At 41.2% G+C, this 131,541-nt stretch overlaps 9 protein-coding genes and 1 non-coding gene across 23 annotated transcripts; 6 read left to right on the forward strand and 4 right to left on the reverse strand.

Annotated features, from left to right (window-relative positions):
* The first annotated feature begins 227 nt into the window (after positions 1 to 227).
* aco2 (aconitase 2, mitochondrial) lies at positions 228 to 8,273 on the forward strand. Its single transcript, XM_026177209.1, has 17 exons — positions 228 to 308; positions 1,333 to 1,475; positions 1,792 to 2,050; positions 2,139 to 2,231; positions 2,323 to 2,481; positions 2,563 to 2,713; positions 3,255 to 3,359; positions 3,499 to 3,590; positions 4,115 to 4,220; positions 4,453 to 4,610; positions 4,722 to 4,795; positions 5,262 to 5,373; positions 5,457 to 5,735; positions 5,833 to 6,024; positions 6,105 to 6,237; positions 6,326 to 6,447; positions 6,549 to 8,273. The coding sequence occupies exons 1-17, from the start codon at positions 273 to 275 to the stop codon at positions 6,681 to 6,683; spliced, it is 2,349 nt and encodes a 782-aa protein (XP_026032994.1). The 5' UTR covers positions 228 to 272; the 3' UTR covers positions 6,684 to 8,273.
* Positions 8,274 to 9,592: 1,319 nt separating this feature from the next.
* On the forward strand, positions 9,593 to 17,862 carry csdc2a (cold shock domain containing C2, RNA binding a). Its single transcript, XM_026177216.1, has 4 exons — positions 9,593 to 9,753; positions 12,332 to 12,690; positions 12,833 to 12,955; positions 14,246 to 17,862. Exons 2-4 carry the CDS (start codon positions 12,503 to 12,505, stop codon positions 14,406 to 14,408), a joined length of 474 nt encoding a protein of 157 aa, XP_026033001.1. The 5' UTR covers positions 9,593 to 9,753; positions 12,332 to 12,502; the 3' UTR covers positions 14,409 to 17,862.
* Positions 17,863 to 22,841: 4,979 nt separating this feature from the next.
* On the forward strand, positions 22,842 to 40,574 carry gucy2cb (guanylate cyclase 2Cb). Of its 5 annotated transcripts, none has more exons than XM_026177211.1 (27): positions 22,842 to 23,335; positions 24,418 to 24,536; positions 26,872 to 26,939; positions 27,106 to 27,321; positions 27,473 to 27,588; positions 28,079 to 28,181; positions 29,071 to 29,185; positions 29,545 to 29,686; positions 30,140 to 30,222; positions 30,378 to 30,486; positions 31,079 to 31,160; positions 32,786 to 32,888; positions 32,973 to 33,029; positions 33,147 to 33,218; positions 33,318 to 33,422; positions 33,546 to 33,632; positions 35,299 to 35,431; positions 35,522 to 35,659; positions 35,815 to 35,891; positions 35,983 to 36,074; positions 36,224 to 36,382; positions 38,088 to 38,280; positions 38,361 to 38,535; positions 38,647 to 38,745; positions 38,935 to 39,035; positions 39,156 to 39,232; positions 39,316 to 40,574. In XM_026177211.1, exons 1-27 carry the CDS (start codon positions 23,134 to 23,136, stop codon positions 39,527 to 39,529), a joined length of 3,237 nt encoding a protein of 1,078 aa, XP_026032996.1. In that variant the 5' UTR covers positions 22,842 to 23,133; the 3' UTR covers positions 39,530 to 40,574. The 5 variants fall into 5 exon arrangements, with proteins under 5 accessions (XP_026032996.1, XP_026032997.1, XP_026032998.1 ...); XM_026177212.1 differs by having other exon boundaries at positions 38,935 to 39,029; XM_026177213.1 differs by having other exon boundaries at positions 38,199 to 38,280.
* Positions 40,575 to 45,475: 4,901 nt separating this feature from the next.
* Positions 45,476 to 62,235, reverse strand: kctd17 (potassium channel tetramerization domain containing 17). Of its 8 annotated transcripts, none has more exons than XM_026177223.1 (7): positions 61,766 to 62,235; positions 53,005 to 53,113; positions 52,403 to 52,494; positions 51,655 to 51,750; positions 49,906 to 50,031; positions 49,297 to 49,429; positions 45,476 to 46,100 (listed from the first exon to the last, which is right to left on the reverse strand). In XM_026177223.1, exons 1-6 carry the CDS (start codon positions 62,120 to 62,122, stop codon positions 49,337 to 49,339), a joined length of 873 nt encoding a protein of 290 aa, XP_026033008.1. In that variant the 5' UTR covers positions 62,123 to 62,235; the 3' UTR covers positions 45,476 to 46,100; positions 49,297 to 49,336. The 8 variants fall into 8 exon arrangements, with proteins under 8 accessions (XP_026033008.1, XP_026033007.1, XP_026033006.1 ...); XM_026177222.1 differs by having other exon boundaries at positions 51,655 to 51,753; XM_026177221.1 differs by having other exon boundaries at positions 51,607 to 51,753.
* A 501-nt stretch (positions 62,236 to 62,736) lies between these two features.
* On the reverse strand, positions 62,737 to 72,258 carry plbd1b (phospholipase B domain containing 1b). 2 transcript variants are annotated; one of them, XM_026177226.1, is made up of 12 exons: positions 72,156 to 72,258; positions 71,629 to 71,771; positions 70,893 to 71,115; positions 70,563 to 70,646; positions 69,752 to 69,893; positions 69,518 to 69,664; positions 69,042 to 69,186; positions 65,958 to 66,158; positions 65,070 to 65,210; positions 64,801 to 64,986; positions 64,544 to 64,650; positions 62,737 to 63,494 (listed from the first exon to the last, which is right to left on the reverse strand). In XM_026177226.1, the coding sequence occupies exons 2-12, from the start codon at positions 71,732 to 71,734 to the stop codon at positions 63,318 to 63,320; spliced, it is 1,659 nt and encodes a 552-aa protein (XP_026033011.1). In that variant the 5' UTR covers positions 71,735 to 71,771; positions 72,156 to 72,258; the 3' UTR covers positions 62,737 to 63,317. The 2 variants fall into 2 exon arrangements, with proteins under 2 accessions (XP_026033011.1, XP_026033012.1); XM_026177227.1 differs by lacking the exon at positions 72,156 to 72,258 and having other exon boundaries at positions 70,893 to 70,995; positions 71,629 to 72,146.
* trnar-ccu (transfer RNA arginine (anticodon CCU)) lies at positions 71,891 to 71,963 on the reverse strand. The gene has a single exon. It is a non-coding gene; the product is annotated as a tRNA-Arg (tRNA).
* A 129-nt stretch (positions 72,259 to 72,387) lies between the features above and the next one.
* cby1 (chibby 1, beta catenin antagonist) lies at positions 72,388 to 73,820 on the forward strand. Its single transcript, XM_026177228.1, has 5 exons — positions 72,388 to 72,496; positions 72,723 to 72,821; positions 72,972 to 73,077; positions 73,201 to 73,313; positions 73,690 to 73,820. Exons 1-5 carry the CDS (start codon positions 72,491 to 72,493, stop codon positions 73,768 to 73,770), a joined length of 405 nt encoding a protein of 134 aa, XP_026033013.1. The 5' UTR covers positions 72,388 to 72,490; the 3' UTR covers positions 73,771 to 73,820.
* Positions 73,821 to 74,784: 964 nt separating this feature from the next.
* pdap1a (pdgfa associated protein 1a) lies at positions 74,785 to 79,020 on the forward strand. Its single transcript, XM_026177229.1, has 6 exons — positions 74,785 to 74,969; positions 76,673 to 76,755; positions 76,880 to 76,954; positions 77,464 to 77,588; positions 77,676 to 77,827; positions 78,461 to 79,020. Exons 1-6 carry the CDS (start codon positions 74,957 to 74,959, stop codon positions 78,493 to 78,495), a joined length of 483 nt encoding a protein of 160 aa, XP_026033014.1. The 5' UTR covers positions 74,785 to 74,956; the 3' UTR covers positions 78,496 to 79,020.
* Positions 79,021 to 82,386: 3,366 nt separating this feature from the next.
* sh3bp1 (SH3-domain binding protein 1) lies at positions 82,387 to 97,304 on the forward strand. Of its 2 annotated transcripts, none has more exons than XM_026177230.1 (18): positions 82,387 to 82,816; positions 88,331 to 88,373; positions 88,676 to 88,780; positions 88,865 to 88,941; positions 89,349 to 89,460; positions 89,950 to 90,026; positions 90,124 to 90,211; positions 90,285 to 90,353; positions 90,454 to 90,544; positions 90,638 to 90,774; positions 91,525 to 91,636; positions 91,946 to 92,027; positions 92,104 to 92,184; positions 93,585 to 93,698; positions 93,807 to 93,904; positions 94,513 to 94,669; positions 94,801 to 95,171; positions 96,488 to 97,304. In XM_026177230.1, the coding sequence occupies exons 1-18, from the start codon at positions 82,767 to 82,769 to the stop codon at positions 96,772 to 96,774; spliced, it is 2,151 nt and encodes a 716-aa protein (XP_026033015.1). In that variant the 5' UTR covers positions 82,387 to 82,766; the 3' UTR covers positions 96,775 to 97,304. The 2 variants fall into 2 exon arrangements, with proteins under 2 accessions (XP_026033015.1, XP_026033016.1); XM_026177231.1 differs by lacking the exon at positions 82,387 to 82,816 and adding an exon at positions 86,413 to 87,555.
* cdc42ep1a (CDC42 effector protein (Rho GTPase binding) 1a) lies at positions 97,276 to 110,382 on the reverse strand. The gene is made up of 4 exons (XM_026177232.1): positions 110,081 to 110,382; positions 105,207 to 105,310; positions 101,171 to 102,150; positions 97,276 to 99,011 (listed from the first exon to the last, which is right to left on the reverse strand). Exons 3-4 carry the CDS (start codon positions 101,640 to 101,642, stop codon positions 98,290 to 98,292), a joined length of 1,194 nt encoding a protein of 397 aa, XP_026033017.1. The 5' UTR covers positions 101,643 to 102,150; positions 105,207 to 105,310; positions 110,081 to 110,382; the 3' UTR covers positions 97,276 to 98,289.
* Between the last annotated feature and the right edge of the window lie 21,159 nt (positions 110,383 to 131,541).

The following is a 131,541-nucleotide window of genomic DNA, read 5'->3' on the forward strand; positions in this document are numbered from 1 at the left end:
CTTCAGCTAGTGTTAAAGTTCACGACAGTACAAGTAGACTTAACAAAGATGGCTTGTTTGTAAGCGTTACCAGGAAAAAGCCTCTTCTCTCTATAAAGCAGCACAGCTTAGCCCTCTACTGCATGACTTGTTTAATTTTTTTTCTCCACTAAGCGGCAGCACGCTTCGTGTCACAGCTGGACGTTAAACTCCAAAGAAGAAGAAGAAGAAGAAGGCCGCCTTACAATTGTGTTACGTCATCACCGACCCTCACATCTTTGTCAGTGAACAAAATGGCAACTTACTGTCTCACGGTCGCTCGGCTCCAGGTAAGAGACAAATTGACTAATTTCATCGCATTTGTCCAGCCGAGGCGGATGCCACCTTCTTTATGAGATTTAATAAATCTGACTGAATGCTGTGCTGACCCAGTTCAAGCACCGAGAGGCTGAAGTGGAGAGATAAGCTGAGACACTAGCACTGCTTAGTTGTCCAGGTCATCGTGTCCCGGCTGCTCTGAACGCATCTAGCTAGTTTGACTCAGGCTTAATAAATCACGACTATAGTGACTCCGTTTACCGGGCGTTACAGTGGCTGTTCGGAGCTGTCTAATGACCGTGGATGGCTCGGCTGTAATTGACAAGTTTTGGTTTTAACAGCAAGGTTAACCGCAAGGTTAGAGCTCCCCGCATACGCACAGAGAAGCAGCCTGCAAGACAGGGAAGTAGATATGAAATAACAGAACATATTCTAGGCCCAAAGCAAACATATTTATTCAGCTAGCTTTAAAGCCGAGTGATGTGTGTAATACATGCAGTAACCGCAGGTTTTCTTGTTGGCCAAAGAGACCAACAGGTGTCAAAACTCCCATTATATGAACCCGCATTGAACTGTCACTGACGTTTATTAGAAGTCACATGCGGCCTAAAGCGAGAGAGAAGCAATAATAAACACTCAACCTTGTAAATCAAGTCTCTCACGCACATTTTATGGTTTTATTGAATTACTGTACTCACATTAAAGAGCTTCAAATTTTTGAGGGGACGTTTGACACTCTTTCCAAAGGTTGACAAAGTATTTTTGGCAAGTCTTCTGGGGAGGGGCGGTGACTCTCACATGTGACGCTTGAGAACTGGGAGCAAAATAGCATTCCTAAGTTAACTTCCCATTCTGGATGGTTTTGAGCTTAGCTGTTACTAATCCTGCTCTTCCAGCTGTGCCTCACAATGATTTTCAAAAGACGACCAAAGTGCTAAAAATATTTACACTCAAGTAAATCCAGATTTGTGTCGAGGAATGGTCATTCTCTGCTTTGTTGTTCTGCTAACACTGTGTTTGTTTTTATGTCTCCAGCTGGCTCTGGGCCATGGTGCACGGCGCCTGCACATCTCCACAGCGTACAGAGCGAAGGCCAAAGTGTCCATGAGCCGCTTTGAGCCCACTTCCTTCATCAGCTACGAGAAGCTCCAGTCCAACATTGACATTGTGCGAAAAAGGTCAGCACTACCCTGATCTGCTCTATATTTGCTCTGGCACACATCAATGTTTCCTGCAACACTCGGCTTATCTGTTTGAATGCTTGGACTGTAGTGTTTGTTTTCCCTTTAACAGTTTCTCGTCATAGTTGTAGTGCCATTTGTTATCATCAACTACACAATCCTCCCTCCAGGTCCCTTCTTTTAATGTGTTATCTGTGATTTGGGAGATTGTAGTTCTGTCACGCATCTACTCATTACATTTTCCTCACTGAATCTTCTTCTGTTGGATCTTACAATCTCCCGAATATTTTTATTTATTTATTTTTTCCTCCAGGCTCAACCGTCCCCTCACCCTGTCAGAGAAGATTGTGTACGGTCACCTCGATGACCCCCACAACCAGGAGATCGATCGCGGCCGCACCTACCTGCGCCTGCGTCCTGACCGCGTGGCCATGCAGGATGCTACTGCTCAGATGGCGATGCTCCAGTTCATCAGCAGCGGGCTGCCAAAAGTGGCTGTGCCTTCCACCATCCACTGCGATCACTTGATTGAGGCTCAGGTTGGAGGACCCGAGGATTTAGCCAGAGCAAAGGTAAGCCATGTCCATTTCCACACTGTGGCGACTTCTTCTCATTAAAATATAACCTGAAACTGAGCTGTAGACGCGACTCTCTTCATAGGACGTGAATCACGAGGTTTACAACTTCCTGTCCAGTGCTGGGGCAAAATATGGCGTTGGCTTCTGGAAACCTGGCTCTGGAATTATCCATCAGGTATTTTTTACTAAACGTGCAAACAGAGCTTCAGTCAGACTATGACAGCTGTGATTATTGGGCTATAACAATGCTTTTTGTGTATTAACAGATCATCCTAGAGAACTATGCCTATCCAGGAGTAATGCTTATTGGCACAGATTCCCACACGCCAAACGGTGGTGGGCTTGGTAGCATCTGCATTGGAGTGGGTGGAGCTGACGCTGTAGATGTCATGGCGGGAATCCCCTGGGAGCTCAAGTGTCCCAAGGTTAGCGGATTGCAAAGTTCATCTTGCTCTTTTTTTTTCCTCTTTTTTTGTCATTTCATTAACGTTCTGTCTTCCTCTAAGGTGATTGGCGTGAAGCTGACAGGCACCCTGTCCGGCTGGACGTCTCCTAAGGATGTCATCTTGAAGGTGGCCGGCATCCTGACTGTAAAGGGAGGCACTGGAGCCATCATAGAGTACCATGGACCAGGAGTCGACTCCATTTCCTGCACGGGTTAGTAATCAAAAGCTTATGAGCTTGAAAGTGTTCATACAGTACAACTTCCTGTACCGAACACCAAGAAACAGCAGGATCGGAATGACTTGCTTAACCCTTGTGAGCACTTCAAAAATCCATCCTTTCATGATCCGCCCCAAAAAGTGCTCTAAAATATTATATATCAATATTTTTTTCCACTTTAAATGAGTCAGTCTTTTAAAACTACTTCTTCTTAAAATATCCATATCAAGTTTTAATTATATTTTCATTGTTTTAACCCTTTAAATCCCAGTTTGGGTACATGAGCGCCCTGTTTTTTAACAGAAAAAAACTAAAAACTTAAATATTTTCCATAAAAAACATTTGAAGTAATATTTGATAGTTATTATAATTAGGCCTTTAGATGGTCCAAAGATTGGCACCAACATTCATTTTGATCCATTATTATTTTTTGTGCAGGAGCACATTTTTAAAAATCCATCCTTTCGTGACCCTCGGGACCAAAAATGGTCCCAAGTGACCCCAAGGGTTAACTACAGCCTGTCTGTGTGTGCAGGAATGGCCACTATTTGCAACATGGGAGCAGAAATCGGGGCAACAACCTCTGTGTTTCCTTACAATCACCGCATGAGGACCTACCTGAAGAAGACTGGACGTGCAGGTGTGTGCTGAGGTCACAGCTGATGTGTTGGCGTCCTTTTTAAATACGTTCATAATCACCTAGAGAGTGATGGAGACCTGCAGAGTTGTGTCATTTTAAACTCTACTCATTGATTCCATCTCCACGTGTCTGTTCTCAGAGATCGCCGCTGTGGCTGATGAATACTCGGATTTGTTGGTACCGGATCAAGGCTGCGAGTATGACCAGATCATCGAGCTCAATCTGGACGAGGTGCGTCCCGTTTTAAGTTGAAACAGAATGCATGTAAAAGATGGCTATAGCCACTGTGACTTCACCAAGTAAATTGTATGTATTTAAAGAAGTTTGACCATCATGATGTTGGACACTAAACACACTGTTGACTTGTATTAGCTGATTTGAGGCCTAGTAGACAACTGCTCACCTAGTTGGTGCCTACCCATCACTCGAAGAGGCCACAGGCTTAATAATTGACCCTCTTAGGCTTAATACAGTTTTCAGACATGTTTTTTGTTGTTGTTTTTCTGTATTACTGTCAAGTTACATTATCACAGAATGGTCTGCTTTGTTGTCATTTTTCTGCCCCAGAGGTACTATCAGACTGTAATATCCCAGAGTGCTGTCACAGCTTTTCAGTATATCTCTAATTACCTTCTGCACCAACACAACTGATCATGACTGTAACAAATCAGAAGAGTGCAAGTGAGAGATGCATACACGCCCGTAATGATGAAGTTTGTGTGGTCCATTCAGCATTGTGCTGTTTGTTCGTGTAGCTGAAGCCCCACATTAATGGACCTTTCACTCCTGACCTGGCTCACCCAGTGTCTGAAGTCGGTGCTGCGGCTCAAAAGAACGGCTGGCCGCTTGAGGTGAAAGTTGGTACGTAACTCTCCACTGATGAATAAGCTTCAGGGCTTTGTTTGTACTTCATGTGATTATGGACTTCTAATTACAGAGCTCAGATTACAATTACAGAGCTCCTTTAGCAGTTACATAAAGCTACATTTAGGTGCCTGCTTATTTAGAAGGAGATGCGCATGTTTTGAATTGGGGGATTTTTACAGTAGATGAAGTTATAAAGTTGCTTTTTTTTTTTTTGTTTGTTTAAAAGGTCTGATCGGCAGCTGCACTAACTCCAGCTACGAGGACATGGGTCGTGCCGCCTCTGTGGCCAAACAGGCTTTGGATAAAGGCCTGAAGTGTAAAGCACAGTTCACAGTCACCCCCGGCTCAGAGCAGATTCGTGCCACCATTGAGAGAGATGGATATGTGAGTGTCGGCACACGGAAGCAGCGGAGAGTTGCACTTTCATTACAGTAACAACAGTCTAAAGCAGTCTAAATTTAACCCTTTTTTTTGTTTGTTTTTGTTTTCCTGCAGTCAAAGATCCTTGGAGATGTTGGAGGTGTGGTCCTTGCAAATGCATGCGGACCCTGCATTGGACAGTGGGACAGGTAGATGCTGTCTCAAAGTGTTTGACTGCTTTGACTGCATACCGAAAAAAATGTCTTAACTAGTGCTGTCAGCGTTAATCTCGTTAAAAGGACGTTAATGCCATAACCGCATTAACGCAGCAAATCTCAGTTAGCGAGTTAGCGTGGATTGCCCTGTGCGTGGGGCTGCACGGCGTCAACGCGTTAGCGCGGTTAGCTCGTTAATGTGTTAGTGCCGTCCAGCTCCACGCACGGGGCGATCCGCACTAACTTGCTAAATGAGATTTGCTGTGTTAATGCAGTTATGGCATTAACGTCATTTTAACGAGATTAACGCTGACAGCACTAATCTTAACATATTAAAACACTGCTTCTATTAGCTAGCTAAAGACATTCTGTCTTCCCGTTCGGTGGGCTTTGGTTTTAGAGTGGCTGTTGCTCTGTGGAGCCTTGACTTGGAAAACTGCAATCTTTTTGTTTGTTTCAGGCGCGATGTGAAAAAGGGAGAGAAGAACACCATCGTCACCTCCTACAACAGAAACTTCACTGCCAGGAACGACGCTAACCCCGCAACGCACGCGTTTGTTACCTCCCCCGAGGTAAACCCACAGCAAATCAGCCCACACTACACACAAGCCTCCTTTTCACAGCTTAAAGCTTCCCCTCTCCTCTCGTCCATCAGATCGTTACTGCTCTTGCAATCGCTGGCACATTAAACTTCAACCCTGAGACAGATTACCTTACAACCCCAAGCGGGGAGAAGTTCAAACTGGAGCCCCCAAATGGAGATGAACTCCCATCCAGGGACTTTGACCCTGGCCAGGACACCTACCAGCACCCTCCTGCTGATGGCAGCAGCCTCAAGGTGGACGTCAACCCTCAGAGCAACCGCCTGCAGCTGTTGGAGCCCTTTGACAAGTGGCACAGAAATGATCTGGAGAACATGCAGGTCCTCATCAAGGTGAGGGTCCTGAAAGGGCATTGGTCTGTCAGATTTGGCCCTCAAATTCTGATCAGAGTCAAAATGTTTATACACTGGGGTCTGTCTATCTGTGCAGGTGAAGGGAAAATGCACCACAGACCACATCAGCGCCGCAGGACCTTGGCTGAAGTTCCGCGGTCACCTCGATAACATTTCCAACAACATGCTGATCGGTGCGGTCAACAGCGAGAACGATGCTGTCAACAAGATCAAGAATCACCTGACAGGAGAGTATGGAGGAGTCCCTGACGTGGCTCGTCACTACAAGGTAAAGACCAGAAGGAATCACTGAGTCTCATTTAAAACCAGAAATCTCTTCTGACATGCTTTCTGTCATGTTGCGTGAAGGCCAACGGCATTTCCTGGGTTGTGGTTGGTGACGACAACTACGGTGAGGGCTCGAGCCGAGAGCATGCTGCACTGGAGCCCAGGCATCTGGGAGGGAGAGCTATAATTGTCAAGAGCTTCGCCAGAATCCATGGTACTGCACAAACACGAGATGAGCAGAGGAATCGTAGATAGTAGCGTCACTTAATTCGCACCTCAACCTGATTTTGTCATATCCTCAGAAACAAATCTCAAGAAGCAGGGCCTGCTCCCCCTGACCTTCAGCAACCCATCAGACTATGACAAGATCCGCCCCGACGACAAGATCTCCATCAGAGGACTTAAAAGCTTCGCTCCAGGAAAGGTGAGCGGGTGAAGAAATACTGAAAAAGCAGTCATAAACACGACTGATATTCTTGCTAACAATCATGTCTTCTCCTTTTTTCTTTTTCCCATCCTTGGCAGCCTCTGACCGCAGTCTTAAAACACAGCGACGGCACTGAGGAGACCCTGCAGCTCAACCACAGCTTCAACGAGACACAGATCCAATGGTTCCAGGCGGGCTCCGCCCTGAACAGGATGAAGGAGATGCAGCACTGAGAATGAGGAAGATGATTGTCAGAGGGGGGGAACCGTGGTGAAGATTGTGAAGAATAAGGAGGATAAAGTATAATGATTATTTCATCGTCAGCATTATCTTACAGTTCTGGCTGATTTAATGTGTCTGTATGCCTGTAAGAGTTAAACGTAGAGCCAAGTGTGAAGCTAATGTTCACCGTGGAACAGTTTGCTCCGATGTTAAAATTTAATTCATCAGTACAGAGTTATTGTAAGCAGCCATGTTTCAGTGAATCATTGATAACCGGTTAGAGATTCTGTTATAACAAAAAAACGAGGGACACACTCGCACACTTTGACACACTAATCGGTGACATAATACGCTGCAAGCTGATGCTCTGCTAGTGCGTTTGCAGTGTAGAGGGCAATCACCTTATTGCTTTAGGATTGTGTTGACCTCTGCATGGCAATGTTTGGCTTCATCCAAATTGTCCCAGTGTTATTCCAAAGTTCACCCTAAACAGCTAAAAGCTGCCGTGCATTGCATGTCTAAGCCCATTTAGTCCATTTAGTGAAGGTCAAAATCCAAATGTTGTTAAGCCATATGCACGTATTTATTCCCCCTGAAGTTTAGCTCGTCTGCCCCCTGGTGGCCACGAGGATGTGGTTTGCTGCGTAGCAGGTCTAGCATCTTCATATAAATGCCCACTTTAACACCAAGTTTGACATCTTTTCCTTTATCTAGGAATTTGATCTAGGGCATTCTGGGAAACTTAGCTTAGCTGCAACATGTGGGACGCACTGAACATCAGATTACTGTGTATCTAACTGTGAGAGGGGGTCCTCTGTCTGGTTGTACTTCATTACAGTACATATTCATTTTAAGACCCAAAAGACGGTGTTACATTTCATGCTGTATTTAAAAAAAACAAAACAAACAAAAACAACAAACCACATGCTTTAATGCTGCTCGTGGATACAGTGACTGGCACTCTTTTTTTTCTTTCCTTGCTAATATCACAACCACTATCCCTAAACTGTTCCCAGTCAGTCCTTGTGTCTTTACAAGATCAAGCACTTCAGCCGACCCACTCCCAGTTATTTATGTGTTACTTATTTATTTTTTTTCTGCAGACTTACCTGCACCTCCATAAAAGCACAGGGTTAACTTGGACCTCTTCAAACCTATATCGTCAGGTTTTTGGTTTAATTTTTTGTTTTTTTGGAGGGCTTTGGTTTGCTGCTTCTTTTGTTTATTTTTTGCTCCACCAATAAATACGATGGCATTGTTGGGGAAATGCTTAAAATAATTGTGACCAATCAGAGTTTTAAAAAACATGTTAATGAGGACACTCATAAGAAACCCAGACCAGTGATCTGTGAGGGTGTCAGTTTAATTAAAGGTCCCTCTGAAACCTTCACATGACAGAGTCTAATGCTTTTCCAAACTTCCTGGTACCCGATGAAGCTCACATCAGGTGAAGGATTTAACCCCCTCCCGATTCTAAACCAGTGTATGTCAAATGTCCGCTTTAGTGTGCTTTCTGTGTTCTCTTCCTCACAAATGATCTTTTCTGTATAATAGAAATGCAGTGGGTTGTACAAACAATAAAAATTCACAGATCTCACTTATTTGCCTGTGTTCTAGTGATGTGACTTCATATGAGCTGATTTCTTCTTTTCTCCCTCTTAATAAATGTTTTTAAAAAAACATCCTCACAATATATTTCACACATTTGGAAATAAACAGTAGACTACAGAAAGCGAGGTTGGTCTTTGATTTCTGATATTCTGGATTGATTGAAGACCTTTAGATTCCTAAAGTTAAAAAATCTGTAAATAGTGGTGTAGTCAGATGGGTGTGGATCTGGGGGAATGTGACATATTTTTACACACGACTAACACTATGGTAACCTCGTTTTTTTATTTTCTTTTTTTTAAATAAATCCTCTGGTCCTTTTCCTCTAAGCCAATCAGTTGAAAAACATGTTTGCAGCTATTTTAAACAAAGTGTCAGTTCTGAAATGTCACAGAAACACGGGATGGCTATAAAGGCCCGGAAACGATTTTCAGGGAGGAAATTTTTAGTTACAAGACAGTGAAGATGTGTAACTGCAAAAATACAAGCTGCAGCTGTAAAGAAATTTAAATACATATTTAATTCCTGAGATACTGTAATATAAGAAAAAGAAGTGAACACTGTCAATTTTTCTCTATGTAATAAAGAACAGCTGCTGTAGTAAATGATTTGGAGTGAAGGGAGCTTTAATAATGACCAAATTTCATCCATAATTTAATATTAAAGTGCAAACTCCAATGCTTTAATGAATTTGGGTTGTACAGTTAACAAAAAGAATCGTTTGCAGGTGCAGCTGCGCAATATAAGAGAGAACCCCAGCAAGCCTTTTTTTAAAGCAAGTGACTGGCGACCGTGGGGAAGAAGAACCCCCTTTTCTTAAGAGGAAGAGACCTCTGGAAGGTTGAGGAGTGAGAGGGGAAAAGAAGAGCACAGGAGAGTAAACAGGACACAAATTATTGCAAAGAATGAATGAGAGGAAGGTCTAAACTCATGTCTTGTTATCAGACACAGGATAGCTTTCAGTCATCTGAGACATGCGAGCCAAGCGGTCCAGTTAAATTAGCTTTTGATGGAAAGCTGTCAAAGAGGTGCCCATGACCACTAATGAAATTGTGTCTTATTATTAAATCAAAGCTGACATGACTTTTAATTTTCAAGGACACTCAAGCACAGGCCTGTGACTCATATAAAACCATCTGTCTCACACTATTAAAGCACCAGAGACTGCTAAAACATTAAAAAACACGCTTCCCTCCGCGCAGAGAACAAAGAGTGGGGTGTAGGATAGGGAAGCCGTTGTTTTCACCACCAACCCCCCCACCTCCTGCACCCCCGCCCCATCTCTGCTGCCTCCTTTTCATTTGCTGCTGCTTTTTTTCTCTCCTCCTCCCATCCCACCCGTGTGCGCCGCGTCCATACCAAGATCCACTGACTTATCCGCCACATGTCCCCGCAGATTCAACTTCATAATTGTCTTACTACACATTAAAGGACGGGGACGTGTTGACCTGACAGCTGATCGGCGCTTTTACAGTAAGTAATCGTTGGATCGATCTGGCTGATGGAGGGATTTACGCATCCAGCGCTCCTCTTCTCTGCGTCCGGCTGACGGCGGCGGTTTCTGGCAGTGTTGTGTTTAAATCTCTGCTTTCTAACCCAGAGCTAACATTTACTATAGTCTTCTTCTTTTTTCTTCCTCTGCGTGTTAGTGTATGTTAGGTGTGGGGGTTTTCTCGCCGTTAGTGGAGCATCCTCTCGCCTTCTTGTCTCAGGCTGCCACTGTGTGAGAATGTTCTGGAAACAAGCCGCCTGAAGGGCGCTTATTTGCTGCTGAATTATTCAGACTCCTCAGACACACAAATGATACTATAAAATCATTTGGGCGGTTTGTCTGTTTGAAAGGATGATGTAAAGTTTAAAGACAGGCTCTGTGTATGTGTGTGTGGGGGGGGGGAGCTGACGTGTGTCCCATACTGATGCAGAGGACCACAGACGGCCACAGTTTCGCAGGCAGGGAGGTGCTTTCTTTTTGGCCTTTTGTCTGTCTCCTCGGAGCTTTTGTAGCCCCCTTCCTTCCTCTAGATCAGCCTTCACCCCTCCTGGTTAAAATGTTTGCTCTGACGGTGCAGACTCATTAGACAAATCCATTTTAGTGGCCTACTCTCAGCCTAATATATGGGCCAATGACAGAGGAAGCTGTGCCTGTCAAGTTTCTGAATTATTCAGGCTACATTTTTGTGCTTTGTCATCCATCAGTCATGCCATCAGTCCTGTCCTCTGTGCCGCCGTGATGACAGATGCGTGTGTTCGTCACCATCACTGCATCAGCTCTGTCTATCCAACAGGATCCCCAGCAGAGCCCTCGCTCAGCAGCCATTTGCAGTGTTTTTCTTTAGAAAGTCAGAGATCAGAAGCACTGCTTTGAGGATGCTGTGGACTTGAAATCCTTTAATATTCACAGAAACCAGCACGAACCTTTAGAGCTACTCTTAGGCACAATTTGGCTTTTTCAAATCATCTTTAAAGCTCGTTTGGTGATTAAATTTCTAATATCACCATTTCATATTTCACTACATATATTGTCTATTTCACAATTACTTGGTCGGGGCTTACCAACCAGTGACACGGTGTCATGTCATCAGCATCTAAGAGGATGGAAGCCTTGCTGAGGTTTCAGCGAACCATATATTAAACAGAGGTAATTAGTTGCCTCAGGTGTGGGAGTACTGTCACTCTTCTTTTGTCCTCCACTTGTTCAATTTTCTCCCTTTTTACATAGATGTTGATATATGCCAAGACTTTCACCTCATTACTGCAAAAGTACTATTTTATGCTTGTGAGCAATAGTTCTCGAGGATTTCTGAAGGTCTTTCAAAAGTTTTCTTTGGACTTTGAACCAGTGTCGTATCTACATATAACAGGCAACTTAGGAAATACCATTTTAAATGAAATAAGAGCTTTGACTGTCTTTCAGGAAACCTGTAGAACTATTCCTGAAGCTGCCTAGGAGAGTTCAGAGTGTGAAGAATAAAGATGGTCTCAAAAATCCCAGCAACATAAGCTCCTCCTGTAGCTTCTATTGATATTTCTGAAACTTGTATTCATTGTAATACAGCAGCCCAGTTGTTAACCTCTGCCTCAGGATCCTGTGGTCTAGTTCAAAGATGGCGTCAATCCCACTACACATGACTATATTTAGACTGAGAGTAAGAAACAGAAAGGGTGATATTGGATGGAGCCTGTGGTATTCAGTCTGGCACACATGCGTCTCATCAGTCTTTGTCAAACATTCAGCCTGCAAGCCTCAGTGATTCACTGGGAGGTGCTTGCTGATGGTCCCAGTAACACACCCGCCCGCATCTGCGTTTGTTTGATAAACCAGGTTTTAGCGTTAGCCGTTTAACCTCTGTTGAGCGATGCCCCAAAGCCGTTTGTTTCATGAGCTTGCTAATATGGCATTCATCATCTAGTGGCTCTGAAACGAAGCAGCTCGTTGTTTGAATGCAGACCAATCCTGTAATGGATGTCAGTCCGGTAGAGTGCGGCACTTTAATCTAATAATATGTGATGAGGTGGCCTTCCAGGAGAGCTTTGATATTTACATCATAATGGGACCTTTAGGCTTTATTGGTTTAAGAGGTGATGTTTGTTTTCCATAGCCTGAAGGAATACTAAGCCTTTTCAGTTTATCAAACAATTTTAGAGTCACTGAGTTTGGAGATGCTATACAACAATACATGTATGCTAATGTTTATGCATTTTCTAAATTCTTATTGGGGTCATGATGTTTATAGTGCAACAATGTGAGTAAAGGAAAGCTTTAAAGAACACATTGCAGTTTCATTAAAGTTAAGAAAAACAGACTCCAGGCACATAATGACACTATATAAATTAAACTGAGCTGTATTTGTAGCAACACTAGCCAAAACAACTGAAAATGTGTCCATTTATCAGTATTTTTTACAAAATTTTATTACAAAGAAAGCATTGTGCGTATTTGGACATACTGGGTTTCTCTGTTGGTTGTGACTTTTATTCCTCACCTTTGTGCCGATGACAAAGCCGTATTCTCTTTCTGGCATTAACCCTTTGTCTTGTTCCTTCACTTTAGGGTTTGCTCAACTCCTTCACCTGTAAGAGCTCTCCTCTGAAAAGCCTCCTCTCCCTCACCAACGCTTGTGCCATGCAGGAGGTGTGAACCCTCCTCCTTCTCTTTCTTTGCAAACCGCTGGAGGAAACCCAAAAAGAGAGCAAAAGAAAACCCAGACTCTAACAAGTCACGATGTCAGACCCTGACCCCTCTTTGCCGACAGTCCCCCCACTGCCCCTCACTTCTCCGCGCACTCCCTTGCAGCTCTCCTTTCCCTTCCTGAGGGAGGGCAGCCGGGTTTGGGAGAAGGAGAGGAAACCACCACAGCCCGGAGAGCTGCCTAGCCCACTGCCTACTAAACGTACTCGCACATACTCAGCGTGAGTACAAATAGCGCTATTGGTGCTCTCTCTCTGTTTTTTTTTTTTTTTTTTGACTAATGCTTTTGTAAAATAATTATGCTGTTTATTTAAAATACACTGTCTCTTTTTCCTCTTTGCTTCTATCTCTCTTCCTCTACAGGACAGTGCGAGCTAAATCAGGTCCTGTATTTAAAGGGGTGTGTAAAAACTTCTCCAGGTCTCAGGGTCATGGATTCATACGGCCTTCCCACGGAGGAGAGGACATCTTTGTCCACATCTCTGAGTGAGTGGCCGCACTGAAATGTCCTGGTATCAAAGTTGTCTTTGGACTCACAGTGCAGTCTATTTAACATGCACACATCAGCAGCAAGTAAATGTGGGTTACACAGAAACTACTAAGACTTTACAGTATTTATTTTTTGACTGTGTAATTTCTCTCTTTTTTTATTTATGTTTTTTTTTAATGATTGGAGTCAGCTGTGAAGTAGATGGCAATTGTACACTGTATATAAAAGATAGCCTCTGGGATTGAAAATGGTTTAAGCCTGCATTCTTTCTAACGGCCAGCAGAGGGAGACTTCTCCGGCTGTAAAAGCACATCTGACTGTAAATAAGATGTTAACCTAACTCATTTAATTTATGACCTAATAAACACTTTTCTCATAAGTTTATATTCATAATTGCCTCCTTCAGGACTTATTTGGTAAAGCCATACATTCCTTTTTTAAATAAATTATGTTCCCTATTAGCGTAAACAAGATAATAAAGTAGACGTAGCTATGTGCACCAGAAGTAGAGCCCCAGAAATGTACGATTTTTAAGACAGACATTTGGTGAATTAAATAATCTGATATTCCGATATAGTTTTTTTTTCCGTTCAGACTCACAAAACAGAAACAGAATTCGCTAACATTTGTTATATGTTGTTATTTACTTATTTACACTCTGCCCATCTCTACTCAGATCAGGAAATTGTAGAGTGGCCTCTAGTGGACAAACTATACAACATCACATTAGCACTCACTTAAGGGTTTATCTTTTGTCTCTTTTTCACTTTTTATTCTTCATAACAAAAGGTGTAATAAATTATTTTTCTTCATAATAAATTAATTTTTCTTTGTAAACACTGATACAAGTAGATCAAGACTGGCCAGCATCAACTTATAATATCTAACTGCCATTAAATCAATCAGGCTCTAACCTTAAATACTTGGTTCAAGGGTCAATAATGACAAGTAAGTTAGTCTGAATTTGAACATTTAACATCTCAAATTCACGTTTATATTAACAGCAGTTGGAATCCCATGATCATCTTTTATATACAGTCTATATAGCACAGGTAGAGTCCTCCAGGTTTGGTGGAGATCAGTGGTGGAGAAATTTGAATGAAATCTTAATCTACCAGAAGTATTTCTAAAACTCAATTCTCATTGGCTGTTGTGCATGAACGTAGCAGCTTGGTCGGCGTGAAAACAAGTCCACAGACCTTGATTTTAGTTGCTTGATTTAAAGAAAGCACTCTGCAAGAATGTGAAAAAATGCTTTGTTTTTACTTTTTCTTTTTCCTGAACAGCATTGAGGGAGAGTACGTGCCTATGGAAGGAGACGAGGTTACGTACAAAGTGTGCCCCATCCCTCCCAAGAACCAGAAGATTCAGGCTGTCGACGTGGTGATCACCCACCTGAATCCAGGCACAAAGCATGAGACCTGGTCAGGTCAGATCATCAGCTCCTAGACCAGGGATTTAAGTCTCAGATCTGCAAAGGCGAAGAGGGGTTTAGACTTAATTTCAGATTTTATGTTTTGGTTAGGGAAACGGTAGGATCAGGTCTGGGGCAGAGGGATCCGAGCTCGGTGTGCGGTGGGCAAACGCTGGCCTGAGGTGATAGTGGTACAGAAAGTAAACTTCTAGATATAAAAGTTAGGGTTGGGAGTTAAGCTTTGAATGTATGTGTTTGAATGTTTTTATTTGGAGGCCATGATTTGATCATTTGTGTTTGAATATTTCTGTTGGGGGGGGTTAAAGGGGTTCAGGGTTTGGTGCTAGCAATTTTACTTTGGGGTAGGGAACATATTTAAGTTGGGAAATAAGTGGTTGTAAAGGAAGTGTCTTTAATGAGTTGGATAAAGATGTACTAGGGGCCGAAATGCATTTTGAGCTAATGAAACAGTTCAACCATACAGACTCGCACTCTGAGTTTTTGGGAGCAGCTCAGAGGACGTATGTGTGTACTTCCAATTTTACATATTCACACTGTGTGCCACCACTGCCAAGGTTCATTAAAAAAGTCACACTGAAACATTCATTTTAGCCATAATGTCTATGTTTACAACCGCAGAGGAGGACGAAGAAGAAAGATTCAAAGGAAAAAACACTTAAAAAATGCCAAGATTTTCCAGGTTGTTTACTTTTCCCAAATGGGAGCTATGAGTATACTTTCACTAGTAACTTTTCCATATTTGCAATTCACTCTTAATGCATTTCGGCCTCAAGTGCTGTGAGAAGTTTCACGTGTTAGGAAGATGTTTCCTTCTAAACATTGTAGCGCTACAGTATTTTTTCTATTTGCAAGTGTAGAAATCCAGTATTATTGTAGCCAGCTCCTATGACGGTCTAAAGTTTTTGTGGTAGACAGTGGGCATGTGGGCCTGCTGCTGAAAAAACAGGCCAGAGGGTTTGGGGTTGGTGGAGGAAATGGTCAGAGGGTGAAGGAACGGGCAGAGGATGGAGTGATCATCTGTAGTTGTGCTCGAGCACAGATGCAGCTAGCTTCGATGTGGGTGTTATAAAGCACGTGTAAGGAGGATGATTGAGATTAATGTCAGCAGTTCTCACTTTGTGGGTCATCAGGTGACGTCAATGATCTTAAAGAAATAGTTTAACACTTTGGGAAACAGTTATTTGCCTTACAGATTATAGGACTGATTTCTCCTTCAGGTCAGGGTTTCCTACTCTCACATTTCTGGCGTGTGACAAATGCTTTAACCTTCAGTCTCATGCTGCTGGAATGAATCTTATTTGAAATATAGAAAACACAAAAAAGCAAGCTTCTGAGTTTCTCTTTTATAGAAAAAAAAGTTTAAACTAAGCTTTCCGCACACAATACAAACTCTAAACATCAGGCTTTTTCCACTGTTTAGAACCAACACTGATCCAGAAACAGTGGAGAGTGCAAAAGATTGTTAATGTGCTTATGTTTACAAAGGCTTGCCAGCAAATGTAGCCTAATCTGTGCACAGGAATCTTTTTAGGACTCTTTGTCGAACTATATCAAATACTTGCATCCTTATCGGGCACAGGATCACCTGCAGCTGTGTTCCACAAAGTGAGAGAGTGGTTTCAGCTTCATTACAGCTAATAATAGCTTCAGACACTGCGGTACTGAAAATGGACCATTAGAGCCTAACAGTGAATCACCAGTTAAACCATTTGTTACATAGCTATTCTCAGACTGAGTCCTATGCTTTATTAAAAGTCTGGATTTCTGCTCAAATTCAGTGACCATTGTTAGCAGTAATAAGTGAAGTGATGTTTACTTTACCATGACCTCTAATCATTAAACTAAAAGAACGTGATAGCAGTTAGCCTAGCAGCAATGAAAATATATTTTCCACATTATATTTTCTACTTTAGCTGATAATTTATGTGTGATAAATATGAAAATATAGCAAGCAGCCACAGCATAGCCTAGCATAGCATTAAGACCAGAAAAAGGGACAAGTAGTAGCCTGGCATTTATTTCAATTATCCTAAAACTTTAGGCTAAGCTAACCAGCTGCTACCTGATTATATAAACTTAGCACAAAACGTAAAAACATTTCTGTTTGATTATTGTTTCTTTATTGTAACAATGCTTCTTGACAATAAATCTCATACCAGCGGAAAGTCTGCTTATTTCCCCTTATATGGTACCACATTTATAAGGACAATGCTTTTGTGGGTTGAGCAGCAGAGTGAGTATGTGGCTTGCGCCCATGTAACATTTGCCAAATCTTCTCTGCCAATACCAAACAGTTTATTCTGCTATTGACTTTTGCTTGGTGTTGTATGTTGGATTGGATGATTGAAGTCTGAAGAAAAAAGACATATTAACAATTTAGTAGCATGTGGATGAACCGAACACAGGAAACTCAACTCTGCTGCTCAACCCATAAATGTACAAATGTAGTGTCATTAAAAGGGAAATAAAAAAGGACTTCTAAGTGTTTAAGATTTTTTGCATTGTTACAACAAAGAAATAATCAACCAAACACAAATTTCCTTACATTTTGTGCTGAGTTTATGTATATGTATGTATGTACGGAGCCGTGCTGATCTTTTTATGGAGCTCTCAGCATGTGAGTAGAAAAGCAAATTTCAGTAAATGTTGAACTATTTCTTGAAATCATTCTCTCAAGGCCTCCTGGAGGGTCAAGCTGAGGAGAATGTGTTGATTTTTTTGTTAAATTTAGATGGCAGGTTGAGCATTTGAGAATTTACTGTAGAAAATCTCATATGTCACGGCAAATGACTGTAGAAAAAAACAAAACAAAACAAAACAAAAGAGCAGCAAATTTATTTATTGACCTATTTATTTTCATTTGTAACTAGGAGAACATCAGGCATTTGGTAATTAAAAGCTGCATTTTCAAGTACTTGTGCAAAACTAAGCTTGTTTGAAAAACACTGCACACCTCACTCTTATGATACTACCCTGTCAAGATCCCTTTGCTACGGTCTATGTCGTTAACGAGAGGGGAAAAAACCCCTTTTCTTAACACAAGTTTCTAATTTCTATGTAATCTTTGTCTAATTTTTAATATAACTGTGTGGCGTTCGAAATGACAAGCAAGTTTTGTTTGTTTTGGAAGTCAGCATGTTCTCTACGGTTTGTCGTAATCTTCATGTAGAATGTGTTAATTCATCATGCAGTAACACAGTCGGAGCCTTCACAGAGGTATCGTCAGATATCCTATGCATCTTTGATTCTTCTTCGTTTAATTATTATTTATTTATTGGGGGGGGGGGGGGGTTTGGGCCGCAAGTGTGACTTAACATCATTGTAGCACACTATATCTGTGTAGTTTCTTTACTGTGGGAGAAAAGAGTTTGTGTTGGCGAGCACTTTTATTTTTGTCAAATCACTGTGACACCTGTCTTTTGTTGTTAAGAAAAAATTTCAATAAAACTTACAATGGTATTCACAAAAGTTGTTGTTATTGTGAGTTCCTCCATCCCTTACTGGTGCTGCTTCATAGAGAAGTAAGTTGGTAGGTATTCTGAGAGCCGTCTTACTTTGACAGGGTTTTTGTTTTTTTTTCTTTTGCTGTGAATCTTGGGAAATATTTTAATGCATTTGTGTTGTGCTTGTTTTATGTCCATATCCTGCCCATTAGAGGGCGTCCCAGCAGAAATAATCTTCTGGTTCATTACATAGCTGTGTGTGGTAGATTTAAGTAAGTAAGTATAAATTATTTATACATCACATTTCACAGATAAAAATCACAAAGTGCTTCACAATAAAACCAGAAATACAAATAAAATAACATAAAACAGTGGGAAAAAAAGTTAAAAGCTTGTTTGTATAGAAATGTCTTCAGCTGCTTTTTAAAGGAGTCAATGGAGTCTAGACAGTGTAAAGACAACGGCAGAGAGTTCCACAGCCTAGGTGCCAGTGCCTGAAAAGCCCGATCCCCACGTGTTTTGAACCTAGTACGTGGGACCAACAGTAGCCTCTGACCTGATGACCTAAGTGCTTAGGATGAAGCATGAGGTTTCAACAGGTCAGAGATATACTGGGGAGCTTCACCGTGCAGAGCTCTAAAAGTTACAACTAAAATTTTAAAATGAACCCTAAAATTTACTGGCAACCAATGAAGAGAAGCCAAAACTCTTGTTTGTTCCGGTTATAAGTCTTGCCGCGGCATTCTGTACAGTCTGAAGGCGATTCAGAGCTGATTTGTTGAGACAAGTAAAACGACCATTACAATAATCCAAACGAGAAGAGATAAATCATGAATAATCATCTCAAGTTCTGCCTTTGACACCAGTAGTCTGAGTTTAGAAATGTTTCTTAGATGATAAAAACAGTTCCGGAAAAGTTGTTTAGACTGTTTCTCAAGAGACAGTGGACTGTCAAATATAACACCTAAGTTTCTGAGGCTCGACTGAAGCTCGCACACAAGAATTTCACTCACATGTGCTGTACCAATGTACCTGCACATGTGATGTGACAATAAAAGTGATTTGATTTGATTTGAAATGAAGGGTCTAAAGGACTGAGAGCAGGAGCTATAATCAAAGTTTCTGTTTTTATCTGCATTTAACTGGAGAAAATTATCATTTAGATCATGGGGGCGATCGTGGCTTACGAGTTGGCAGTTCGTCTTGTAATCGGAAGGTTGCCGGTTCGAGCCCCAGCTCGTTCGTTGTGTCCTTGGGCAAGACACTTCACCTACTGCCTACTGGTGATGGCCAAAGGGGCCTATGGTGCGATATGGCAGCTTCGCTCCTGTCAGTCTGCCCCAGGGCAGCTGTGGCTACACCTGTAGCCTCCACCAGTGTGTGAATGTGAGCGTGAATGAATAGTGGAATTGTAAAGCACTATATAAATGCAATCCAAACTGGTTTGATTTCTGACACAATTATTTATAAAACTGAGATGTTTTGAAAGAACAGTATAACTGAATGTCATCAGCATAGAGATGATAAGAAATATTATTGTAACGTCTGATAATTTGGCCTAGAGGGAGTATATGCAGCAAAAAGAGAATCGGGCCTAAAACAGATCCTTGAGGTACCCCAGAAGGCAGAACGGATGTTTCAGACAACACATGATTCATACAGACAGTCAAAGATCTCTCAGATACAGTAGATACGACATAAACCATTTTAAAGCAACACCAGTAATCCTGAACAAGTCCTTCAGCCTATTTATCATGATGCTGTGATCAACAGTATCAAAAGCAGAGGAGAGATCCAAAATAACCAGAACGGTGTCTGCTGCCATCAGAATGTCACCACACACTTTAAGTTAAGCCATCTCAGTGGAGGACAGTTTACAGAAACCAGACTGGAAAATGTCCAGAACGTGAAAGTCACGGAGCAAAAAAGAAAGTAAGTGGGTTGAAACGTCACACAAACCCCAAAAATGGGAAAAACAGGAGATATTGGATCTCAAACAGACAGCAGACTTCTATTTACCACGATCGGTCACTTTCAACTGCTCGTTACTGCAAATATGTAATTGGGCAATCACGTGGGAGCAGTGATTAGTGCCTTTGAGCATGTAGATATGGTCAATATAAGCTGCTGACCCAGCAAAATGAGGAAGAAGGTGATTTCAGTGACTCTGAATGTGGCTTGTTCTTTGTCCCAGACGTGCTGGACAGACGACCAGCATTTGCAGCATTTATAGAGTAGAGTCTGAAAAAGAGAAAACATGAGCAGCAGTTCTCTGGCTGAAAATACCTTGTTGATGTGGCTAGAGGAGAATAGCCAGAGTGCTACAGATGGGCTACAGCTGCTGAAGAACGCTCCTGTCACCTAAGGATAGGAAACTGAGTCTACAATTTCACTGACACTGGACAACAGAAGAGAGACAAAATCTTCTCTGGACATTTTCAAAATTTAGTATAAACAACATGACAACATAGATCCACCCTGTCTTGTATCAGTGGTTCATGCTGGTGGTATTTTCTTGGCAAAGCTTGGGGCCCTTAGTACCAGCTGAACATCATTTTACTGTTATATCATTGCATTAAAAGCTAATCTGAAGTTTTCATAGTTCCACATTACTGAGGTGGCTGTTATTTAATTAGTGGGTTTCATCAGTATCACAAATGCTTCCATAAAATATAATAAAATCATAAAATAGAAATGCGCAAGGACAAGAACACAACACGAGTGCAATACTTGACTACATGCACCAAGTCAGAGTTGATTACTGATCAAGCAACACCACAGAGATAACCTGTAATTAGTTATCGATGCTTTTGGGCTTCCATCTTAATCAACAATGACAAGAAAGTTCATCTGTTAGACAACAACAGGGAGGGAGAAACGATGAGAAACAAAGTTGTGAGACATCTAAAACACATACTACACTGGGTAAGTTAGCAGCTCTTTCATATTCAGCATTAGCGCAGCGTAGAACATGTGAAAAGCATCTGTGAATACGCCCAGTAAATATACAGTAGTACTTTGGGATGAAGCTGAAAGTGAGTGAAGCAGAAGATGCTCCAGTTATGAAGAAAAATCAGTAAAATTGATTTTTTAAAAATGTAGGCAGGAAATGAGCAGCAGAAAGAAGAGGACTGATTCATAAGTACTATGTTTGTTTAGTTCAAATGTGATGTTTACACTGAACTGTCTTTAAATCCTGAACACTGCAGCCACATGTCATCCAGCAGAGAGCGGTTTTATGGGAATTCAGCAGCGCCACATGTGATTACTGTGATTAGGGCCAAACAGCAGATCAGAACATGAATCATGAGCTGTGAAATCAACAACCAAACAAAATCAGTGAAGATGCCTGGATATAAAACAGGAACAGGAACTCAATGAAATTAAAAATAAAATTAACTTTGTCAATGATCCCAGAATTTTCCTCTGCTGATTACAGCTTGTAGTTGTGGAGAAAACCTAAGTGTAAAAGAATAACATAGTTATTGCATAGCTAATAATTAGTTTATTAGTATATTATTACCATTATCAAACGTTACTGCCAAGGTCAGGTTGGCACTAATCTTTGTGTTTATGTTGAAAGGAAGTAAAAAGGTGGGTTTTTTGTTCACATGCTGATCGTTTTGACTGTGCGTGTTACTGTGGAGCTGCTCAGACCATTAAACATGAGAGTTAACTGACTGTGTGTGCATTCATGTTAATTAAGGTGAAGAGGTAGTGCTAACTGAGAAAGGGGACTCTCAGTTTAAAGTTGTCACCGGTGAACTGAATCATCAGCGTATGTGTGGTTTCACAGCCAAGCCATCTTATCTGGTATTGGTTTTATGGCCTGAACAACCTTTGATCTTCTCTTTTTTTCCCCTTTCTTTGCCGTCCTTTCCAGACAGGAGTGAATCAGACGTCTATAAGCTGTGCGTTTGGCTCTGTCTGTGGCACGTAGACACGGATGCCTGTTGTTGTGTAAGAACTAAATGAGGTTTTTTTCTCAGCTGTGACTTTGATTTTTCCATCATTATATCCTCTTTATTTCTTACTGACATTTTTGGCAATTTGTCTTTATTTGTCTATCTCCATGCTGGTGGTTTCTCTTAATTTAAATGATGAATTTTGCCAGTCAACATATGAGTTTTCATGTACAGGTAAACCCAAATCTGCATCATGATATTCCAGAGAACAGGATTTGCTTTCTGCCACTTTATTTTACCCAAAAGGAGGATTTTAAATAGTCAAGCTGTGAGTGAAGTACAGACCTCCAGCTGTAATTCAAGGGGTTTTTAAAAAATTAAAAAATTTGACATTAACTGAAGGGATATAGATTGTCCTAAATTTTCAGAGGCTAAAAATTCATCGGACAATTCATTGACCTGGAGTTACAAAGCCAGGCGAGGTCGGTTCTCTTATTATTTCATGACAAGTTAATAAGATAAAAGGGGCATCATTATTCTGGAAAACCTCAACAAACCTGTCAGCGAAATAGCAAAAACTGTAGTAGAGGACAAATCAACACAAAAGAAGGAATGCACTGGCCAGTACAGCTATGCCAAAAGAGTTAAAAGACCACAGAAGACTGCTAAAGTGGACGATTACAGAAATATTATCTCGATTAAGAAAAAACCCTTCAAAACAAGTCTGTCAAATATAAAGCCAAGGGCAGAACTGGGCTGGCTCAATCTGGCTCAACTGGAGAGCTTTAGAAGATGAAGGAAGAATAAATATTGGACTACATTTTTATAAGTTTTATAGCTTTAACTTTACTGATAAAAGTGTCCCATGTGGCCATTGACGCCTTATTCTTTGCTTAAATTAAGATATCTCAAGGATTAATCTTTTTTTTTCTGGGCCGTTTTCCTTTTTGCCAATTGAACTGTATTTCTGCACAAAACAATTTCATGGTACGATTCTCCATTAAATTAAATTTGTGAGCGTAAGACTATCAACAAACTTACAACCAAGCCATGCTCTGCGTGTTTGCTTTAAGCTTTAATTTATGCAGGCCATGACACAGCGCTGACAAGGTTATATGGCCTGCGTCTGTGTCTTTAAAGGTTGTATATTAACATAGTGACATAGAAAGAACAGGTGAGTAGCGCTTAGAGGAAAGTTGAAAGAGGAGCAGACTTTCGCACAGGATTTATTTTTTCTTCAAAGCCTTGGTGGATCAGGCAAAGCTTTAATCAAGGCGATCATAAGTTAAGAGTTTTCCGAGTGTTTTGGTGACTTTACTGAACTGGATTCAGGATCGGTGGATACCATGGACTCTCTTTAAAAAACAGAAGCACTCACCTCGGAGCTGAGAATGGGCTCGGGAAGCTGGTTACTGTGTTTGTTCATCTTTGGAATTCTTGTGGCATCGTGTCCTGGTGTTGGACAATGTGGGAGTGGGATTACAATCAACGTTATACTGTTGGATGATGAGGACTCTCCCTGGAGCCTCCAGTATGTGGAAGGAGAAATACTGAAGGCCATAGAGAAAGATTCAGCCATTAATGCTGCCCAGGGTAATGAAATTAAAAACTAAAACAGAAAACAAACAAACAAACCACATGACAAATCCGCACAAAATCAGACCTTTTGATCTCTCGCAACAGCACTCTCTATATACAGTATGTATATTGGTACACTCATGTTTATAGATATTGATAATTTAACACATATGTCACTGACTATTATTGTTCATTTATATTTACTGCTTTGCATACTGTTCCTATTTTCAGATTTTCATGTTGCTTTTCCCAAAAGTAACACTTTTAAAGCTGTTTTAGGAATTATTCAGGGATTTCACTATTAAAGACTAAAAAAGTATACAAGAAAAGTAAAGCTGCTACTGTTAACAGATATTCTGTAGTTAGTTTCATAAACTAGCAGATTAAAGATCGTTATCCTATTAATTACAAGGAAGCTACCTGCAATGCTTATTAGCTTACTAGCATAAAACGCTTGTTCTACTAAGCTAGGAGCTATCTTATACTAGTTTAGCCTGACTTTTGGTCAACATGACAACATACAGTTTGGTGTTATTTTTGACTCACCCACAGTCTGCAATGATGCCATTATGCAAAAAGTATTGACACCTATTATTTAAGATAATTAAACATAAAAGGTTTTTTTTGGCTAGCAGGAATTTTTTATCTAGCCAAGTTTTTATTAAGTGGCTGTTAGGAAAGCCCTGTAGGGTTTATTTCTAAGCATTATCAATAAAACTTAAACAGAATGTCCCAGTTTATGACACAGGTAATCAAAAGTAGTTGTCTTGTTTGCCAGCTGAAATTTGTTGGTGTTTTATTTTTATTAGCAACTATGATTTTTCAGCTGTAGCTAGCTATTTAAGCTTACATGGTTCTGTGTCTTTTACTGTTGTGGAGTGTAAACTTCCCCAAATTAATAGATTTTACATATATGGTAGAATTCAGGGCCTACTTCCTCCACACACACACACACACACACACACACACACACACACACACACACACATTTTATTTCTCTTTAAAACAAATCTAATATCCACATACACACTGCAGTTCAAAATGGAGAGAAAGTCAAAACTAACATCTGGAACTTTCTTTCTTTCCACACACCCAAGATCCAGCTGTGACTTTTAACCTAACTGCGAATTTCAGTGGGTTTGACACAACCTTATACTGGTACCGAGGCTGCCGGAGCAGTTCATGTGAAGCAGTTGCAGAGCTAAACAACCTGACGGTAAGTAGCTACAGTTTTATATTAAAAAATAGAAAGAATATTAGCATGTTGGATGCACATATACATGAGCTTGTGTAACCCTGAGATCTTGCTTCCACAGGACATTCATTTATGGGTTTATGCACCTTTTAGTTCGCAGACCTGCTCTCCTCATTAATGCCATAGACACCTTTTTTGTGCAAGACCACAAATCAAAATAAGACTATGCCAGTCTCAGTAAATCTCTGTAAAAACTTAACAGAATCACTGCTAAGCCAACGAAAACTATTATTTCACTTCCTTTCTGAACACCCCAGTTTTCCTTCAACTACTGTCAAAGACATGCCTTGCTTGGCCTGCTGGTATTTGCTGTCTACTGCCGAAGTCCCACACGACACTCCTGCTCCAGTTTGCCCCCATGGCAGGCACGGGACACCTTAAGGCCACAGCCCCTTGCAACTGCCTCAGCTAAGGAGGTTCAGAATATGTGTCACCCCTCACCCTAAAAATCTTTTCTAAGCTTTTCCAGAGGTTGAGCTGAAGATCTCCTGGACTAGGGGCCTCTGCCCGATGCTCCCAGCGTACCTTTACTGTACCACTTGGTAGTTACTTGACAGCTCAACTCTCTACCTAGCCAAGACATCTGGTCCAGATGTGATGATGGGATTACAAAATCAAATATCAGTACCGAGTGCACTTATGAATACCCTTTGCAGGCCATTTCCCAGCCTTCAGCCCTCCAAGTTTAATTGTTATTAGCATGCAACATAAGAATGTGAACAATGAAAACTCCCAGCTGGAGTCCGCAGCTGGGCCATCTTCTTCCCCCCGCTTATGCGTTCGGTGCATAAGCGCAAATGACGGTCAGGACCCGTCCCCCGACTTGAGAGCAATCCTCTTGTCCACTGGGTGAAACCCAAACATACAGGCACATTGAGAGCATCTGACATGGACCCCTCTTGAATGCCTCCTAGGTGAGGTTTTTAATGTCCAACTAGGAGGAGATTTGACATATGGAAGAAATTCTCTCAACTGGCTTTGAGAACAGCAGGTTGCAGAGTAGCAGTTGGATAGCTAATAGAAGAAGGTCTGGGTGTTTCCACCTCGTGCTTAGGAAAAAAGCATGTATTTTACTTTAGAAATATTTGCAAATTATAGAATTTAATGAGATAAATCTCTGAAAAACACCCCACAGCCATGAACAAGACACAAGTAGAAAAGAGGATGATGTTTGATTCAAATGCACTTGATTAACTTATCATCAGTAAGTGCGAACACCTCTATAAAAGCAGAGGTTTTAACAGTTTGCTGGTCTGGAGCATTCAGGTAATGCCAGGATTAAGACAATGCCAGGAGTAGATGTTCCAGCAAATTCACCCAAAGCCCAGACCGTGCAATGCTCAGAGAAACTGCAAAAAACCCAAGAGCTACAACCAAACACACCTTATTAGCACAATGCCCTCATACTAACTGTCAAACACCGTGGTGGAGGGGTTCTGTTTGGGGCTTGTTTTGCATCCACAGGATCTGGGATCGTTGCAGTCACTGAGTTGACCATGAATTCCTTTTAAGATGTGAGGCCATCTATCCAACAGGTTAAAAATGGTTCATGCAACAATAATCAAAGCACAGCGGCAAATCTACAACATAATTGCTGTGAAATGAAAGGATCAAAGTGCTGCAAAGGCCCAAAGTTCAGCCTGCCTGAAATTCTGTGTGAGCAACGTTCTAAAGAAGATGGGGGCAAAATTGCATAAGAATGATTTTAGAGATAAAATGATGACAAAATCATACAGAAAACTTCAAGGTATTCCTGCTGAAGGCACTTGTACAAGCAGGGCTGGGGTCTCAGTTTAACACAAAGTCTTTCACATGATTCTATAAGGTCCTATATAAATTCCAAGTAATGTCTTATTATGCACCACACCTGAGATTTTGCACAGTTCTATGGCGTATTGAGTTTGTCTGAGTAGTGTAGTAAACAGATGTTTGCTTGTTTGGTTGTTTTTTGCCTTGGTGCATGCTTCAAGTTTGGAGTATGGAGCATGTAAAATGTTCAAGTTACAAGGCTTTTGGATATGTTGCATCATTTGCGATTTTATCTGAGCAGGTGTTGTAATAAAAATATTTTAGACTTTGTTACACCCTGATGACTTTATTATGTTATATAGTAAAATAAACCTGCTGTCCCACAGTGAGAACATTTTTCCACAAACCACTTCTAGTGCAAGGAAAACAGGTCGATTTCCAAGAACCTGGAAGAAAACAAGAGTTTGGGTCTCAGGAGTTTAAAGATCAGGCAAAATTTACATAAAAATCTGTGAATTATTCGCTGTATATGTTTTTATTTTTGCAGGAATCAGGAAATCTGGGATGTGCTGTGCTTGGACCCACGTGCACCTTAGCTACTTTCCCAATAGTTGAGTAAGTTCTGAATTTTTCAAGGACATGATTCTGCCAATAAGCTTGAAAAGGACACTTCAGATTTTCAAACAGGTTTTGCCTGTGTTGCACTATGCTTATCGTTCACCCGTTTATCATAATTAGTCGATACCATTGTCTCCCACTCTTTTTTATTCTCTTCTTCCAGTAAGGAAGCCGGCATGAGTCTCAGTAGACCCATTCTCTCAGCGGGAAGCTTTGGTCGCTCGTGCGACTACACCTTCAACTTGCAGCGACTCCTGCCACCTGCACGCAAGATCGTTGACTTTGTCACCCAGTTCTGGAAAGAAAACAATGAGCTCAAACCTTCATGGAAGGCAGCGTATACTTATAAAACAACGAACCCCACAGAGGAATGCGTTTGGTGAGTAACCCATCTTTAAGGAGAGACTCATCTGTTGTGAGCTATTACAAAATCTGATAAATTATATTTTTAATTATATTCTAGTTACATTTTTAAATGTAATAAAATGTTTTTAATTTAAATTATGCATTATATTCATTTTCATCTTCAGGTATGTAAGTGCAATTGAAGCGACGGGCGATCTTGCCTTAAATATTTCAATAACGTCTCTACGCAGTCCCACAGAACTGCACAGCGTGCTTACATTACGCAACAGGACATCCAACTGTAAGAATTTGATGTATTTTTCTCAAACAAGATTGAAAACCTCTCTGTTTTCACAGCGAGACATAACAATGGCTTCAGTTTGCTGGGACAACACACACAGACAGTTTGGATTCTATTTTCCTAAGAGAGCCCAGGGCCTACAAAGCACATTTAATTCAACTATTGAGTTTGTTAACGCTGTCATCACGAGGGAGACTCGGAATTTTCTGTTTCAGAAGGAGAGCTAGCTCGAGGGCCATAATAGCTTTTCTTTGAACTTCCTGCTGCATATTTTTACGCCACATTATGAAGGGTGAATTAAAAAAACATCAACAGTATCAGGCTATGCTTGATGGCTTTAGGTTTTGGTATTAACTTTGGTTTCAAGGTTGAAGAAGTAATTTAAATGGAAATCAAGTTTGTATTTGAGTCCCAAGGCCAACTAGGCAAAAAAACAGAAGAAAAAAAATAACTGAAAGACTGTTCTGTTACAAATACTTCTCCGCTGCAGTGTTCATCATGTGTGGATCACCAATGGACCTAGTGGAAATTAAAAACGGCTCTAAGGCTGCGGACAGCAGTGATGTCGCCTTCATCCTCATTGATCTTTACAGGTTAGTGCTGTTGAATCATTTCACTTCTGTTCCTATTTATTCCACTTGTTTTCTTTTTCTCTAACCCCACAGCAGTGATTCACAATCAGTACTTTCCTAACTGGTGAATGGGTACCTGGAGATTGTAAAGTAGTGACTGACTGATTGAGTGATTTCATGGAGTCAGTTACTGTGTGTCATCATAAGATGAGACTAAGTGTGGGAAGAAGTGAAGAAGCAGACATAGATGAAATAAAAAATTCAATCAGGTCAGCTCGAGCCAACGTAATATTATTTCCATCATCTATGACTGCTCAACCATCCAATGGACACAGTTAAAAAGCCTCAGGAGGGGAGAGGAGCAGCAAAGCAGGGAGGGCATCAGTGGCAGCGGCAACAAACATGACATTAAGTCACCATGAAAACTGAAAGTTGGGATGGAGCTGGGTTGCAAAATGGCTTGCAGAGGTAGCGGTTATGGTCAGGCTAAAGCTCCTTTGGGATCCAATGTACTATTACTTGATGCCCTGACTAAACACTTGATGTTTTTTGTCAAAAGCCGCACACAGCAGAAGTAGTAAGCCTAATTCAATTTCTGGAAGAAAGATTTTGGACAAAACTTGCTAAGCTAAGTGGCTAACTTAGCACAAACTAGGCTAAATCTATTGAGTTTTCAACAGTATTATTATTGAATGATAATATCCATCTTTATACCAATTAAAGTCGGTAAAGCATGGTAAGCAAAGATCTAAGTAAACTGTGTGTATAGAGTAGAAATGAGTAACTAAGCAATCAAATGCAGCTAAATTACTGAATATAATAGAATAATATATAATAACTGAATGAAACTGAAGGAAATTTTTGCACATGTAGAATTTTTCATCAGACCTCTGCTGATTCCTCTACACAGTGATGTATACTACACCAACACATCGTCGCTGCCAGAAATGAAGAACGTGTTGGTGCTCACCATGCCGAACACCCGAAGCTACAGAATCAACCCAGACCTTAAAGACAACAACACGGTGAGCAAACCAGAAATACACAACTTCTCTCTTTGCAGTGCTTCTGTAGCAATACAAAAAAGGTTAGCTCTGATTGGCTGTTTTTGTTCCGCTCACTCTGAATAATCAACTTGTAGGGTTTTAAGGGAAAATAAGGGATTAACAACACAGGACCATGCCAACCAGAAATGGACCTCGGAAGAGTTAATAATAAATGTTCAATGAAATATCATTAAATAACGTCTTCACTGAGTAAAAAATATATAAAATAATTCATCACCTGTGTAGTGAAGGATGCATCTTAGAGCTCCTTCACTCAAATCTAAGGGCTGTACTGAGAAAGTAGTTCCAACCATCTGTCTCTGTCTGTTCCTCTGCAGATGAACGACTACATGGCCGCGTACCATGACGCAGTGCTCTTTATTGGCCAAGTGATGAGAACAATTTCTAAACAAAATCAGTCTCAGCTTCACAGGACGGAATATGTGAATGTAAATTACTTCAGAAACACCAAATTTACTGGTAAGGCAGGTGGAAGATAACAGCGAGGAGGGGGAAGTGCTTGCATACAAGCTGCAAGTATGTGTATTAGCAAATACACAAGAATTTACACAAGTTAGCATTTAATACTTTTTTGGCAGCTGCAGATAGTTGCAGTTAAGCATACTGAGCAAAACAGTAATAAATGCTAAAATTAGCTCGTGAAAAGTGGGAAAACACCATCCACCAAAACACTAATGAGCTGATCTCAGAGCAGACATGGCTACTGTGAGGTCGAACAGATGGAGGCTGTCAACTGCTATCACTTCTTTGTGTTTTCATTGACACAAAGAGTGTTGGTATAACAGCCCGCAGCTGTAAGCAGCCGGTTGTGAGTGCAAGTTTGACTGAGAGACGCATTAAAGGTTTACAGCTGACACACACGGTGAAATGAAGCGAACAGAAGTTTAAAAACGTTTGTGTGATTCTGCTCAGGGATTGCTGGGAATTATACGCTGGACAAGTACGGGGACAGAGACGTGGCTTTCTCAATCATCTACACCACTACTGACAACAAGGTATCTTTTTCTCCTGTTTTCTTTTTTGGCATTTAGCAGTGAATACACGAAGAAAAGATTCAAAATAAAACCTTACTGTGCTGCATCTCTTGCTTCTGGTTTGATGCTAAAATGTGTCTTTTTGTTTTTTTCCTCCCCTCTTGTGTCACACCCAGTACGATATTTTATTCACATTTGACACGGAGCGCAATAAAACCACAGTGGTGGAGGAGGCTCCTAAGTTCATCTGGGGGAAAAGACTTCCCAATAACATGCCAGACAGCGGTACATCGAAAGACACACACACACACACACACATACGCATGTTTAGCTATATCATTGAGTTCAGTGGGCACAACCTCAAAATATGTCTTAACCTTAATATTTTAAAGATTTATGTTAAGAGAACTTCCTTTTTTGTCCTCTAGAAAGAAGGCATGTCCACCATAATGATTTAGATCTCCACAACAAGGCCTGATCAGTTTGCATCCACTCAGTCAGGTCGTTTTCAAAGACTTGCACTAATCCAGGTTCCGGTGAATTATATGTAAGGCTTCAGCTGTGGTTTAAGCACCTCTCTGTTTGTGTCCCTGTTTTCATTTAATAAGCATTAATGGTGGGTATGAACAGGAGGAAAAGTTATAGCAACCACAAACTGCTCCACGTACATCAACTTTTGCATGTTTTATATGAAGTGGTTTTATGGCTCAGTTCTTCTTTTGTTTCCTGTAGATGACCTCCTCACAGCCCTATCTGAGATAAGCTTAAATATTATGGCACTTGAACGCTCGGCCCATGTTTATCTTTTGTCCTCTGTGTGTCAGAAGCATCGGCTTGGAACTGAAATGGTGCCTCTTTTTTGTCTTTATTACTGCAGGCCCTGCGATTCGCGACATCATTATGATTGTGTTGGCTGTTACTGTGGTCGTAGTGGCCACGATCGCCTTTATTTTCTACAGGTATGCCGTAGCACATGGAACATGAGAATAACGGAGTTATTAAGTGTGTGGCAGATTTTAATTAAATGTTTGGATTCTCTGCAAAAGGTCATGAATTTACATAAATGATTTTGGCCCCATCATATAATGGCATATATAGTAGTACGGTAGATACACTGCTCCAAAAATTGCAGGAAAACTTTGAAAACACGACAGCTTTTAATGAGAAAAAAAACACAGTGGATATTCACATTGATGGGGACTTGGTAATGTGTTAGGAGTGATAAAGTGCCCCAAAATGTAATGGAAATGTAATGATCAACCTACAAAGGGCTGAATTCAAAGACACCCCCAAAAATCAAATTGAAGAAAAGAAGCAGCAGGCTAGACCACTTTACAACATGCTCCTGATGAGATAATGGATGGTGTCCTGGGGGATCTACTCCCAGATCTGGACCTGGGTGTCACTGAGCTCCTGGACAGTCTGAGGTGCAACCTGACAGCTTCAGATGGGCTGAAACTGAAACCAAAGGTGTCAGGCAAGTGTGGAGGCCAGACATCGGTATCATCGTCCAGAAACTTCCTGCATACTCTCAGCATATAAGGATGGGCATTGCTGTGTATTCAGAGGAAGATTTCATCCTGATACCCGATGCCAGTCAGGGTCTGTAGACATCTCTGCGTCCCTCTATGTATATGCCTCCCCAGTGCATCACTGACCCACCACCAAACCAGTCATGCTGAAGGATGTTACAGACAGCATTGCATTCTCCACGGGTTCTCCAAACCCTTTCACTTCTGTCACATGTGCTCAAATGAACCTGCTCTCATCTGTGCAATGCACAGGGCTCCAGTGGTGGACCTGCCTGTTTTGGTATTCTGTGGAAATGTGAATTAGGCTCCACAGTGCTGGGCAGTGAGCACAGGGCCCACTGGAACACGCTGGGCCCTCAAACCAGCTTCATGAAGTCTGTTCTGATTGTCTGGTCAGAGACATTAACACTAGTGTCCTGCTGGAGCTTTGACAGTTCTCATCTTGCACAAAAAAGTGGGTTAAAGATCTTCTCCAGGCCTGTCCAGAGTAACTGTCTGTGTCCTGAAATCTCCTCTGTGCTCTTGAGACTGTCTCGGGAGACACAGCAAACCTTTTGTAAATGGCACGTATTAATGTGCCAACATGGAGGAGTTGGACTACCTGTGGAGCCTCTGTAGGGTCAAGGTATCACCTCATGCCACCAGGAGTGACACTGACCCCAGAAAAATGCAAAAGTAGTGAAAAAACCATCAGAAAAGATGAAGAGGGAAGAAAATGTCAGCGACCTCCACCTGAAACTGAACTAACCTCCTCTAAACTGACCAGATTAGTGTCCCAGACGTGTAACTGGCTTGATGCTACACTCTGATTAAAAGGTGCTACAATTATCTTTTAGAGCTGTGTATATACGGACTTTCAGGTTACATGAAAAATAATCTGAAAGTCTGTATGTACTATACAGGTTATAGCTCTATTACACTCTCTAAAACATGGACTCATGACATGAAATTTAAATTGAAAGCTGCCTTTTATAAACATAGGAGTCAGATGCTTTTCGTGCAACCAACCTTTACCAATAATCTCCTGATGCAGTTTTTTCTTTCCCGCATAGACAGAACAGAAGAGATCGACTGCTCAGGAAGCGCTGGTCCCACGTGAACTCTGATCTCATCACGCTGATGGAAAATGATGACATCAACGTCATCTCCCTTAATGTAAGTGAAAACACCTCAGTAAACACCTCAGTCAAGTCAGCTTTAAGAATGCTGTGACAGCGACCTTCCTCTAACCCCCGCTAGATTGAAAGTAAGAAGAAAAAGAAGTTCAAGATCCGCTGTGCGCTCTACGATAAGAAGGTAGATGGACAGCATCCTGCAGTGTTTTCCAAATCAGTCAGCATCTAGTGCTTTTGCACTGATGAAAGTGAGTTAGCAGATGTAATCTGGTTGGTGCTTCTGCAATATTTCTTTCAGATTGTGATCTTGAAGGAGCTGAAGAACTCGGATGGGAACTTTGATAAAACCCAGAAAAGGGAGCTCAATGCGGTAAGACGTCTTATCACACTGAAATCCTTTTACTGCCAGCCCTCTTTGTTAATGTTTATCCAAACTCACTAGCACTCCACATGTTTGCCCCCTCTGCAGCTATTGCACATCGACTACTACAACCTCACAAAGTTTTACGGCACAGTCAAGTTAGATCACGGTGTCTTTGGCGTGTTTGAGTATGGCGAGCGAGGCTCGCTCAGGGTACGTGTAGCAAAACTTTCAATTTAAATCCATCTTCAGGTCTCAGTTTAAACACAGCCGTCAAGAAGTGTGAAGAATAAAAGCGTATTAATGCAGAACTGGGGTGTCTTTTTCTTTTTCAAGTATGTGCTGAATGACAAGATTTCATACCCAGAGGAGACCTTCATGGACTGGGAGTTCAAGATCTCTGTCATGTACGACATCGCCAAGGTGAGAGAGAAGTGCTCGACTTTGCCCGTGAGCAGAACAATTATCAAAGTTAAGCATTTGCAAGCATCACATGCGGTGTGTGGCATGATAAGAGACCACACAAGTGGAGATTGACTCGTTACTCACCGCCCTGAGCGGAAAAACGGTCACGTGTATCTGCCATAAAGCAGCAGCATTCACTAAACACCATAAATCATTACAGAGGACAATGCAATGAATGACAGGATCGGTTTTTGTACTGAGAGCTTGACATAGTTAGTAGCAATCTGTCTTAATACATAACTGAAAAAGGGTTATGAAACTTAGCGTTAGTCAATATTACTCACCATTCATGCAGCGTGACATAAAAGATCCCTGAATAACTGGTAATAAACTTTTGTACCTGATGTAAACTGCAATGGGATCACTTCACCTGTTACCGTATAATAAACTGAACCCAGAACATCATCATCATCAAAAAGAAAGGAAGGTTCGCTCAATCCTGACACTTATTTCACGTGAGTAATAATCGTTTACTAAAACTTTAGAAGTTCTATCAAAAGCCAAACGGACAAACTGAGTGTAATGTGACTGCCAGGATTACACAGCGCTGTGCAAAAGTCCCCTCATGTCTTCATAGTTTGCTTCCAAGGAGCCAGATTTTGTTGCTTTGTTCAAACGACTCTTAAGCAATAGTTTTGCAGGCTTTCTGAAAATCCTTTAAAGTTTTTATTTAGACATTGGCTGCTTTTTCACTCATTTTTTGTCCAGTAGACTATGCAAGCATAAAAAAAGGGATGAACCAGTGTTGTATCTACACATAACAAACAACTTTGCAAAGAACCCATTTTTAAACTATCTTTAGTCATGTTGTCACTGTGAGCTGAAGGATGGACAAGCATAAAGAAAATGGATTTATAGTTTCAATAAGAAGTACATATAGTGAAGAGGCCTCCTTATCTGTAACAACTGTGATCAAAACAAAGCCATTAAAAGACTGTGCCTCTAAAGTTTGATCAGTTTGATTGATGTCACAGTGCGATAAACAACTTGGCAACTTACCAGAAAGACTCAATATTATCCCACTAGTTAATAATTAAATGATTAAACATTTAAAATGTAACATTTAAGTGTTGGTGGGGTTTTTTGTTCTAAGCTTGTTGTTTGATAAGTCAGACCCTGTGAAGGCACAGTAAGCTTTTATATAAGTATTTTTTTCTGGCTCAAAATTATTAAAAAGGTTTGGTTTAAATGAAGAGCAGGATTACACAGGTCTGCAACCAAAAGGTGCATAGGATCTTTTGACTGCTTCTCATAGATTTTTACTCACTGAAACGAGGAAAAATATTTTAAAAATTCAATTTTGTCAGGTTTTCTTAATTCATGTTTTTAGTTTAATGTAAACTCTTCATGTTTTGCAAAAGCAAACTGTATGTAATGGAGGGAAATGGAGGTCATTTTTGGATTCAGCACCCTAAAAAACATAACATTTATCAAAAATATCCCATGCGACTGAAAAAATAAATTGTTTTTGCAGACCTGTGTTATGGGAGCTGCTGTTGCACTTGCCTCTGCCTGCCAGCAGAGGTCATTAAACACCAGATTACTCACCGCCTCTTTGATTTTCCATAAATCTCATTACTTCCACCAGTGGAAGGTGTAATGTTGCTCTGAATCCTCTGTGCAGGGCATGTCTTACCTCCATGCCAGTGACATTCAGGTTCACGGTCGCCTCAAATCCACCAACTGTGTGGTGGACAACCGCATGGTGGTGAAGATCACAGACTTTGGCTGCAATGCTTTTCTTAGCCCCTTCCAAGGTGACGCCGCAAACAAAAATCCTCCTGAAATATCTTTTTGTTCTCTTCTTTACCTGCTAACGTTTGTCTGTCTCCACATCATCCTGTCAGACTTGTGGACAGCTCCGGAGCATCTGAGGAACGAGGGCACGTCTCAGAAAGGAGACGTCTACAGTTTTGCCATCATTGCGCAAGAGATTGTTCTCAGGAAGAACACCTTCTACACTGAATCCTGCTCCGACCGATCAGGTTTCCAACACTCAAATACAACACGTGACAGTTACAGTCATTTTGTTTGCAAATGATCATCTCTGCACCACCAAGTTCAGAGTGAAAGAAAGAAGACCTGTTTGATCCGGAGCTACACTACAATGCCATCTGCGTCTCTGTGTGTTTCTCAACAGAAAAACTGTCCAGGCTCAAGTCATCCTACTTCAGACCTGATCTTAACTTTGAGACGGCTTCAGAGAAAGAATTAGAGGTTTTTTTTTTCCATTCATGTGCCAGCTTTATTTTATTTTCAGCATCTGTTTTGTCTGTATTGTATTCAAATTGTTCTTTCCTCCTGTAAGGTGTACACGTTGATAAAAAGCTGCTGGGACGAGGACCCAGAAAAAAGACCTGACTTTAAGAAAGTGGAAATTTATCTGGGGAAAATCATCAGGTAATAATGCTCTCTTTATGTTATTGCTGTTTTCAGCTATCAGTGTGCATGTCCTGGTGTAGCCTTTATAGTTTCTGGGAAATGGATTACAGATTTCTAAATATATCTCCCTCCTCATATCCCTTTTCTTCTCCTCTTCATCACTCCAGTAAAATCCATAATCAGGAAAATGAGAGCTACTTGGATAACATGATCAGACGGCTGCAGATGTATTCCAGAAACCTGGAGTACCTGGTGGAAGAGAGAACGGCTCTCTACAAAGCTGAGAGGGATCGAGCTGACAATCTTAACTTTATGCTGCTGCCTGGGTTTGTTTACACTTAAAGAACAAATGCACATCATTAGACACTTAGAACAATCAGGACATAGATGCTAAATCATTCATGCACTGTTAGAGAATTCGTTTTATTTCTACATTAACAGTGACCAGCACTGAGTTTCAGTGGTTAGCACTGTCACCTTAAAGCAAGAAGGTCACCCCTTGCCTACGTTGGTTTTCTCTACGTTGGCTTGGTTTCTTCTCAGAGTTCAAAGACATCCATGTTAAGTTTATTGGTGATTCTAAATTAGGTGTAAATGTGATTGGCCGTGTATGTACTATGCCTCCAAAAACAAGTCAAAATTTGAAGAAGAAATATGCTAAAAATGCTAAGTGGCTGTAAAAGTTCAGCTAAGCATAAATTGTTGGATTGAATATTTTTAATGGGTAGTATACATTTATAGCTATATAATTTTTAAAAGTGAATATAAATTTGAGTTTAAACAGCATAAACTATTGGATTAAATAGTTGAAATAGATAAGTTAGTAGTTACAGTATATAGTTTAAAAAGCTAGCATAAATTAATGACAATAAATGATTAGAAAGGTTACTTTAAATTGTTTGACTGAATTGTTAAAATAAGTTTTGTAAACTGACGGTTAAAGCGTTTTAAAAGTTAGCATAAACTACTGGATTAAATATTTTAAATAGGTAAATTAGTGGTTAAATAATGTTTTCAGAGTCTCCTGCATGGGGTGGGAGATGACAGCTTAGCCACCATTGTCCTGTCACTCACCACCTCCACTGGGTCCATCCTAACACAGAGCTGGCCCTGCGGATCAGCCTGTTCAGTCTCTTCCTGTCCCCGGCAGAGATGCTGCCACCCCAGCAGACCACACTGTAAAAGATGGCTGAAGCCACCACAGAGTCATAGAAGGTCTTCTGGAGTGGGCCCTCCACTCCAGAAGACCTGAGACTCCGCAGCAGGTACAGCCTGCTCTGCCCTTTCCTGTAGAGGGCGTCTGAATTATGAGTCCAGTCCAGTTTATTGTTCAGATAAACACCAAGGTACCTGAAGCTGTCAACATTGCATTTTATTCTGTTGTATATAGTATTTTATTCTATTCTATTGTGTACAGTATCTTATTCTTATTATCTTATCCTATTCCAGTGTTTTTTCTTAATTTTTGCTTCTGTAACTTTGCACTGTCCACTTTCTGCTGTAAAAAACAAACAAACAGTGGGACTAATGGAGGTTATCTTATCTGATCTTATGTTAAAAAATTAGCATTAATGAATGGCTATAAATGGTTAAAAAGTTACCATACATTGTTGAATAAAATTGTTAAATGAATAGTTAATACAAACTGACTAATAAAAGGCCTAGTCTAATAGTAACCCTATTAATTAAAAGCTACATAGTTTTTAAAAAGCTAACACAAATTAATGGTTAAATAGTTACTAAATTAGCATACATTTGTCTCTTTAAATGGTTAGAAATGTTACCTTAATTATGAGTAAATAATTGAAATAATTAGTGTTAATTAATGATCAAAACGTTAGTGTAAATTAACAGTTAAATGGTTGTAACAAGTAGCATTATTGAACTGTTTAAAAAGGATAGTTATTTAAAAATAAACGATACATGGATGAAATGGATGAATGAACTGTTGGGGAAACTTGGGGGGGCCAGAATGAAATCTCAATGGAAAAAATGTCTTTTCTTTATTATGTTTCTCTCTGTGGTTAAAAGCCCGGTGGTTAAAAGCCTGAAGGAGACCGGGGCTGTGGAGCCAGAGCTGTACGATGAAGTTACAATATATTTCAGTGACATAGTTGGCTTCACCACTCTGTGCCAGTACAGCACGCCGATGGAAGTTGTGGACATGCTAAACGACATCTACAAGGGGTTTGACAGCATCGTCGACCACCACGATGTGTACAAGGTATTGGCAGGGATGAAACCGAAGACATTCAGGCACCCGGCAATGAGCACAAACATCATGGTTTCCTTTACTATCCTCAGGTGGAGACAATAGGGGATGCCTACATGGTTGCTTCTGGTCTTCCAAAGAGAAATGGGAACAGGCATGCAGTGGATATTTGCCGCATGGCGCTGGACATCTTGGCATTCATGGGCACCTTCCAGCTCCGGCATCTTCCCGGTATTCCTGTGTGGATACGAATCGGTGTACACTCAGGTCTCTTCTTCTTTGTTTTTCATTTTTTAAACTAGTCATTTTGGCAAATCAATTCACCTCCTGCTGATCTTTACACTAATTCTTCTGTCTCCTGGTTGTTTGTGGGTTCAGGTCCCTGTGCGGCGGGCATCGTGGGAATAAAGATGCCCAGATATTGTTTATTCGGAGACACAGTCAACACAGCATCTCGTATGGAATCTACAGGACACCGTGAGTGGACACATGTAATGAACAAACTGATTTACACTGACATTTTCACCAGCCGCTTCCTTTGTTCTCGTTATTTTACATGAATGACTTCCCGTACATTAGTCTAGCGCAATTATAGAAGCCAGCAGTCAGCCTAATTAAATAAAGTGACCACAGCCAAGCTCTGTTGTCTTTCTTTTTATCTCACAGCCCTGCGGATCCATGTCAGTCAGCCTACCATAGATATCCTGGAGAGAACAAACTGCAAGTTTGAGTATGAGATGAGAGGGGAAACATACCTGAAGGTAAAGGTTGGTCTCTACATTCAATGTAGCAGCATGTCAGCCAAATTAAATTGAGATACAGTGACAAAAACCTTCACTGCGACACTGATGCCAGTGACTGTGATGAATATGTGGGGGTTTTTTTAGGGTAAAGGCACAGAAACAACTTACTGGTTGACAGGTGAAACTGGTGAAGACTACGATCTTCCTACTCCACCCACAACGTGAGCAAAAAGGAGATAAAATCCTTTCACATGCAGCTCCGCATCTGAGATTCACTCTTTCAACACGGTGCTTTCTCTTCCAGTGAAAACGTCCAGCGGCTCCAGCAGGACCTCGCCCACATGACCTTGACGTGTTTGGAGCGTCGCTCGCGAGGTTCCGTGCGAAGGAAGAAGCTGCTACCAAGTCAGAGCAAGGAGGACACCAGCGACCAGGGGTCAGAGGTCGAGTCTGAGAGCAGCCTTCCCGAGTACCTGCATCTAGCCACTGTGGATAACACACTCAGTACCTTCCTGTAGAGCATGCTGTAACTATTTGCCTGTTATTGCATATAGAGCAGGAAATCAAGCATAGAAAAATGAGGAATTAAAAGTCCTCAAATATTCACGCATTATTTCCTGCCATCATTTTGGGTGGTTGGAAACAGCGGGTGGAAACTTTGTACTATGTAATTGATGTAATGCTTTACCCACTCAAGTGTCATAGCTGAAAGCCAAAACCTTAGATTTGTTCAGTGCAGATTTTTTTCTATAACCAGTTGGGGGATTTTGTTATCCTCCGTCAAAAGAAAAACGGTCAAAAAGGGCATTTTAGGCCAACTTTGAAGGTCAGGTACTCTGCTAAAACAAGATTTAGCATATTTAAGGATTCATTTTTATCCAAATTTTGATTCCAGGCTCAGCTTCTAGCTCTTTTTCCTTTTATGCCAAAATTATTTTTTGCTACATCTGTATTTTTACACCTGTGAATGTGTAATAATACGGTTCGGAAATTGATCTACATACATCTATAAAATAGTGTGGAAACCCAAACTGAAGTTATGAGGGGTCAAAGACACTTGGAAAAATAAAGAATAAATAAATAAATAAATGCACAAAATTTCAGCACCAGTTATATCGCAAAAAACAAACAAACCCAAACACAGCTGATGCTCATGTGGTCAGGTGGCAGCGCTTTTGGATTTGATTCACTTACTATGGGATGAGCCAGCTGCAGCACCCTCGCATGCCAGTGCAGATGCTGCTAATGGCCTGTTCAACTAACAAAACACAGGAACACGATAAGAACAGAAGAGGCCGTTTTGCACAGACAGAAATGCAGGTTCGCCCTTTTTGTGCATTGTACAGTTTGGAAAAGGTTTTAGAACTACAGTAATACATTTGTATTTGTAATATATCCTGTTGTTTTTGTCATTAATGTTCATTGATTGTTTCTGCTGCTTAGCTTAAAACTGGGTTATTCTATTTATGTACAGCGCTTAATGTGTATTTATTTCCACATTTGTCAGCCAGTAAGTAAATTATAGGTCTCATAAATATCTATAGACAATGCTTATAAAAGTCACAACTCAGCACCATCTGCATTTATTACTTTAACCAAATGACGGCCAGTTTTTGACTCCGTATACATCTCATGTCATGCAGAGGAGGCTGTATTGAGGAAGCTCAGGGAGGAAGATGCTGCACTGCAGGCCCTTGAAAAAGTGCCTTTGTTATTGTATAGAGCAGCGGTCCCCAACCTTTTTTGCGCCACGGACCGGTTTAATGTCTGACAGTATTTTCTCGGACCGGCCTTTAAGGTGTTGCAGATAAATACAACAAAATAAAATGATACGACCAAGACAAAAACTGGTATTTTGTAAACACAATAATGAAAGCGAAGTCACTGTGTAATTGTGTAACTTTATTAGCAGCGTCCTCCTGAAATGCGCCGCAACAGAGTAACATCAGTCGTGTCCAAATTCATGGGCTGCATCCTCCTGAGGACCCGGCCTTCGCGGTCTACGTAGGCCGGGTCCTCAGGAGGTCGGGTAGGCCGGAAGTAAACTGCTGTGAAATTGGACGGTCTAGCCTTCTGATTAGCGTCACTGCTGTGTCGGTGGAGTTTAATAAACTCGGCTGTCTGCTCCTTGCTATCTAAAATATAACAGGACACTGGCGTAAATTCTCGACCATTTCGCACTTCTGTTTAATCAGTTTTCTGTTTGACGTTTATTAATCGCCCGGGTGGGTTCCTCCTTGGTGTTCACACAGCTGAATAAAGTTTTATTTTATCTAATCTAATAACTTTAATCTCAGCCAAACCGATTTACTCGCGAACAAATAAAACACTGAAAAAAGCCAAACAATAACATTTTTAGGTTGTCTAAGTGACTTATTTATTACGTTTAACCTGAGTAGCGAAAGCCCGCGGTGATCTGAAACTAATGTGCCGGGAGTTGTGCCATTCTCGGCGGCTCTAGTGATCCTCGAGCTCTCGGCTAGCTATCGAGCTGGTGGGTAACAGACGTCTCCGAAAACGTCGAAGCACTTTTGCAAATATGCGATATCTTGATAAACCGAGCAGATATTTGAAGTTCTCACCTGAAAATATGTTAAAAGTTTATTTTGTGACCCAGAAAGATTAATAAGAGTAATTTTAAAACTTAGTAGCGGCTGCGAACTGCAGTTTGGCCCACCATGAATTCTGGGATATGGTGGGCCACGAAGGACACATCCGTGAAGAGGACGCATTTGTCGGCTGCATTCGGAGAGTCAACGAATTTGGACAGCCTTCGGCGACCATCCTCCTTTCTGGTCGCTATGGTAACGCACAAAAACGTGTCTTTCAAAATAAGACAACTACAAAACAAATATAGAGTGTAAATATAGAAAATATATAGAAAATGTATTCATAACACAAGGGAAAAGACCCAGGGAAACAGAGTTAACGATAAAAACCCTGAAAACCATCAATTTCACTCCTGAGCCTCAACTCTCGCTCGTGGACCTAGGGACCGGGGGCTAGGGACCGCTGGTATACAAAGCAGTGCACAGTGGGCTCATTGTGATCAGGGCAAAAAAACAAAACAAAGACTTTGTACCTTAAACCAAATGTTTATTTTTGTTGACAATGCTGACATTCATTTACATTAAATTTAAAAAAAAAAAAAAAAAAAAAAAAAAAAGTACATTTTCCTTTCACTCTGTTGAAGATGTCATATGTTCAGGACCGCATGAAGTCCAGTTTTGAAACTATCCAAACACTGATTCCTGAAGCCCGTACGATTCATGCGTCACACATGGATCCGTTTCATGCTCACAGACAGTAAAGTGGCTCTACAGACAGCAGATGAAAGAATCTCCAGCATCAGAGAGAAATGTTTTTCTATCCCGATTTGACGATGACAGATGTTTGGTTTTTTTGCACAGGCTAATGAAAGAGCTCTGCTGTGTTTACACATTAAGTACTAATTGTACAGCAAAAATGAAGTGAGGGATCAAGCAAAAAACAAACAGGGTACTGTAACAGGACATGCAAATGGAGGTTTATACATTTAAGTGAGCCAAGACGAAAAACTTGGAATCAGTAAACCTGCTGATTATACAGTATGTGCTGTTTGAGATCGTCAGGACAGTGAAACAGAAACACTATTCTTCAAGTAGAAACGAGCAAAAGTACCCCCCCACACGCATCTAAAAACAAACGGCCAAATTCTTACAATGTAATATTCAAAAAGAAAGTCTAAGAATAAATTAGACATCAAAACTTACAAAACAATTAAAAAAAGGTGGTGCTTTTTATACAAAACATCTTAAACCAGCTTCACCTCATGCATGCAGCTGTTTGGTGTGCACACTTACTCTTTATCTCTACAGGAACACCTCAGTAAATGCACGAGAAGACAAAGTAAAAACAAAAAGTGAGATTGTAAACCATCTACTGTAAAATATTAAAAGCAGCCACTTAAAAACGCATGGAATAACAGCTACGATCATGCTGACATGTCTGTTTTGCTGCTTGAACTCAAGGCACTGAATGAATTAAAAGCCACAAAGAGAAGAGGAAAAAAAAAAGCCGAAGAAATGAAATCTTTTGGTCTTCTCTGTTCTGTCAATATCACTGTTATGAGTATCGTACGCAGTAACTGCAGGCTAACTACACATTTAACATTTACCGTGTTCTGCTAATCCTCCTAATTAGGGATTGGGAGGATCCCACAGGTTGAGGATATGTTTTCTGATCAGTGCTATAAATGGAAAACAAACATGGAATATTGTATTTACATCCCATTTATTTTTTTTATGTTAAATTGATTTTATTATCAAAATGTTAGGAGATAGAGGGGAAGGGAAAAAAAAAAAAAAAAAAAAAAAAAAAGGTTGCCGACCACGATCTTATTTCTCGATTGTCTCAAATTTGTGACCCCTGCACACTTGTTGGCTGTGTGTTGCTGGTCAGTAGGTGTGCTGTAGGAGCTAAACAGCAGGAGGTGAGACTAAAGCTGCAGGCAGACGATGCTTAACACGGCTGCTGTAGTCTCAGAGGCAGAAATAATCCCTCTGGGCTTGCGTTCAATCTGAGAAGCGCACCAAATCTTAATTTGAGGCTGAAAACAGACCAATAACTTACATCACTTACTCCACAAATGTACTTATTTATGCATCCAAGAAGTGCTGAGTTGCATTTTAATGTTAGCATCTGTTCAAGTAAGTGTTTTCTTATAAGCTACAGCGTGATGTTGGACTATCCGGTTGTTCAGTGATGACGCGACGAATCCTACTTCCGGGTCTAAAGTAGTCTGCGTTTAATATGGCTTTTGTGTTGTTAACATGTTTAATGTTATGTATTTTCTTCTATTTGATCTCAAAAAGCTCCTAAAACAGTCAGTGATCCCTGTTGTCCTCCCTCGGCTTTTATTACCACTAATCATTTATTTAAGCTCAGTCTTTAAAACCTTAGGATGTAACTACAGCCCAGCCTATGCAGCAGTATATGAATGACTAACCTCGTATTGTAGATGGATTATCTCAGTCGTTCTCCTGGCTGAAGTTTGGTCCTTTTACAGCATCCTGCCATGCGATTACATTTGTTCCTGACCACCGAGAACACTCACGGTAACTTTTATCGAGTGGGAAAAAAGTTAGCTTGTTTATATTATGCTAACATAGCTGTGTCGCTAGCGGTCACCTAGCACATCATTATATACCAGCTAGCCCAACTTCAGTAACCCTACAAACGTCACTGCTGTTTAGTTTTCTGTCTTCATTTATGCTGGAAGTGATAGCAGAGCTGTACGTTTTAATTTGTTTCCAAAACCCCGCAGTCAGGACATGCTATATTGTATTTAGATAGAAGCTAGCGAGCTAACTCCCTGCTAACTTCTAACTCCGTTAAATGTCATAAATTCATTTTCATGGATGCCTGGATGTTAAACTCAATTGTTACACCTGGTAGAGCAGAACGCTGATCATTTTATTAAAGATGAAAGACTTTAGACAGTTTTTCAACTCTCAGTAATGCCATAGTGATCGTTTGATATGTGGACCTGCAGCGGAGTTTAGACCCAGACACGGCTAGTGATGTCAGACTGAACAACCGGATAGCAGACCTACTCTAAATTCTTATCTACATGCTTTAAAAACCTGCTGTTTTATAACTAATGTATAACCCTTTTGGTTTCACCCTAACATTCACTAAGTGCACCTCCTGAAATTTAATAAACACCAAATGTGAGTGGTGTATTTGCAGAGTGATGCCTAGAGCTATAAGGAAATTGGCCACAGTCTCGTGCATGAGTCCAAATGTGATCTGTGGTGTGGTTCTTGCATGTTCACAGCAGAGGTTGTTAAAAGTCACGTGGCTTTCTTTGACATTTTATTTTCAGTCATACACCTGCACTGCAGCAGATCTGCTTGCTGTGGGGCCTTTATTGGAACTAAAAACAGGATATGATCACTAATATTACAAAGCTGTGGTACACCAGACTCATCCTTGCCCCCTTCCTCCTCCATGCCTGCTTTTTAAGCCTTTCCTGACTACACCAACGTCTCCAAGTCTGTTGAGGCCAAAGCAGGAACTGGATCCCAGCCATGGCAACAGACCGAAGCAACACTGCTGTTGTGCAAGGTGATGCAGGTATGCATCAGCACAAACAAGGGATATATGTATATACGCGCCCGTGTGTGTGTGTCTGTGGGCAACAATGTAGAGCAGTTTGTGTTTTCACCAGTGCAGCGTGTGCACCTTTGTAATGTCCAGAAAGTGTAAAATTGTCCCCACAAGCACATTTTTGACCTACTTCAGTTACACAGTCCAAACCAAGAAGTGGCTATGCTAACACACAAACACACACCCTCCTGAATGACTGAGAGCAACAAATTAGTGGACTTTGAGTTGAGCTCGTGAAGATTTAATTACTTGAGTACGCTTGAAGTCATCTTTAAATAAGGCTGATATGGGTGATTTAACACACTTTTGCTCTGTGTGGTCCAGCAGCTGCTGGCAGGTTTTCTTCACAACCAAGGTGATTTTTTTTTTGTCATGAGAAAACCTCGTACCAAACTATGAAATACTGTCAGGACTTCAGCAGAGTCGATGGTCAAAGACTGGGCAACAATTGCATAAATCACCGGGATAGCTGCTTCATTGGGAAATAAAATGATGCAAATCCTGTGCAGCACAGATGGGACAGCTCCTCCCAGGTTAACCAAGACGAGGCCAATTCTCTCCTGTCATATTAAGAATCAGCACCTTGGTTCAGCCAGATCTAATATGGCTCTTTGGTCATGATTTACTAAGCTGCACTACTGCCCTTGGCAATATAACATCTGCACAGACACAACACATGAGCATGTCTGTAAATTAAGGTGATTTCACTTTTTTCTTTTTTTAAGATGGTATTGCTCCATTGCGTTAACAGTGATATTAGACATTTTTGGATGTTTGCTAAAACTAACCAGCATTTTGTCAATGAAGTGGCAACAATGCTACGTATTGCGATGACTGTCCACGGACAAAAACACACAAATGCCATGTACAGAACATGACAAGCATAGGAAAAATAAATTCTCGTGATTTCTACATCCGGGACCCGTGGATTTGAAAAAGCTGCAAAATGAAAGACAAAACGACAAAACAAAAAAAGACATTAGAGATTGGAAAAGTGCAGACATAAAATCTACAGTCACTGCAAACAATCTAAGCTATGGTTTTGGCTGCAATGATGGCAATGATGATGAATATGTTGAGCAACTGAGAATAAGTGACTTAACTATCACGCATAATGACTGGAAACAACAAAACAAACACAGCCATCTTCGCTACTTACTACATACGAGTGTGTGTTTTCTGCTTTGATATTTACTGAATTTTAAATTGTGCATTGTGCAAATGTTAATTACACATGTGTGTGACTTTACACTGACACTGTATATGTATGTGAACAGACTGGGAAGGACATCTGAAGACTATTGCTGCACTGAAAGGTCAGAGATATTCCATGTCACAGCATTGACAATGAGAGCCCATAGAGACGCAGCTCTCAATCGATACATGTGAGGCTGTGTGGGGAAAGTGACATTTCCAACCAAGCGCCAATTAGCAAAATTCATCACATTCTCTCACACACATGCATTTTATCGAAATCTGTTTTCCATTTAATCACAGTGACAAATAACTACATATAAAAGATGGTCTTGGTATCTTGATCACAGCTGTTTTTTTTCTCTGAACAAGAACTGGTCATATTTGTGTCAAATTACCAGCTAACCACTGTGATTGGTGATCGAGTGCTAACACAAACTAATAAATAACAATAACAATAACTATTATTATTATTATAATAATACTGGTTACTTTAAATGTTATACACAAAACATCAGTGCATGAATTAAAAAAAATACTGACACAGTGCTACACCAAATCCCAGGGGACTACCTTCGCGAGTTATCGTGTTCACAAGATTTTCAAAAAACTTGACCTCTGACCCTGACCTCACTGAGATTTGAACTCCTCTGACATATTTACTAGTATTCATTCGAAAAGTCTAAGTTATCGTGTTCACCCCATCAGCCTTTTTACAGTTAAGGGGTAAACTTGCAGATAAAGAGGAAATCGCTTCGTTCTTGTCGTTAGTTGCAGGGACACTACTGGCATGTTACTTTAAGAGCACATTTTGCATGCTGGTATAACAAGCATATCTGTAAATATAGGACCAATAGCAATTGTGCAATGGCGTAAATAACTTATAATTATCCTAAAAATATAATACAAGTTAACTGGTCCTGTGCTCATGTTGGTTATGAGCACAAGGCCTCCATCCTAGTCAAAGTAAGAGTTTATTTTTGTTGTTTATGGTCCAAATCATGATTAGCGATTATGCATGTGTTATATTTTGCCCATGTTTTTTAATGTGTTACAATCATTGCAACCTTACAGTTTTCAACCAGTAATCTAAATGCAACATTCACTTTGACCTAGAGCTGGGCGATATAAGATTTTTTCATATCACGATATGTTTTTTTCATTTCAGGCGATAACGATATCTATCACGATATAAGCCAAATAACTATATTTGTAAGATTTAAATGTGCCGTTGCTCACAAGTAAAATGTGAAATAATCAGCAGCTTGTTTTTATTTAAATATTTATTTCCCATAATAAGTTCAACAGGGTAGATGTACTTAAGGAACATGAGACTTTTTCAGATAAATAAAGGCAAATATTGCAAACTACACAAAAGGCAGCCGCTAAAGCGTTTAAGTTTCAAAATAGAACAAACGAAACAGACTAAATTGTCAATTCCACTTAGAAACAAAATATTAATTCTAAAAATAAATCTTAGTTTGTTTTACAGAAGAACAGACAAAACTGACTAACTTTTGTCAATATCAAATAAACTGAGAACTAAAAGGAAATTCTCAATCTCTCCTTGTTGTATAGCTTAGCTTTTCAAACAGTTTTAACAGTTACTTTAGTCTGACAAAAGCCGAATGATGAATTAGCGCTTCCAGTCAGAGACTGAGGCTACGTCCACACGTACACGGGTATTTTTGAAAACGGAGATTTTCCGTTTTCGTTTTAAAAAAAATAATCCCGTCCACACATAAAGGCAGAAATGAAGGAAAACGCTGCTATGAACATGCCAAAGCAGCAGGTGGCGCTAGATTCCTAACCGTGCAGAAATGTTGGCCAATCAGAAGTCTAGAAGCCTCGGTGGGAAAAAGTAAACAAAGCTGGGGCATAGAAGCAGAACCGAGTCGTATGTGTGGAGGGACAGTAACTGTGTGTATATGTAAGCATTTAAACACTGCAGAGAGTAGAATTAACAGTAACACTATTGTAGAAATTCATTTCACCGAAACAATAACGTGGCGCACAGTGTGACGTCAAAAAATGCGCACACCTTTGACGCTGCGTTTTCTCCGTTTTTCTAGTCCACACGTAAATTCAAAAACGGAGTTTTCAAAAATCTTCGTTTTCAGTGACCAAAAACGCCGTTTACGTGTGGACGAAAGGTGCAAACGCATAGAAAAATCTGCGTTTTCAAAAATACCCGGGTACGTGTGGACGTAGCGCATGCACCAGTTTATTGTATTTCCAGACTTGCTTTCGGCACAATTTACAGTGCACGCTACTCTGTTTTTTGTCAGACTTGAAATAGCCGAAATACCTTCACACTACGGAACTTCTGTGGCTCTTCCGTTCGACAATCTCTCCGGCATTGGAACCATCATCTGTTTTCTCTTCGGTAACCTTCGGTCACGCTCGGTTGATTTCTCTAGTCGGCACACTCATTTCCTCCATTACCCGGGCGGTACAGTGGCTGGCTGCTTCCCAAACAAATACACATGTGCGGCTTGGCACTTGTGCTGTACGTAACAAGTCACGTGACGTGACGCTGCGGCTGTGATTGGTTCGGCTCTGCGCTACGTAATTTGGATTGGCTGTTTTTTTTTTTGTTTTTTTTGTTTTGTTTTTTTAAGAGGACAAGAGCGGCGAGGTCTATCGCGATAGTTTAATTTTTCTATCGAGAAAAGGTTATATCGCGATACATATCGTTATCGTTCTATCGCCCAGCTCTACTTTAACCAAATGCACAACTACATTTGGTCATTTTAACATGGGACTGACTCAATGAAGAAAGAGCTTCAGACTGAAACAGAAAGGCAACTGTAAGGCCATACTCAATGCTGTGCCATGAAACCTCTTCTATATTTCTCACAGACATCACAGACATATAGACACACACACACTAAAATCCACTACATCTACCCACTAGCACATCTTTTGCACAGTTCCTCACCCAGTCAGGCATCTCTTTGGAACAAAGAAACATGACTCCCTCAATCTCTAAGCCACTCATTTGGTGTGGTATCTCTCCCCCCCTCTTCCTCCTCCTCCTCCTTCGCCGCTTCCTCCTCCTGCATCTCTGTGGGCTTCATTCAGCATGAAGGAAGGAGGAGAAAATACAAAAGGGGAAAAGAAAAAAAAAAAAAAACGCGACAGAAAAATGACAAAAATGAGCACACGGATGAGTGTCAGTGAGTGGACAGTGAGAGGCAAAAAACAGACACAGATATATATTAATATATCCACATGAAGGAGGAAGAACCAATACAGTAATGATTGAGAACTGCAGGAATGAAAGGCAGAGCTGTGTGAATGATGGAGTGAATGTGTTTGTGAATGACATTTTGAGGGGAGTGACATTTGGAGCTTTGAGTGGAGAGGCGCAGGATCAAAGCACACTCATATCACCTTTAATGAGCTGAGAGACCTCTACTCTTTCACACATCGCGCAACAAAGCAGAAATACACACATACGAACACAGCTAACACACAGCTTAGCAGCTTCTCCCCATAGTGTATTTTGAAATATACTTGTGTGTTCATGCAAAATATCGAGACTCACCTTGGTTTTGTGACTCTGCTCTGTTCCCAGCCCAGATCCGGCCGTGTGGAGCTCCTTTGATACGACGCACAGGAATTCAGCCTGATCCTCTGTTCCATAGCTGTACGACGAGCCGATGTTCACCATCTAGAAAGAAAGAGACGCAGATGCAGAGAGAAATACAGAGCAGAGAGGGACAGAGACAAAGACACACAGTGAGTATCATGGGGACTTCCAGCACAGGAGACAGAAAGTGGAGATCCCATACTACAGCTAAGGAAGGTTGCTTTTGCTCATGCATGGCTGGGGGACGGGGGAGGACGCAGCAGTAGATTCAAGCGCTGTGTACTTGTGGAAACAGCAAAACAACTGCGGGTCAGCTCTGCTGAAAAATATATGAAAATCATAGCTGTGCAGCATGCAGGGGAGCCAAGTGCTAAAGCAGAGGAGTGGGGGAGGGACACAGGGTCTGTGTGCGATTTTTAGCCTACAGTGTTGTAAAGGCTGGCCAGTTTAACGCCATGAAGTCTAGAAGTATTAAACATATTAACAGGTCGTCTTTGGAGATGTGGCCAATAACAGACTGACATTACAACAGACAAGAAGGCGTGTTTATTTGACAGAACTGGTTCTCCAAAATCAGTATCATAATTTTAAAACTATAAAAGTTTACGATTTCTTTAAGATTACAGGTTCTGGGACTAACTCACACGGACTCACTAGATTAAAGGGGCTGTTTAATGGCTCAGTCACGCTAGAGTACAAATTAAATGGCAACCTCCTTTCAAATAGGCGACAAAAAAGGTTGCCCAGTGACTGCATCAAATTCAGCGACCAAATGTAAGTAGGTGTGGGGACTAAGCGTTGTCTGGTCCCCATAGGTGTCTTTAAATAGTCGTGGTCCGACACGGACCGACTGCAATCGCGCTCAGATGTCTGCAAATAACTGCTGTGTAATTTATAAAAGGCAGACAGATTGCCAAAACATCGCAATCAGTCTGTCGGTCTGAACTGATGAGTGCAACTTAGTTCTGATGAGTCTATTTGCCAGACGGGGACTTAACTAAACTTGATGTAATTTGGTTATTCCTACATTAATGCGATGTTGCTGAGTGCCTGTCATCCTGCAGTTAAACTCTCGTCCTGGAGCAACTACGCTTCCATTTATGGAGGAACTTCTGAATTTCTTTTCTAATCTGTGTGGTTCTGGTTAGACTCTGAATGCAAGTAGTTACTATGAATTTCTATTTATTGTGGATTTCTGTATGCACAGCAATAGCTTTGCAGGAGTTGGACACAAATTTATGATTTCCACTGATTTGTCACAGTTATTTGCCATATTATCACAAACGGATGATACATAATTGCCAACTTCACCCTATTCAATCACAAATTCACAGCAGACTGATAGAAGGTTGACTTCGAAGGAAGTATTTGGAGACCTGGTCCCCAGCTTCCAAGCAACCATTTCAAACTCCACAAGATTGCCAGTTGATGGCACATGGATGTAATTATTTTGCATGTGCTGTTGTCTCCAACCACCGTTTTCTCTAGTGTCACTGTAACATTAGGCCAGCAAATCAAGAACTAGACTAAGGGCATAATCTAGGATTTAATGGAAAGTTCAGATTGGGAATGCAAACAGCAAGGCTCGGGTCAGGACCGAGGGGTTAGACCAAGGGTCACGGTTAAAGGGTCAGCAGCAGCGTGAGTCCAACCCACAGTCCAGAGCAGTCCGGTGCGGGGCTTTCTGCAGGTGCGCACGCTGACCTGCTCAAACTTCCAGCCGTCCGACATCGTGGAGACCATCTGAGTCAGCTCCTCCTCCTGGCACTGCAAAACTCGGTAGACATGCTTGGGGGGCACCTGCTAGTATAAAAGGATGAGAGAGGAAAGAGTTGACGATGCAGGAAATGAATGAAAAGGAAGGTACAACCATTTCCAGAGATACAAAAAGGGAAGTAAATACTGACACTGCTAGACTGAATTCTATGAATTTTCCAATAAGGTGCAGTCATTTCATATTGCATAACATTCAACGCTCTGGATTACCAAATCCTATTTGGGCAGTTTAAAAGCCAGCATCACTATTTTCATATTTCTGCACAATATTTAACCCTGCTAGGCAAACACGAGCAGTGAGTCCAGTAAAGAACAGTAGGATAAGGGGAGAGTGGGAGTATGTTCGAGAGGGCAGAAGGATTATATAAGAGTGAGTCCAACCATCCCGAGAAAAGCAAAGAAAGAAGAGAGAAGGCTGATGTACAGCAGCGGCCTCTTTATAGAAGCACCCGGGGGAACAAAATCATTAATAAAGGCTGAAGCACTGAAACGCTCAAACGTCTATATCCTATGACTCTAAACAATACTGCAATATTTAGCACAGGACATGTCAGAACAGCTAAATACAGTAAATATTATATGTTTCAAGAGTAATAATACAATCAACATAAATGTGATATACTGCGTTTTATAGTTGGAAGCTCAGTGATTCACTGTTGACAGGTTGTGCGTTTACCTGTGTGGCTTTGGAGTCTCTCTCTACGATCCTCTCTTTAATCAGTTTGATGAGCGGGGTGATGTTGTAAAATTCGGCCTCCTCCAGGACACCTGGTCACAGAAGAAACACTCAACTCAGCTGCTGTGTGACACTGTAGTGCAACATTTCCACGCCAGATGACCTCAGCTGCACCCTAATCATGTTGCAAACCAGTCCAAGTAAACAGAATATTCTTTAAATATTATTGTTTAATATTCAGCTAAACATCATTCATATTTCAACCACTGTATACTCCTTTAAGCTAACAATTTTTAATTCTACTTTTGTCCTTTATAGAACATATATTTAACCACATCACTCTACTATTGATTATTAGTCCTGGCCATCTGTTAACCATTACTGTCAACCGTTTCTTAATTATTCATTAACTGATTTTAGCTACCTCAGTAGAAGACTTATACATTCTTCAGACATACCAAATCTTCATATAAAGTGCACAAATTCAATTAAAAACACAAAAGCAAAAGAAAGGCATCAGGGAAAGATTGCATCATACTGCAACAAACGTGCTAGTATTATTCTTATTTCTACTGGCAAGCAAATAAGACAATCATGCAGACCTTCTTCAGCGAGCTCCTTGTTGTAGACCAGTTTGCCATGCCGCAAGTAGTTGAGGATGGGGCCAAAGTAGGTAGGATCCCTATCAATTACATAAGCTCCAGTCTCATCCTGTTACAGAAAAGAGTCAGAGACAGACAGAGGACAGTCCATTATATCATTACTGCATTTTTACAGCCTTCATAACACATTTCCTCATGTTATGAAGTGTGGAGTTTTTATTTTGCATTTGTGCATGTGATTCTATCTGAAGCAATGTAGATGGTGACATGTTGCTCAAGAACTGTCTGCAGTCACTCTTGTTTGTTGCTTGTGTTTTACTACTGTTCACGCTTGTGCTACTTTCTTTATTCACCTCTTCTCTTGGTTTCACTTCGTGTGTGCGTGTCTGTTCCACTGTGCGCTCCACACTGTGTGGACTGAACTCAGATTTACTCTGGTAACAACAGCTGTTTTTACATGGGAACAAAACAAAACAAAAAAAACCCTACTGGTTACTGAAAGTCAGCGTAAACTGTGTGCTCATGTGTGTCAACAGCCTACTTCACTTGCATCTCCAGGCTACATGTGACAAGCTTGCCTGGTTGTTATGTCATGACTCCTATCCCTACACATATACGCTCATCCTGCCTGTGCTCTTCTCCATAATGAATGCTTGAAGCACATCGCCCTTTAGAGTCGAGTTCATAAAAGAGCCACTGCTGGAGGAGTTCAAAAACATGCCAATAGGAGATACAGGCAAAGGCATATAAATTAAGGGGAAAAGGGGCGGAACTTGTTGGAAATTATATGATTTTCAAATGCCGAATTCCTCAGCCCAAAAAACAAACCATTATCTCTTGATAAGAGAGAGTACATCAGAGTTAGCTTTTCTACAGATTTAACCATATACCAGCATTTGGCTGGTGCTATATACAGAGCTATTCTGCGTCTCCATATATAGACTGAAAGGACAGTTAATGCAGTAAGTCAATGAGCAGGAAGATATCCAGCTAGATAATGAGAACATGCTCCAGTCACATGACTGATTCTTTTTCTGACTGCCTGCTCAAGCAGTAACAATCTTGGCCTGTAGCAGCATCTTGTGCAGATGGATGTTAGCACTTTTATTTGCGTGTTCTGCATGCACATGCACAACACAGCCCACTATAAGAGTAAGTTATATGGTCAGCAATATTGTTGCTTCTGCTACTACTACAAACAAAAAACCCTCAGAAACAGCAGCACTGCTGGTTAAGCTCTAGCTCTGTTATAGTAGCATTTGCTGAAAACGGAGAGTGAGGAGTGTAAACACCAGTGTACTCCTCAGAGCACTCTGTAGGATGGAAGGGGGTGGGGATGGATTAGATGAAAAACAGGGGGGGTAGGAGGACAACAAAAGATCAGTAGAGGACAAAAGATTAAAAAAAAAATGCTATGAGAAAAACAAACAAACAAGAAAAATACCCTGGTTTGGAAATTTCTTTGTATTAAAGAAGGTTCAAAGAAACAGGTGGACACTGTCACAGACATGGATGAATAAGACATATGGGTTTTACACATTTGTGTATGTGAGCAAGAAAGCAGAGATCAGAGTTGAAGACCAAGAGGCACCGTGTATAAACTGAGTGCATGTTAGGAGAGTATGCGTTTGTACTGAAAAACAGTGATTAGAGCGTGAAAAAGCTGAGACTGCAGCTCCGGGCATAAACATAGGTACATACAGACACACTCGACATCCTAAATGAGCAGAGCTGCAGTGGAGGACAAACTGACGCCTCATCGACGTGACTTGACAGTGTGGCCATAACAACACGAGGGGAAAGCTTTCTGAATTGTGTCACAGCCATCACTTGAGTCTTGCTGTCCTTCTCCATCTGCTATTGGTTGATTTTTAGTATTATTACTCTTACTATACAGGTGATCTCTCTCTATCTACTGACTGGATGCCAAACTAAAGCACCAGCACCTCAGAGAAAACCAAATTAGCACATTTCCCTTTGCACTTCATTTACAACCAAAAACGTTGTGTACATAAGAACCAAACAAGCAAAATAAATCCAGTCATGACTATCAGTCCATGCTAATGTAAATTACACTGAATTGCCTGGGTGCGCTATTTTTCATTGGCGGAGCAAAACAGGCATTTTAGTTTAGCTTTCAGACATTTGATCCTTATGTCTTAAGCGTTTATAGCAATTGTTTATTACAGTTGCATAACGCATTATGAAAAACTAGAATGAGTTTCTCTTTACTTCACCTCATGTTCTGCTCCACTCTGTGTGTATTAGTTTCACCATGTTACACACAATGAAACAGTAAGCAGAGGATCACAGCAGAAACAATAGCAGGGACTCTCACACTGAGCTAAAATGAGTATGAATAAAGTACAGAAATAACAAAATTTTAAAAATGGCCTTTTTTATGAGAGGTCACTTTCTCAGTTTCATTATTGTGGGAAGTCCAACAGACTCAAAGGGAGGGAATCAACAGTTATGACATTTAGGTACTCATTAGTTGATGAGTTAATGGTTTACACAACATTTGTTCAGGGAAATAGGATGCGACTCTATAACACTTCCCTGTAGCGGTAAGGACGTCCAGTAGCCCATCGCCTATAATCTAACAAACCCCATTCACCTTTTAAAACATGCGCACAACAATTACCTCCTAACTAGGGATGGGTACCGGTATTGGTTCTGACATAAACGGTAGGTACGTACATTCTTTTAGAGTTACAGATTAAAAACGCCCAAATGCGAAGCGGTCAAAAGTCTGGCTGTACTTCACATCAAAAGATGCAAACTCAGCAGCCTGCAACAAGTGCTTTAAGGTGATACTGTGCAAAGGAGGTAACACCTCGAATCTGATGAAACACCTGGCGACGCATAGTGTTTTTTTAAAGCCAAGAAATACACCGTATTTGACAGCTTGCTGCAAGACCGAGCACATACTGCGGGTGTGGTGCCTGTTATCGGACCCGGAGTTAGCAACATCCCCCAAGAGCCCGAAGAGGAGAGTCCTGGCCCCTAGCCCTGCCAGTGTAGCAGAAATGATGACGGATGATGATGGCAGCAGCCGTTCTTCTCTGCGTGAGTAGCTTAATGTTGTTCGTGTGTAATTTACGTTGAGTAAATGGTAAATGGCCTGTATTTGTATAGCGCTTTTCTAGTCCCTAAGGACCTCAAAGCGCTTTACATATCCAGTCATCCACCCATTCACACACTGGTGACGGCAAGCTACATTGTAGCCACAGCCACCCTGGGGCGCACTGACAGAGGCGAGGCTGCCGGACACTGGCGCCACCGGGCCCTCTGACCACCACCAGTAGGCAACGGGTGAAGTGTCTTGCCCAAGGACACAACGACCGAGACTGTCCAAGCCGGGGCTTGAACCGGCAACCTTCCGATTGCAAGGCGAACTCCCAACTCTTGAGCCACGATCGCCACAGGCTAAACACGTTATTAAAATAATGCACGTAAGGTGAACTAGCAAACACGGTCGTAGTTACATGCGGCTGTCTTCTTGTTTGATAGAGTGATACCATATAAGCTCTATAGCTGCAGAAAAGGCTAGCATTGTTATCTTTTTACAAAAAACCCCAGCTAAACATGAGAGGTTTTTGGACAAAGTTTGTGTTCTCCATTCTTTAAGCATTGGTTCAGCACCATTTAAGCACCGGCACCATTTCAAAAGTACCGGGTTGGCACCGGTATCGGATAAAATCTAAACGATACCCATCCCTACTCCTACCTGTATCTCAGTGTTAAAAATACTGAAAGGTTTATTTTTCCAAAAAGTTGTGACCTAATGCATTTTTCAGGTATGCCAGGCTATCAGTGCATCTCAGTATATGCTAGCATACAGAGTCTCACAGCAAGTCCAGTTTCTTTTTCTACACTGTACTCCTTGTATTGCTGCTATAATATCTGTGCAGTTGAAACTATTAAGTATTACTAAGTATTATTAATACTATTAGTAATCCTCAGTCTTGGTGAAAATAAGAGATAACACATTCATTTTTAGCCTGTCTATGAAATTCTGATATGAATGGGGGCAGGAGTTGTGATAAAACTCTAGAAATAAGGGTGATTTCTAATTACGGATCAGCCTAATTTATGGTCTGTGGGATCAAAGATGGCCTAGCTAAACTACTGACTTCTCAAGTGCCAGTGACACTTTTCGTGTGGGAGGCATAAAATAAGCTTGGTCGCATGTGCCTTATTTTTGCAAACTTTCCCAAACACCAACTACACATTTGTAAGCATGTAAAACACTGCCCCATCCTATAGCTCTGACTTATTTTACCTGTATATGTATCAATCTAATTATACAAATAAGTTTAAGGAAACAGGAATAGCAAAGAAAGTTGTGAAATCCTGCCATGGGATATGGTTAAAACACCCACCAACCTCTTACTGTGTTCTCAGCCTTCAATTTGTGCATTTTCAAATTTACAAGTTTAAACAACTCTGAAGCAAAAACCTTGCCTCTAGCATTTTTGGAGGCTGTGTTGACACTGTGGGATGAGATGGGTTTTGTGGACAATTAATAAAGTTAAAAACTTAATTAACAAAAAATTTCATGCGTACGTGCAAATAATCCCTAAACCACAGAACCTGGCTGTGTTGTTATGGCCCACAACCAGTCATCCATGGTGTAATTGGCTTGGGATGGTGCGAGATCATCCACACGGATAAAGGAGGGGAGCCCTGGGTTTGGTTGGGTGAGGAGGTAGAGCATTTTAAGTGCCAGTAATCTCATTAAAACAGTCGCACGGAGACAGATTGTAAGCGTCTATGTGGAGGTTTAAAAAAAAAAAAAAAGACAGACAGACAGGAGCTCCTAAGTGCAGACATGCAAACGTCTGAGAGGGAGGGGTGGGAGGATTGTCCAGCACCTAAAAATCAGCTCCTCTCTTGAGCAAAAGAAACACAGGCTGAAGTGCTTTTAACTGATTTGGATTTACAATGTTCTGTGTGGTAACTAACTCGAGGGGTGGCTCGTTTCAGCTTGATGTTGGCCAGTTAACAAAGTATGCTGACACACACACAAAAAATGGTGAGGCAGCGCTCGAAGGATAGCCTGTGTTGCTCCAAACTGTAGAAGTGTGATATTTGCAGTCAGCTGATGAGATGATGTGACCTAGTTTTAGCAGGCAGTGTCTGTTTGTTTGGTCTCCAATATCAACTTTCACGTCTTAAGAAGTTTGACAAGCTGAGAGGAACAAAGCGCACTCACTGTTAAACACTTCCTTTAAAAAGAAAGACGCAGATTTTGTTTTAGAGGAGGCTAAATTGAGCCAGATATTTTCAGACCAACTGTGCATCAAATCTGCTCCCTCTTTCATGTAGTTAGCTGTTAAGATCAGTGCATTACTGATTCACAAGGTCCGTCAATTTGTCCCGCATTTATTTCTGGGAATAATAGCACAAATAATTACTGGTTACTCAAACTCTTTTTTTATTTTTAGGCTACTAGAGTTGAGCCCTTAATCTTCCAGGAATTACAGTTTCTTTCCGGACTTTGAAAATGAAGAGTTCCTGGGTATAAAACAAAAACATTTCTTGTTATCACTGCAGTATTAACTTACATAATGGATTAAGTAAACAAGGACTCAGGACAGACAACAGATGATACGTTTCTCGGATCTGGCAAAGCCTTTATAATACCCCGAAACACATCTCTCTGTGAAGTCCATCTATAGAGCAGTATGTTTTGCTGTATAAACATTAAACAATGACTCAGATCATTACGCCACCGCGCTCCTCTTGCTCCCAACTCCCAGTTGAGGATTCAGAGTCTCACTGACAGCTCAGTTCCTGTTTTTGAGCTGCTAGCAAATGGGTAGTAATCAGAAGAAAAAGAAGTTTACTTAAGTATTCTTCTCCGTGGTTTGAGATTCAAGAGTTTGTGATACAATGCATAAATTAAAGGGCACGAGCAAAAAAAAAAAAAAAAAAAAAAAAGCATGAATGTAAAACAAAGTGAGTCAACTACCAAGAGCGAGAATGCAGAGAGGACAAGAAAATAATACAGGGAGGTAGAAAATAATGAGGAGGAAGGAGAGTGTTGGTGTGCGTCTGAATATTTGTGAGACACAGAAAGAGAGATTACATGTGTGTCATCAGGCAGCGCAGAGAAACCTCCTGTCAGGTCACAGCTGAAGGTCACACAGGAATATTCTTTCCATAGCACCCAGAGGTGCAGCAGGGGAACAGTCATCACTGCTGCGCACCACAATCCCACTCAATCCTCTGCGATTGTTATTTCTGGATCTGTCGCATATTCAGTTTGTAACCTGCTTCAGTGACTGCACATGTAATAATAATAACAGCATAAGCGATGTGGCAAATCATCAAGCCACATCTTGATCTTAAAGGGAGGCTCGATTCTAATCCTAAGCATGACTTGATGCAGTTTTCCCCGCTGGTTTAGTATTTGTGTCACAGTTTGGGACTGGGGTGAATACCACATGTAGTCGTACACTATGAGCAGCCACTAAAGATTCAAACACCAGCCTAAAATTCCCCTGCTCTCCCGCATTTCCTGTTTTTCCTGTAACAGTCACAAAAAAAGAAAAGAGGGAAAAAAAAATCTTAAAATAAACCTTTCTAAAGGTCAGGAATTGACTGGCAGGTGCACAATGTTCTCAACTGAAACATGACATGTACTTTTAGAAGGGTGAATTTCTTTCTATTTTGGTCCACTGCTGTTCCTGACTAAAAAGTCAATTCAGTCGGGACCACTATAATCAAAAGGAGATCGCCACTTCCAGCTGCAGTAATTTGTATTTGATAGCATGGCTCTGCCCTTCCGCCATGTGCATACATGGAAAGCTGGAGGCAAGAAGAGCAGCAAGACCTCAGCAAGAAGAGCTGGCAAAACCCCGCTAAATACACATTTAGTCTGATAGGGCATGAAAGGAGAAGCTGGGCAGAAGGCAGATTGCATAATGGCTTGCAGGTGCCCCACAGCTGCAAGGGGGGTTAAAACCGGTTAGGCCCCAGTCACATAGGCTTAGATACCAGTTGGCGATCCCCGGTTACGGTCTGGTATACTAGGTTACTGAGCGAAAATTCCCCAGCTGGTTGATGAATGGTTGCTCACAGCAGCTACTCAGTGGTTAATTAGCGAGGGTCTGCAGACAAATCAGCAACTTCCATAAAAACTATCAGCAATTGTAGCAATCTGCTATCACCCAAAAGAGCCGCAAGGAGGGTTTTTTTGATGAATCAAAACTAAGCACAAAGTCAGCAATGACCCTTAATGACTAATCTAAGAATATATTAAAATGTATATTTTTAGCCCCAGGATTGTTGTAATTTGTCTGAAATTGTATGTATTGGTTCACAAAATAAATAAAATTTCAAGGAGTGCTACAACAAATTATTGATTTACAGATTGACCTACACAATTAAACATCAAATCATTTAAAAAGTGAGAAAGAACCTATGCAGTTTCCTATAGTCTATGGCAATGTGGTGACAAGAAAAACCAAACAAACGCTTATCCATCTGTCAGCCGATTAACTGAATATTTGCAACCCTACTTTTAAATTGCTAATTTGAATAACTAATTAATATCTCTGGAGTGCTCTGCTGGCCCATGAGTTTAACACATTCACCATGTAATTGTATCATCACAGGTTTGTGTTCAGTCAAGGTCTTTTATTAATCGTTACCACCTGCTTTATTTCCTGCCAGCTCTCTGCTGTGCTACCTAATGTACTGTAGTATAAAATTACACACCACTGATCAGACAACTCCTCACCCCCTCCTATTTTCTCCAGAAAAGCTGAAATTTTGGCAACATGGAGGTATTCACCTGCCTGCAGCATTGTATCAGTTTACAGTGGGCTGTGGTTCACGAGGAGGACCTCCCCCCCCACCCTTTGTCATACTCATGCATATCAAAGTCCATGCAGCATAATAGAAATCTGCATCATTCATGAGTCTTTCAAGTCCTTTCAGTCTACATGTGACAGCCAGACTCTCCCTCTCTCTTACCCTCCCCATAAGATGCCAGCTGTACAGCTACCAACTGTGTGGCTCCCTGCAGAAGAGGAGGCACGTGTTCATCCATCTGACCCAAGCAACATTCACATGAAGAAAAGCAGGAGAGTGGAAGTGCTTCAGACTGCACGTATATCTCCTGGTTAGTGGGCTGCTCCATGCCTATTTGGAGCTGCAGGAGTGGATTTCCGGGAGAGGACAGATGCAAGTTTTAGGGAAATCAGTACTCATGTTGGAGTGATATCATGGGATACAATTCCGTACTTTATGGAAACAGATGCACACGCATTTTATAGAAAATAATCGCCATTTTAGACCAAAGCAGTAAGCCTGTTAAGATAAATCGAACCAATCGTGTGTTAACAGATGCCTCAACGATCTAAGCTGTTGTTAACTTCAAGCCGCTGCAGATAGCAGGAGTGTTATCAAGAGATCAAAAACCGCACCAGTGTCTCTGTTCTTAACAAATACAATTGCGTGCCACAACACGAATGGTGTGCAACGTCTATTGTAATGTACTGTCACCACATTCGTTTTCATAGAAATCTGATATATGGCACAATGTCACTTGCCAGTACCCAGAATAATAGCGTCTGAGACAAAGTAACTATCAAACTTAAATGCTCACAGGACGTTGAAACCATCACAAAGAAAATAAGTGGAGGAGGTGCAGTCCCAGCTCACCCGCTGCTGTGACAAAATAATAGTTATGTTTCGCCCGGAGCGAAGCACCGTTCAGCGGGGGTTAAAGCGTCCTGGCGGGGCTTACCGTGTCCGAATGCAGGTCCTGCTGCTGGCACAGCCGGTACAGGAACGAAGTTTGCTCCTTGAGGAGCGTCTGCCGCGTCGTGAGGAACACCGTGCCGCCAACGTTGAGGCGAACCCACTTCCCGTTGTTCCCCCCGTTAGGGTTGATAACCGAGCCGTTACTGATGCTCTGCGACGCCGTCCCGCCGGATTCTGTCGAGCTGGCGGTGGCAGAGGTCGCGCTCTCTCCCGCCTCGCTGTCTTTGTTGTTATTATTGTTGTTGTTATTGTTGTTGCTGTTGTGGTGGTGGCAGCCGTGGTGTGTCGACAGTGCAGCGGCGTCCGCCGGTTCCCGCTGGTCCTCTGCCGTCGTTGCCATTTAGGAAAAAAAGCAGTTGGACACAGACCAGATACGAGCGCGGTGGACCCCGGACTGTTGCCTCGGCTTTTTCTCTCAGCTATCCAACCGAGCATGCTCCGCCCCCAGAGTGCCCACTCAAAGCAAGCTGGTTAAGTTACAGGAAGTTAACCACACTATGTCCCAGAGACACTTTCAAAGTAAAAGCTGTAATGGCCGCTACAGAAGAAAATAATATTTTCTAATCAAGTTTTAAAAATGTTACATTTTATCGAGGCAAAAAACAAAACAAAAAAAAACTGTCTACGCTGTCTAGGTTTATACTTCGCTTTTGTCATCTTACACTAATGAGTGATGAATTTAACCTTCCCTTAGTCTGGTGGTAAAAACACATTAGGAACTGACAAGTAGGTAAGAGTAGTTGAGAAATCCTATTTGTTATGCAGTCAAATGTTACTTAAAATTGTTACTTGAGTTTATTCATTTTCCCATAGGTACTATACATGGCAGTCAAATGCAATTATCATAACTTCTCTTTTTTGTCAACCAGATCAGAAACGTGAACCTTTTGTGAATATTTTATTTTGAAAATAACATCTTTTCCTTTCATATTTTGCACAAAAACAGTTGTTGTAGTTTTTGCGAATTTTATTTCTGTTTATATAGACAAAATGCACCACAGGTTATAATTTAATTTAGTATAGTTAATATTAATGCAAACTTAGATAATTTTCTTCCACAATGTGCAAACCTGAGTAGATACTGCATAGAATTGAACTCAAAAACAAAAATACTGTAATTATAATAAATATAAAACGAACAGGATTTTCCTGATGGTTTAAATCCAAACGTTTGTGGAAACTTTACACAGAGTGTTAAAATAGCGCAAACAAGCCGACAATCCTTATGCCAGTTCAGAGTACTCTGTCACTAATAGATAGATGCTGTGAAATAAGACCAACACAACACTACATCACAAACACCTCACTGCATCTAGTGGCATCTATTTCAGTATACTTCACTTTGATCATTTGTTGTCTGTTTTTAAAATGGATTATTAAATTATTAATTTAAAAAAACACCAATGTTGGCAAAATAATCAAGTTTTTTACTCTCTGTTTAGCTGCACCAACAGGATTTTCAGTGTTGTGGCGCAGGCTTTGTGAATTTGAACACAGCTACACATGGACGCATGGCATCTTCCAGCTCTGTGCTCTTATGGCTTGTCCAGCATGGGCCTCATGGTGATAAAGGGAAAGTTGTACGTGTGGGGGAGTCCCTGATGAATCGTGAAGTTAAAGGACTGCCATGAAAATGGGCGCAGACCCCCCTGGGTCGTGGGGCCATTTATTGCCTCGGCGACCAGCTGGAGCGCCATCTGGTAGTCCGTCACCTATACCGTGACACAGAAATGAGGAGGGAACAGGAACATGTGAAAGAAAGGTAATTTAATGCTTCTAATCAAATCTTGTTGCTTCATTTGAAATACTGGCTTCAACCACTGCACAATTTAACTTAAACTGAACTGAACAGAAATCTACACATAATTAATGTGAATGAATCTTATTAACTTTGGAGAGTGTTTTCATATTTTGCCAGCAGCAAATATATTTTTTCACTTAATCTAGGAAATATCTAACAGACAGATTAGCAACAGTGTTTGCACACACATTCACAAATGCTAGAGGTGATAACCTGGCCTTTATTCTAATACCACCAGGTGATATTAGTCATATCACCTGGTGGTATATCTTGTTTGGGGCATCTATATTTGGACACTAGATTTACATATCGGTTTTATTGTCGCCATATTAGCACTGTGGATCACAGACAGCAGTCTAACAAAAAGATATACTCACTGATTTGTGCAAGGCATCTCGGTTGTTTGTGAGCATATTTGTCCCAGACTGATTAACAAGGTGCAAGGTTTGTAATTCACTGTGATATAAAAATGAATGCTAGCTTTAGCAAGTAAAAAATTATAGGTTTAAAAAAAAAAAAAAGGTTCTTACTGGATGAGCTCACTCTGCAGTTTTTTATTACAAACAAATACAGAACAGCTGATGGGCAGATCAAACTGAGAATTTGAGCGCAATGCTCAATTCTGTGGTATCAACTTGTCAATCACAGGTTAGACACGCCCTGAAACACACCCTGATATACTCCCTGTTTTACTCTAACGTAGAGAATCAACATCTTGCTCTATTAAAAACAACACACACCTAGAAATAGTTAAACAAATAACAAAAGGAGTAAAGAGAAAAACTGCAGCTTTAAAAAAAACAGGGAATTTAAAGGGCATGTGACAGCGGTGACTCTTTAACCAAAGGTTATATCGGCAGACAAAAACACAAGCAAAACACATGCTGTACTTTGTATTTTGTTTTTATCCTCACACTGTAACAGAGCTGATTCTGGCCTAATGTGCTGGTGTCCTCTGACCTTAGTGTCGTAGCAGCCCCCTGGCCGTGGCCTCCTTGGTCTCAGGTCGTTGCGGCAGCAGATGGTTTTGCAGGGATGGCCCTTTGAGTAGGGATCTTTCTTGTAGTCTGAAACAGAAGCAGTCTGACGTTTAGTCATGCTGCTTTCACTTTGACGGGAACAAAAATATCCTGGGCTATTTGTGTTTTCTGTGAAGTGCTTTGAGCTCCAGAGCGGACATACAGCGCGAGGAACAATAACTCTGTTGTTTCACCTACTGTTGTATCTCATCATGCGTTTGAGGGAGCTGAGGTCGGACACCTTGGCCTGGTCCCTGCGGAGGATTTTAGCTCGGGGACAGAGATCATAGGAAAAGTCTTCCCCGTATCTTTTCCACATCACACTGTACCCACTCAGGTTGTAGATTTCAGCATGAAATGGTATATTGTATGACGGCCAATAACCTGTTAAATGGAGCACACTGGAGGGGGAGGTCACTCAGAAATCAACAACAGCAGTAATCACACAGATACAGGTGGTTTCTTACCTCTGCGTAACGCCCGAGTCTGATCGGAGTGCTTGACTTTGCCGGGAATCTGCTCTACAACAGTCAGAGCTCCATCCCTGATGCTTTTACTCAGAGAAATCCTGCTCAGGTCCACCACCATGTACTGGCTGTTATATGTGCCTGAAATACAAAGGAAATACAGATCCACTCCTTCCTGTCCCATGGACACTTGGATTTTGTGTGTCAACAAATATTGGAGGGATTTTGTGAGATGTGGTACAACTTTATTTACCTTTACTCACTAAAAGACCAATACTGAAGTAATGTAATCGGTCTAGCTCATGTTGCTGCATGTTAGCTATCCTACTGTAAAATGAAAGCTTACATGTACAGTCTCGCATGCACCTGAGGGATTTGGATCTAGAGAGGGAAGCACATAAACTTTTGGCTTCTTAGATACATATTTGCACATGCCATAAAAACCGAAAACATAACCCGATCTGAATGAAATGACATCACGGTCTGCAGGTCACTGCAATAGCTTGGCAGGATGGTGAATCTGAGCGCCAATTCTGCTGTTTGTTAAAGAGCTGTCAGTCTCAAGAACACCCTGTCCTGTTTTCTCCTCTGCCCTCCATAGCAACGTGATGTGAAAGATCAAAGCATCCTTCCCAATTAACACACACAAGCATTGTGTAATTGAGAAGAACGATGTGTTTGAGAGACTGCTAAATCTCTATGGACATGTGTCCTGTGAATTTTTGCATTGCCAGCATTACGTCTAAAAGCCAGAAGGCAGGGCAATAACAGCATGCATTAGTGTGAATTAGTGGCTCCATATTATTTACTTACTTACTTTGGCTTACTTTGGTTTTGAATAAAGCCTCAAAACTCAACTTGCCTTAATTGACATCACTGAAATCTCACCTGAGTTGTATCTGGAGAAAACCTGCGCCCACTCCTCTCCGCTGTGCGCCAGACCGTTAGCCAGTCGGACCCTCTGCCAGGCCAGCAGGCTGTGAGGGCTGAGCTGAGAGAACAGAGAGGCATTGAAGACGCCGATGGAGGTCTGAGTCATCAGCAGGCCGCTCCCAAGGAGGTAGAAGTCATCCAGAGACATCAGGAAGCCTGGAGGAGGAGAACACGCAGCAGGTTTCTTTTTGACAGTCAACAAAGGAGTGGGGGAGGGTTGGGGGTCATTTGATAAAGTTGGAGCAAACCAACGGTGTCGTGATTAGATCATCTGCAACTCACAACATGCTTAACTTGTATTTATTAGCAAATGGAATAAGTATCTTTAACTCAACCAGTGATTTCTGATTTTTTAAAGGCATTTTAAGGTTTTTTAAGGTACTACAGTAATATTAATTTGTTATTAAAATATATAAAGTCAAGTGAAACAATCCTGCTTTTTATGATTACTTGTCTTGTTACTTTCATTTATATAGCACATATAAAAAGGGAACAGAGCTTTTAGTTGCTTCTTCACATGTGTGGACCTCTGATTATGTGCTAATGGACTCTGGAAGGAGATGCAGGCTCCTGTTGTGCAATAATAAATATTAATTTGCCAGTTAAGCTGATAAATGAACAGCTCATGTGGGACAGACAGATAAGCAGAGAGGTTTTGCTGTAAATGCATTTTAAAAATCATTTATCTGTTAATTTATTCTGAGGTCTGTTTATTAAAGTGTGGCTTAATCCAAGGTGATTTTCTCCTATCATGACAATAAAGTAATCTTGCCTTGTCTCAAATGACTGCATGCTTCCTGAAATGATTTGCACACAGCAATAAAAATGATGTCCCAGTTTCTTTTAGCAAGTCTTTAGCATCTTTTAGCTCAGACGTTTTCAGTTTTCTGGTCTGCAACTTTATTATTTTGATTCACTCAGGAAGCTGTTTTTAGCATAAAATCTGAAAACCCAGTATACAGTATAATATCTGGACTCAACAACAGCCATACAGTGTTTGTGACCAGCTGCTGAAAATGGGTCATCAGTCAGCCCATAAAGTACTACATTTTGTATTTCCCTCAGCATTTAGCTCTGATGAACTGGTGGTGTATTAAAGTATTTATATTTAATGCACCATGTGCATTCTAATATTACTCTCTATCCACTTGATACGTAACTGTATGCTAACATGTTTCCCATTGTGGTCACGTGTTAGTGCTGTGCTCATCACCAACAAATGTGAGCACTTCAATAAAAGGATTATTTTATAGAGTTTGTGTGTGCTCCTATAATGCCACAATTTCTCCCAGTAGTGGATGTCACAGCAAATGTGCAAAGAAACTGCAAAACATCCAAGTGATACATCACAAACTCTACAGGCCTCAGTTACCATGTTAAATATTGACATTAAGCACAGTGCAATTAGCAAAAGACTGAACAAGCAGTCTTTTTTTTGGAAGGATTTCCAAGAAAGAGCCTCTTCTCTCCAAAAAGAACACTGGAGCATGCCTCAATCTGCAAAATTGTAGCTAAATAAGTCACAAAACCTCTGGACCAAGAAGACCACAAGACCGTAGTGTGCAGCGCTACATTTGCTGAAAACCAAACACAGCATATCAGCACAAACACCTCATACCAACTGTCAACACTGCGGTGGAGGGGTGATGACCTGAGACCTTTATGGTCACCGAGTCAAGCAAGAACTCCTCTGTGTGCCAAAGTGTTCTAGAGTCAAACGTGACGACATCTGTCCGATAGCTAAAGTTTGGCTCAAATGGGTTCATGCAACATGTCAACAATCCCATGCACAACAACAAATCTACAACAGAATGGCTAAAAAAAGAAAAGAATGAAAGTTCATAGACCCAGTCAAAGTTCAGACCTCATCCTGACTGAAAGCTGTGGCTGTACCTCAGGAGAACACCCCCAAACCTCAATACACTGAAGAACCTTGTAAAGAACAGTAGATTGAAGTTCCTTCACAGCGACGTGAGAGTCTTTTAAAGTCATAAAGAAAACAATTATTTCAAGTTATTGCTGTTAAAGGTGCTTTTCATGCTGTGAAAACTTTATTTTCATGTGACTTCATAACTTTTGTTAAAGATATGACTATCACGCTCATGAATCGCAAGTACCAGATGTGTTATCAGCATTCCTTTTCCGATTGCGTGTATTATAATTATTTCAAGTTTCATCTTGCCATACTACTTTTATGTAGAGTTACACCAGGTAGAATTACTCTATACTACTTTGTATTCTATACATGAAAAGGAAAAATAATAAGCTCCTCTGAAAAAACGCATCCAACTCCTGCACTAGAAGTACAATATTAATATTATTAACAATAGAAGCCAGATGTCTTTGAATATTTCCACCACTGAGACTGCCCAGCACCTCTTCTTGTTCTCATGGTGCCGACCTGCAGTGCATGATAAATCCTCAGTACTGTTAGAGGGGAAGCAGCTTAGGAAGGCCGCAGAGGGCACACATCACCTCTGCTGACCCCATTGTATTTCATCTCTTTGTTTCAATATAGTGAGGTGATATCCTCGGCCTGCTGCTCTCTAAATATAGTGCTTTAAAACCACTTGTGTCCTGATAGGACTGTAGTCCACCAGAGGATTTTTTTATGGCCTGGTCCACTTGACAAATCTTTGGCCACAAAATTTCTCAGTCTCCTCTAACTCTACAGCGAGGGGAGTATAGCTCCGTTCGAGCATGTGCATAAACACACGCGGGATTCAGTGTTTTCTCATTACTGCCTAAGCTGCATGCTTTGCAGGAGAATTGTGTCGAGTAGGAAATGTTCATTGGGGATTTGGGTTAATTCCTAGATGTCAGTGTTCATATTTTCCCTTGTGGATTAAGGATAAGAAGTTCACCTCCCCTCGGAGCTTTTGCAAGAAAGAAGTGAGGTCTGTTCTTTGAAAAACCCTCTTCTTCTGCAAATTGATCTTTTTTTCTCGAGACACATTGATTATTTGAGTATATTTATGCATATAAGTGTGCGGTTGTGCGGCTCTTATACTGTATGTGATATAGTAGGAGTGTGTGTACCAGGGTAGCTGCTGAACGACATCTTTCCAGTGGCTACGTGTGTGTCAGACACCTTGAAGTCCCAGTGTTTATAGATACGCATGGTGGCTGCATAAGTATACCAGCTAGAGTGGCCAACTAGCAGGTTCTCAAAGCCTGGAAGAACCTGAGATACAGAGAAGAGAGAGAGAGAGAAACATCTATATTTTTAAAAGAAACAAGACACAATCAGTGAATCATAAAAGAAAGAGTTTAACGTGGATGCAACTTTATTAAGATACATTAAAGGGGTCTTAAAAAATCCAGTAGCACACATCCATTTGAACTTTGTTCCATAGATTGTTGTACGTGAAAGAGGAAATAAGCCCCTTGCAATGGCCTTTTACACTCATCTAAAAGAAGAAAATCCTGCTCACAGAGGCCAATAAAAGCAGTTAGGTTTGTGTTGAGGTTTTCCCAAGGGCTCCCTCACATGAGCCAAATGAGCTTGGCCTAACCTTTATGAGAGCTGTGCAGTGGCCCATTCCAGGCATCCTGAAAGCGCCGGACCCTGCGGAGGAGTTGGAGCGAGGTGTCAAAGCTGGGACAAGATCCAAGAGGTCACCGACACCATTTAGAAACTGGACCGTGAACGCTGATAGAGGCTGCGCAGGAGGGAAAGAGCAAGTGGCAAGAGATCCATGAAATGACTGTGACAACTCTCTCACAACCACAAACACACACATACACACCTCCCTGTGTTTGCTTTTGGCCCACAGTGCAGCTCCTGCGTGGAGTCCATCCAGCTGAGCCAGGATCAGTCCCATATGCCTCCACAAGGGGTCACTGTTTCTCCTGAGCTTCACCTGCTCTCTGGCCCACTGGTCTTGTTTGCTGGGGTTTATTCAAATTTTAGAATCAACGTTTATCTCTTGATGGTGCAGTTTTACATCACTCTAACAATCAATAGGTGCATAAATATAATTTGTAAATTCTGTATAGACAGTTGACAGTTATGAGGCACTATCATAGAATGTATATAAAAGATGGATGTAGACGTCCGCTGCCTAAAAGAGTCTTGTAAAGTTTTCAGCTAAGCTTTGCTGTCTTGAACCCAGGTGTGGCGGTTAAGGTGTGAATATGACAGAGAACTGACGCATACCACTGCATGCTTTATATTTACACAGCTGTGAATGAGAAAGTATTTGACTTTCATAACAACAACCACATCACCAGAATTTATCAAGTAAGACTTAAGACTGAGCCCATAAACTTAGTGTTTCCTGAGGTCACAGATTAAGTGAGCATTAAGATAATTTCCCTAGACTTCTACACAGTCTTTGTGCCAACAGGAGAGTCACCTCCTGCAGGCTATTAAAAGCAGAGAAGGGCAACACCCATCTTTTATATACACTCTGTGCACAATACTAGTTAATCAAGCCTCTGAAAAAGCATCTTGAAGGCAATGGAAAACAAAGAGAAACGCTTATAAATCTAGTATTAGACATGGGATTACTCTTAGCTTAATCCATGGCTTTGATTTGATATAATTTAACACTGTACCTCAAAAAGTTTTTCAAGGGCTCCAGAACCTTTTCATCCTTGATCAGCTGAGGGTACATGTTGGAGTAATGACTGAACATCTGTCTGCAATGGAAGGAGAATAAGCAGTGAGGGATTAGCCCACATAAAAGCAGTCCACATGTTACAACCAGAGCTAGCAGCTACACCTAATAAGAAATGTAATCAAAGTGTAACGATATATTAACTGAAGTTGACCTGTATCTGCATTAGGTGTCGGACTGCATTGCTGCCACATGATTGGCTCACTTGAAAATTGCATTTATGGTGCTTAGTGTATTTTCATGCTTGCACTTAGCCTGTGCTGCTCACCCAGCAGTGAGGTAACCTTCCAGGTAGCCAGCCAAGAAGAAAGTGGTCTCATCTTCCTGAGTGATTCCTCCATAGCCTGCATTGATCTCCAGGATGCCCCATCCTGAGAGGAGCAGAGTGTCATTGAAGTACCCATAGGCTTCCCCCTCCGTCTCCATCAACCCCTCCTTCAGGATCACACTTTTCTGGGCAGCATCCCAGTGCACAGTGGCCTCTTGGAGCTCTACCATTGTAGAAGGATGGGTTACATGCTTGAGGTTAGATAACACACATTATGTAAGATAATGTCATGACACCGATAGAATAATTACAACAGCTTTCTCATGTGTTGCTATTTTCTGTCAAATTAATATTAATTGCATATTAATATTATAAGAACACTAACACAATGTTGTGTTCGTGTCCTTGCTTGAATATACAAGCATTTTTTTCAACTTACATTTGTCAACATAAGTGTTACAAAAACATTTTAAAAAAGAAAACGTGTTTAAATGCATTTAAATGGCTATGGTATTTCGAGTTACATGTTCAAATAGTGTTACATTTTAAAACTGTTAAATTTAGCCGGGAGAGAACAAAGTAACTGTCCATTAAAGAAAAGCTATGTAAGATATAACCATACGCCTTCTTTTATAGCGGTAAATATATTTATTTTGTGTTTAGCGTTCAGCTAGAGTTATAGGGATATAAAATTGGTTCCCGCCGTGTACAGACACGCCACAGTAAGGTTACTCACGGTAAGTTTGGAGCTTGACGTTCACTCTTCTGAATACATCCGTGGATTTTGTGGATACAGCTAAAGTGCTCAGCAGTACGCAGAGTGCCATTCTGCGTTTTTCCATGTTAGCCGTGGAGGTCTGTGTTCTGCCTGCCTCTCGCCTAGTTAGACACACATATTCTTCAAACGTATTAGGATTTATATGTGAAGATTTTCTTCTACAGACAACGAAGCACTTAAACTGTGTCTAAGGTGCTTGTTACGATAGCGAAAAGTAGAACACCCCAGATGGGACTCGAACCCACAATCCCTGGCTTAGGAGGCCAGTGCCTTATCCATTAGGCCACTGGGGCCGTGTACAAAGTAAGGCGGGGCCAGTGTATTTTAAGTACAGCCGTAACCTACTGAAATAGTGTTCGTATTATCTTTACTTTTTGTACATTATCATTATCTGCATTGTGCTGTTCATAATAGTCAATTTAATGTATGGAGTTATTTTTTTTAATTATATGAGCTCATCCGAATAAAATATTAAAGCGTCGTACCCCAAAGACGGTAAAAGATCACCATGGTGACGTTCCGTTACACGGGTTGTTCCATTATCATTCAGAAACAGGAAGATCTTATGAAATTCTAACTAGTAGGTATTAAAATGTGAACACGATACCCCCCCCCCCCCCCAAAAAAAATGTAAGACGATGGATTAAATTTTAGTTTCTTTAAGGGTATTATGGTGGACATTTTTTCCCGAATAGTTTGTGCGAAAGTCGTGGAATGTTTCAGGATTGCCCACTTTGGACAAATGGAAAATTCGCACTTGCGCAGTGGCAAGCATGTTCTGCGAGAAACGGATTCAGGCGAACTTAAATAAATACCCTGTATGGAGGTAAATATGTTAGCTGTATATTTAAATTGAAACAGCATTACCTAAATACTCTGAGAGGCAGGGGATAATTTCATTAAATTGTGAGATATAAGTAATTCACGCAGCTAGCCACCTAGCATTAATTTGGTCGTGCACCGCTAACGACGGTAAACACAGTGAGAAGCTAGGTGAAGCTAGCGTTATCTTAAAAATAGTAATTCTCTTTCGGGTGCTGTCTCTGATCTAGGACCTTAAAAAATCTCTGAGGATGCCTCTGTTTGGAAACCCATTTAGTCCTAAAAAGGTTCCTCCACGTAAATCCGCCTCCTTGTCCAGCCTCCACACGGTGAGCTAATGAATTTTAGCATCATTCACACACTGGAAACACTAGTTGTACAGCACGTTCGGGGGGGGGGGGGGGGGGGGGGGGTTAATCTGCATAACACCCTGAGAGATAGCATTAACCGTTATTTATACCTTTTTATCTTTTTTTTAGTTGGATCGTTCAACTCGAGAAATAGAGCTGGGCCTTGAGTATGGCCCTCCTGTGATGAACATTGGAGGTCAGGTCTTGAAATTTGAAGAGGGACAGTGGATTACAGGTAATGGGTTTTCTGAATAATTACCTTTTAGTTCTCTCTCTCTATGTGTGTCTGTGTGTGTTATTATCTGGTTCCTTGTGGCCAACACAGCATAAACGTTTTTTTTCTCCTTTGTGAAACCAGAATCTGGTGGAAATGTGTCTAGTAGGGAAGTTCAGCGGCTTAAGAAAAAAAATATCCAGCTGGAGGAAGAGAATAACGTATTAAAACTAAAGATTGAACTTCTCCTGGATATGGTAAGATCAATTGTCATTACATTGTGAGTAATATTATGGATGCAATATTAGGCTCTGAGGTAGGAAAGGTTTTTTTTTGCCTCCTCTGTAAAGCTGTTATAACTGCATAATACTTCTTTTTTTACAGGCTGCATATTATATTTAAGTTATAAATGTAATTACCAGTTCATTCAATTATATAACGCTTACTTTTTCTTTTATTTGGCTTTTATTTATATCTTATGAACTTTTATTATATAGTTCCTATGTAGAGCACTTTGTTTCAGCTGTGGTTTTTTAAAGTGCTTTATAAATAAAGGTGATGATGATAATGATGATGATAACCCGGTTTGTCGCAGAAGGAGTAAAATAGTGATCTTTAATCTTTTCCTTCAAGTTAACAGAGACTACCGTAGAGTATCACCTGATGGAGAAAGAAGTGGAAGAAGTCAAGACTCAACATCGAAGAAAAAAATGACAGATCTGATCTAGTGCCTCCATTGAATAAAGCGTTTTCTTCCAAGTAAATATTTTTGTATCGATAGATAACAGGACAAAAGTAATAATATCATCCATTTTCCTCAAAATGAGGATTCTTGTGTGTTACATTTTACTCTTTATTTTCCGCTTACTGTATGTTTTCTGTTTTTAATTTGTTGAATTATTTCACCTTAAAAACCTTCTTTGTTCAATACACAGCCAATTTTCTACACTTTGTACATTTGTATGTGATGTAAAACCTGCTTTTTAATATAATTTTTTTCTATTTTCTCTTTGGATTAAAAGTAAACTCCATTGACAAAAGGCATTTCTTTTTGTTTGACTTTCGGTTTTTAGAAAATAACATTTGTGAATTGTTGGATTCATAGCAGCTCTAAAAATATACAGTAACACAATAGAAAGAATAAAATAAGAAAAGTAAGGCTTCATTCACTATTACAGCTTTTCATTCAGCTCCACTTCCAAATAGAGCAAAACCCTCATATACAGTATGCCTTCCATATACTTACTGAGCAACTTTTGGGTGGTCAGAATTATTTATAAGTATTTTTAATACATAGCATACAGAGCTTCATTTTTTGTACATTGTTTTTTATTTTATTTTAACAAACAGAATAAAAACATGCTTTTGAAACAGGCTCAAACCCGTGAAAGGAAAAGGGAAACCGGAGGTGTTAGATTTAATTCTTTTATTAGTTTTAATAGTGCATAAACCTGCACAAACTCTGAGGCTGGATCTGTATCTTGAATGTCAGCATCTCCTTCCCAACCGACCAATAAAGCCTGATTTATGCGTGAATTATGTTATGTTGTTCAGTCAGCACTGTATAAAATTCAAATAATCAAATATACGATTATGATTTTATTTATTTATGCATTATTATATTATTAAACAGATAAGCGTTACATGCCACTTTTATGAATGATTTAAGTCTCTTTATCCAATTGGTCAATGCACCTTTCAATCAAATGCGCAGTGCAGCTTATAGTCCCAAGTGCGCATGCGTACGTCTCCGCGAGCGAAAGAGGCGTCTGCCAATAGCGGGAGAGACGAAGTACTTTTTAGTCTTTTCATCTAGCACTTTAAATCACCGGCGTTTCGAGTGAACTGTTGTATTATTCTTTGACGTTGTGGTGGACTTTTATAGAACTCACCTATAACAATGCCTCGTGGTGGTAAGTATTAAAACGAAAATTCACATAATGTGCCTGTTTTTGCGAGTACATTTTAGCTAGCGGATCATTAGCCCTTTGAATTCACACATGCTTAGCATGTTTAGCATGCTACATAGTTAGCATAATGTAATTTGCCGGTAAGAACGGTTTATTAAAGGCACCAGAGACGTACCGATATCCAATTATTTATTTGTTCTCACGTGAGCTCAGATGACGACTTGGTGTTAACTTAAACCTCAATAGTCTTTTTTTGTTTTGTTTTTTGGTTGCTTGCTTTTAACCGCTAATACCGTGCGCAGAGAAGAAAGCATCCGGGTCAGTTTACATACATAATCAGTTATTGAAATTTCTATTTGGAGGTTGTCTTTGTACCAGTTTACATCATAAATATATGGTCAAACTATTCGGGGTTTTTTTCTTTGTCTTTGTCGGTACGTCCTTCTAAGTCGTCGGCTGTTAGATTTTCCGGTGAGGGGAGCTGGCCCTCTATAAACGTCAGTGTGACTCATCGGCGCTCACGGTATCTTCTCTTCACGCAGCAGGCTGTGTGGATTTCTGAAGTCACGTTGTGAATTGTGTCATCAGCCAAAGATGGCTCTGGGCACTTGTTCTCAAATATAGGGCTACATGGTGAGAGAGCACCAGTATTTTTTTCATAGTTGTGTCTACCCAGTGATTAACTTTGCAGGTTGCTTATAAGTTATCACCCCCGCCCCAAATAGCTGATTGTATTCTCAGAATGGTAATTCTGTTCCTCTGGATGCAGCATTTTCAGTGGGAGCACGCTTTTGTCGCTTATTCAAACGACTTGTTTAATGTTTTATGTTGCTAATTAGGGCTGCACGATTTTGCATAAAATGAGAATCACGATTTTTTTTTTTTTTTTTGGCTTAGAATTGAGATCACGATTCTCTCACGATTTTCTTTTCCAATAGGCTATAAATATTTATTGCACTTATTAACTGCACATCAACTTCGTAACAATTGAAACTGAACATAAAAACGATAAATAAACATAAAAACAACAAATGTCTCACGTTTTGTTGTTGCCGCAAAATGTTGTACTGCTTGAAATTCTGTCTCCACCTTTGCTCGACACTGCGTGTATAGAGCAGGTAGTGCAACAATAGAAACGCACTGTGTAGCGTTTGTCTAGGCCTAGGGTGTTGATCATTTTCCTAAATCCCTCGTTTTGCACAGTGTTGATGGGAGCCATATCTTTGGTCAGGTGATAAGTAATAGCCTCCGTAATGTCTTTGTGCCTGCGGAAGTTCGACGGGTATAGGGAAGCGCTGTATAAGGTTCCCGTTATTGATGTTTGGGTGGTTGACCGGGACGGATTTTCTCCTGTCACTTTCTCGTCATCCCTGACGTGCTCTCCGTTGTTTTTTCCCTGCTAATTTTAGCATCACACGGCACAGCTTCTGTATCACGTGGTATAAGGCTCCGCCCTTGTCATTTGTTGAGCAGGAAGAGAGAGCGCTTGTTTTCATGCAGATTACGTCCCGCATCAAAATGCAGTACAGTAGTCGTCGTCGTCGTATTTTTTTTTATTTATTTTTATTTTTTTAAATCGTTGTCATTTGGAAATGAGATCGCACATAAGTATGAATCGAGATCGCGATTTTCTAACGATTAATCGTGCAGCCCTATTGCTAATAGATGGTCTTTTTGCTGCTGACAGCTTAAAAATTGTCTTGCAGGGAAAAAGGGCCACAAGGGCCGCGGGAAGCAGTTCAGCAACCCTGAAGAGATTGACCGTCAGATGAGAGCCCAGCGAGAGATGGTGAGTGAAACTTGTTGGGGTTTTTTTTTGTTTGTGGTTTTTTTTTTTTTTTTTTTTTTTTTTTATAACAAATATTTGATTACCCTAAAAGACATTAAGTATGACTGTATGTGTATTTTAACAGGAAGAAAATGGTGGTGTAGAGAAAGAGGGCTCTTCAGAGTCTGAGGAGGAAAGCAGCAGCGACGACGAGTCTGAGGTGAATGTGTTATTAATTTGTCAATGGGTGAATATGTGTGTGTTTGTGTGAGAACCTGAAAATGAATCTTTTTTGTTTTTCACTGAATGCTTACTGTCAAAAGCACCGTTTAGACCAGGGGTGGCCAAACTCAGTCCACGAGGGCCGGTGTCCCTGCAGGGTTTAGATCTCACCTTGGGTCAACACACCTGAATCACATGATTAGTTCGTTACCAGGTCTCTGGAGAACTTCACATGTGGAGGAGCTAATTTAGCCATTTAAATCAGCTGTGTTGGTTCGAGGACACATCTAAAACCAACAGTCACACACAGATATGTTGTATACATTTGGCACCACACCATAAATAACATGATGGATGAAGAAATGTCTTTATAGGAAAACAACTACACCCAAATGATTCATTACAACTACAGCAGTACACGGTTCTTAAAGGTAGTTTGTGTAGAGAATTTGATGCAAGCCCTGTCATAGTGATTGGTGTTACAAAGGTTTTTCTTTCTTTATGTAGGTTAGAAAGAGGAGTGGAGTGGAGGGGCTTATTGAGATTGAGAATCCCAATCGTGTCGCTCAGAAGAGCAAAAAGGTAGCTGAAGTAGACGTCAGCGCTCCCAGAGAGCTTTCTCGCAGGGAGAGGTGGGTGTCAAACAAAAGATGTTTTGGTTTGTGTTTCATACCTTTTCAAGGGGACTAAATATTACTATCTTAATGTATCTTTTTCAGGGAAGAGATAGAAAAGCAGAAATCAAAAGAGCGCTACATGAAACTTCATCTTGAGGGTAAGACTGAGCAGGCCAGGGCTGATCTCGCCAGACTGGCTATCATCAAGAAACAGAGGGAGGAGGCTGCCAAGAAGCGAGACGAACTCAGGAAAGGTGAGAATAGTGAAAATTGTGCGGTGTGGAGAAAGTATACACCTTGCTGCTCATTTAAATAGCTGCTTTAAAAAAATATGTCGTTTCTGAAAATGTGCATGAGTGCACAGAACCACAGATTTATCCAAGATTTATTTCAAACTACATCTCTGTAACATCTCTAAAAGTTTGTAGATAACAATCTATCTGTCTGGAGCAGAGTGACTGCATCATGCTTGTTTCTGTGGCTTTTATATTGTGAGTAATGGAGCACTTTGCATCCTCAGTGAGTTGAGTTGCAACACAAAAGCTCCAGAACATAATTCAACATGCCCTCTCTGGCTTGGGGCTGTAAGAGGATATGAGATTTGTTTGTACAGGGGGGGAAAAAAAACTTTCTGTGTAGACAAAGTGTTGTACTGCCAGAGAATACAAATGCATTTTTCTGAAATGAGGCAGGGCAGGAACTTCTAAGAAAGCGCCAGGATGTCAGATGTTTGCAAGGCTTGCTGCTTTAGTGTGCCGTTCTCATAATTACAATAACCAACAGGAGACTTTATGACTCAGATTGTTTGGATGGGTTTTATGGAAATGTTTAGCACTTTGAAATTCAAAGCTTTGCACTGTTTTCTTTTTTTTGTCATTTTTCATCAGAGAAAGAAGCAGAAGAAGCCAAAGCAAAGCGCTAGTCCTCCACCTGAAAGCTTCGCCATGTACTTCACTCTCAGAGGGATGGAGGGAGAAGCAGAGGAGAACGGGGAGGGGACTATTATGGGTAGTGTCAGATCAGGACTGCTCTTAAACTCCTGTACCTCATTTTAAATCAAAGTTCGTGGGGCTTCCACGGCAAGAGAAAACAGGTGGAACAAAACAAGATGAAGAGAAATGGAACATTTGGAATGCCTCCAGGTTTCTTTAAAACTCCTTCAAGGTTCCAGAGGAGACAATCGCAGGTTTTCCAAGTGCTTCACAGCCTCTTCATTGCTCCACACCTACCAGGTTTTTAATTCAAAAGCTGCTGAAGTTATTTGCATTCCTTTTGATTTGTGCATTTTTTTTTTTAAAACAAGATTACCTAATAGAAGTTTACTGTCATGTAAAATTGCATGAGGATTTCTTTGGTGCTTTACTTTTTCTCCAGTTTTAACTGTTTTGTAAGAACTCAAATCAGCGACAGGAGAAGGAAAGAACATTATTAAACACATGAACTGATATAGGAAGTACACTCTGGATTTTACTACTTTGTTCTAGGTTTAAAATGGTATGCTGCAGCTCAGTTATCAGAAATCAGTTGAGTTGATATTTTGCATAAACGTTTCCTCATTCTTCTCACTCCATTAGAGTAAAGTCAAAATTTCCAGAAACTGCTGTCCCCCTTTTTTTTTTTTTTTTTTTTTTTTTTTTTTTTTTTTTTTTCCCCGTTTGCCATTGATATGAAAACAGATTTTTAATTGGAAATTTACAGAGTGGAAATAATTGGCTGTTGTCTCCACCACAGCGAGACATATTGTTATTTGGTTTGTCTTATGTCCCGTGATTGTTTTCAGTACTTTCTTACCTTCAGTCAACTTACTGTTCATGTTTCTTGGCCTTAGACCACCAGGAACAGCCCATGAAATTCCTTTAAAAGAATTTTTTAATTTTTTTTTTGGGAGGGAGGTGATGTATCTGTATTTAAAAGTTTAATCTGAAACATCCTCAGTATTTTTGGCCTTACGCTGTTTCTAGTGACAGCTTCTGTATTTCTGTAGCAGAGTGTCTTTTGTCGCCTTGTTAAAGTTTACATGACACCAGCTCACTGTTTTTTCTGTAAGTAAAGTGCTACAGTTAACATACACATACTTTCTTAGGTACATTACCACTCAGCAGTAATGCACTTATATACATAAGCACCTCTAAAAACAGCTTCCAGATGATGGCCCGGCTCCTCTCACGGAGCAAAAACCCCCCGAATGTTATTAACTTCACAAAGAGGATTTTCTGCAGGGCAGCTGAATTGTCTAGACTGAACAGGTGAACATAATAAATTGGTCATTATGTGGTGCGTTGGAAATTATCTTGAACAAAATTATGGTGTTTTCCACGATGTTCACTGGACAAAATGTTGAAACCATGAGGTGTAAGAGGTGTTTTCCCTCATGTATTTGAAGTGATTTGAAACAATAAACTGATCAGCTGCGTTGCTGCATCTAATTTAAACTGCAAGCATTGGACTGTTTCATCTGCTCACCTAACACGGTAAAACATGTTGTTCTGATAAACGGATTAATTTGGATGGGCCTGAAAGTAATGGCGCACTTGTGCCAGATGCCAAACTATGTCCAGTTCTGTACAAACGTCTCAAGCCACTCCTAATTCAAAACGTATATATGATAATAGGTAAATGGGTGCAGTGATTAAATATAATATGCAAAAATAAATGCAGTAAATGAGGCAAAAACAGTTTATGCGATTCTAATGAGCTTGAAAATCAGTATTTGGGATGAGTGCCTTTATTCTTCAACACATCCTGAACTCTCAGGCACCTTTCTTGTCATTTCTTTAAGTAGTCTTCAGGAATAGTTCTCCAGGTTTCTTGAAGGACATTCAAAGGTCTTTGTTCTGCTGTTTGTCAAGATGATCCCACACTACATCAATAATGTTGAGGTCTGGACTCTGGGGTGACCAATCCATGACTTAAAGTGCTCCATTGTCTGTGTTTGGGATCATTGTCATACTGAAAAATGAAGCTGTTACCAATCAGACACTTTCTGTATGGTATTACATCAAATGGTGCTTTTTTTTTGCATCAAGAATTCCATCAATTTTGACAGGATCCTCAAAATCAGCTTAAATGCAACCCCGAACCACAACAGAGCATCCATGTTTTTCAGATGGTTCAGGACACTGACTATACTTCTGAGTTATATTTTACTGTATTATACCTGTTAAACTGTGTTATCTTTGGTATTTTTCATGGCTTCAGCTAAAGAATTGGAAAAAAATGTTTCTTTAATTTTTTTTCTTGATAGGTTGTTAGTAACAAAATACCTAAAGATACAACTTAAATATCATACTTCATATGCAGACACAACACTAGTTTATTCTTTGAGCTGAGTTACTCAAGGTTGCCTTAAAGCATAACCAAAAAACCAAAAAAGTCTGGGGTGGGGTGAGGGGTTGCTCAAAATGTTTGCACAGTGTTGTATGAAACCCACAGTGTTGCAGAAATGTAATTTGACTCGAAGCCAAAAGAAATGGTCAGGAAACTGCTAAAAATAAAGACTCAGTTTGTCATGTGCATTTTGACAATGCTGCCACCAGGCTGTAGCATGTGGCAGTTGAGGGCTGGTTCAATCTCACTTGCACCCTCTGATCGATTTAGTGTCAATGCTGAAAGAAAAAAGAAGAATAAAATCTGGAAATGAAGCTCAGGTGCCATTTCACCGTGATCCAAAGGGAGAACTGTCATAGCTCCCTCCTGGAAGGTATTTTGGAGCAAATACAGCAATATTTTTAAGCGTATTGCATTTCACTGCAAATCCTACACGTGCAGTTTTTAACCCTCGGCGAATGAGCAGTGAAAATAAAGATCATTTATCTACTGTTTGCAAAACACTACACAAGTAACAGAATAATATCACAAAATAACATCAGAAAAACATAATGGCTGTGATAAGCTGATTTCATGTGCCTCCTAGTTGAGTTATGAAGGGCATTTTGTTAAAATCGCAATGTTGATCTACAAACACTCTACAAACTTTAATGTAAAACTTTAACAAGTACAGTAATGTTTAATTTTTTTTAAGGCATCATTATTCATTTCTAGTTAATTCATGGGATTAACGTGTCCTTACTGTAGATTTTGTTTTTGGTAACAGATTTCGTACTAAGAGTGTCTGAGCCCAAACAGGAAGGGGAGAGCCCTCTGTGACTGCTTGCCTAAATCTAAAGTCAAAGTGAAACAAGAAGAATAAAAACATCTGTGTGCCATGAATGGAGACATGATTTGCAATCACCATAAATTTAAGAACAATAAATCCCAAATTATAAGAATGGTTCTCGAATCCAGAAACGGAGCTAAAAGAACGAGTAAAGTAACTTCAGACACGATTAAAGGCGAGTTACGCTTATTTGACGCTAAACTTAAAGAGACTGCAGAAAGTCAGTGCTGTGTTTACAAAACAACAACCAAAAAAAATCCAAAAGATCTAAAAATGTTAACCGAAAAGGAAGCAGACTACCTGAAGCAAAAATTAAAATGCCCAGATTTTTAAAGAGGAATAGAGTGGACTCGTTAAAATGGAAATAACTTTTAAGCTGACAGGAAAAAAATGTTACAAACAGCAGCTCAGTTTCCTCTTTCGGCCATTTCACATCCTTTTTACCTTAGTTTACAGAACTACACATTAACCACAGCCGTGCCTGAAGGATATTTTAAGTGGGCGAGCATCATTCTAATTACAAGATGCAACAAACAAACGCAGCGCTGCGCAAATTATTCCTCATGAGATATCCGTCTGCAAAGGCGGATCAACCTTTCATGTAGTTAAAAGTCAAATGATACCTACACAGTCCCACTCATTCTTCTCTGTCACATCATGCGTCATTTTAGACTGTCAAATCATAGTGTGACAATGCAACAACAAAAAAAAAAAATCTCTCTTCCCTCTCACAGCCTGCATATCATCTGTGCAACTTCCTCATTCGCTGACTTGTGCTCGACGTGACTTGAGAGCGTGCTCCTGAAACGAGAACGAAAACTGAAGGCCAAAACACGCATGCATAAACACACAAAAACCAGACAAAGCAGAGGCAGAGCCACCGGTCTGTGCTTTCTCTTCCTGATGCAGTAACGCAGCCTGGAGCCTGTGTGGACTTTTCCTCCACTTTTTTTCTTTTTTAATTAACAGGATACCTTGCTGAGTCGATCAAGAGTGGGTAGGTCAGGTAGAAAGGCTGGTTGGACTCTGCTGCCAGCATGCTCCGGCAGTCTCTGAGCATCCTGAAGCAGTTGGGCACTGCGACAAGGTAAGCCTGAACTTGTATTCTGAATGTTGCATTTAAACGACATTATGATCACATTTAAAGTAAATTTAAGGTCTTCTGTGGCGCCAAACGTTGCGTCGTGTAAGACAGATGTCCCTTGAGTTACATATTGCCGCATTAGATAAAGAAATCAGTAACCACAGCCGTGACCATAGTGTAATGAATATACATCAGCTTGAACAGTAGTATTCGGTGGCTGTCTGTAGGGAAATATCACTGAGACTTCTCTGCTTTATTTTTGTCATTTATGCTCATCATATACTACCAGCCACCTTAATGCCACTCCTGCTATCAGACTACATGAAAAATTATCCACCGCTGCGTTACTAATACGATGGATCGCTTTACTTTGAGACTTTATTTTCTTTAACGCTAAGAAGGAGGGGAATTCTCAGTGCAGTTTTCGTATCAGTTTGATAATCTGATTTGGTTTTTTGTATGTTCTCACTTTCAGTGTGATGGAAGTGTGTAAAGTAGCTGGTTCCTCTTTAAAGTGACTCATACTGTTTGGATTTTGAGGGAAACCTCGGACTCAGAGCGGCTGAGCACTTCTGAACAGAGAAACTGACTCAAGGTTGTGGTGAATGTTAGAAACACACTCTGGAAAGATGGTGGCTCTTTGTCAGGAGGTTGCTTTTAAATTGCTAAACTGATATTTCAACAGTGCAAACGTTAACTGGAAAATAAAAGCCTTTGTCACAACAGTTCTCTGGGCTTTTTGAAGGCTCTTCAGCTGATTCACATACTGCTCGCTAAAGCCTCGTTAGAAATTCAGTGGAAGGGTGTCTGGCAGGTAGCTTATTGAAAGGAAACGGGGAGAAAAGGCTGAGGTATGCCTAATTACACAAGAAGTGGACTGAGAATTGTTGGGTCTGATGGAGTGTTAAATCCAAATTTGAAATTCAGGTCAGGAGAGTTTATCTGTAACACACGGTGGAGGCTCTGTCATGGTTTGGGTCTGCATTTCAGCGAGTGGTGTTGGAGAGCTTGTCAAAATTGATAGAACTCATAGATTTACTGGACTTTAGCCATGTTGCACGGGGAAAGTGTTTGATTGACTTCATTTGTCTTCAAGACCCAAACACGTTGTCAGAGCAGTATCAGAACACAGTGGAATAGTAATGCACTGGGCTCTATAGATCCCGGACCTCATCACTGAAGCAGTCTGGGAACATCTGGACAGAGAACAGAACAAAAGACCAAAATCCAAAGTACAGCTTTGAATATCTTCCAAGAAGCCCAGAGAACTATTCCCGAAGACTACACAAAACCTGCATACTAGAGTTCAAACTGCCCTGAAGAATAAATATGTCATATGAAAAATAGACTTGGTAGTTATTCAAAACTCTGTTTTTGCCTTATATACTGTATTTCCATGCAGGTTTGCACATGTTTCAGTAAACACCCATTTCCTGTTTTCCTTGCAAAAAAATGAAGTAATATGGGATGGCTTAAGACTTTTGCACAACACCTTAAAGTTGAAAGTAGGTGCCAGATTATGTTAGGCATTCCTGTGGTTGACTACCACTGAGTGACTGGCGTTAGCAAAGAAGTGGGTGACTAAATCATGCACCTTTGCGCTATTTGGTTTTCTTGGTACAAGCTTGCATGCAGCAGGGCTAGAGGAGTGTGGTTTCAGGCTGTGCTCCCTTTACCTTTGACGCATTCTGGTTTAATAATAAACTCGGCAGCGTGCATCTGCAGCAGGGCAACGTGGGCTCCAACTAACACGAACAGCACTTTTCACTTTGTACTGGAGCGTTGAGCTCTGATGAAATAAACACACATATAAATAGACATATTGCACACTGATCTAAACACATACACCTCTAAGGTCTCACATACAATTCCTAATAAAGTATATGTGCTCTAAAACAAGCACCTACTGAGGATTTCTTCTCCTTGTGTTGCGAAAGGCCAGATTTTAGATTCACGAGAGGAATTAAAACTATACCTTAGAAGTACTGAAGCATAACTGAACTCTTTGTGAACTGGGCTTGGTTTCCTTTCAGCTTAGCACAAACATAATGGCTGCAGTGACTTTTATCGGCTCTCTGTAGATTGCTTTGCCTCCTCTTGTGACAGCAGAGAAACTTGTGGTGTTGCAGTCCTCCCCACCTGGTGCTAAATAAACCACAGCACTACCCTACACGCCCATGCTTAGGCTCTTGTCATGGTGTCGCATGTTATTCAGGCCTAAAATGTCCTTTATCTTTTACCACCCCCACATTTAGATATATTTATGTCCCCCATGCAGAAGAGGCGCAAACTGCGAGGCCACTGCACTGAAACAGTAGGAAAGTCAGTTACCCGGTACAGAAATAACTTTATCACGTGGTGTGCTCAAATACACCAAAAAATTGCGATGACTTCTTGGTGAAAGTTTCATTTGATTTGTTACTGAAAGCAAGTCTAGTCAACTGGGGCTGTACTTTATGTTTGTGACTAATCAGCACATATTAATTAGCACAGCAACATGCTAAACTGAGATAGTCAACATGGTAAACATCACTTACCTGCTAAATGACTGTATATAAAAGACTGATGCCAGTGCAGAAGTGCCTTAAAGTGGCATTCTTTCTGATGGTCAGCAGGGTGTGATGCATCGTCCAAGTCCACATATATATGAGAAAGATTCATGACTATATTCATGATATTTCGGTTATGTTAGGTTATATTGGTGTTTTATGTGTATTACTTGATGTTTGGGTCTCTATTTATAACTGGACAACTTTTGGATAGTCCCACTATCTAGTCTCACAAATGAGTAATAATGGCTGAAACTGTATTTTACCCGATTAATGAACTAGAAAACTAGATTTAACTGTACATCCCATGATTCAACAGTTTGTAGAAGTAGTAGTGTGAAGTACTCATTTTCTGTATGACTTTATCAGTTTCTCGTATCGTTACGGAATTATTTTGACCCACTCTTCTCTCACATGTCGTGCATTTCATTCAAGTTGATGTCTGGGCTTTGACGTGGTCACTACAACACCTTGATTCTTTTCCAGTCATTCTCTTGTAGGTTTGCTGCAGCGTTTAGGATCATGTTCTGTTGCATGTCCTTTCTGACCTAAGCTTTAGCTGACGGACAGATTGCCTCACGTTTGACACTAGAGCACTTTGGTGCACAGAGGAGTTCATGGTTGACGCAGTGGTTGCATGGTTCACAGATCCTGTGGCTGCAAAACAAGCCCAAATCATCACCCCTCCACCACCGTGCTTAATACATGAGACATTTGTGTTGATACTCTGGGTATAGCTCTGGGTTTGATTCTCTGGGGCTTTTGGTCAAACATGGAGCTGTCACATTGCTCCAGAAGATTTGTACTTTTTTCAGGCACGGCCACCGTGCTGAGCTGAATTGTTCTTTTTGTAGAGCCTTTCTGCTAAGAACCTTTCCAAACAAGCCACACTTGTTCGATCTTTTTATAGCTGTACTGCCATGAAGATGAAAAGATTACACAGTTTGTGTAATCTGTAGATACTAATTTAAATGTAGCTCTTGCGGTTTTTAACAGTTTCTCTGCTACTTATCCTCTGAATTCCTATGGAAGCAGTAATGGTGTATTTACATTTTTACCAGCCTTAAAGTCCAGGGCCCGTATCCCTAAAGAATCTTTGTGCAAAAAGTGGCTCCTAGCGGCCAAATTCTAAGAAAATTCTCAGAGTCATGACGTTTTCTTAGAATTTCCCCTAAAAGTGACACGACAATCCCAGTTAATATAAAAGCTATTCCTCAAGATTCCTAACGCTTAAAAGGGCTCCTAAGGCAAGATCTGCTAAGAGCAGGGAAGAGGACTTTTAGTGGCTTAGGAGTTCCCCTAAGCAGCTGCACAAAATGGCCAACAGAAGAGGCAGGAGAGATGTCCTGCAAACACTGGATGACAGGGAATTATTGAGACGCTACAGATTGGATCGTGCAGGAATCATGTTTGTGGTGGATCTCCTTAGAGATGCAATTACTTCACCAACTCGACGCCACAACGCTATTACACCAGAGACGAAAGTAATCACAACCCTGAGGTATTTGGCAACCGGGAAAATGCAACAATGCAGCAGTGATGACTTGGGTCTGCAATCACAGACATTGCTAAAAGCTGAGCGGTGTTACCCTCGTTAAGACCACACTGGACTTGTAACGTTGTGATTTCTACTTCATTAATGACAGCCCCTTGAGATAGGCCATCTTGTTTTCAACAGGGTCCATATGGGAGTGAAAGTACAAAATATGTCAGCTAGGATATTAATATGAGCAAATAAGACACAAATCATTATTTGAACAGGGTGTAATGAGTTTAAGTTTTCACATATTTTAGATTCTAATGTTAGGCTATAACCCCTACAGCTTACTATTCATTTTCCAGATATTTTCTTGAATGTGAAATATTATTTACAATTACAGTCAGCATAAGATTAGAGTGTATAATTATGTTTATTGATTTGAGGGTACATCCTTTGCTCATTATCACCAAAAGCTCATTTCCATCAAACTTGTAGGATCAACCAATCACGGCTTTTGAAATGATGACTCATACCTAGCAACGGGGTCAACCACACCTCCTCACTAAGATAGGATTTTCCATCCATTCCTTGCTCAGAGTTCACTGAAAATGTTCTGGAATCACTTCTAAGCTAAAACTCCTGGCAAGGAATTTTTAGGTTAAGTTAGGAGCTCTCTGAGAGGATTCTCAGAATCTTTAGGGATACGGGCCCAGGTCTGGTTTGTTATGTCTAGTTTAAAATAATAATATATATGTAAAAAAAGATAGCAATGACTGAAATAGTAAACTTTAAACTTCAAAACCAGTGTGTGATGTCATGTTGGCTATGTTCATTGTGAGCACGTTAGCATGCTAATGCTAGCATTTTTCAAGTTTCCGTTTTAAGCACAGGTTACAGGTTGGTTTCAAACATTGAGACCGATACGATTTTTAAGTCAAAATGTACATTTCAAGCCCCTTTATTTTTTTGACATTTATTTCTTTTTAGCTACAGCTAACAGAATTCTTTCACATTTTGATTAGCCGAGTAACAATTTTTAGACCACAGAATATAAAAACAGCAGCACAATATCACAGTCCAAGGTTGCATGTTTGAATTCAGTTGATTTAAATAAATTTAGAAAACCCTGAATATCAACAGACACGTGTTATCCTTAGCTTAATTATATGTATTAAATCAGCGGTCCCCAACCTTTTTTGCGCCACGGACCGGTTTATGTCCGACAATATTTTCACAGACTGCCCTTTAAGGTGTCACGGTAAGTAACACCAGTGCCAGTACCAAAAAAAATAACACACGGGAAAGACCCAAGGAAACCGAGTTATCGATGAAAATGATTAACCCCGAGCCTCAACTCTTGCAGCCTGGTACCAAACGACTCATGGACTGGTCCGTGGCCCGGCGGTTGGGGACCGCTGCATTAAATATCATGCTAAAACAATACATTAAACAGCAGATCTTTTCTAAATTAATATCATTTTTTTGCAGGTCACAAGATGCTACCGACCTTCTACATGAAGACCTGGTTATGGTGAGAAAAATAATCTGCTTTACCCTTACAGATTTCTTTTATTCTTATACTGTTATGAATAACGTATTATTCAAGATACAGTGTGGTTTATAGCCATAGCTGTATATTGTCAATGGTTACCACAGCGATGCTCTACTAGCTCTACTAGAGGACACATTCACTTACCACCCACTTTCTATTTCATGTAAATTTATGCAACAATAGCATTTTTCGTTTGCACACATCATTTATAGCAGTAAAATAATAAATTAAATACCATCATTCGACGCTCTAAGGTTCACCGTATGTGTGTTTGACCAAAGGTGGAGCAGAGGATTGAACCAGCCAGGAAGGCAGCTCAGGTCCTCCATAAAAAGCTGCAGAGCTGCATGCAGAGTCAACCGGGGCTGGAGGCCGAAAAACGAATGGTAGCAGTGTTAATGCATCTGCGTGGTTTATGGAAATGCTCTGTTAGTTACTGAAAAATGTCACATGTCCTCCTCTCTCTACAGAAAAAACTTCCTCTGATGCTTCTGTCTGTCAGCATGGCAGAAAGTCTGAAAGACTTCGATGCAGAGTCCTCAATCAGGTGACAGGTTTGATCTTCTGCAGTTACCCTTCCACCCCTCCATTGATCCATCTGTGTTCTGTACTTGAACTCCAATGCTCTTACTGACACTAGAGTCATGCAAAAACCTCATGACTGTAGTGTGGAGGTTTTCGAGTTTTCACTTCTGGGTGAAAAAAGAAAGAGGATGCTGTCTATGACTTGCTACCAGAGCTCTGTGCATCTGCTTTATTTAGAGTTTAGCGCTATAATAGGTTAGCCTGATGGGTTGCATGCATGCCATTTGCTTTGTATATTGATTTATCTAGTTTAAATCTGAAGGAACATGCTTTTTTGCACTTTTAAATGAAATTTATAGCATGTCTTCTGATATATTTCAGATTTGAGGTGGATATTTATCATGATTTGGTCGTGTGTGTGTGTGACAGGAGGGTGCTGGAAATGTGCTGTTTCATGGAGAAGATGCTGGCCAACATGCTGGCAGACTTTGAGATGAAAATGGAGAAGGAGGTCCTGGAGCCACTAAACAAGCTTAGCGAGGTGACAACAGCTTAATGTTCATGTTGCTGAACAGAAGATCAGTGATGAGCAAAACCAAGAATATGTTCTGATATAATTTAGGCTAAAAGTGCTTTTTTAATTTTTAACCCGTGAAGCTCCTTCATGAACAGAAGGGTTTTTCTCATAGTTTAGGCTTTCCTGTTGAACAAAATGACTCAGTTTGCATCAAACATTAACTGGAACCCCCCCCCCCAAACTGTTCAAATGGTCATCAAACCACAACTTAACTGATGTACACTGAGGTGTCAAAACTTGTCATTATAGGTACAGAGGAGGTCGTTAAATGCTAGATGAGTTAACTACTTGTGCTTTTGTAGCCACTTGAACGTCATTGTTAAGTCTTTGCTATATTCTGCCCATCCCCTGTATGTGATTATTTAGAAATATAGACTACACTCATGCACAATCCTCTAGATGTAACTAAATGATCACATAAAATCTTTTTTTTCCCTTTTTGTGTCCATTTAGGATGATTTACCTGAAATTCTAAGGAACAAAAAGCAGTTTGCAAAGCTCACAACAGATTGGAACAATGCAAGAATGAGGTGAGGTTTTTAAACATCCTGCACTTTAACCACACACCCCACCCCACAATTTTTCAAATTTTTATATGTGTCGGCGTGTGTGTGTATGTGTGGTCAGGAGTCAGGCTAGCACTGGACCTCAGGCAAAGCAGGATGGGCTTAGGGAAGAAATGGAAGAAGCTTGGAGGAAGCTGGAGAGCATCAAGGTACAAGTGTTTAAGTCTGTTTGGAATCAATGGCGTCGTCTTGATCTCTGACCTTTTGCTGTTGTCTCTGTAGGACCAGTACTCTGCAGACCTGTATCACTTTGCAACTAAGGAGGATGACTACGCAAATTACTTTATTCGTGTGAGTCACCGTTACGGTAATGATGTGACCTTTTTCTTAACTTTGACTTTTGTTTCTTTTTATATCCACCGCCTCTGCTTCTCTCTTGGTCAAAAAATAGCTTCTCGAGCTGCAGGCAGAATACCACAAGAATTCTCACATGTTCCTGGATAAAAACATCAGCGAACTCAAAGAGGATCACAGTCAAAAAGGTAACCCGAGTTTTCTCAGGTCCGTGCGTTTCATCCGCTGCACTGATGTAATATTGCGATACGTGTCATCATGCCCTGCTGTGTGTTTTGCAGAGTCGTCACAAAGCCTCTCCAACCAGAAGGTCTACGGGGAGCCTCTGCTCTCACATTTGTCTCAAAGCAACAGAGAAATCGCGGCGCCCATCCAGGAGTGTATTCACATGCTGCTGAGAACAGGCATGAGAGAGGAGGTACTGCACAGTGTTCGCAGTCATAACACACAGACCCAGAAATATGCAAATTAAAAGTGCTTTCATTGCCCACTTAAATTGCTGTGCACCGTCCAAGCCTGAGTGCACATCATATTGCTTTCTGAGGTTATTACTGTTATGTAACTCTCAGGATTTATGCTGCTCTAAGCACTAATTTAGACACTTTGTATACTCTTGGATCACTATAATGCATCACATGGTCTTCTCAGGCTCACGGCTCAGCTATCGGCTGAATTGAGGAGCTGCACAAAGGCCCAGTGTTATATGAATAGTGATTCTTTTGAACCAAAGCTAGTGTAGCATCACAGGAACAAAGAAAAGAGCTCCAAATTAACATCACAGGTCCTATTTAAATCAACGTGTACGGGCCAGCAGCTCTGCAAAACTGGAGTCAGATTTACTCACTAAAATTAAAAAGAAGTTTAGAGCATTGGTGTGTTAATGTTTGTTCATTTGCAGTAACTACAAAGTACAGTTAAGATTGATGGGAAAGTAATCAGTTTTGCATGTTAAGCACAAACTGTATGGGCAAACTGAAAGGGTGGAAAAAAATCAGTGTCTAAACGTATATAATCAGTAAAGAGGGTGTTAACACTTTCTTTCTGAGCCGTGGGGGCTTTCCCTGGTTATGTTGATTTGAACTGACTGACTGCTGGCTGGTTGCGACTTCTACCGCTCGAACGCTCTTTTTTTTTCTCCTGTTTTTCATGAACCGTCGTCTTTCCTCAGGGTCTGTTTCGCTTGGCCGCCGCAGCCTCGGTGATGAAGAGGCTGAAGACGTGTCTGAATCAAGGGACGGTGGACCACAGCGAGTTCAGCATGGACCCTCACGCCGTGGCAGGTGAGGCTGTGCCCTCTTCCATTTCCCGTCATGAGGGCTCTTCCTCATCTGGCCAGCCAATGTGACTTTCACAGCTCATTTTAACAACCCAGTTCCTCTTCTGTTTGCTCCAAGTACAGCTTCCTGTGAACATCAAAAACACCACTTCAGTGCGCTAGAATTATTTATAGCAGTGCAATATAAAAGCGTTTATTAATGGATTATGTTGAGAAAACAGCAAGAAGGTTAAATTCAAAATGGAATATTTTGGGTTAATAAATATATGTGTTTTTATCTAACGGTGGGATTTACTTCTGAATGTGTCGACAGGAGCTTTGAAGTGTTACCTCCGAGAACTTCCCGAACCTCTAATGACGTTTGACCTCTACAACGACTGGTTTAAAGCAGCAGGGTCTGTACAAAATCGATTTCTACATTTCTCATTTTGACTGTGGTGTGTTCCTTAACTCTGACCTCTGACCCCATAGGGAGAAAGAGCTGTCAGAGAAGCTGGAACAATTCAAGATACTTCTAAAGAAACTGCCACCTGAAAACTACAACAACCTCAGGTGTGTAGTCTGTGAATAGCTTTTTTCTTTTTTTGCACTCACACGATCAAATGTTCTGACGAAGAAGTTGTTGTTTTTTAAATTTACCTAACTGAAATGTTTCAGCAGTATTGTTGGCTCATGAGTCATGATGGCTCTTTGTTTTGTATATATATAGTATGTGTGGTTAAGACAATATAAAAAAGATGTATTGGGTTCAGTTTTGGCCCTTGTGTTTCTGCTCAGATGTCTAGTTAGTTCTTAATGTGTCTTGAATTAGCTTCTGTTGGTCCTGTGTATGGTGGACCTGAGAGGTCAAATGCACTGCAACCTAAGAAAACACCAGCAAATAGAAAAAACACTGCAAAAACACACAAAAACACAAGACACACCCAATAAACAACAAAGGAATTTTAGTAAAACACAATAGAAGTGAAAAAAAAACCCCTGATGTTTTGTGTAATGTGTGTTTTAATCACATGATTCATGTAACTGTGGACACATGCCTGCTGTTAGCCCTTTACTGTTAGCGTCTCACTTCTGCAGCGTGCTGTCACGTTGGAGCTTTTGCTGCCATTTTTCCTCTTTCCTTTGTGTTTTATTTTACTTCCTTTGTGTTTTATTTTACTTCCTTTGTGTTTTATTTTACTTCCTTTGTGTTTTATTTTACTTCCTTTGTGTTTTATTTTACTTCCTTTGTGTTTTATTTTACTTCCTTTGTGTTTTATTTTACTTCCTTTGTGTTTTGCATGCTTTTGCAGAATTTCTCTATTTGCTGCTGTTTTCTTGTTTTTGACCTTTAAGGACCACCATACCTCATCAACTAAGTCAGCGAACTATGCATCAACATGTTATCATTATGTGTGGCTTAATAGTGCTGTGCAATACTGCAAATTTAGGTATTAATCTGATACCGAGTCAATACAGGGCCAGTATTGCTAATACCGATACAAATAGTGATACTTTTAAGGCATTTTATGTTTAGGGAGAGCAGTGTGACTTATGGGATGACTCATCAGCACATTGCAAATTCTGAACAAATTTTAGTGATCATGAAATCACTGTGTGTACTTTTTAGACCTGGAATATAAACGTACCTGTCCCTCAGTTACTTAGAGTCAGCTTCTATTATTTCATTGTGCATGTTGGAGGTATAAAAGTAACACCACTGAGTGGGCTACGCAGTGAACTTAAAGCAGAGAAACAAAGTTTTGATCTGATACCACTCAGATATATCTGCCCACCTTAAAAGGCTTAACATTTGGCTCATACTACCCTTATTTCAAAGCACAGCCTCAGTGTTGCTAACATGGCAGAGGAAATCAACAAGTCTTATATTTATTTCAATTTTCATATATCTTGTGTTAATATGTCTATAAGTCTTCATTTTTTTCTTTCCATCTTCTTTTCTTGCTTATCAGGTACCTGGTCCAGTTCCTGTCTCTGTTGTCTGAGCAGCAGGCTATAAACAAAATGACACCAAGTAACATCGCCATCGTCCTGGGACCAAACCTGCTCTGGCCGCGAGCTGAGGGGTACGTGTGTTTAATCATATTCCAAGTTATTCCTGTTCTTACACTGTTAACAATATTTGTGCTTTATGTGAGTCCTTCTCTGCTCTCTCAATCACTTTGCCTCGTTAGGGAAGCTGCTCTCTTTGACATGGCTTCAGCTTCTTCAGTCCAGGTGGTGACAGTCATTGAGCCTCTTATTCAGTACAGCTCTGATCTCTTCCCCGAAGGTAAATGCACTCTTAATGTAAACTGAAAGCTGTTCTTTGAAGACTTGTTGTTCAGCATGGCTAAAAGATACATACACTGATGCGGGGATATGATATGATACAGAAAAATGAAGAACTGGGCCCTTAGACATGTATGTGACTTAATTATCTGGTAAGAAAGCCAGATCGCAAACAATACAGATCTTCACAGAATCACTTTTACACAATATCAGTTGCTCTGACTGAGTCTGCTGTTAACCACAGTTCATGTGTGGGTGGGTTTTAATGTAACATATTTTTTTCTTTTCGTATTTGCAATAACCACAATTATTTTATTGTATTTTATATCTTGCTAAAAACACGAGTTGCAGTTAATATGAATGTTGCTTTGTTCTGTCAAGAATACGGGAGAAAAACATGGAAATGAATAAAGCCTGTGTTATTTTTCACCTCTCTGCAACACCCGCTCAGAAACTTAGTACACCCTTAGATGCACCCTTGCACAGGAAACTGTGCATGTGGCAAGTGGAGCAGGTCAAACATGAATGTAGATGATGTGAACGGGGATGAACGTGTACATCAGCTGAGTGCAATGAGTAAGACTCTTTTTATTTATTTGTTTTGATCAGCTCTCTCGTTCGAGATCCCAGAACTTCCCGAGGTCCTGGATGCGTCTCTGCCCTCTCCCGTTGTCCCAGAAAAGGGGAAACTGAGCAGAACTGTTTCCTCCTCTTCCTCCACAGCCTCCTCGTCTGCATATCACTTCCCTCTTTCCAAGACAAACAGGTACTGCGTAATAAGTGCAGTAATCATATCAAAGATATTTATATTTTAAGATATGTTATGATATGATGTTAAATATTCAGTGGCTACAAATGCTAAAAAGTGGAAACTCTTTAAAATACTTGAACCTGCAGCACAGCCTCTCAGGACAGCGGCGTCTCCTTCCTGGTGAAATCTGGCTCTGTGAGCGGCCGCAGTGGCACCTCCACGTGGGGCAGCCCTGAAGCGGAGACGGCAGCACCTGCTCAACCAAACAGGACGCCCAGCAGCTCATCCTTGACCGATCCCGGCCCGTCTCCGGCCTCTGACTCTACAGCCGCGTCCAGCTCAACAGCAAACCAGAACCCGACTCCGCTTCCCAGAGCAGCGGGATCTGCGACAAACTCAGGCCAGGCCCGGAGTCCCACCCAGAGGCAGATCTCAGAACAGAACCCGCTCGAGCCAATTTTGGAAGCACCGCCAGATTCTCCCAGGGCATTAGTGAAGATCGCGTCACCGTTTAAACGTAAGTCAAAGGTTCAGTCAAACAGGTCGAGCTGGGACTGCCTCTCCAGAAGCACTTTCAGCACTTTAGTTTTTCATACGTACACACGAGACATTACATTACTCTAATATAAGCTGACGCAGGTGAAGCTGGGATATCCTATTACGCATTATCTTTCAAATTTTAAAGATCATGATCTCAGTACATAAAGATGAGATCATCAGGGTAATTTTTACCATATTATAAATATCCCTACCAAAGGAGCTATTTTTGGACTGAGCATATCTCTATCAGCACTTACTGTTTCTTTTCCATTGTAGAAAGCTCAGTACAGACTCGTTAGTCAAAATAGTGGCTTGGTAATTCGATGTATTTTAATATGAGGAAAAATACATCTACCGCTGTTATTTTAACAATCAGGATGTACACAGGAAACAGGAAGTCTCACACCGCTGACCAGAGTATCAATCTTTAGGTTCATGCGTCATCTCTTACACTTTTTTAACTGCCTCGCTGGCTGAAAGATGTTACCTTATAAGTATCGTGCTGTTCATCTATCTACCAAACCATTTTTCCTTAAATGCAGTGCATTTCTATAATAGCTTATACAATGTAAAGCAACTGGGTAGTCACATACTTCCACCAGATGTCGAAATTTGATACTAGAATTTAAATGAAACTCTGTCAATGAAGTAAACTAAACACATAAATCAAATATAGTTGAATGAGAAATTACATATCTGTACATATCGGCTAAACATAGACTGTACGAGCACTGAAACCGTAGCTAAACCTGACACATGTATATAATATAGTGATAGGTTTATAGTCTATGTAACATGTAGAGTGTGTTAACCTCTAGAGCAGATTGTAACAGACATGTGATTTATTTGGTGTTAACTGCTGTATTAGGAAAAACAGATTGCATATAATTGCCATTTTAATGCCTTTCAGTTGCAGACTGATATAAGACTGACTCAACATGTCAACATTTGAGGCAGTGTTGCTCAAAAATCTCATTTTACAGCAGAAAAACCGAGAAGTGAGATAACTTTATCTTACTGGATAACACAGATAATGACGTCTTTTAAATATGAGGACATAAATTGCAAAAGAGGTGATAAATTGCAGTATGTGAATTATTGTTATATCACATCGTGTCTGGTGTTTCAGCTCAGGCATTAAAAATGCGGCTAAATCTGTCTTTTATTTACAGTGCATACCACAGATATAATTCAGTTGTTTAAAGTTTGTGATTTTCGCTTTCAGAAGTGCATGACTTCTTGTACTCGTGCGCTCAGTGCTGTCATCCCCCCCCCCCGCTATCTTTCTTACAGCAAGGAGAACTTTCCCCCTGAGCAAGTCTAACCAGCCAAACGAGCAGGTCACGGTTCAGTTCTCCAAACCAAAACTGCCGCCACCTCTCAAGTCACATGCCCCTCCACCCCCGATTGCACCTGCGACGGTTCCAGACACTAGGCCCCATCCGACGCCTGCACCCCGAGGACAGCAGGCCAGCATGAAAAAGCCTCCTCCGAAAAAGCCTGGACTCAAAGCTCCAAACTGCCCTCCACCTCTTCCCCCACCATCACAGGCAAAAGAGGTTCCTTCTATGGCACAGTGAGAAACAAACGTCCCTCAAAGTTCTGTTATTGAGTCGAGCAGAACAGCCGCTGAAACACTTTCATATTTTGTCATTAAAAAAAAAAGACAAAGAGTGCTGGGTACGCTTAGATTGTTCGGTTAGTTGATTTTAAGTGTTGCAGATTTTTTCCCCCGTAACCAGCCTAGTAATTTTATTTATTCTGATGGTTTTACGGTCAGAGAAAAAAAATAGACCTATGATAAATGAATTCACAGCAAAAATATTTTCCTGTTTTCCTGTGGAATTGTCCATAAATGTACAAAACAATTGTATTTGTGTAAGCTATTTTAGTGTGGGAAAACTTTTTTTTTCTCTGTTTTTGGCATTTCACTTATTAAACGATACCCCACCCATAAACCGATAGTGGCTGTGCTCACTTTGAACAGTCCTCGAAAATTCAAACTTTTTACAGCAGTGTTTTGGGGTTTATAGAGTGTGTCTGGAATATTCCTTTAAACCAACTTGAAATGAATGCACAACTCATTAAAAACACCTTTATTGTCATTTTATATTTTTGTAGTATAATTGCTGGTACTGGCTGCAGCATATGGATGTGAATTGCACTATGTACTTACTGCAGGTGCTCATACTGTATGTACATATTCATAGGAAGTCAGCAGATATCTTCATGTGCAGCTGTATAAAGTAACATATGCATGATGTTTCCTCTATTAAAAAAAAGCAATACACGGGTCGGACTTCATAATCATAAAAAAGGTGCACAGATTATCTATATAGGTCTGCAGCATACAATGCACAATATATAATTCAGGCTTTAGTTGCATCTAGCAAATACCAGTATTACGCGTAGTATTACATTGGTCCACGTAGTGTAATAAATGAGATCTCTGATTATCTGATGAGACTTTATACTGTAAGTTCTGGGATTTCCCCTTTTCTTCTGTTCTTCCCTTTTTTCTCCCCTGCTAGTATATTCCTGAGTAAAAAGAGATTGTAGTGATAGCAAAAGTTTGTGTTAAGACCAAATATATTTTTCCAACCCCTCCGACTTCCTTTCTGTGTTCTCATTAGTAATCTGGTCTTGCACCGGAAGCCTTTCCCCCTCGTATATGAGGAAGTGTAAAAAAGGATAAAGTGAACGTCAGGCGTTGCAACTTCCGCGTTGAGTAACGCTGGGCTTTCCTTTGATTGTAACTACATTCGCTAGTACATCCGCACTTTCCATACCCTCCATTGCTTCAGTTATTTTCCTGTGCAGAGCAGGAAACGTGCAGCAGCCAAGTCTGTCACTCCTTTTAGGTACATTCAGCAGCAGGTTTGAATCAAAATTTTATATCCTCGGAGCACGATTGCATAGAAGGAATTCTGTATTAAGGGCGAAGGGTGTTAAGTTTCCATGCTCGTTCTGTCAGCAGAACCAGCCTTTTGTCAACCACATGATGATTTTACATGATTGGTTTGATTGGACTTTCAGAGGAATTACACATCACATTTTTTTAAACAATTTTTTCCAACACGTTTGATTTTCTGAGCTCAGACTTTAATTTCGTCCTCGTCATCCATATAACTGTAGGATATTTTCTTCCTTGGCTGGCTCATGAACTCTGAATCTCCGGTCTCAGCCCTGTTCTGTCCCTTTAAGAGGCCGGCACCATAGTGACGAGCGAGCACGTCTGTAGCACTCTGAAATCGTTTGCTCTCCATCCTTACTCCCATCATTCCCCTCTCAGAAGACCCCATCACTACATCAGGAACTTTAACAGAAAGCCCGACTCCATTCGACTCCATTGCGCTCCCCTCCTCCTCTTCCCACTGGGCCCCATGTGGGATCTTTCCACTCCCACAGTCTTCCTTCAGCAATGAATCCACGTATGAGATTGTGGCCAAGGAGTCCATTTCTGAACCTTCAGCGGTCAGCCCGCATGCTGACCCTATCTCCTCTCCCTCCCAGGTGTGGCTGCGCTCCTCCGGGTGGCCATCGATGAGGCTAAATACCTCGCTCATGAGGGAGGGGCCAAGGTCAAAAGTGAAGGTATCCAGGGAGGTGAGGGAAGGAAGGGAGTCGGAGAAGGCAGTGGTGCGACAGGGGTCGGAAGTTTCAACAGAGGCGGAGCAGGTGGACAAGATGATGTCAGAGGGGTCGGTCAGAGAGCCGCGGTGAATGTTGGTGGAGCAGGACTTGGGGATGGAGATGGACGGCTGCTGACGCTCGGAGCGCGAAAGGCGAGGCAAGGTGACAAAACCAGACTCCAGACCTGAGCAGGAGACACATGAAATCCATATATCAATAAAAATCTGCTCAATCCAGAGGTTACAAAGAAACCTCTAAAGCAGTAACAAGCTCAACCACAGAATACCAAAAAAACAAGATGAATACAAACAAGTTAACTCTGCATTGAAGAGTTTGCATATGCAGCTCTTTAAAGTAGATTGATGCAGTTGCATGACTTTACATTCCATTCCAGCAGGGGGCAGTGTTTATTCATATTGCTTCACGATTAAAACCTGGCAAAAAACCACTTCAGCATCCAAAGTGCTGACTTGTCCCGTTCTTGTGAACAGTGAATCATCGGCCCGATGCTGCCGGATCACAGAATAAGTCACGCACTCACAAAATGCTGCCTGCAGGACGAAATGGGTAAATTACAGCACTTCTCAGTGCCAGCTGTATCGAGCCAAGAGTCGGGAGGTTTTCATTTCAACCAACGAAAACAGTTACGGATTTTACAGTTTGCACATTTTAACCAAAGAGAGAGAAAGAATTAAACCAGTTTATGGAGGATTTGTTTCAAGAAAACGTGCAATCTGTCATAACGCAACATAACTGGAAACTTAAGTAGCTTCAGTTCCGTTATTATTTTAAAGGCTTTAGATAAATAAAAATGTTTGCAGACATCAACTCATATCCAGATAAAAACATCACACATACCTATATATAGTTATTTAAAACCTGTTTTCTTTCACTTTCACTGGTGATCTGATCACATTTCAGGGATTAAAGAGGTCAGGAACTCAAATACAATCTGATCACTCACTCATCATTTAAAGGAACAGATATGAAAGAAACTGGATTCCTTTCACTTAACTATAAGATTTGATGTCAATATGCTAAATATGAAGCTGCAAACAGGTGATGGTTAGCTTAGCTTAGCAAAAAGACTGTAAACATGGGCAAACTGCCCCCTTGACTCTGTTTAAAGTTAGGCTTAAGCTTCAAATCTCATTTATTAAGAACAATGAGGCGTCCTTTAAGCTTTTTTCTGGTCCTTATTGTTTCTAACAATATCTAAAAATGTAAATATGTTTCTTTAAATTTGAAGATCATGAAGTCACTGAATCATTAGACAAATAAGTTAATGATAAAGTGAAAATTTAGAAAGGTTTAAAAAAAAAGATTTTCCTGTGGGCTGTTTTTATATTCACCAAACCCTTCACACACACACACACACAAAGCAGGCCAGACTGCATCAGCCATGAGTGTGGTGTTAACAGGGGTCATTCAAACATTCAAACAGCCTCCCAGACAGCTCGCTGCCAGCTCTGTCTGGATCTAGGTGTGTTATCAATGTAAACGCTGCTGATTAGAGCCAAGGTGATTCATAAGGACATCTGGGGCAGTCTGCCTCTAGATCTCTGGGTACATGATGGATTCATTTCACTGCACTTCAACAGATGATCCCCACATTCCTACAGTTCCTAGTTAACGCTGGAACACTGTGCTGGAACTTAACCTATTTGACTTTCGCCCACATGAGACATTGTTTACCAGTGATGTCATTTAATAGAAAGGAAGGCACTTAGGGACAGCTTAGTGATTTGGTCGTTAAAGGATTCCTGAAGGACTGGGCAAAGGTGAGCCTAAGAGCGTAGGGACTAGGGCCTGAGCCTGAGAAGTCCACGAATTACCCAATTAGTTTCCCACAGTAAACCGGGCTCAACTAGTGTAACATTAGCTTATATAGCAAACCTGATTTGTGGCATTTATGGTCCCATGTTGGGAGAGTAATTATGTGAAATCAACCCATGCAGAGGCTACAGAAACAGACTTGTGTGCACGACTATAAAGCACCAACAGCGCACTGCTCGTGGTGACAATATCCATAAATTTATCTTGAATACGACTCTGCTAGCCGGTATACTCCAGGGTACTAATGACCATTTTGTTCAGTGTATTTACAATATTCATTACAAGCAAAGTACCATGGCAGTACCTTGGAGAAAATCAGCATTCATTTAGTGTTCCTGTCCTTCCGATCACTTACTGAATGGAAAATCCGTCTCTTTACCCGCTAATTTCTAGTTTTCCTTCCTGATGTTTGGTGTAGGCTGGTAAGGGCTAATAAGAGTGATAAAAGTGAATCAAATTATGCCACGCATAATCATTTGATCCATAAAAACCATATCTCCCACTCACCATAAGAGCTTTTCTTCTCCTCAGGCGTGTTTTGAGAACTGGGGAAGAGCACTTTGGTGGTGGGGCTTCCATTAGGCATATCCACATCCAGCCTGGGCAGGGAGATGGCATTTTTGATGATGGGAGAAATGGCAGGAGGCGGTGGAGAGAAATCCTTGGATGCCTCTCTGGGTCGACTATCAGAGCCCCTCCTAATTTGACGGAGGGTCCTGGAGAAGAAAGCTCCGATCTTGTTGTCGGGACTGGAAACAGAATCAGTTTCCCCATTGTTCCCGTTGGCAGTCCCGCCGTGATTGCTGAGGAAGGATGTGTCCCCAAATACATCGCCACCGCGGCCCACGTGCATGGTGTGACGGAAGTCTCCCAGAGGAGGGCTAATCATGTCCACTGTTAGGTCTCCTTTATGGCGACGCTTGCTGTGGGAATGTGAGACCAGACCCTTCAGACCTGACAGCTTTTCCTGAAGATTCATGATCAGAAATCAAGAATGGCTCGGATCTTCTTGAGAATCAACTCGAAACAATTTCTGGAATTGCCTTTAGTCCCACAGAAAGGTCAAACTTAACAATAAATTTCAACTTCTCTCCTTTTAGAGTTTTACCAAAGTCACTGACAGTTCGTCAGTCCAAAGTATGGACCTGGAAAATAGCTCTCAATGGTTATTCCGAGATCTGAAGCTGTGTCGTTTTTGAGGCTGAAACGTACAGTGCCAAATAGTTCACTAGAATAACATGTCTGTTTATTATGTACAGGCCAAGTTCTGTCCCAGTCTTTGTAGCTTGTTGACATGCATAGCTGGCTGAATTAAACAGGCACAAATTGAGGAGAACACTATGCAGTTGTGTTCCTGGAGGCAGCCGATCCAGTTGGAGTGTGGTCAGGTGGAATGGCTCGCTTTGGGCTTTGGCTTTGTCAACATCAGCTCAGAAATAGGTCCAAATCCAGCTGCAAACGGTTCTGCGGTCACACCATGGAGCCATCTATTGAAAGTAAAAACAGGGAAAAAACATCTATCTTTAAAATGTAGACAAGGATGTGCTTGTTTTTAAGGTATATTGAAAGAAATGGATCACACTTGCAGTTTGTAATGTGTAAGCTGAGATTCAGAGAGAGACCCTGGTGCTTTCTGTTTCTGGATGCTACACGGCGTTGTAAAGTACAGTAACTTTTCTTTCTTTCCGCAGGTTTTTTAAGATTCTGCGTTCCAAGTGTCCGCTGGTCTGGAACCATCTAAATTTAGACCACAGTTACTGCTCCGTGAAGCAAACCAAAGTCTGCTTCTTATCCATGAGATGGGTGTACTTTCAGGGAATTCCTGCTTCCATTTTGTCCTGCTTTGTCTGGAGAGCAGGTTACACAAATTTCATTTTACACTTCCCTGGAAAAATGACTCTCAAAAAAGCTTTCAAAGCAGGAGCAGCAGGCCTCATTCAGCAAGCTCACATTTGTTTATAAACAAGCAAAATATTCTCAGGGAGATAGGAAGAGATAATGAAAATATCCTGATAAGAAAATTACTGTTGCTATCTGGCTCTAACACCAGATTACTGCTGTATAGAGCTCCCAGCAATTCTAAGTACAGGCGATGTGCTTTGTACAGTAGGGGGAAAAAGTAATATGTTAAAATGTTAGTTATTATACTCTTTTTTTTTTTTTAAATACATCTTTCACTATCCTACCTTTTCCCCTTAGCTCTTTAGTTGTACCTTCTCTGAATTTTGGTATTAGTCCAAGTTTAATCCTTTATCTCTTTCCTTCTTTTATATTTTTTCCAGTGGCTCCACAGTGTAGTGGTTAACACATTTGCTTGAGATTCCAGGAGAAGACGCAAATCCCTGGGAAGGTTGTGTGAGGAAGGCAACCCCTTGTGGCTGAGGGAAAAGAAGCTTATAATTATATTTCTTTTCCATGTTTTCAATGTCTGCTTCGTTTCAACATCAGGAAATTAACAAGATTTGTCAAATTTATCTGAAGAGTTAGGGTTTAAGCTTTTAATTTTTATTCAGGTAATATTAATCAGATGTTTTATTTTTCTTTAGAATGTAGCAGGATGGCATTATGTAACCTTTTGTAGGAGAAGCTGAAATATTTTAACATAAATGAGCCTTTTCTCAAGCACCACATTTCTATCTCTATAGCAGCATGCTGCACCTCTGCTCTACAGGTCCCTGCTTCTGCTACATTATCAACAACAGATGAATGAATTATCTACATTGCAAGAAACTGACTTTCACTTTCAGCCCCTGGTATCTGTGGCCGTAGATGACACGGCATTGAAGACATGATCTGGATGCTGATCTGTTCCAACTTTTCATGACGCTGGAAAAAGACACTTTTTGACAGTGAAAACTACTGTTAACTACATAAAAGAGAAACGCGTGGATGACATGTGTCTCTAAATAAATGTTACGCTCATGGTTTGTAGGCTTTGCAAGTCATGGCACTGCTGCTGTGATGGGCTGACAGAGAGGATCAACTCTAACCTATTCACAAGTTAGAACCTGCACTCCATGATGCTGTAAAACACATCACGGGGACTCTTAAACTACTCACTAAATGAGACACTAGCAGACTTTACCTCCTTCGTAGTATGGAGAATTGAAGATGAGGGTAAAAGAGCAGCAGGCTGCAGATGAAATGCAGCAGGAAAGCAGAAAAACCCATCATCAAAGCAGAATGTTTTCTTGTAAATATTCTGCAGTGGAATATTTATTTATTCTTTTTTTCAGCTTTGTGTTGCTGAAATTTGAGATGATTTCCTGTTAAATATTGGCACAGCTAGACAAATAGCATTAAGCAGAAGGGAGATTTAATTCTGGCTGTTTTTGTCATCTGCTCTGACAAGCTTCAGCATATATAGGACTCTTTATGAATAAAAAATAAAAACAAAACATAGCCCAATCTGATGCCAGATCATCAGTAATTAACAACAGCTAGCAACTAACTTTTTGTACTCCATTTTAATTATGTAACATAACTGATAATCCTTTGCTGCCTTTTTTCAGTCCTGCAGTTCCCCACTTCTCTAAGTCTGTCTTGGCCCTTTGTCATGTGTTCGTTGCCAGCAGAGTAATTGATATTCAATTTTAAAATATTTTAATAGCATGAGCCAACCCTGACATGGACTTCTCGTTCTCTCCACTTTCCAGATGCAGCGTCTAAATATCAGTGGGCCTCCCACGCATGCACAGGCCCCGTCTGGCTTCATTAATGACTGGCTATGGTTCATGAAATGGAGATTGCGTCAGGTCCAAGGCAGCCTTTCTAATTTGCTCCTGACCGCAGTCCCAGGCCCTCCGCTCCACTTCCCCTGGCTGCCGTTTTAAGAGGGGCATCTGGGTGTGGAGGGGGAGGAAATATACCACATACCAGCGCCGAGTAAAGCCATATCAAGGCTTGCAAAGGGACACAGAAGGACCGCTATACCGAGGTGCGATCTTAAATCTGAGACAGCGTGCAGGCCTGCAAGAACCTGGTAGATGCTCCCATGAGCGGAGCTAAAGCAACAGGCTACCTCCTTGATTAAAATAACGTGCGTGTCGTTAGAGACAATAAGGGAGTAATTCCAAATAAGGGGGAAATATTCATCTTAAGTTAGAGAGAAAAACCCCATCCTAATTGATAACCTGCAGCATTACCGGAATACCGCACACATGGAGGCATTAATTACTCTGGCTGTGTACTTACGGAAAGCTCTGCTCTTTTGTTTCTGCCTGTAATCCTGTTAAAAAAAACCTTTGACCACAGCTCAGAGGGGGTCGGTCCCTCTGACTCATGTCATGTACTTGAAGCCTCCGGGCAAAGCTCAACAACCCATCCACTGTCCTTCTTTCCTCACTGAGAAACTTATTCGTGTGCGCTTGCTGTTTTCTGCACACTCCAGTGAATTATATAAACAGCATGAATTTAAAACAAGCATCAAAAACACATTAAATGGTAATAAGTCTAATGCTATAATCCAGGGAGCAGTCTTTGTGCATTCGTCTTAGATATCAGAAAAATAGGGGAGCACTTGACAGCAGGGACTTGGACATACCCTGGATTATCCCCTAATCCTTCATCTCCTCCATTATCCTCGGTATGGCACCTCTGTCTGGGCAGAGCCTGGCTGCTTCAGCTTGGAACCACTGGTTCTGATTTCTGCAAGAGTTGAAATACAATACAAATGAGTCGGAGGGAAGGAAAGAGTGAGTTTAAAGTGAAGTAGGGTAAGAAGGAGGAGTGAAGGGAGAGGATGGCAAATGCAGGCAGAAAAGAGGATGAAAGGGATAGGTGGTAGGAGGAATGAAAGAAAGCGAAAAGGTCAGCTGAGGAGAAAGCAAAGGGAACAAGATGTGAGAGGATGATGGCACGCTGATGGATGTTTATGAGGAGAAAAGAAGGAACGCAGGCTGTGACATAAGGGAAAAACAGTGGGATTGGTCCACAACCTTATTAATATAATCACTCTTTCAACAGCTGTTTTATGGATAGACTCGTCTCACAGCAGAAACTCTGACTTGTCAGAGCAGTTGAAAGCACAGGTTTATTAAAGATGGCTGGATTCCACTTGTGGGAGAGATCCCTTTATTGTGGACAGGGTTAGCATAGGACATTCGCTGTTCCCAGACAGCGAATCTCAGCGACTTTGGTGATCCAGTGTCTGAGACCTATTAATGTGAGTATCATTTTATGTGGCCCAATGATGAAAATCGAGTATCAAAGCACTAAAAGTTGTACCTAATCACACTTTTATATTCAGTTTTAAGCTGCTTTTCTGGCGAAGTTACTGTTCAGGGGATTCTCAGAACAACATTTCCATGTCACTGTGTACAGTATTTTCCTGAGGTGGCTTTGCTGGATATAAACCAGAGTAACCACAGTCTAATAGGAGCCGTGTGTGTTGGTTGTTGTGTGTGCACGAACACATTCCTGAACATAGCATCAGTCGGTGGAGTCTTTACTACTATCAAACATCCGTCTCTTCAACCTCTCCTCTGATTCAAACCATGTTTACGTCCTAATCTCCATTTTTTTCTTTTCATTTCTTTCCTTTAATTTGTCTTTCCTTTTTAAACTTTGTTTCTTTCTTCATTCTGCCTCGTTCCTTTGTTAGTTTTGTTTCCATTTTAGCTTTCTTTACCTCTAATTGCTCCTTCTTTGTTTTCCTACTCCTTGAACGTCTTGACTGACTTATGAAGGATGTAAAAGCTTAAATATAACAGCCGTCAGGCCACACACACACTTCTTTTCATGGCTGTAACTCAAAATGTTTACTCTGCTACAGTTTGTCTTGAGTAAAATCAGCGGCAGACTTTGCGTTTTATCGTGGCTTTTCCCCTCCCTGCTCTCTCTCTCCCTTCTCATGTCCTCCACTCACTAACCCCGCTAACCAGGTGAACAAACATACAAGATAAGGCCACATTTTTCAGGGTCAGTCTTTGGCTTTCAATTACCGTCCTATTTTCACCAACCATACTCAGTTTGAATCCAAGAAAAACACTGCTACACTTCCTCCTCAGTCAAGAAAACATTTTCATGCTTCAATAAATATCCATACTGTCCGAGCCTCTCTGGTTCCTCCATCTGCTGGATCTGGCAGACCTAATTTGCCTACTTTGTTGGATATTTTCTGTTTTTATCTCTTTCATACTCATAGATGCAGTTTTTTCTTTACTGCTCCTGCACTATTTTTGGAATATTTCAAGTTTTGAAATAGTCAATTTACTTTCTTTATGAGCATAAAAGAATACACAAACACTACAAACCACACATAACTAATATTCACTGTACAGTATATATGAATTAACAAGAACAAGACATTGCAGTATTGAAATTAGCTAGTGTCACCTTTTAGTGGGTGGCTTTTTCCTTTTGGTTTGTTTGCTAAGCCTAACCCTGTTTCTTACTCCCGCTGACATTGCCAAGTTTTTTGTTCTTCACAACACGTACATCATTAACAGTGTTAACGGTGGCAGTTATACTCCAAAAAGTCTCAGTTTTAGTTTGCTGCAGGCAGTTTTCCTATTCTAAAGCTACAGCTAGCTCAATAATTAAGCTAAAATTAGCTGCACAAGCTGGTTCGCTAATCAAAATATATCTGCACATATATAATGTAGCCTATAGCAAAATTAAATCAGCTGAAAAAAGTTTTTTACTTAACAAAATGTATTAAGTAATCTTGTTAAAAAATAACCTCCTTAAATTAAATGTGTTTCAATTAAATTCTGAAGAGGAGAGAATCTGAAATTTCTGTAATATTTTACTCCCAATACGAGTGATCATTAAAGTCTTCTGGATAAATACACACAACAAACATCTATTTTCAGGCCATCTGTTATGGTGTACAGACACCCAGTATCACATTGGGGAAGTTCTTTAGCAATCTTCTTACATGTTATGTTAAATATCATTTGTGTTTCTAGTTCAGCAGTTCAGGTTGTGTTAGATTAGCTAAGCTGTGACACCACAGGTGCAGTGAGCTGCAGGTTTGCTCATGATTCCCACATTGAGTCAGATAGTTATAGTCAGAGTTTAATACTACAGTAAATAACTTAGTCACACAGGCACATAACCAGTTGGTCACCGAGTAGCAACCACTGGTTCCTGGGGAAAAATGAATATTTCCCAACGAGTTGTGAGTGGTTGGTGTGAAATTGACAGCTAAGTCACACAGGACAAAAGACCAGCCAGTGACCCCATGATAACTATCTATCGGGAACATAGACTCTGGCTTGTTTTCAAACAGTTGTTAACTACTTGCAAAGTGGTTGTAAAACCAAAGACAGCAATGCAAACTGTACAGTTAGTCCATTTACCTACAAAGTAAAAGTTGCTACTTTTAAAACTTGTTGGTTTCAGACACAACTTTTACTTTGAAAGTGCTCAGTGAGTGGCTAGTTAGAGAATTTTTGCAGACAAGGCAGCATCTTCCATGCAAAATACGGTTAACTGTGATAATTTGTGAGTGAGGAAAGGAACCACAAGGAGATTTTTGCGGTACAACAACCACAAAATCTGTCAGCAACTACTCGCTAAGTAGTCGGGAATACAAATGTTTCCCTACTGACCAGAGGCTACCAGAGGGTCACCAACCAGTCTCTAGGTCTGTTCACTAGGCCTAAAATACAAAGTTATGAATTAAGATGAATTAAGAAGTTGTCTCAAACAGGAAATTTTTTCATCATTGTTGGAAACACTTGATTTTTGATTTTTTATGTGTGGCGGTGACTCTTAAAAATCTTATTAAAAACTGTCTCAAATATAGGTTTGGTGGCTACACATACAATAACCACAACGTGCACAGATGGATCCTTCACTTCTATCTTTGATGCTTACATTATATTAATCGATGCTGGCTGAACCTCAGACCTTTTAGGCTGCAGATGGTTTATCTTTCCATGAGCCAACAGCAGCCAGCAGTGGCCAGGCAGCTGTTGATGAATAGGTTTGCCATTTTCAGCCTCTTAAAGATTTGGTGTAGACTTTAACCAGTGGGTTGAAACTTGTTGCGTGGTGTGAAAGAAAATACGGCAACTACATTCACACCTTAGTAACTGACCCTTTCCTGGTTAGTTGCGTCAATGACACCTAAAGGTCACAGAGTTTCCCTCAGAGGAATGTAGGACTCAGGTAAAAAAAAAGAAAGAAACATGAAGAGATGAAAGCAATGAGGAATGTATGTACATGTTTACTTAATCAAGTATGTTTTCAAGAACTATGTCATTAGTGCAAATCATGTGGGGGGGTGTACAGAAAACTCATTACACTGCATGTGTTAACCATCTGCTGCTGCGTACAGTACTACAGGATGACAATATCAAGGCAAGTACTCAAGGAAGATATACTGTATGGCTACCGTGGGGAGATTAATTGAGGGAATTACAGAGCCAGTTAAACATGAAAAGGTCAAACACGGTACAGACAGGTCCTCAGAAAGGAAGGCTGAATCCATAACAGCATGTGCTTTATTGGATTTTAAGTTATCATCGCCAGTGACACGGCTGGATAATTATCGACCACCTCAGAGCACGTTTGCCTACTGCAGTCTGTTTTATCACTGCATACGTGTTAGTGTGAGTCTGTTTGTGTTATTTAACAGGGTGGGCTCCCTCAGGGGCTCTCCTGCAGGACGTAGGGTCAGAAGGCCACTCGCCTTAACTTCACCAAGTCAAGTTCCACTGAATCAGTGCACATCCCTGACATGTACAAAAATTGATAGGTTACGTAGTGTGACTGCTGTAATTACAAAGTAGCGTGATCAAAATCAAAGCACATGCCAGATTTTATTTTGACCACGGCTGCAGTGGTGAAATGATATACAGCTGCTGCTGGATATAAATATGCTGCTGAAAAGACTGAGTTTCATGTCAGACGCACAACAAAAGCCCTTATCCTGTACAGTGTGACCACTAACAGCTGGGCTTCAGTCAACATTATTACACGTCTTAAATGAACTGCCTCAGCCGTAACTGAACCTGGATTTACTTCCCTTCTCTCACCACTGGAAGAATTTTTTGTTATAAAGTTAATTAAACAGTATATTTAGTTTTTTAAAGGTGCTGATAATTAATCACATCAAACCACAACAATAATGTCAGCAGGCGGTTAGTAAGTTCTTTTGATTCATGTCCTCACCGAGCAGGTAACGTATCCAGATAGAGGCGAATTCAAGTCCCTCATAAGATTGTAATGCATTTCTCACATTGAGTTTATATATTCATATGACATAACTGCTGTAATATACAACAGAAATCACTACAAAGTCAGTGCACTTACTCCACACGCACGCTTAAAGTCTCTGCGTGGTTATCTAAAATAAAGTCATATCGTGTTCCCAGTAACTTACCACTGCGGAGCTCTTACTTGGTCGTATTCATTTCTTCACAATAACATATAATGGCTAAACGTCCAAAGAGAATATAAACTCACCTCAGGAAACTTTAAAGCGCAGAAACAGTGACCGCTTCCCTCAGGTTTAATTATTTTTCAGTGGGCAGTGCTGTGTAGGTTGGGGTGGTGTGAGCGAGCCGCTGGCGCAGCCGGACTGTCCCGCTGGTGCGCCGGGTGTGAGGAGCGGGGCAGCGCGGAGGATGAGGAAAGGGGCGGGCTGAGGTTCAAATAGCAGCGAAACCATTAGAGAGCCGCGACGGGAGCTCCTACATTGCCTCATGCTCCGCTTCTCTGTCTCTCCCCAAAGTGGGTTTGTGTGCAGGTTTTGACGCCGTGATTTTAGAGCCAGACTGAGGCTTTCTGACAAATGTGAAGCCTACTCTATCATGACATAAATATATATATGTAATATAATATATATATTTTTAAAGAAACTACCCGCAAACTCTGGTCAACTGGGAATCATCAGACTTTATCAGCTGAGTATCTGCTGACTTTGCTAGGAGGAAGTAACCTCCTAATTATGAAATTGTTTAGCAATGACATTGTCTTAATAAGTGATTAATATACGTCAAACTAAGCCCAGTGAGCTTCATTGAATTTTAAACCAGGGGTTTTCACAGAGTTAGAACATTTTCCAGTAAACCCTTCATCATCCTGACACCACCCCTCACAGCACCAGTAATGACTGAGTAACATGACAGATGGACTTGATGTGTCACAGTATGTGTCACATATCAGAGCGTCTACAACGTGGGGATGGTACCACGGACACAGTGTTTATGTTTTAACCTGTCTATATGCACTTTAATGATGCAGCACAGTTTTATAATTTATAGCAAACTATTCCAGAGGAGCCCTTGGTTGCTATGGGTTGCAGACTCCTTAAAATTTACAACTTGAGTTGTGGCTGCTAATTTTGCTAACAATATCGTGTCAGCCATGAAGAAGATGTGGTCATAAAGGGACGGACATGGTCAGCAGCGACACTCCTGTAAGCTGTGGTATGCTCACTTGCTACCGGGGACCCCAAAGTACACCAAGAAAGTGTTCCTCACACCATTACCATCCTGAACAACTGATAGAAGGCAGTTGTTAGCCTGTGTGAGTCATTAGCCTGAGGAGCTGACAGGAACAACACCCAGTGTGGCCTTCTGCTGCTTTAGCTCATCTGCTTCAGAGTTGAGTGTTCAGAGATGCTCTTCTGCATGACTTAGTCGTAACGAGTGGTTATCTGAGTTACTGTTGTCTTCTGAAGCAGTCTGACCATTCTCCTCTGACCTTTAATATGAGGCATTTTCACACAGAGGACTACTTCACTGGATATTTTCTCCTTTTTGGGCCATTTTCTGTGAGAAATACAGATGGTTGTGTGGGAAAATTCCAGCAGATCAGCAGTTTCTACTCAGACCAGGCCATCTGGCACCCACAACCATGTTCAAAGTCACTTAAATCATCTTTCCTCCCTATTCTGCTGCTCAGTTTGAACTTCAGCAGGTCGTCTCAGCCATGATCACATGCCTAAATGAGTTGCTGCCATGTGATTGGCTGGTTAGATGTTTGTGTTATAGATCAGTTGACATTTATATCTAATAAAGTGGGGAAAAAAGTGCATGCAATCAACCGGCGTTAGACTGGTGTTCTCCTTTAACTATTGGCAACATAACTGTGGGGTTATATAAAATTTTGAATAAAGTCATACAGGGCTATAAATGTTCTGTTGATACAGCTGCACACTGACAAAAGCACAGACGAGTGACAAATAGAAAGGAAAAAAGCAACATAAAATGTCTCACTAAGGTGGTGCCAGGACATTTTCTCTCAAAAATATTTCCGTATTTAGTGATTTTTTTGTTGGTTGCGAAGGATGATGCCTAACGTATTGGTCCAAATTCTGTCCTAGGCTTCCAACTGGAATCAGAACTGCTGAGTGTGAAGATCGCAGGATATGATTCATGCCATTTTCAGGTGATCAGTAACAAAAGCTAGTACTGATTTGCAGTGATCCTTTTCTGTAAGGGGATAAGTGAACCAAATTTATGCTAAGTTTCTCCACAGCATCATAGAGCCCCTAGATTGCCTCGCTATAGGGGTCTAGAGATAGTTTTATTCCTTTAACTCGCCTTCAGTTAAATTTCTTACACGTGAGACATTTAATCGCACTAAGGGTAGTTTTGTATTTCAGCGGTGTTTCCAGAAAACAGTTTGAACTGAAATCCTGAGACATGACACCCGTCATTCTCATTTCTGTGATTACTCAACAGTCAGAAAAGGGGAGTGGAGGTTTGTTGGTCGTAGGATAAGTGCCTGCTATTTATGACACAAATGTTTTTTACGTTTAAGTCTCTTAACTCTACAGCATAGCATTCCCATCATAGGGATAAGTTGGTTTTACTCTAATGCACTCTGAGGTGAGTCAAGTTCTCCATAAATGTCTCAGCATGTTCAGCTTTAAACTCCAATTAAATTAACTACGCCCCAAGTGCAGGGCTTAGGCAAGAGCCTTTGGGAGTCCAGTCCCATTAAGCGCACATGACAATGGTCCCAGGCTGACCTGTCCAACAGGAAACAGGGCCTTATCAACAGGAACAGAGTCCCCATCCCGTCCTCAAAGGCCAGTAAAAGGCCCGTCTGTCGTTAAAGCTCAGGGGTGGCCTGCAGCTCTGCCAGCTCTGGCACTTCAGCTGACGACACCACAGCCACATTCCACTCGCGAGTGAGCTTAAACATTTCCAAACCCCAGGTACTATTCACACACAGGGGCACACACACACTTACACACACACGAGGAAGTATCGCAACTTGGAAAACTGCCATCATTCAAAGTTTCAGAAAACACTGTCCTCACATTCCCAAAGGCTTAAGTTGGCCTTACACATTCTGTTGAATATAAAGTTGCTTAATGCTGCAAATCTGCTCTCAAATATCCACGTTGGGGTTTTTGTTTTTGTTTTGTTTTTTACCAGATTTCAAGGGCTTGATGAGTTGCTGTTGTTCATTAGCACATAGTTGAACATGTCAATATGACAGACGTTGTTCATCTGTCGGCCATTCTGATCTGAATACCGTCTCACATTTGCAGTCTTGGTCCGTTTCAGGAGCTTCGAGATGAGCAGAGAAAACCAAATGGATGAAATTTGGTTACTTGTTGCTGATTGGTCTATGATTAGTACATTAGCTGATTTACAGTGTGTTTGGTGACAAAGGGCTGAGCTCTTTAAGCACAGACACTGTTTAATACACACCTCTAATCTGTCTAAACAGTACCCGGGGGTATTCAAGGATTTGTGTGTGTGTGTGTGAGAATGAGTGACTGCATGGCTGTGTTTGGTCTGTGTTGTCACCTGCTGCCTTTGCCAACACTTCCCAGGCATGAAGTGTTGTTTATGCTGCTGCTGCCTTTACGCCAGCCTCAACAGAGATTTGCTCAGATGAGCGAACAGGCATCAGATTCATCCGCAAATATTCACTTGAATGCTTTTGGTTTATGTGGTCAAACTGTCGTTTCTTACGGAGAATCGCATTTTACAAATGTGACAAATTTTGGAAAAATGACAGTTTATTATATTTAGTTAGCACGTAGGAATGCAAACCATCACTTAAAACACTGACAGATCACTGAATAATATTAAGTTTCTCCATTCAGCAGACCCAATGAAAAATAGCCTTAACAATGAATTGATGCTACTGAGAAATGTTACACTTTTCTTTTGTTATTACTGTGAACATGGATGTCTGTGATTTGTTGTCCCAGTGGTGTAAATAGAATTAAGTGTGTCTGAACATGGAAAATACAGAATGAATTTGTTTGGTGACATTTACTTTCAGTTACAGTTTAAAATGCATTGGAAGTGCCAAATACTTCCTCTTTTGGTCATTGGCTGTGTGATGGCCAAACCCATGGCCACACTCCAAAAGTCGGTAACTCCTATGTATTTTCATTTCTTCATTTGAACACAATAACACATGTAGTTTCCAATAAGTTTACTGATTGGTTTGGATACATTTGTTCTATTTGTAAGCGCACACATTTAGTTTACTTATGTATTCATACCAGTTCATTACTTTGTTGGATTTTTGACTAACCTTTGTTTCTTTTACTTCTCACCTGCCATGATCCCTGGGCATTGTCAGACAGAAGCTGGTGGCCAGGGTTTGAAGCTGTTAAATACAAAGAGGGATAATTGGACCGCACCACCACTTCCTGCTGAAGGGGAGAATGTATGTTTTCTTTAATTAAAAACAAAGTATTTGTACTTTAAATTAAATATATATTGAGTTTAGGGTTCAGTAGTTTTGATTTTCTTCTTTGGTCTTTAGTTTATTAACAAACCAGGCTGTACTGCGTTGTTTGTTGTTTATGATGTGTTTTGTTTCAAAGTGTTGTTTTATTTATCTCACAAATAATAATATGCTATTTTAAAACTTTCCTTTTAGTTTGAGCAGTGTAGTGTAACTAACTTATATATAGTGCTTTTTTGATTTGGATGAATAAAAATAACACAAAATGTAATTGTCCCAATTGCCAGTCTTGGCAGCCGGGGATCAGTCCGCCAGGGCCTTCGCTCCTGGCCGCCGCCCGGCACACAATGCACCCGACCCCTATGGTGCCTCCTGCGGGTGATGGGCCTGCGGGAGGATGGGCCCATGTCCCCTTTTCGGGCTGTGCCCGGCCGGGCCCCATGGACTAAGGCCCGGCCACCAGACACTCGCCCTCGGGCACCCTCCCCGGGCCTGGCTCCAGGGCGGGGCCCCAGTAACCCTATCCCGGGCTGGGTAAACTGTTCCCTCGATGTTTTTCTCATAAGGGTCTTCTGAATCGCTCTTTGTCTGGTCCCTCACCCAGGACCAATTTGCCATGGGAGACCCTACCAGGGCGTGTTGACCAGGGGGCAAATGCCCCCAGACAACATAGCCCCTGGGATCCCTGGTACACATAAACCCCTCTACCACGATAAGGTAGCAATTCCCGGAGAGGGCAGTGGATGAGGCAAAGACTCGGGTGTAGGAGGAGTTCGGAGAGGCCATGGAAAAAGACTCGAAGAGATTCTGGCAAACCGTCAGGCGTCTCAGGAGGGGAAAGCGGTGCTCTACCTGCACTGTGTATAGTGCTGGCGGAGCGCTGCTGACTTTGACTGAGAAAATTGTCAGGCGGTGGAAGGAATACTTCGAGGACCTCCTTAATCCCACTGACACGTCTTCCGAGGAGGAAGCAGAGTCTGGGAATGAGGGGAATGACCCGCCAATTTCCGGAGGCGAGATTCCAACTACAGGGGGATCACACTCCTCAGCCTCCCTGGGAAAGTCTATGCCAGGGTGCTGGAAAGGAGAATTTGTCCGCTAGTCGAACCTCGGATACAGGAGGAACAATGCGGTTTTCGTCCTGGTCGCGGAACACTGGACCAGCTCTTTATCCTCTCAAAGATACTTGAGGGTGCATGGGAGTTTGCCCAACCAGTCTACATGTGATTTGTGGACTTGGAGAAGGCATTCGACCGTGTCGCTCGGGGTGTCCTGTGGGAGGTGCTGTGGGAGTATGGGGTGTCTGGCCCATTGCTACGGGCCATTCGATCCCTATACAACTGTTGCAAGAGCTTGGTCCGGACTCGTTCCCGGTGGGTGATGAGCTCTGCCGGGGCTGCCCTTTGTCACCGGTTCTGTTCATAATTTTTATGGACAGGATTTCTAGGCGCAGCCAAGTGGCGGAGGGCTTTCACTTCGGTGGCCTCAGAATCTCATCTCTGCTTTTCGCGGATGATGTGGTTCTGTTGGCTTCATCGGGTGATGGCCTCCAGCTCGCACTGGAGTGGTTTGCAGCCGAGTGTGAAGCAGCAGGAATGAGGATCAGCACCTCCAAATCTGAGGCCATGGTTCTCAGCCGGAAAAGGGTGGAGTGCCCACTCCAGGTCGTGGATGAGTTCCTGCCCCAAGTGGAGGAGTTCAAGTATCTCGGGGTCTTGTTCGCGAGTGATGGGAGAAGGGAGCCGGAGATCGACAGACGGATTGGGGCTGCAGCTGCAGCGATGCGGACGCTGCACCGGTCCGTCGTGGTGAAGAGGGAGCTGAGTGTAAAAGCGAAGCTCTCAATTTACCGGTCGATCTACGTCCCTACCCTCACCTATGGCCACGAGCTGTGGGTAGTGACCGAACGAGATCGCGGATACAAGCAGCGGAAATGAGCTTCCTCCAAAAGGTGGCTGGCCTCTCCCTTAGATATAGGGTGAGAATTTCAGCCATCCGGGAGGGGCTCAGAGTAGAGCCGCTGCTCCTCCACATCGAAAGGAGCCAGCTGAGGTGGTTCGGGCATCTGACAAAGATGCCTCCTAGGCGCCTCCTGGGTGAGGTTTTCCGGGCATGTCCCACTGGGAGGAGGCCCCGGGGCAGACCCAGGACACGCTGGAGAGATTATATCTCTCGGCTGGCCTGGGAACGCCTTGGTATTCCCCCGGATAAGCTGGCGGAGGTGGCTGGGGAGAGGGAGGTCTGGGCATCTCTGCTTAGGCTGCTGCCCCTGTGACCCGGCCCCGGATAAAGCGGATGAGGATGGATGGATGGACAAAATGTAATTAATTTTAATTTGCAATACATTTTTATAGTTTGAGACACTCAGACCTGCATTAAAATATTTTAAGTTTTCATTATAAGTTGTAACTAGTTGTTCACTAGTATGATTTATGTTCTTATATGTTTACATAGGGGAGGCTTTAGCTCAGGAGGTAGTGCAGATCACCTACCTAATCAGAAGTCTGTGGTTTGAGCCTGGGCCACTCCATTCTGTATGCCAACGCAAGATACTAAACTCTAAGTTGCTCTCCGATGGATTCAGAGTGTAAATGTGTATGAATGTTACATTTACATCAAGTAGTTGATTGCAGGAAAACAGGTGCTTGTGTGAATGGCTGAACGAGGCATGTTCTATTAAACACTTGAGGTAGACTAGATAAGGGCTACACAAGAACCAGTCAACCATTTACATATATTTTGATCCTAAAACTTGTTCTTTTTATTAAGTAAAAAGTTCATATTCTAAACGAAGCTTTTTCCATTCATAATACACCTGTGCAAACTGGTTTTTAGCACCCCGACACTGCTGATCTATTAGGGTTTTCCCTCACAACAATGAATGGGCTACACCAGATGGACTACAGCCCAGGAGCAGAAGACCACACTGTCTGTGAAAACTGGGGCTACAGTTCACACAGGCTCACAACATCCATCCTGCCTTGTATGAACAGTTCATGCTGCAGGTGGTGATGGAGATATTTTCTTGGCATATTTTGGGTCCCTCATAACAAACTGAGCACAGTTTAAACACCACAGCCATGTCCTTTGTGTATCGTATTGTAATTAATCAGTATCTTGCTGCTATCACCCTGCACTGGCCTGATGAAATCATGTTAGAAAGCATTAATAGATTTGGACTTTTAACTGCAGTTATCTCGGTTGATACACTATCAGCATTAAGTCAGCACTTCAGTTTGCAAAGCTTGTTGAGATGTTACAAGTAAAAATTGTATTTTGTTCATCTGCAGACTCATGTGGAGGCTGTTTTCTAGATTTGTTTTTCCAATAAATTTTTGTTTGGGCTTGCTGGTTGTCTAGATTTAAAGACTGCTCTCTTCATTGTTGCTGGAGGTCGAGATACCAAATATTATTCCTGTAGATTTGCCCGAGTATTATTATTATTATTTTGTAAAGACCACTTTCCCAAGCATCTCATCTCTCTTCTGCATCAATTTTTAATCTTTTTTTCTTACACAGTCTCAGATCCTCCTGTTCATCCCTATGTTTTTGCCACCCTCCCTCTCTTCTAGGCTTCCCTTACATCTCTCTTCTGTCTCCTTCCTTCACCCCATCCCAAGATAAACAACCCCTGTTCTGAGGCATCTCAGCTATTTGCTCAAAAAAGCTCACAAGTTTTTGGATGCCGTTCAGGACCATGTCCCCGAAAGGAGGCAAGATTACAAATTTAGTGCTTTTTCACAATCTCTCCCTCTGGTTTTCATTTTTCTTGGTCTAAGCTGCACTGCCCCCCCTTCCAACTCTCTCACGGCTTGTACGCCTCTCAAAACTCGCGATCCCTGGATTTAAGAGTTTTGATGCCTTACCGCTTTTATTTTTAACCTCCCGCTCCTCCTGTCCCGCTCAGTCTGGCAGTACAGTCTTTAAACCTTCTGGTTTATCAAATGGTGATTTATGTGATGTCTCCTCTGATTAACACATGGGGCGAGAAACTGACATGAGAACACGACTTATCACGGCTCTGGGCAGCTTGTGTCGATTCCTTTGAGAGTCACACGCAAACACACACTTCAGTGACTCTGTGGCCAAACATTCCCAATTTGGCACTTGCTTATCGCTGCCTTGTTTGGAAAAGCTTTTTTGGGGTAATGACCTGAAGTGTACATTTCCCCAATGAATGCATGCAAACGTGTGAGTTTAGGTCTTTTGGGGATTTAGGGGATTCCAGAATGTGACAAACACACACTTTATTCTGTGAAAATACATACAAGTACACATTATGTAACCTGCTGCACTCACATGCTGAGATCCTCTTTTTGTACATGACACACACACAAATATGTACAGCATGAAGGGCCCTGTATTTAAACTATGGCCACCAGTCCTTGATGTAGATACAGATCACTGTTTTGCTTTTTCCTCAGCATGACGACGGGGTAATTATAACCATCCAAAGAGGAAACAGAAGAGAGCAAGATCGGGGAAAGTTGGGTATCGCCGCACAAGCAGTCCAGAAGACAGAGGGAGGGACGGCAGCCTTTCCCCTCATGAACCAGAGTGAACCTCTCATTGTTTTTATAGCTAAATATTTCCCCTGCGAGCACCAGTGGCAGCAGTGAGGGTGAAAAAATATATTTATGTCTGTGTCTTACTCGAAAATGCACAACCAAACCACCCTCCTGCCTCATAAGTAGGTGTGTGACGGCAAACATCAGCACATGACGCGCTTGTTAACTGCCTACTACGATTTACTTGGTGTCAGAGAGTGTCAGAGTCGCTTGTCTGGCTTCAATTAATTTACCTGTGGCTTGTTTCTTCAGTGAGTCCTTCCATGTGCTGACTGGAAAAGAAAATATTCGACTGCGATCTTTGTCAGTTGGAGTGTGCAAATGATGGCATTTGATGCATCTGGTGAAAGAATCAGCAATCACAGAAAAATAGTTTGTCGTGGGTTTGGATTAAATAACCATTCTGAAAAATATCACTACAGTATATATTATACTGTATATATTGCAGGCTTCCTTTTATGATACACTGTTAATGCACTAATAACACTTTAATGCACCTCTTCCCAAACTTGACTTATCAGAGTAAGTAAGATTTTCTTCTTTAGTTACACAGGTATCAAAATGTGTTTCAGATGAATGTAAAGTGTTCAAATGCTCGTTCTTATAATTATCTACTGAGCCAATCACATGTAGCAGTTCAAGCATGTAGACATGGTCAAACTGACCTGCTAAAGATCAAACTGAGCATTAGAATAGGGAAGAAAGATGATTTAAGAAATTTTAAATGTGGGATGTTGCTGGTGCCAGATGGACTGGTCTGAGTATTTCAGACACTGTTGATCTACACAGCTATCTTTAGGGTTTACAGAAAATGTTCAGAAAAAGAGAAAAAATGAATGCCTCAATGATGCCAGAGGTCAGAGGAGAATCTCTAGACTGGCTTGAGCTGATAGGAAGGTGACGGTAGCTCAAATAACCACTAATCACAGCCAAGCTACACAGAAGAGGATTTCTGAACGTACAACATGTTCAACACATTGAAGCAGATGGACTACAGCAGCAGAAGACCACACTGGATGCTGCTCCTGCCAGCTCAGAACAGGAAACTAAGGCTGTAAATTCATACGTGCTCAGTAAAAAACTCGGACAACAGAAGATTGAACACTGCCTTTTGCAATGAATCTCTGTGTTTGTTGCAACATCTGATGGCAGTGTCAGAATTTGGCAAAAACAACATGACAGCATGGATCCATCATGCCGTATATCAACAGTTCAGGCTGGCAGTGATGTGATAATGTGGAGGATATTTTCCTGGCACACTTTAAATCTTTTCCACAAAGAGGCAGTTCTGAAGGCAAAAAGGATGCCCAACCCAGTACTATAAGATGAGTGAAGCTTTACAGCATTGTTGCATTAGTTAACCAACTCTATGATTCATGCAATTAAGTGCAATTCTTTCTCGCTTAATGCTAGCTCTGCTGTATTTATTGGAATCTCACATCATGGTATCCAGTGCTTTACATAATGTTGCACCGCATCTGCATAGAACTTGTAATGTGATATAATGTAACGATAGGAAACGAAAGCAAAAGAGATCTTGGCTGACCAGGGATTTTTTTTCTGGAGTCCAAAAAAAGAGTGGATATTATGGAAAATTAGGGGAAATTAAGGTTGAGTGTCATCTTCATCCTGAAAGCCTAAGCTGTCCATCTTGCTTGTCCACGAGTTCGCTTAGCAGTCAAAAGTGTAAACCCCCCAAACTACGCTTCCAGCTCATACAGCAATACGAATTTAATGTTAGTCATGCATTTGAATTAACAGGTGTTAGGATGCTGACTTGTTGCTCTCAAAACCTTAGCCCCAGTCAGCTCGTGATGTACTGTTAGTTTGATTAGCAAGCTAAGATGAACTGATAAACTCAGCTTAGTTGCTTCAAGCACACAGGTGTGAAATGACCTGTCAATCTTTTTCTTGGTCTATCCGAACTAAATATAGATATCGGTGATAAATCTGCCATGATTGTAAAATGCATGTTTTGTACAAGAACTGCATCTAAGTGGAGTGGGGCTACGCAGACTGTAGATTCAAAACACCCTATGGCATAATGACATTTAAAAAGCATACAGTAAAGTAAGAAAAGGGCATCAATGTGTGGAAATGATGTCAAGTTGCAAAAAAAAAAAAAAAAGCATTCAGAAGAGGGAATACGGGGGGCTTAAGGAGGAAGGTGTGAGTGGAGTGAATTGAAGCAGGATGAATAATTCACAGACTAAAAAGTTGGGAAGACTTTCCAGGAAGCAACTTTCACACAGTGCAAAAGCCTGCCAGAAACGCTGAAACCATTTCCAGCAGCAAAAGCCCAAGAAACCTGACCAATTTCCAAAGTCATTTTCAAGCCAGCCATGAACTGTAACATATTTGCATTTGAGACCAGAGACATTTTCAGGTAATGAACAACAGCCCTCTGAAATTATAAGTAATGGTTTGGAAAGTAAAAAAGGTCTCCCTCCCAAAATGTGCCGCAACATTACAGAAATATGTACTGCTTTTATTATGAGTGTGCTTACAGGAATGGCTTTGTTTTGGGTCATCTTATTACTTTGCCGCTGCTTGACCCATAAAGGTAGACCTCAAAAAAGCATCTGGACACTGCTAACGTAGAAGGAAAGTAAAGCTTAACCCTGATTTTTGAGTGGCCTGTTGCCAGAAGACACTGCTCGCTATGATTCGAACTCTCACTTTCAATCAAAGCCGAACTTAATTCGCTTTAAATTCTCAGTCTAAGCAATAACTCTTTTTATTGCACTGGTGCACTTTGCAGTCGGCATTGAGCACTAGTTAGTAAATCCTTTCTCTACTCCACAGCAGCCAGACTGGTTTAAATTAGGGCTCTCCAACTTTTAGCGTCCAGTCCGCTAATTTGACTCTTAGAATAACAGCAGCTACTGTGTTTTTCAGGAGTCTGGAACCAAACGTCTGTCTGGGGAGTCTGCAGTGGACACAGGTGCTCTCTCTCTCTCCCGTTCTCTCTTTCTCTCTCTCTCCATGACTCTGTCTGAATGATGTGTTCAGGGACCTTCTTGCTATTTTAGTGGAAACAATCCCAAATGTCTTGTTTTCATCAAGACTGTTTCCTGATTGGATCTCTATACTCGCTGGCGTGTCTGTGGATTTGGCAGCATGGGTGTGTTTTTCCCTGTGCGCTCATGTGGTTGTGAGTCTATGTTTTGTATACATGTGTGTGTGGGGCCAGTCTGGCACTTAACACCTTTTCAGATTATGCAAGAAAACATCAGCTCACAAAAGACTTATAAATACCTATCAGCTGTTATGCTTTTCTGTCATATATGTGCTGTTACAATGGTTGATGCTCACAGTGTTTTATATAATGAGGTCAGGATGTTTAAAAGTAACCCTGTGAGCCGGGGGGCATTCAGACTGCTCTAAATGGCTTTTTTCAGACTGTGAGTGAACTGAGCTGCTGCCCTGTGGAACAGAATAAGATCAATAAAGTTCTAAACAAACACAGACAACAGATAAACACAATGCATCATAATGAAGAGATAAATAACAATCGGACTCTTTTGACTAATGACTGCTGGAACAAAGCTATTTTTAAGCCTTGTTGTTGTGCACTTTGGGACTAGAACCGAGCTGTCAAGTAAAATCAAAGCAGCCAGCCAGTGTGACTGTCTGGCGTACAGGGATGATGGGTTCAGCTGTGGCTCAACAATCAGTCTATTAGACCATTTAACAAATAGACTGAGTTAGTGAGTATCTGTTCTTTACAGACACATATCCATGATAGACAGTTTGCTGCAAAGGTCAGATTTGAATCAATAAATGTTCCATATTTATAAGGCTGAATACCATCGACTGTCTGTCCCTTAATGGTCATGATCTACTCTGTCTGTGTAGATTTCATTTTCTGTGTTAAGAATTTTTAGTATTTTTTTAAGCCAAATACAGGACATCAGAACAGAAGACAGCTCCTTTCAACAGCCCAACAAGTCATCAGCAATCTTCCTTGGCAGCAGTCAGACAAGCTTCATCACTATTAATTTTTTTTAACTTAAATTAGAATTCAGCCATAATAAAACAAAAGCAAATAGAAGAAATTACAGTATTATATACATATATCCTCATGTACATTATATACACATTAATGCATAGATACCCACAAATATACGAGCAGATGAGATCCAAGCTCCTGCTTTGAGTATTTACGGAAAATGTATTTTATTTTGTAGCATTACATCAAAACATTCTTCTGACAATAATAGAGAAAAAACTCCAACAATCAGATAAACCCTTATGAGCAAGCACTTGGCAAAGGTGGGAAGGAAAAACTCCCATTTAACAGGAAGAAACCTCCAGCGTGATCAGGCTCAGGGAGACGCAGCCGTGTGCCATATCTGGTTGGATTTGGACGGAAGACAGGGCGAAACTGTGAAAGAGAGCCTGAGTTTAATAATAAGTAATGACTAAATGCAGAGTGGTGCATAAACACAGAGTGAAAAGATGTGAATGACACCCAAACAGTGATTCAGGCCTAGACTGCTCCAGCCAAGCCCATTGCACTGTAACTAAGGGAGGGTTCAAGATTACCTGATCCAGCCCTAGCTTTATCAAAAATAGAGTTTTTAGACTAATCTTGAAAGTAGAGAGAGTCGGTCTCCTGAATCCAAACAGGGAGCTGGTTCTACAGAAGAGATCCTCCGATTCTACTTTTAAATATCCTAGGTACCACAATTAAGCCTCCAGTCTGAGAGTGAAGTGCCCTGTTGGTGTGATATGATATTATGAGGTCTAGATATTCTCCCCATTTTCTATACTTTATCTCTAACCTTATAATATGTCTCTCTAACCGTAGATATATACCATAGAAAGTTTCTTTAGCAATCCCACTATTTCTCGGCTAATGTCGTGTGAAAATCTTTTTCTTCTTTTGTCCTCATTTGAATACATTTTCTTGTAATCAGTGATTATATATTTTGCCTTGGTTGTGTTTAAATGAAGGTAAGACCGACCGCACCGTTTAACAAAATCAGCTACGGCTGACCTCACTATCCTGGAGCTGACTAACATTAACATCAGCATTCTTGTTTAATCTATACAACCACCTAAACACAGTGGCCAAGAAATAGTAAGGCACATTTAAATTTGTAATTTTAACACTGCGGCTTTTGTGTGTATGAAATCAGATATAAAATTTAAATTGCTGAGCATGAAGTGAGCTGGCAGGCCGATATGTTGAATGCAGCCAGAGCCAAGGTAGTTAAGCTAGCAGACTGTGAGCTTCTTATTTAAGCTATTCGCTTTTTATCAGAGTGGTATTATTATCATTTTACTTGCACTTTTTGGGAAACTCAGCCTCACAGATGAATCCTAGTCCCAGACTTCAAGGAAAAGACAGTGAAGATGACCAAAGAATTTACCCATAATCCATGACTGTGAAACTGAGCCGCAACATAATGATTTTCTCAGACGTCTAATAAAAAACTGACATTTACTTTTTGAAAAAGAGAGCAGTCATGTCTTCACAATGCACCCAAACCCCCAAAAATGTGCAAAGTCTACTTTCCCACCAAAGAAAACCAGCTCGCTCTAAGTGTAATCACACTGTTTGATATACTACAAACCATAGAGGCCTCTGTTGGAAATCCCCACAATTCCTGGTTTCGTTTTTCATACCCCAACTCTTCTTTCTCTACTCCACCCTCCACCCTTCACTGCTCCATTCCTCATCAGTCAACATTCACACGTATCCAAGCGCGCACATATGCACACTGTAAATGTGGCTCTCTTGCATTCGTCAAAGTGGGATGCGACGCTGATTAGCTTCCTGGCAGGAACGCTACCACCCACCCCCTGAGTCGAGGACGGGTTCCTCCTGGAGGACCCTAGAGTGGGTGGAGATCTGTAGCCGCTGCTGTTTGTTTGCACTGTGTCCTTATTTCCGTGAATTCTGCGCTGACAGGAAGCGTGGAGGGGAGACGGGACAATGGGCTATTGTGAGACCACGCTTTATGTCAGTACAGTCTAAAACAGGAAACCACACTAAGACGTACGCATGCATACACAAACTCAAAGTTGCCCTCACAAAGACTGTCGTGTTCCATGTCCAGTTTTTAAGCGGGGACAGAATATTTTCTGAAGATGTAACAATCTTTGAGTCTTTAAGTAATTTCAAATTTCACCTGCATTCTGAACCAAACTAAACGTCAACCAAACAGCTACCTCTTAAGAGATGACAGAAAATGTCTTTCTATTCAGGAATTTCAAGATAACAACGAATATGAACCATACATACTGGTATACTTCTCCTTTGATATGGGAGGGTCTCTTATATTCTTTTTAGACGTGGCTATGTAACTAAAAGCTATTTTTTATGTCTCTATGGTCAAGCCTAATCTTCATTCATAGCTTGGTTGCTGACCTTTGAACACTGCATGTTGGAGCGTCACATCTTTGTAGTAATTCTGTTTAGCCAGCTGGAGAAACAATTAACTGAACGGTGCCACGAAGGCAGGGTTCAAAATGTTATCTTCCTGTTTCTGAACCAGAAAAAACAGAAGTTACATCAATCTTTAAAAAAAAGAAGACAACCAAAAATACAAAATAACAACAGATAGAACCGTAACTTATTGTAGACTTTATTGTTGCGGAGCCTCAGCTCATTTACTGTTTGAAACAGGCTGATCTTTAAGGCCACCCTCCTCTTCTGGTTGGCTGTCTCATGCAAACAAAAGATTTGAACAGCAGGTGGGTGAGACTCCCGTGATCACAGAAAGAGTGTGTCTGACATGACTACATTATGGACGAAGGTCTAAACATGATGGACTCATACATTACTCCACATGAAAGAGGAGTCTTTACTGTTCATTTTCTTTTGGCCGATCCTTTTAGAGGTTGTCACCGTGGAGCCTATAGTGGATCATCTATCTCCAGCTCACCCTACATCCCCTCCTTCACTACATCCATGAATCTTCTCTGTGGTTTTCCACTTTTCCTCCTGCCTGGCTGCTCCTCTCCTTCACGCACATGTGTTCAATCTTGCTTTTGCTGAGTTTCATCCCTCTTCCCTCCACCATACCGCCAACCCTTCAGACTCTTCCACCTGCTCCTTACTCTCACTACTAATCACAATGTCATCTGAAAACATTATAGTCCTGACCTTGTCTGACAGCTTGTCCATCACCACTGTAAAAACTCACTACAAAACTTTTTCTTTGCCTTTGCCACCTCTGTGTTTACCATACACCGAGCCTCCCAGTACTCTTGTCTCCTCTTCAAACCAGGGAAATAGTGCTGATAATACATTGTTTTAAACTTTCCACACATCTTCCTTTATTCTGCTCAGTCACAGACATACACACAGATGGGTTTTTCCGACTGCCATGTCCAAATGTCAGGCTGTGACCACAGCAATGTCACCTTTCAGGTTATCGGGGAGAGCCGAGCCCTGAAGCTGGATGATGTGTGGCTTCACATAGACTCTCAAAAGAGTCAAAGGAAGGGGAAGATACAGGAGAAGGGCGGCTATTTACAGACCACAAATACGTGCCAGAGTAACGCAGTTTTCTGTGCATGTGTGCATGTGTGTGTGTGTACATGCAGTTGAGTGTGGATTCTTTTGTCAAAGCCTGTGAATCTAAAGGTGTGACAACACAGACGCTTATATAAACTGTACTAAATGTTTACTCAGTTAATCCACTGGTCAGTGATGTACAAGGCCCCGATAGGAGATCAGAACAAAGGCTCATATGTCTTTGTGCTGTGAGAAATGTCAGTGTGTGACCTCTGTGGTCTTTGCATATGGATGATTGACCTAGAAGACTGAACCTGTGTGCGCTGCCTTCACTCACACACAAACACATCAGGCGTGCCTCTGATCTAAAGCATGAACAAAATCCCAGTCATGCTAACCAAAAACATGCTCCAGGAGTGTTTGGACAGATTGCTAAGTGGTTATCTAAGCTGGACTGCACCGGGTGCCGGCGTCTGTCTGCAACTCACTGTAATTATTTCTCAGTATGTTTGCCCTGGTGGCATTTAAATGACAACGTGGAAATGCAAGTGGTCAGGTTGCAAGTGTGAAAATAGCTGTTGATTGAGGTTTCTATTTCAATGTGATGAGGAAGAAAGGGGTTTTACTGCTTTCATGTGAGTAAGAGCGAGAGCTGTATTTTGTCACATTGGGGGTGATGGTTATTGCTTGGATTTAAATGTGAAAAATAACAGTATGTGATGTTTTCAAGCTAACAAGTGGAAAAGCCTGTTGCTTCAAAATTAGTACAAATAGCTGCGTTGACATGATGATGACAGTTGTCGGTCTAATTTGATACCACAGCTGATTAGTGCTAAAGTCAGGAATTCTCCCAGAGACTGTTTTTAAAGGGTTTATGTAACCACCACAGCATGACCCATTGATTTATACGCTATCTTTCTGAAGTCTGCTGTTCTGGCATTTTGACTTGTTGTTTTTCTTTGGACAAGCAGGAAGCGTAGACCTCTAAGTTAACAGCTAATGCTAACTAGCCTGATTAGCAAGGTACATCCACAGACTGTAGACCTTATATGAAAAATATTTATATTTCACTTACTGCAAAAAATAAAATCTAGAGGGCCTAGAGACTGAACAGTGACCCAGTGGCACTAGGGGAAAATGTGCATTCTCGGACCATTTGCTGGAGGTTGACAGTAGCTGCAAGGTAAAACTGGTCAGCTGACCAATTAAGCTAGCAGCCCTTACTTGTTCCTTTCAACAACCTTAAATATTAGGAAGGAGACAGAAACAAGATCTCACAAGCAAAGCAGTTTTGGTGTAAGGCAGTAAACATGTATTTTTGTACTGTAGAGTCATCATGGGAGTGTGTGAGGATTCAGAGCCTGCTTCAAGTGGAACTGCCGATTTTCTCTTATGACTTCATTTTTAAGCTCTGGTGGCTGCCACTTGAATTCTTCACATATGCCTTTAAATGTAATTTGTTGCCACTAGGGATAATGCATGATGCTATAACACTGAGCACAGCAGCTGTTGCATTAAAAGGTCAAGCTAGTACTTGCAAGCATTGAGTAAAAGGGCATTTGTGAGCCAGGAGGACTTTCTGTAGGTGAAGGTGACTGTTACCAGTGTTGCACTGCTGTACTGAACAAATGGTAAATGGCCTGTATTTGTATAGCGCTTTACTAGTCCCCTAAGGACCCCAAAGCGCTTTACACATCCAGTCATCCACCCATTCACACACTGGTGATGGCAAGCTACATTGTAGCCACAGCCACCCTGGGGCGCACTGACAGAGACGAGGCTGCCGGACACTGGCGCCACCAGGCCCTCTGACCACCACCAGTAGGCAACGGGTCTTGCCCAAGGACACAACGACCGAGACTGTCCAAGCCAGGGCTCAAACCGGCAACCTTCCGATTACAAGGCGAACTCCCAACTCTTGAGCCACGATCGCCCCAAGTTAAAAAGAGGTCCGTAAAGAGGTCAAAGAGCCGCTCTCCACCGTTTTAAAGCTGGAGCCAAGCGCAGTTGTGGGATGACTCTGTGAAGAATGGTAGACAGTTGCCGCTGATATTTTAGTTAGGACTACATTTCTTAATCAGCTCACAGAAACAACAGCGGATAAGAAGAAGTACGACTGTTACAGTGACTTTCAGTCTTTTCCCAGCTCAGCTCTGGTTTGGGGCCCTTTTCTTTTTCGCATCGTTTTCTTACCCTGCTTGTGTGATTGCCTGTCTCCTCATGGCCCACTGCCCAGCCACCACTGGGTAGCATTCCTCACCCTGAGCCAACTGGAAGAAAGGGGTCGAAGGGGGGGAGAGGAGAAGGACAAATCCAAGGAATGAGGGGAAGAACCACAGTAGGTCTTCTACTACGTTATATATCTGTGACCTCGCTGGAGAGGCGAGGAGCAATTTTTTCTGCTCTTTCCAGAGTTTTCACAGCGCCCACAGGTCATAAACCTTCCTCTTCAGCTCTTCTGTTTATAGTCACATCCACTCAGTTTCAGACAGCTGCTCACTCATTACAACACTCTCACTCATGCCACAAGAAACCCACACAGTTTGACCATGCAGGGATCTACTAAAATACACATAGCATGCAAGGACCCATAGGGTTACTTTCTTTTTTTTCACAGTAGGGAATGAAATGCCATATCTTGAAGGTAACTTATGATGCCTGTGCTGCTGCTGAGGTGCAAAAATAAAGGATTTGCTGAGAAAGCAGACTGGACTCCACCCTGCCCTTCAGCTCTTATTTCTTCTGTGTGTGTGTTTGTGTGAGTTCTAAAACTTGTAGGAACTTGTGTGCACGGCAGTACAGAGGATTTTGTGTGTGTGTGTAGTGTGTGTATGTGTGTGGCAAGTTCTTTGGGAACTACTGGCAGATGGAGTAAGACTGTGGGCATAGAGAGATGGATAGAGAGCTTGGCACAGCCTGCAACCCAAGCCACACTGCAACAGAAGAGCCACGCATACAGTCCTCTCGCTTTCATTTCTCTCTCCCAGTGTTTTCACTGTACTGGTATTCCTCAGCGTGGATCGCCTTCTGTCTCGGCACACTGCAGTCAATGCATTCCTTCCTGTGATCCCACTGAAACCCCTTTTTAAAGTAATAAAAATCACACACTGAAGAAAACACAAAACAATCCAAGCCCTTGCAGCTAAAGTGTGTGAAATAAAATACTGTGACTGCAATACTCAAAAGAATCTAATAGGACTTAATATCTCGATTCCTATGATAAGTCAGGACTCTTTGTTGTAGACAGTGAGAATAGAGTACCATCACCACAGAATCTGAAGTCTGGAGGTTTGTGGCGTCCCCAGACAGACCATAGACCCTGTGTCATTTGCATCCCATAGTTATTTTCTTTATTTTAAATCCAGATGCAATTGATGCTTTGATGCAGTTGCTCATGGAAAGTAGTACCTCTTTAAAGGAAGACATTGTGCCAGTTTGCTGGTCTGTAGGATTCAGATGTGTTTCTCTCTGAGACGAACATGGCAGCATAGCTTAGGTTTCCACAATGTTCTTTATATAGATGAGACCAAAATGGATATATTTGGCCTTAATGCATGAAAACTCAACACAGCTGCAACTGTCTACCATAAACACTTCATGCCAACTGTCAAGCACGGTGGTGAAGAGGTGATAATTTGGACTTTGCAGCTACAGGACCTGAGCACCTTGCATTCACTGAACCAACCATGATCTCCTCCTAGAGTCAAATGTGAAGGTAATGTCCCAAAGAGTCAAGTTGTTGCCATGGCCGAGTGAAAGCCCAGAGCATAACCTGACTGAAATGCTGTGGAGTTACCTTATGAGAGGTGTGTTTAACCGAATCTCCACCAAACACAATGAACTTCTCAAGAAGAACAGGCTAAAATTCTTCCACAACAATGTGAAACTGATAAATGTGACACAGAAAACTATCACAAGCTTCAACTTTCAACTTATTGATGCTAAAGGTTGTTCTACTGCAAGCTATGAAATCAATGTGTAAATTGCATAGTACCTTGGTATATTATGTAATCATTATTATGACATTTGTCATATTCTTGAACCTTTTTAAATCAGTAGCATAAATTTTACTGGATTGGTTTTATGACATGAAAGTTGCCCCCAAACCCATGCACCTGGGCTAAAGGAGCTATCCACTGAGGGAGCTTGGTTTTACAGAGCATATCCAATGCCTGCTGGGTAAATTTAAGGAGAATAAAACAACGGAGCAAATGCAAAAAAGGCACAAGATTTCCATTTGTGGGTTAGCAGGTACAGAACAAAAATCAAAGAAAGGAAACCTTCCTCAGATTATCTGCAGGTATACGAACCTGAAGAAGTCTTTTTTTTTTTAAATCCACCACAAAATATAACATAGAAAATTCATGCAAAGTATTCTGCGTACATGCTGCTGCTCCACTGATTTTCCCTCCGAGTCACTGATGTCTAACACAAAAACAATGTCTTCATTGTAACTGTTTGACACTTCTTTCCAACTTTACTTTGGCAAGCTGATGAAAACTTAGTCCAGGGAGAGCTCTTCAATTGGCTTTTCAGAAGCACTTACATATGATTTGGGAAAGATACTGAGAGAAACAAAAATATCTGGTAGTCTTTAAAAAGTTGTATAATTAGATCAGTGGCTTTAGGCTGCAGTGGAAAATATTTGCAGCACAGTGTAATGACAGACAAAGAGGAGAAGGAACGGCTGGACCAGCACTCATAAAACACAGGCGCACAGTAAGCCAGAACTGAACGCAACCACACAGCTTAAGATAATTAGATAATGGAAAGGCACTTAATGGTCCTATCAGTGTTTTCCTTCTCACACCTCCTCCATAAAATGATTAATTTAGAATTCAGGAATGTGTGTTCACTGTTTAGTCTTCAGCCTCTCCGGATTGTAACCCCTGACCCAACCAGATCACTAGAACGCCTCTGAAAACCATCAAGCATCTGCTTATCTAAACTATCCCTCGCCAAGGGACGCTCTCCTCATCATTCAATCTCCTTCCATCCTTAACCAGAACTCCACTAACAGGAGACTTCTTTTTCACCCGTGCAGACTCTAACAGGCCGGACAGGCATTTCCTCTGGGTGGGACCTGAGAGCAGAGACATTCTTGAGCCAGGCACCTCCACTTCCTGTCTCTGTTAACGCTGCTCTGAAAGACAAACTGTCTGGACCTGTGCTTATTTTACACTTTATTTGAGGCGGTTAAATAGAGCACAAAAGCAGAT

This window comes from Astatotilapia calliptera, chromosome 8, assembly GCF_900246225.1.
Source record: "Astatotilapia calliptera chromosome 8, fAstCal1.2, whole genome shotgun sequence".
Classification (NCBI taxonomy): Eukaryota; Metazoa; Chordata; class Actinopteri; order Cichliformes; family Cichlidae; genus Astatotilapia; species Astatotilapia calliptera.

Bases quoted from the DNA above. Each gene is read 5' to 3' on its own strand.
- gucy2cb (XM_026177211.1), top strand. From the start codon at position 23,134: ATGGGCTCGGGAAGCTGGTTACTGTGTTTGTTCATCTTTGGAATTCTT. The intron at 27,589-28,078 runs GTAAGAATTTGA...TCTCCGCTGCAG, and splicing joins ACGCAACAGGACATCCAACT to TGTTCATCATGTGTGGATCA. The intron at 38,536-38,646 runs GTCTCTTCTTCT...TTGTGGGTTCAG, and splicing joins ACGAATCGGTGTACACTCAG to GTCCCTGTGCGGCGGGCATC.
- kctd17 (XM_026177217.1), bottom strand. From the start codon at position 62,122: ATGGCAACGACGGCAGAGGACCAGCGGGAACCGGCGGACGCCGCTGCA. The intron at 52,495-53,004 runs GTCTGCATGATT...TTCTGTGACCAG, and splicing joins CAAGGAGCTCGCTGAAGAAG to GTGTCCTGGAGGAGGCCGAA. The intron at 50,032-51,606 runs GTGGGTTGGACT...CTTTCTTTCTAG, and splicing joins GCACCGGACTGCTCTGGACT to ATGGTGAACATCGGCTCGTC.
- csdc2a (XM_026177216.1), top strand. From the start codon at position 12,503: ATGTCAGACCCTGACCCCTCTTTGCCGACAGTCCCCCCACTGCCCCTC. The intron at 12,691-12,832 runs GTGAGTACAAAT...CTTCCTCTACAG, and splicing joins CGTACTCGCACATACTCAGC to GACAGTGCGAGCTAAATCAG. The intron at 12,956-14,245 runs GTGAGTGGCCGC...TTTCCTGAACAG, and splicing joins ATCTTTGTCCACATCTCTGA to CATTGAGGGAGAGTACGTGC.
- plbd1b (XM_026177226.1), bottom strand. From the start codon at position 71,734: ATGGAAAAACGCAGAATGGCACTCTGCGTACTGCTGAGCACTTTAGCT. The intron at 71,116-71,628 runs GTGAGTAACCTT...CTACAATGGTAG, and splicing joins CGTCAAGCTCCAAACTTACC to AGCTCCAAGAGGCCACTGTG. The intron at 69,665-69,751 runs GTGTGTATGTGT...CCTCCTGCGCAG, and splicing joins CCAAAAGCAAACACAGGGAG to CCTCTATCAGCGTTCACGGT.
- cby1 (XM_026177228.1), top strand. The intron at 72,822-72,971 runs GTGAGCTAATGA...TCTTTTTTTTAG, and splicing joins CCTTGTCCAGCCTCCACACG to TTGGATCGTTCAACTCGAGA. The intron at 73,314-73,689 runs GTAAGATCAATT...TTTTCCTTCAAG, and splicing joins TTGAACTTCTCCTGGATATG to TTAACAGAGACTACCGTAGA.
- aco2 (XM_026177209.1), top strand. From the start codon at position 273: ATGGCAACTTACTGTCTCACGGTCGCTCGGCTCCAG. The intron at 3,360-3,498 runs GTGTGTGCTGAG...GTCTGTTCTCAG, and splicing joins GAAGAAGACTGGACGTGCAG to AGATCGCCGCTGTGGCTGAT. The intron at 6,025-6,104 runs GTAAAGACCAGA...TGTTGCGTGAAG, and splicing joins ACGTGGCTCGTCACTACAAG to GCCAACGGCATTTCCTGGGT.
- pdap1a (XM_026177229.1), top strand. The intron at 76,955-77,463 runs GTGAATGTGTTA...TTCTTTATGTAG, and splicing joins GCAGCGACGACGAGTCTGAG to GTTAGAAAGAGGAGTGGAGT. The intron at 77,589-77,675 runs GTGGGTGTCAAA...TATCTTTTTCAG, and splicing joins GAGCTTTCTCGCAGGGAGAG to GGAAGAGATAGAAAAGCAGA.
- sh3bp1 (XM_026177230.1), top strand. From the start codon at position 82,767: ATGCTCCGGCAGTCTCTGAGCATCCTGAAGCAGTTGGGCACTGCGACA. The intron at 88,374-88,675 runs GTGAGAAAAATA...GTTTGACCAAAG, and splicing joins TACATGAAGACCTGGTTATG to GTGGAGCAGAGGATTGAACC. The intron at 92,185-93,584 runs GTGTGTAGTCTG...CTTGCTTATCAG, and splicing joins GAAAACTACAACAACCTCAG to GTACCTGGTCCAGTTCCTGT.
- cdc42ep1a (XM_026177232.1), bottom strand. From the start codon at position 101,642: ATGAATCTTCAGGAAAAGCTGTCAGGTCTGAAGGGTCTGGTCTCACAT. The intron at 99,012-101,170 runs GTGAGTGGGAGA...TCTCCTGCTCAG, and splicing joins GGAGAAGAAAAGCTCTTATG to GTCTGGAGTCTGGTTTTGTC.